General features: G+C 45.4%; 4 protein-coding genes across 5 annotated transcripts; 3 read left to right on the forward strand and 1 right to left on the reverse strand.

Moving 5' to 3' along the window:
• The first annotated feature begins 7,722 nt into the window (after positions 1 to 7,722).
• Positions 7,723 to 15,145, forward strand: LOC112238837 (potassium channel subfamily K member 13-like). The gene is made up of 4 exons (XM_024407375.2): positions 7,723 to 8,542; positions 11,287 to 11,825; positions 12,125 to 12,367; positions 14,253 to 15,145. Exons 1-4 carry the CDS (start codon positions 8,212 to 8,214, stop codon positions 14,412 to 14,414), a joined length of 1,275 nt encoding a protein of 424 aa, XP_024263143.1. The 5' UTR covers positions 7,723 to 8,211; the 3' UTR covers positions 14,415 to 15,145.
• A 1,534-nt stretch (positions 15,146 to 16,679) lies between these two features.
• Positions 16,680 to 114,186, reverse strand: itsn2b (intersectin 2b). 2 transcript variants are annotated; one of them, XM_042325192.1, is made up of 40 exons: positions 113,625 to 114,186; positions 102,844 to 102,945; positions 95,585 to 95,653; positions 87,031 to 87,123; positions 85,945 to 86,008; positions 82,718 to 82,902; positions 82,338 to 82,580; positions 80,628 to 80,847; positions 79,232 to 79,374; positions 77,806 to 77,869; positions 77,557 to 77,694; positions 77,248 to 77,336; positions 76,475 to 76,737; positions 76,043 to 76,192; positions 75,465 to 75,605; positions 75,294 to 75,381; positions 73,421 to 73,560; positions 68,126 to 68,328; positions 67,354 to 67,985; positions 67,102 to 67,226; positions 66,778 to 66,986; positions 66,524 to 66,611; positions 64,767 to 64,963; positions 62,789 to 62,844; positions 61,584 to 61,750; positions 61,467 to 61,512; positions 61,167 to 61,288; positions 60,467 to 60,563; positions 59,986 to 60,180; positions 44,753 to 44,874; positions 44,561 to 44,667; positions 28,779 to 28,962; positions 27,100 to 27,198; positions 26,245 to 26,412; positions 25,591 to 25,803; positions 22,013 to 22,131; positions 21,840 to 21,922; positions 20,952 to 21,035; positions 20,569 to 20,742; positions 16,680 to 20,141 (listed from the first exon to the last, which is right to left on the reverse strand). In XM_042325192.1, exons 3-40 carry the CDS (start codon positions 95,589 to 95,591, stop codon positions 19,984 to 19,986), a joined length of 5,676 nt encoding a protein of 1,891 aa, XP_042181126.1. In that variant the 5' UTR covers positions 95,592 to 95,653; positions 102,844 to 102,945; positions 113,625 to 114,186; the 3' UTR covers positions 16,680 to 19,983. The 2 variants fall into 2 exon arrangements, with proteins under 2 accessions (XP_042181126.1, XP_042181127.1); XM_042325193.1 differs by lacking the exon at positions 102,844 to 102,945.
• Positions 114,187 to 120,862: 6,676 nt separating this feature from the next.
• On the forward strand, positions 120,863 to 132,516 carry gcfc2 (GC-rich sequence DNA-binding factor 2). Its single transcript, XM_024436296.2, has 18 exons — positions 120,863 to 121,505; positions 122,032 to 122,127; positions 122,219 to 122,380; positions 122,736 to 122,978; positions 123,294 to 123,397; positions 123,479 to 123,606; positions 123,782 to 123,965; positions 124,118 to 124,241; positions 124,386 to 124,449; positions 124,641 to 124,735; positions 125,006 to 125,205; positions 125,304 to 125,448; positions 127,628 to 127,749; positions 129,584 to 129,660; positions 129,979 to 130,045; positions 131,752 to 131,898; positions 132,067 to 132,200; positions 132,301 to 132,516. The coding sequence occupies exons 1-18, from the start codon at positions 121,064 to 121,066 to the stop codon at positions 132,416 to 132,418; spliced, it is 2,652 nt and encodes an 883-aa protein (XP_024292064.1). The 5' UTR covers positions 120,863 to 121,063; the 3' UTR covers positions 132,419 to 132,516.
• A 211-nt stretch (positions 132,517 to 132,727) lies between these two features.
• Positions 132,728 to 134,949, forward strand: pfn4 (profilin family member 4). The gene is made up of 4 exons (XM_024436493.2): positions 132,728 to 133,063; positions 133,398 to 133,532; positions 133,688 to 133,793; positions 134,146 to 134,949. Exons 1-4 carry the CDS (start codon positions 132,827 to 132,829, stop codon positions 134,172 to 134,174), a joined length of 507 nt encoding a protein of 168 aa, XP_024292261.1. The 5' UTR covers positions 132,728 to 132,826; the 3' UTR covers positions 134,175 to 134,949.
• Positions 134,950 to 136,973: the final 2,024 nt, after the last annotated feature.

A 136,973-nucleotide genomic window follows, 5' to 3' on the forward strand; every position in this document is an offset into this window, starting at 1 on the left:
TCCCAGTGGGTCAGAAGTTTACATACTCTCAATTAGTATTTGGTAGCATTGCCTTTAAATTGTTTAACTTGGGTCAAACGTTTCGAGTAGCCTTCCGCAAGCTTCCCCCAATAAGTTGAGTGAATTTTGTCCCATTCCTCCTGACAGAGCTGGTGTAACTGGGTCAGGTTTGTAGGCCTCCTTGCTCGCACACGCTTTTTCAGTTCTGCCCACAAATTTTCTATGGGATTGAGGTCAGGGCTTTGTGATGGCCACTCCAATAATTTTACTTTGTTGTCCTTAAGCCATTTTGACATAACTTTGGAAGTATGCTTGGGGTCATTGTCCATTTGGAAGACCCATTTGTGACCAAGCTTTAACTTATGTCTTGAGATGTTGCCTCAAAATATCCACTGAATTTTCCCCCCTCATGATGCCATCTATTTTGTGACGAGCACCAGTCCCTCCTGCAGCAAAGCACCCCCACAACATGATGCTGCCACCCCCGTGCTTCACGGTTGGGATGGTGTTTTTCGTGTTTTTTGCAAGCCTCCCCCTTTTCCTCCAACCATAACGATGGTCATTATGGCCAAACAATTCTATTTTTGTTTCATCAGACGAGAACATTTCTCCAAAAAGTACGATCTTTGTCCCCGTGTGCAGTTGCAAACCGTAATCTGGCTTTTCATGCTTATTTTGGCTTCTTCCTTGCTGAGCGGCCTTTCAGGTTATGTCTATATAGGACTTGTTTTACTGTGGATATGGATACCTTTGTACCTGTTTCCTCCAGCATCTTCACAAGGTCCTTTGCTGTTGTTCTGGGATTGATTTGCACTTTTTGCACCAAAGTACGTTCATCTCTATGAGACAGAATGCCTCTCCTTCCTGAGCAGCATGATGGCTGCATGATCCCATGGTGTTTATACTTGCGTACAATTGTTTGTACAGATGAATGTGGTACCTTCAGGCATTTGGAAATTGCTCCCAAGGATGAACCAGACTTGGTCTTGTCTGATTTATTTTGATTTTCGCAGGATGTCAAGCAAAGAGGCACTGAGTTTGAAGATATGCCTTGAAATACATCCACAGGTACAGCTCCAATTGACTCAAATTATGTCAATTAGCCTATCAGAAGCTTCTAAAGCCATGACATCATGATCTGAAATTTTCCAAGCTATTTAAAGGCACAGTCAACTTAGTGTATGTAAACTTCTGACCCACTAGAATTGTGATACAGTGAATTATAAGTGAAATAATCTGTAAACAATTGTTGGAGAAATGACTTGTGTCATGCACAAAGTAGATGTCCTAACCGACTTGCCAAAACTATAGTTAGTTAACAAGAAATTTGTGTGGTTGAAAAACGAGTTTTAATGACTCCAACCTAAGTGTATGTAAACTTCTGACTTCACCTTTATTACTTGTTAGATATTACTGCACTGTTGAAGCTAGAAAAACAAGAATCTCGCCTCAACCGCAATAACGTCTGCTAAAAACATGTATGTGAACAATAACATTTGATTTGATTTGAGAGAGAGAGAGAGAGAGAGAGAGAGAGAGAGAGAGAGAGAGAGAGAGAGAGAGAGAGAGAGAGAGAGAGAGAGAGAGAGAGAGAGAGAGAGAGAGAGAGAGAGAGAGAGAGAGAGAGAGAGAGAGAGAGAGAGAGAGAGAGAGAGAGAGAGAGAGAGAGAGAGAGAGAGAGAGAGAGAGAAAGCTCCGTTGGGACTGTTATTCAATAACCCAATGTATGTATGGAAGACGGAGAGAGAGCTGTGTGAGTGAAGGAGTGAAAGGTGATTCATTTATTTTCAGAGTTCTAGAAAAACTGTTATAGTTCTGGTTTTATATGAGCCTGGCTGTCAGTCTGTTGCTGAGTCCAAATGGCACTATATAGGGAATATGGTGCCCATTGGGACTGTATCTGCTTTGGCCAGCTTCTTGGTGATCTTCATGCCTAATCTGAACATCCAGCTCCTTGGTGATCGTTATGCCTAGTCTGAACAGCCCAGGTCCTTGGTGATCGTTATGCCTAGTCTGAACAGCCCAGGTCCTTGGTGATCGTTATGCCTAGTCTGAACAGCCAGGTCCTTGGTGATCGTTATGCCTAGTCTGAACAGCCCAGGTCCTTGGTGATCGTTATGCCTAGTCTGAACAGCCCAGGTCCTTGGTGATCGTTATGCCTAGTCTGAACAGCCAGGTCCTTGGTGATCGTTATGCCTAGTCTGAACAGCCCAGGTCCTTGGTGATCGTTATGCCTAGTCTGAACATCCAGCTCCTTGGTGATCGTTATGCCTAGTCTGAACAACCAGCTCCTTGGTGATCGTTATGCCTAGTCTGAACAGCCCAGGTCCTTGGTGATCGTTATGCCTAGACCCCCATCTCCTAGATGTCATCATCCCCATCTCCTAGATGTCATCCCCCCATCTCCTAGATGTCATCATCTCCTAGGTGTCATCATCCTCCCCCAATCTCCTAGATGTCATCATCCCCCAATCTCCTAGATGTCATCATCCCCCCCAATCTCCTAATGTCATCATCCCCCCCATCTCCTAATGTCATCATCCCCCCATCTCCTAATGTCATCATCCCCCCATCTCCTAGATGTCATCATCCCCCATCTCCTAGGTGTCATCATCACCCATCTCCTAGATGTTATCATCCCCCATCTCCTAAGTGTCATCATCCCCCATCTCCTAGATGTCATCATCCCCCCATATCCTAGGTGTCATCATCCCCCATCTCCTAGATGTCATCACCCCCCCCATATCCTAGATGTCATCATCCCCCATCTCCTAGGTGTCATCATCCCCCATCTCCTAGGTGTCATCATCCCCCATCTCCTAGGTGTCATCATCCCCCCATCTCCTAGGTGTCATCATCCCCCATCTCCTAGGTGTCATCATCCCCCATCTCCAAGATGTCATCATCCCCCCATCTCCAAGATGTCATCATCCCCCCATCTCCAAGATGTCATCATCTCCAAGATGTCATCATCCCCCCATCTCCAAGATGTCATCATCCCCCCATCTCCAAGATGTCATCATCCCCCCATCTCCTATGTGTCATCATCCCCCCATCTCCAAGATGTCATCATCCCCCACCTCCTAGGTGTCATCACCCCCATCTCCTAGATGTCATCACCCCCATCTCCTAGGTGTCATCACCCCCATCTCCTAGGTGTCATCATCCCCCATCTCCTAGGTGTCATCACCCCCATCTCCTAGATGTCATCATCCCCCATCTCCTAGGTGTCATCACCCCCATCTCCTAGATGTCATCATCCCCCATCTCCTAGGTGTCATCATCCCCCATCTCCTAGGTGTCATCATCCCCCATCTCCTAGATGTCATCATCCCCCATCTCCTAGATGTCATCATCCCCCATCTCCTAGATGTCATCACCCCCATCTCCTAGATGTCATCATCCCCCCATCTCCTAGATGTCATCATCCCCCCATCTCCTAGATGTCATCACCCCCCATCTCCTAGGTGTCATCATCCCCCATCTCCTATGATGTCATCATCCCCCATCTCCAAGATGTCATCATCCCCCATCTCCAAGATGTCATCATCCCCCCATCTCCAAGATGTCATCATCCCCCCATCTCCAAGATGTCATCATCCCCCCCATCTCCACCCCAACTCATTGATGTCATCTGTATGTAAATAGTGTTCTTGTCATTATTTTAGTGTTATAGTGGTTTATTATCTTTATTTGTTAAATGTTTTTATTTATCTTGGCAAGTCAATCATGTAATGTAATTGTTCTGTTTATATGTGCAAAAAATATCACTGTAGACTCTAAATGTTTATTCAATTATATGTTTTCAGTATGATGACTTGATTATGTGCATAATCAAGAAAATGAAGAACAATTTATCCTGGGGGCTAAACATCTATACAGTCTATAAATACACTGAACAAAAAAAATATAAAAGGAGGTGAAGAAGCCGGATGTGGAGGCCCTGGGCAGGCAGGTTACACGTGGTCTGTGGTTGTGAGGCCGATTGGACGTAATTCTCGAAAATGACGTTGGAAACAATTTATGGTAGAGAAATTAACATTCAATTATCTGGCAACAACTCTGGCGGACATTCCTGCAGTCAGCATGCCAATTGAACACTCCCTCAAAACAAAACATCAGTGGCATTGTGTTGTGAAGATACTCCACATTTTAGAGTGGCCGTTTATTGTCCCCAGCACAAGGTGCACCTGTGTAACGATCATGCTGTTTAATCAGCTCCTTGATATGCCACACTTTTCAGGTGGAAGGATTATTTTGGCGAAGGAGGAATGCTAACTAACAGGGATGTTTCATCAGACCCGAGAATCTTGCTTCTCATGGTCTGAGAGTCCTTTAGGTTCCTTTAGCTAACTCCAAGCGTGCTGTTATGCCTTTTACTGAGGAATGTCTTCCGTTTGGCCACTTTACCATAAAGGCCTGATTGGTGGAGTTCTGCAGAAATGCTTGTCCTTCCGGAAGGTTCTCTTATCTCTACAGAGGAACTCTGGAGCTCCGTCAGAGTGACCATCAGGTTCTTGGTCACCTCCCTGACCAAGGCCCTTCTCCCCAATTGCTTAGTTTGACCAGGCGGCCAGCTCTATGAAGAGTCTTGGTGGTTCCAAACTTCTTACATTTAAGAATGATGGAGGCAACTGTGTTCTTGGTTTTTGCTCTGACATGCACTGTCAACTGTGGGACCTTATATATACAGGTGTGTGGCTTTCCAAATGTTTATTTTATTTGATGTATTTAACCTTTATTTAACTAGGCAAGTCATGTTCAATCAATTTAACTTACCACAGGTGGACTCCAATCAAGTTGTAAAAATATCTCAAGGATGACCAATGGAAACAGTATGCACCTGAAATCAATTTCGAGTCTCATACAGTAGCAAACGGTCTGAATACTTTATAAATAAAGTCTGTTTTTATTTGTAATAAATGTGCAAACATTTCTAAAACTGTGTTTTCGCTTTGTCATTATGGGGTATTATGTGTAGGTTGATGAGGAAAAAATGAAATTGATTCAATTTAAGAAGAAGCCTGTAACGTATAACAATGTGGGAAAAAAGTCAAGAGGTCTGAACACTTTCCAAATTGTCTTGTGAGTGAGAGACAGGTGCATAGTCAGTGTGAGATAGGATCAGTGCAGATATTCCAGGTAACCATTTAATTAACTATTTAGCAGTCTTATGGCTTGGAGTTAGAAGCCGTCTCTGAGCCTGTTGGTTCAAGAGCCGATGCTCCGGTACCGTTTGACGGATGCTAGCAGAGTAAACAGTCTATGGCTTGGTTGGCTGGAGAATGTTTTGGGCCTTCCTCTGACACCGCCTGATTTAGAGGTCCTGGATGGCAGGGAGCTCGGCCCCAGTGATGTACTGGGCTGTCCACGCCACCCTCTGTGGTGCTTTGCAGTCGAGGGCAGTGCATTTGCGGTGACACAGGCAATCAAGAGGCTTTCGGTGGTGCATCTGTAGAATTTTTTGAGGATCCGAGAGCCAATGACAAATATTTTTAGCCTCCTGTGGGGAAAGAGGTGCTGTCGTACCCTCTTCACAACTGTGCGGGTGTGTGTGGACCATGTTAAGTCGTTAGTGATGTAGAAGCCAAGGTTCTTGAAGCTCCCGACCCACCCACTATATCCTTGTCAATGTGGTTGGGGGTGTGCTTTCCCCTCTTTGTCCTGTAGTCCACGATCAGGTCCTTGGTCTTATTGACGTTGAGGCAGAGGTTGTTGTCCAGGCACCACACTGCTAACTCTCTGACCTCCCTGTAGGCTGTCTTATTGTGGTTGGTGATGAGCTCTACCACCGTCGTGGTAGGACTGATCACCGAACGGAGGGGTGTGCCAGTTGGAGGAATGGAGGGGAGTGCCAGTCGATTCCAGAATGCCAGCTCTTCTACCGTGTCTACGCCTGCAGTGTTTTGGAACACCGTGAAAAAAAGGAATGCGGTCCGAACAAGGGATACGGCTGAGTTAAAGAGTTAAAGTCAAAATGAACAAAATGGACTTCGTGCCAGGTGGGATCTCCCGGTGGGATCTCCAGGTGGGATCTCCAGGTGGGATCTCCAGGTGGGATCTCCAGGTGGGATCTCCAGGTGTGATCTCCAGGTGTGATCTCCAGGTGGGATCTCCAGGTGTGATATCCAGGTGGGATCTCCAGGTGTGATATCCAGGTGTGATATCCAGGTGTGATATCCCTCCTAAACAGCTTGAGGTGTTTAGCAGGCTGGTCTTATTTCTTCTCTATGAAACTGATAGGAATTTTGTATTGTCGAGTTGTTGTCCACTGTTTCTAAATGCCACTTTAAACGTGTACATGATACTGCATCAACATTTCTGCACGGGGACAATAAAGTCAGTAAAGTAAAGAGGTCACCCTTCTCTGTCAGCACCATCTTGATAATGACTGCAGCAGGTTTTCTGTGGTGTTTGTAGCCTCCGATTTTAATGAACTGCTGCTTAGCAACTGTGGTAATAGCTACCTTTTATTGCCATGGGATCCCCATTGCTCCAAAAATGTTTTATGTTTTCATTATGGCTGAATCAAAAACTTACGAACAATACTCAGCTGACAATACTCAATATTGGGGCATACTAAAAGTACCTGGCTCAGGAAGCTGCTAGGCCCATCATTATCAGTGTTACGGCAGCCAATCAGACCGCTCCTATGCCTGTTTAGGAAGTTAGCACCATCCTGGTAGCCTTCCTTCTCCCTGTTTCCTGGATGTGAGGTGAGTTCTGTGAGCTGCCATGTGTATCAGTCCTGCATGGTGTGAGGTGAGGTCTGTGAGCTGCCATGTGTACTAGTCCTGCATGGTGTGAGGTGAGGTCTGTGAGCTGCCATGTGTACTAGTCCTGCATGGTGTGAGGTCTGTGAGCTGCCATGTATACCAGTCCTGCATTGTGTGAGGTCTGTGAGCTGCCATGTGTACTAGTCCTGCATGGTGTGAGGTGAGGTCTGTGAGCTGCCATGTATACTAGTCCTGCATTGTGTGAGGTGAGGTCTGTGAGCTGCCATGTGTACTAGTCCTGCATGGTGTGAGGTGAGGTCTGTGAGCTGCCATGTGTACTAGTCCTGCATTGTGTGAGGTGAGGTCTGTGAGCTGCCATGTACTACTAGTCCTGCATGGTGTGAGGTGAGGTCTGTGAGCTGCCATGTATACTAGTCCTGCATGGTGTGAGGTGAGGTCTGTGAGCTGCCATGTGTGCCAGTCCTGCATGGTGTGAGGTGAGGTCTGTGAGCTGCCATGTATACTAGTCCTGCATGGTGTGAGGTGAGATCTGTGAGCTGCCATGTGTATCAGTCCTGCATGGTGTGAGGTGAGGTCTGTGAGCTGCCATGTATACTAGTCCTGCATGGTGTGAGGTGAGGTCTGTGAGCTGCCATGTATACTAGTCCTGCATGGTGTGAGGTGAGGTCTGTGAGCTGCCATGTATACTAGTCCTGCATGGTGTGAGGTGAGATCTGTGAGCTGCCATGTGTATCAGTCCTGCATGGTGTGAGGTGAGGTCTGTGAGCTGCCATGTATACTAGTCCTGCATGGTTTGTGTGTGCCTGTCTGTCTCTGTCTGTCTGTCTGCCTGCATTGAACTGTGCCATTAATATAATTTGATCAGTTATTCACCTTTTCATTTATTTCATGACTGGTATCTTATTGAGAAGTAAACTGGGGACAACGCCTCAACATAACCGCTACTTGTATTAGTCCCATCGCGCGCCGAATTGGTTGGGTTTTGTAACCGCTACCGTGAGCCTGTCCAGCTCTCACTGCGCCTGTTCGGGGAGGTAGTGGAGTGCACTGCGGAGCTGACCTCACCCTTCCCCGCAACTGCCTCGAGGATAACCAGGACATACATGATGAAGGCTGTTCCAGTCCGTTTGGGGATCTTTTTCGGGAATTGTTTTGCATTACGCATGCGAGAATCAATCAACTACAGTTCCCACTAGTTATCGGCACTTCTACGGAAATCTATGACGCACAAGCAACTTTAATATTGATATTATATTTATTTCTAAATGTTTTCATAAAACATGCGGATGGTAGGGTGTGAGCCGAGGTAACCTGGTATCTTTGTCAATTAAACATTCCCAGCAGTTATGGCACTTGTGTCTAAATATCGAACTATACATGCTGACTTATCTGGAAGGCTTTCATGTTAGCCTTTATCTGAGAGGATGCGGAGGATCCTTCTCCCCGGGTCCTCGGTGTCCTCTCTGCCGCCGTAATGGCTTGCCGGAGAGGCTGCTGCTTCGGCGCGATGAACGATGATAACGCGCGGTTCCTAATGCTAGCGGTACTGATCATGCTGTATCTGCTGTGCGGCGCGGCGGTGTTCTCCGCGTTGGAACAACCGAAGGAGCGGCAGGCCAAAGAGCGGTGGGCGCAGCGATTCGAGAACTTCACCCAGAAGCACAACCTCACCCGGACCGATTTGGAGACCTTTCTCCGGTTCTACGAGGAGGCGAACGTCGCCGGTATCCGCGTGGATACACTCAGACCACGCTGGGATTTTACCGGCGCTTTTTACTTCGTGGGGACCGTTGTGTCGACCATAGGTAAGCTCAGAAACAAAGCCAGAAGGTTCAGTAAAGATTGTGGTGTATTGCGAAATGTATCACTTTTTTAAATCTAATGGCACCATTTGAATAATTTAGAATTGGTGCCACAGACCTGTTTCACGTTTACGCGCAATGACGCAGGTATAAGATGACAATAACATTTTATATATATATTTTTGCATACCTTCTTTTTTTTAAAATGCGTCAGTTTTGTTATAATTCAGGAAATGAATTGCACTTCAAATTATATGAAGACATCTTGACAAACTGATTAACCAAATCACCCTTTGATGTTTAACAACGAGAGAGAGATCTTAATACTGAATGAATGCAAAAAGAAATGAGTAGACAGGTTTGCGATATGATAGGCTATAAAGTATAGTCTAATCAAGGTGAATTAATTTTAACATCAAATAACTAATGAAAAGTGACTTCGGTTTTGCCAAAACTGGCAATTAATTATTCAGGTTATTTATTTTCATTGTAGATATTTACATTTCTTGTTTTTACTGTTGTTGTTTCCAGTAGGCTGTCAACCATTACAAATCCACTACAGTTAATTAAGGACATTGCCTCCCTCCCGGGGTCCATATTGTCTGTGATGTATCCATCACAGAGATATAACCCAGGGACGGCAGATGATACAACCAGAGGTTTGAAATTGGGTACATGTTGATGCACTAAGGTGGTTGGCACAGTATGAACACTGAGGTTTAGTGAAAATGACAAGCTTCTCAATTTTATGGAACTCTATCCCGATGGTCAAGGCTGAAGAACAATTCATACTGTTTGGTGGTGTCTTGACATAATCGTATTAATTAGATAAGTCAATAACAAACATTTTCTAAAGTTGCATTTTTTAAAATTTTGTTTCAGATACCCGACAAAACAACTAAATTATATCAACTGTATATGAATGTTTTTATTATGTTACTGGTTTGAATCAGGGACCATGGGCTATTTGAAATGGTACTGGGTAAAGGCAATATGGTATAGGGCAAAGGCTATATGGTATAGGCTATAGGGTAAAGGCTATATGGTATAGGCTATAGGGTAAAGGCTATATGGTATAGGCTATAGGGTAAAGGCTATATGGTATAGGCCATAGGGTAAAGGCTATATGGTATAGGCCATATGGTATAGGCTATATGGTATAGGCTGTAGGGTAAAGGCTATAGGGTAAAGGCTTTAGGGTATAGGCTATAGGGTATTGGCTGTTGGCTAAAGGCTATATGGTATAGGCTATAGGGTATTGGCTGTTGGCTAAAGGCTATATGGTAAAGGCTTTAGGGTATTGGCTGTTGGCTAAAGGCTATATGGTATTGGCTGTTGGCTAAAGGCTATATGGTAAAGGCTATATGGTATAGGCTTTAGGGTATAGGCTATATGGTAAAGGCTATAGGGTATTGGCTTTAGGGTATAGGCTATATGGTATAGGCTATAGGGTATTGGCTGTTGGCTAAAGGCTATATGGTATAGGCTATATGGAATAGGCTATAGGGTAAAGGCTATATGGTAAAGGCTATATGGTAAAGGCTATATGGTAAAGGCTATATGGTATAGGCTATAGGGTAAAGGCTATATGGTATAGGCTATAGGGTAAAGGCTATATGGTATAGGCTATAGGGTAAAGGCTATATGGTATAGGCTATAGGGTAAAGGCTATATGGTCTAGGCTATAGGGTAAAGGCTATAGGGTAAAGGCTATAGGGTATAGGCTATAGGGTAAAGGCTATATGGTATAGGCTATAGGGTAAAGGCTATAGGGTAAAGGCTATATGGTATAGGCTATAGGGTAAAGGCTATAGGGTAAAGGCTATATGGTATAGGCTATAGGGTTTCCCGCCGTCAACATATAAGATAATTAAAGGTTAGACACACAAACAGACTCCAATAAAGCCATTCCTGTAGCAAGCATCTATTTTCCCTTCCCTCCAGTAGCCTAGTCTCAAGCATGTTCAGTTGAAGCCCTGGGTCTTTCTTTTTGAAGGAGAAGTTGTTTTTAGAGATTTCTCTTTCATCTCCCCAAGGAGCACATCTGTGAGAATGGTAATGAACCCCCCGTCACTAAATTATCATTTCACTCTAAGGAAAGGAGAAGAGGAGCGAGGAATGAGAGAGAGGAAGAGACAGATGCTTAGGAAAAAAAACTGGGAGTATTAACAGACGTCATCACCTATGGCAACCTGGTTTACTTCATTCTCCTTTACCTTGGAAGTGAACAAGGGATGCATGAGTGGGCTTTTTAGGAACAGACAGGGAGAGTTAGGTAATTGTACTCTCATCGTTTTTCTTTCAATTCAATTTCTATTTAAGGGGCTTTATTGGCATGGGAAACATATGTTTATATTTCCAAAGCAAGTGAACTAGATCATAAACAAAAGTGAAATTAACAATAAAAAATGAACAGTAAACATTACACTCACAAAAGTTCATATTGTCTATATACAGTGTTTTAATGATGTGCAAATAGTTAAAGTACAAAAGGGAAAATAAATAAACATAAATATAGGTTGTATTTACAATGGTGTTTGTTCTTCACTGGTTGCCCTTTTCTTGTAGCAACAGGTCACGAATCTTGCTGCTGTGATGGCACACTGTGGTATTTCACCCAGTAGATATGGGAGTTTATCAAAATTGGATTTGTTTTCAAATTCTTTGTGGGTCTGTGTAATCTGAGGGAAATATGTGTCTCTTTCTCAAACCTCCCTCTGTCCCCCTCCCCTTCTCTCTCCGGTCAGGATTTGGCATGACCACCCCGGCCACGGTCAGCGGCAAAGTCTTCCTCATCTTCTACGGCCTGATCGGCTGCGCCTCTACCATCCTCTTCTTCAACCTCTTCCTAGAGCGTATCATCACGGTGCTCGCCTTCGTCCTCAAGTCGTGCCACGGGCTGCAGCATCAGCGTCAGGGCGTGGTGCCCCACGATGGCCGCAGGGAGACGTCACTGCCAGGACCCAGAGATAGAGACAGGGACATTCTGTCTGGATGGAAGCCTTCAGTGTACTATGTGATGCTGATTCTCTGTGTGGCCGCTGTGGTGATCTCCTGCTGTGCATCGGCCATGTATTCAGCGGTGGAGGGGTGGGGCTATCTGGACTCGCTGTACTTCTGTTTTGTGGCGTTTAGCACCATCGGGTTCGGGGACATGGTGAGCAGCCAGAGGGTCGCGTACGATGGGAACCAGACAGCCTACAGACTGGGGAACTTCCTGTTTATATTGATGGGCGTCTGCTGTATCTACTCGCTGTTCAACGTCATATCTATCGTCATCAAGCAGGTGATGTTTTTTATGTAGCTATATTTGTTTTAAGCACACACACACACACACACTCAGTGCAAGATGGAGAGCTCTAATTGCCCATTCTCTGTCCTTTCCTCGGTCTACTGGCTCTCCCTCCTCTTACACACACACACACACACAAGGTTGGCGGCACCTTAATTGGGGAGGCCGGGATCAGCAGACTCCTGTAGTGTACACACACACACACTTCTTCCTCTAGGTATGTGGGTGTTTTAACACTGTTATTAATTAATGTCTCTGAATTTCAAAGTTTCATTTTCCCAAAACTCAAGCAGACTCTTAACTGGCTGCTGAGGAAGCTGGGCATTCTCTGCTGCCGTTGCTGCTCCGCCGGGATCGGGAAGAGACTCCGGCCTCGCCGGAACGCCGTGATGCCCAGCAGCACTGGACACGGACACCCCCGGGCGCGGCGGACTGTCTCCATAGAAACGGACGCGGTGAACGAGAGCGAGACGGATGGAGGCCGGCGGATGTCTGGGGAGATGATCTCCATGAGGGACTTACTGGCGACCAATAAGGTGAACGTTCCGGGTAAAAAGCGGTTAAGGTTCACTGTTAGTTTCATTTCTAGTCAAAAGCCCCTGTTCTTGTTTATACATGGAAGGGGTTTATTCACTCTCTATATAGTATCACCTGGTGTGGCCATGAATTGAAACGGACTCATTTAAATCAAAGTTTTTTTATTTATTATTAGTATTAGTTTACCTTTATTTAACCTTTATTTAACTAGGCAAGTCAGTTAAGAACAAATTCTTATTTTCAATGACGGCCTAGGAACAGTGGGTTAACTGCCTGTTCAGAGGCAGAACGACAGACTTGTACCTTGTCAGCTCGTGGGTTTGAACTTGCGACCTTCCGGTTACTAGTCCAACGCTCTAACCACTAGGCTACCCTGCACCCGATTCATGTTGGTTAGTGTTGTTGTCGTGCAACATATGGAATGTGCCATCTATTGTCTATGTCGTTGAAAATATATTTTTGTATAACATTTTGGTAAGCAAGCAGTTTGTAGATGCTAACACTAAGCTGAATTAACTGTCCAAAGAGACAGGAAGCTGATTTAACTGTCCAAAGAAACAGGAAGCTGAATTAACTGTCCAAAGAAACAGGAAGCTGATTTAACTGTCCAAAGAGACAGAAAAGTAACGCTTAAAGGTACACTCAGCGAGATGACGTTGCACGTACAATGTAAATACAATATTGGGTAAATATCCGCAACAACTAATCGTGTTGAGGCTAAACTTCTCAGGTGTTTTGGTCCTGTAGATATTGTGTTGCCTGAAGCGCACCCTTGTGATAGACCACTCTATGTGACTGGGAGAGCAGTCTGGTATCAAGTTCATATCAATATCTGCGGTGCTGAAACTTCATCTCGCTGAGTCTCCCTTTAAAGAGGGTATGTTGTACATCTTGTTTCTAACCATCTATGAGCCTTTATTATCTAGAGTGGAGAGACTACGTCAACAGAAATGGTACCGTAATTCAGAATCTGATCAAATAACATGAGATTTTAGCTCTGAGTTAACAGACTGTCTTATATTTTATCTACATTGAACACAAATATCAAAGCAACATGTAAAGTGTTGGTCCCATGTTTCATGAGCTGAAATAAAAGATCCTAGAAATGTTCCATACACACAAAAAGCTTATTTCTCTCAAATGTTGTGAACTAATTTGTTTACATCCCTGTTAGTGAGCATTTCTCCTTTGCCAAGATAATAAATCCACCTGACAGGTGTGGCATTTCAAGAAGCTGAATAATCAGCATGATCATTACACAGGTTCACTTTGTTCTGGTGACAATAAAAGGCCACTCTAAAATGTGCACTGTTTTCACACAACACAACGCCACAGATGTCTCAAGTTTTGAGGGAGCGTACAATTGGCATGCTGACTGCAGGAATGTCCACCAGAGCTGTTGCCAGATAATTTAATTTGTCATTTCTTTAAAATAAGCCGCCTGCAACACCATTGTAAAGAATTTGTCAGTATGTCCAACAATCCTCACAACCCAGACCACGTGTTTGGCGTTGTGTGGGCGAGCGGTTTGCTGATATCAACGTTGTGAACGGAGTGGCCCATGGTGGCGGTGGGGTTATGGTATTGGCAGGCATAAGCTACGGAAAACAAACACAATTGCATTTTATCGATGGCAATTTGAATGCAGAGATACTGTGATGAGATCCTGAGGCCCGTTGTCGTGCCATTCATCCACCGCTACACTTGCATTAGACATGGTTAGCAGATGTTATGTGAGCAATAACATTTGATATGATTAGGGACTAATTCACTTATTTCAATTGACTGATGTCCTTATAAGTACCGTCTTTTAAACTGTTTCATTTATATTTTTGTTCATTATAGTTATTAAAGTATCACGTGAACCTCTTTTCTCCTCTGCAGGTGAACCTGGCACTGATGCAGAAGCAGCTGTCGGAGGCAGCAACCAATGGGATCCCTCGGCCGTCCGTCTCCAACCAAAACAGACTAAATGGATTTTCTGGAGGAGTGGGAGCGCTGGGCATCATGAACAACAGGCTGGCTGAGACCAGTGTCAACAGATGACTATTACAATACTCATCATAATAACTTTGTTACTTGTACTGAAAATAAATAAAGTGCTTCACATCATAAAATAACCTAATAAAAGTACTAAGAAAGAAACAAAAAGCCAGGAGGAAGAGGAATAAAAACAAGACGATAATTAGTCATCTTCGTGGTTGTCCTCTTTAGCTCAGTTGGCATGGTGATTGCAATGTCAGGATATTGGGTTTGATTCCCGGGACCACCCATATCTAAAATATGTTTTGGATAAAAGCATCAGCTAAATGACATATATATATATATATATATATATATTCACACTGGAGGTCCACAAAGATACCTACACATCATACAGAGATGTATCATCATTAAAACAGAAGTCAATCACTGTGAAAATATATACGCTGCTACCGCCGCCACCGTCTCTCAAAACCATGTGTTGACGTCTCAAGAACACGTGATCCGAGAGACAAACTGGAAGTGCTCACTAAAGGATGCGGTGTGGGTCCAAAAGTTTAAGACAGGTCACAGTTGGAAAAGGTTTTGGAACGGAGCCAATGATGTCGCCCATTCTGGACATGATCCACAAAGAACTATACTGAAATAATATAAACATGCAACAATTTCAACGATTTTACTGAGTTACTGTTCATATGAAGGAAATCAGTCCATTGAAATAATTTACATAAATGTTCAGACCCATTACTATGAGACTCGAAATTGAGCTCAGGTGCATCCCATTTCCATTGATCATCCTTGAGATGATTGGAGTCTACCTGTGGTAAATTCAATTGATTGGACATGATTTGGAAAGGCATACACCTGTCTATATAAGGTCCCACAGTTGACAATGCATGTCAGAGCAAAAACCAAGCCATGAGGTCGAAGGAATTGTCCGTAGAGCTCCGAGACAGGATTGTGTCGAGGCAAATATCTGGGTAAGGGTACTAAAACATTTCTGCAGTATTGAAGGTCACCAAGATCACAGTAGACTCCATCATTCTTCAATGGAAGAAGTTTGGAATCACCAAGACTCTTCCTAGAGCTGGCTGCCCGGCCAATCGGGGGAGAAGGGCCTTGGTCAGGGAGGTGATCAAGAACCCGATGGTCCCTCTGACAGCGCTCCAGAGTTCCTCTGTGGAGATGGGAGAACCTTCCAGAAGGACAGCCATCTCTGCAGTACTCCACCAATCAGGCCATTATGATAGAGTGGCCAGATGGAAGCCACTCCTCAGTAAAAGGCACATGACAGCCCACTTGGAGTTTGCCAAGAGGCACATAAAGACTTGCAGACCATGAGAAACAACATTCTCTGGTCTGATAAAACCAAGATTGAACTCTTTGGCCTGAATGCCAAACGTCACGTCTGGAGGAAACGGAAGAGTCAGGGTCGAGGCAAAGATGAATGGAGCAAAGTACAGAGGTCCTTGATGAAAACCTGCTCCAGAGTGCTCAGGACATCAGACTGGGGTGAAGGTTCTCCAAAAAGACAACGACCCTAATCACACAGCCAGGACAACGAAGGAGTGGCTTCTGGACAAGTCTCTGAATATCCTTGAGTGGCCCAGCCAGAGCCCAGACTTGAACCCGATCCAACATCTCTGAAGAGACATGAAAATAGCTGTGCAGCAATGCTCCCCATCCAACCTGACAGAGCTTGAAAGGATCTGCAGAGAAGAATGGGAGAAACTCCCCAAATACAGGTGTGCCAAGCTTGTAGCGTCATACCCAAGAAGACTCGAGGCTGTAACCGTTGCCAAATATGCTTCAAAGTACTGAGTAAAGGGTCTGAATACTTATGTATTCTCCCCCTCATCAAATCTACACACAATACCCCATAGTGACAAAGCAACATTTTATCAATTTTACAATAACTTTTAACCTAACAAAAATGTGGAAAAAGTCTAGGGGTCCGAATTCTTTCCTGTACTTATTTGAAATGTACCCAGCACACATAGAAGAGTTCAAAGCGAGACACTTCCAAATGTTCCAGGAACAACAGATATTAAAGTAGCTCATATGCAGGCATATAAACACTTGTCCTTGGAGGGAATCATTACCCAAGAGCCCGCAGCATAATGTGAAGGTAGAACTTTATACACTTGTGGTGCTAATCAGACAGCTGTTGTTTTTGTAGCCAGAGAACTGATGCGTGCCTGTGTGTGTTTTTGTCTGCATGTGCGTGTGGTCTGGAGTGGGGACACAGAGGAGTCACCACACCTGAATAATGGATGATGCACGGCATCAAAAGACCCCCCCTCCTTTAGCCCCTCTCGTCCATTGAGGCTCTGTCGGGCAACACTTTGCACGTTAAATCAGGGGACTGTCGAGTGACATTACACGCAACGTCGGTGAAACTGTCCAGTGTAATGTTCGAAAACCCTGTCTTACATAAAAGGTCAACTCAGAAAGGGTTTAAGAATCGGGTCTTCCCATCGCTCTCCCAGTCGCAGTCCCTTTACGCCACTTAAAACAATGTAAGAAATCACTAACGGTGTTGAAATAATGTAAACACAGCAATGTGATGGGATTTTTTTAAAGAATGAAAGGGATTGTATAAACATGATTTAAAGACATTTGAATTGATGGGCTGCTTTCATTATAGAGTTCAACAGTTTATGATCGTATTGTCCATTATGGCAGCAGTGTATGGGTTAGGATTTCTTTCTTTTCGGTATTGCATCCTTTTTTCAATGTATTCTCATAATCTGTCAATGTTGATTGTTATTTTATATTGTGTAACAACCCATTGTTTCTTATGATTTGGCATTTGGCACGTCATAGGAGGCAGAGAAAAACGCCAAAACAGGTTTATGTTGCCGCTCTCAAACAGCTCATCCTACTAATACACAAGGATTAATGCTTTACCTTTCTCATACCCAAATCAACACAAGGGATTAACGGTTTCTCTCAACCCCTTAAAAGCTCATCAAACAAGTTTGTGTGGAAAAAAGTTTATTTTCCCAACAGTAGGCTAGACCCATTACAACAAGTGAACACCCCCACAGACTTCCTGTTCTGATGTAGGCCTACCTGTGCGTAAGAGGCACAGACTTCCTGTTCTGATGTATGCCTACCTGTGCATCAGAGGCACAGACTTCTTGTTCTGGTGTAGCCCAACCTGTGCGTAAGAGGCACAGACTTCCTGTTCTGATGTATGCCTACCTGTGCATCAGAGGCACAGACTTCCTGTTCTGATGTATGCCTACCTGTGCATCAGAGGCAAAGCTGATACTGATGATTAATGCATTGTGGTTCTTTGGAAATATTGCCCCAAATGTAGACTAAAAACATGTCACAGGCCTACACTCAAACCACTAAACTAACCTACTGTTATTACTACTGCTATGCAACAAGATAAAACGCAACGTGCTTAGCCGGTTTGTTTTAAACACCTTTTATCATCCTCAGAGAACCCAGAATCAGTGAGTGCTGTGCCCATTGTGAACACTGCATATCAGGCAGTAGGATGCACTCTGTTAGCACAGTAAATCAGTACACAGAGTTATGCACTCTGTTAGCACAGTAAATCAGTACACAGAGTTATGTACTCTGTTAGCACAGTAAATCAGTACACAGAGTTATGCACTCTGTTAGCACAGTAAATCAGTACACAGAGTTATGTACTCTGTTAGCACAGTAAATCAGTACACAGAGTTATGTACTCTTAGCACAGTAAATAAGTACACAGAGTTATGTACTCTGTTAGCACAGTAAATCAGTACACAGAGTTATGTACTCTGTTAGCACAGTAAATCAGTACACAGAGTTATGTACTCTGTTAGCACAGTAAATCAGTACACAGAGTTAATCGACACACCACAGGACTTACAGTTCAACCTCAAATGAATAACAGCCCAATAGAAGACTTGTGCAGCTTACATCAAAACAATGATTTAAGACAAACATCTCTGTAGATCAGTATCTCTGTAGATCTCTGTAGATCAGTATAATGTAGCTGTCCAGCTAAATCATGTCCATTCCTGTCTTACACATTTTTTTATGATTATTATTCAAAATAAATGTTTTACATATATTAGTTCAATAGACTATTCTCACGATCCTTTCTTTGTTCATGTGGTAAAATATGAAAGGCTACTAAGAGACTATTCAGACACTGATTACAATGCTGTGATGGAATGCTGATTAAAGCCTCTGCATAGTTATAGTCACATAAATGAAAACAAATAAGAGCCACTCCGGCTCACCAGTCATCAGTGACCACACCCCTGGGTGGAGCTAGTGGTTACAGAGCCACTGGAGGGTTCTGTGACCACACCCCTGGGTGGCGCTAGTGGTTATAGAGCCACTGGAAGCTTCTGTGACCACACCCCTGGGTGGAGCTAGTGGAGGCTTCTGTGACCACACCCCTGGGTGGAGCTAGTGGTTATAGAGCCACTGGAGGCTTCTGTGACCACACCCCTGGGTGGAGCAAGTGGTTATAGAGCCACTGGAGGGTTCTGGGTCCATATTCACTTTGTCTCAGAGTAGCAGTGCAGATCTAGCCTGGGTGCCAGTCTGGTACTGCTCTCTGGCCAACTCCTTATGGAATCGTCATGCAGAACATGAAGTCTGACTTGACAATGGCATTGGAGTAGGCAAAAACACAAACAGACCTGGGACCAGGCTAGTGCTGATCTAGGATCAGGTCCCCCCTCTGTCCATATTATCTTATTCACTATGATTTAAAAAGCCAAACGGAAACACACATGTTCCTGCAGTCTAAACCTCTTTATGAAAAGGAGGAGTGGAGTAAACTAAACACCCGTTTTCCTTTTAGAGTGTTTCTGAGGCAACTACACCACAACTAAAGAACAAGATCTCCTTAAGGTCGACAGAACATTTATACTGCAAAGAAAGAGAGTTGGTTTTAAAACTAGATCTGTGCCACCAGACTGAGATAAAAGAAAAGCAGCCGGTGATGATGCAGTAATATAAAACAGCCAGCAGGGAAAACAAGTCCTGAGATAGTTTAATCGCTGGATGTGAGACCCTTGATGACGGGAAACACTTTCCTGACCTCCCTCCTCTTTTGACCTGGTATTTACCTTCCCAAACAACATCTTAGCTTGAACAAATATAGAGTTAAGACGACGATCCTTCACTAAATAAATAGTTTCGTCCAACATTGGCCGGGGTTGAGTTCACAAAATAAAAACTTGGCAGAATGAGGAGCCAGTCCGTAGCAGAGGAGAGCATAGGCAGGCCATCAGTGTTAGTGCTGATACAAGTAGAACCACTACAGATCTAGGATCAGCTTTACACTAACCCAACCTTGCTCACCACCAGTCACACACCAGTGTGTGTGTAAACTGCCCTAAAAGACTAAACTGTCCTCAGATCATTGCTAAGAATGGTCTGACCTCAGGCGAGGAGGGAGAGGGTTCCGCAGCTCCAGGTAAAAGTTAGCCCCGGCCCAACCCCAGATCCCAACCTTAACCATTAGCAAGTATCTGACCCGAGACCAGCAGTTAGATACAATATATAACAAGTCCCTCCCCATGTGGCTGCAGGTCAAGAAGGCCTTATTTGGGCGTCCAGTGTTGGCCAAATGTCCTTATTTGGGCGTCCAGTGTTGGCCAGGATGTCCTTATTTGGATGCACTGTTTTGGAAGAGCTGCAGGTCGAGGCAGACCCACACCTCTCCAGTGGGGACCTCATGGAGCGGCAAGCGGCGTGTCACTAGCCCCTTGTTCTCCAACTCCTCCTTTATGGTTGCCACGGGAACCTCCGTATGACCCAGGAAGTCTGGGTAACGGCCGAGAGGAGAAACAAGTTAGCCGTCTGTGAGACTAGTTAGCCGTCTGACACATTACCCATAGAAAACAAACTAAAATTTGACCAACTGGGGACATTTTGTTAGTCCCCACGAGGTCAAGTGTTATTTCTAGGGGGTTTATGGTTAGAATCAGGGGGGTTTCTAGGGGGTTTATAAGTGTTGGGGTTAGAATCACGTTAAGGGTTAGGACCTAGGGTTAGGTTTAAGGTTATGTTTTTGGGTTAGGGTAAAAGTACGGGTTAAGGTTAGGGAAGATAGGATTTTGAAAGGGACTGAATTGTGTGTGTCCCACAAGGTTAGCTGTACAAGACTGTGTGAGTGTGAGTGTGTGAGTGAGTGAGTGAGTGAGTGAGTGAGTGAGTGAGTGAGTGAGTGAGTGAGTGAGTGAGTGCTAACCGTCAGGGGAGAACTGCTCCCTCTGGAAGATGGTGATGCAGAGCACTTCCTGGTACAGGTCTCTGATGTTGAACTGACAGTTAAAGTTCCACTTGGGGTTGACTGTGTCACTCAGAGTCTTGGAGGTGTAGTTCTGAGCTTCCATGGTCACCTCACAGTAAGGGTTACTCTTACCTAGGAGGAGGGAGGAGAGGAGGACACACAGGACAAGGAGGAGGAGGTGAAAGGAGAAGGGTTTTATTACATACCAGTGCTCAAAAGATGAACAGTCTGTACAAGAGTTACAGTGTTACCATGACAACATCCATGGTGTGGTTAGATGGAACTAGTTCATGTGTGCTGTGTGGGTAAACCATGTACTGCATGATGTGCATAAGCCTGACCGTTGGGTTTGCTGGACTTCAGTTCAGTGGCCCCCAGGACGGTGACTAACAGACGGCCGATTCCACTGGCCTTCAGAGAACGAGCTGGAGACACACAGAATACACAGGAGGAGGGGTGAGAATACAGAGGAGGAGGGGTCAGAATACACAGGAGGAGGAGTCCCGAATACACAGGAGGAGGAGGAGTCCGAATACACAGGAGGAGGAGGAGTCCGAATACACAGGAGGAGGAGGAGTCCGAATACACAGGAGGAGGAGGAGTGAGAATACCGAGGAGGAGTGAGAATACCGAGGAGGAGGGGTCAGAATACCGAGGAGGAGGGGTCAGAATACAGAGGAGGGGTCAGAATACACAGGAGGAGTCAGAATACACAGGAGGAGGAGTCAGAATACACAGGAGGAGGGGTGAGAATACAGAGGAGGAGGGGTGAGAATACAGAGGAGGAGGGGTGAGAATACCTAGGGGAGGAGTCCGAATGCCAAGGGGAGGAGTCAATGCCCAGGGGGAGGAGTCTGAATGCCCAGGGGAGGAGTCAGAATGCCCGGGGGAGGAGTCAGAATGCCCGGGGAGGAGTCCGAATGCCCCGGGGGAGGAGTCCGAATGCCCAGGGGGAGGAGTCCGAATGCCCGGGGAGGAGTCCGAATGCCCGGGGGTGGGGGGGTCCGAATACCAAGGGGAGGGGTCCGAATACCAAGGGGGGTCAGAATACACCGGGGAGGAGTCCGAATGCCCAGGGGGAGGAGTCCGAATACCAAGGGGGAGGGGTTCGAATACACAGGGGAGGGGTCAGAATACACCGGGGGAGGAGTCAGAAGACACAGGGGGAGGAGTCAGACTATTACTAGAACTACTGATTTTACTATTGGTGTGTGTGTGTGGAGGCCTACCTTGGTAGGCCTTTGCTCTCTTCTTCTTGTCCATCTGGAAGAAGTCCTCACACGCAGCCTTGATCTTCTGGACCCAGGCCGTCCTGCAGAACGGACAACACACCGTGAGCAAGGACCACGGAATGTGTGACTGCCTGCATAGAAGTGTGTGTGGCATGTGTGTGTGTGTACACCTCTCGTTGATGTTCTCTGTTTTGAGGCTGTAGACTCTGTCTATGTTGGAGATGTGGAAGAAGGGCTCTTCACTGGAGGAGTCAGGCAGCTTCACTAGAATCTCGTTGAGGAACACCGGCTACAGGAGGAAACAACGCACTTCATAAGCCTCTCATAACCATGACATTATACACAGGCTTCATAAGCCTCTCATAACCATGACATTATACACAGGCTTCATAAGCCTCTCATAACTATGACATTATACACAGGCTTCATAAGCCTCTCATAACCATGACATTATACACAGATATAATGTCCTTTTCCTACCCAAGGCTCTGATGAAGGCGAATACTTAGAAAGGTGAGCCTGTTGGTTTGTCCTGTCAATAAATAATCAGCTCTATGCTGCAGAAACAGTGGTCCCTTTTCTTTATTCTCCTGGATAGTCACCTGTTGAAGTATCCGGGGGTAAAGAATGATAGTCACCTGTTGAAGTATCCTGGAGTAAAGAATGATAGTCACCTGTTGAAGTATCCTGGAGTAAAGAATGATAGTCACCAGTTGACGTATCCGGGAGTAAAGAATGATAGTCACCTGTTGACGTATCCGGGGGTAAAGAATGATAGTCACCAGTTGAAGTATCCGGGGGTAAAGAATGATAGTCACCTGTTGAAGTATCCGGGGGTAAAGAATGATAGTCACCAGTTGAAGTATCCGGGGGTAAAGAATGATAGTCACCCATAGAAGTATCCGGGGGTAAAGAATGATAGTCACCTGTTGACGTATCCGGGAGTAAAGAATGATAGTCACCTGTTGAAGTATCCTGGAGTAAAGAATGATAGTCACCCATAGAAGTATCCGGGGGTAAAGAATGATAGTCACCTGTTGAAGTATCCGGGGGTAAAGAATGATAGTCACCAGTTGAAGTATCCGGGGGTAAAGAATGATAGTCACCCATAGAAGTATCCGGGGTAAAGAATGATAGTCACCAGTTGACGTATCCGGGAGTAAAGAATGATAGTCACCTGTTGACGTATCCGGGGTAAAGAATGATAGTCACCAGTTGAAGTATCCGGGGTAAAGAATGATAGTCACCAGTTGAAGTATCCGGGGTAAAGAATGATAGTCACCTGTTGAAGTATCCGGGGTAAAGAATGATAGTCACCAGTTGAAGTATCCGGGGGTAAAGAATGATAGTCACCTGTTGAAGTATCCGGGGGTAAAGAATGATAGTCACCTGTTGAAGTATCCGGGGGTAAAGAATGATAGTCACCAGTTGAAGTATCCGGGAGTAAAGAATGATAGTCACCTGTTGAAGTATCCAGGGGTAAAGAATGATAGTCACCCATAGAAGTATCCGGGGGTAAAGAATGATAGTCACCTGTTGAAGTATCCTGGGGTAAAGAATGATAGTCACCTGTTGAAGTATCCGGGGGTAAAGAATGATAGTCACCCATAGAAGTATCCGGGGTAAAGAATGATAGTCACCTGTTGAAGTATCCGGGGTAAAGAATGATAGTCACCTGTTGAAGTATCCGGGGTAAAGAATGATAGTCACCCATAGAAGTATCCGGGGTAAAGAATGATAGTCACCTGTTGAAGTATCCGGGGTAAAGAATGATAGTCACCAGTTGAAGTATCCGGGGTAAAGAATGATAGTCACCTGTTGAAGTATCCGGGGTAAAGAATGATAGTCACCTGTTGAAGTATCCGGGGTAAAGAATGATAGTCACCTGTTGAAGTATCCGGGGTAAAGAATGATAGTCACCTGTTGAAGTATCCGGGGTAAAGAATGATAGTCACCAGTTGAAGTATCCGGGGTAAAGAATGATAGTCACCCATAGAAGTATCCGGGGGTAAAGAATGATAGTCACCAGTTGACGTATCCGGGAGTAAAGAATGATAGTCACCTGTTGACGTATCCGGGGGTAAAGAATGATAGTCACCAGTTGAAGTATCCGGGGGTAAAGAATGATAGTCACCAGTTGAAGTATCCGGGGGTAAAGAATGATAGTCACCTGTTGAAGTATCCGGGGTAAAGAATGATAGTCACCAGTTGAAGTATCGGGGTAAAGAATGATAGTCACCTGTTGGTATCCGGGGTAAAGAATGATAGTCACCTGTTGAAGTATCCGGGGTAAAGAATGATAGTCACCAGTTGAAGTATCCGGGGTAAAGAATGATAGTCACCTGTTGAAGTATCCGGGGTAAAGAATGATAGTCACCTGTTGAAGTATCCAGGGGTAAAGAATGATAGTCACCTGTTGAAGTATCCTGGGGTAAAGAATGATAGTCACCTGTTGAAGTATCCGGGGTAAAGAATGATAGTCACCCATAGAAGTATCCGGGGTAAAGAATGATAGTCACCTGTTGAAGTATCCGGGGTAAAGAATGATAGTCACCTGTTGAAGTATCCGGGGTAAAGAATGATAGTCACCCATAGAAGTATCCGGGGTAAAGAATGATAGTCACCTGTTGAAGTATCCGGGGTAAAGAATGATAGTCACCAGTTGAAGTATCCGGGGTAAAGAATGATAGTCACCTGTTGAAGTATCCGGGGTAAAGAATGATAGTCACCTGTTGAAGTATCCAGGGGTAAAGAATGATAGTCACCTGTTGAAGTATCCGGGGTAAAGAATGATAGTCACCTGTTGAAGTATCCGGGGGTAAAGAATGATAGTCACCTGTTGAAGTATCCTGGAGTAAAGAATGATAGTCACCTGTTGAAGTATCCGGGGGTAAAGAATGATAGTCACCTGTTGAAGTATCCGGGGGTAAAGAATGATAGTCACCTGTTGAAGTATCCGGGGGTAAAGAATGATAGTCACCTGTTGAAGTATCCGGGGTAAAGAATGATAGTCACCCATAGAAGTATCCGGGGGTAAAGAATGATAGTCACCTGTTGAAGTATCCGGGGTAAAGAATGATAGTCACCTGTTGAAGTATCCGGGGTAAAGAATGATAGTCACCTGTTGAAGTATCCTGGAGTAAAGAATGATAGTCACCTGTTGAAGTATCCGGGGTAAAGAATGATAGTCACCCATAGAAGTATCCGGGGTAAAGAATGATAGTCACCTGTTGAAGTATCCGGGGTAAAGAATGATAGTCACCTGTTGAAGTATCCGGGGGTAAAGAATGATAGTCACCTGTTGAAGTATCCGGGGGTAAAGAATGATAGTCACCTGTTGAAGTATCCTGAGGTAAAGAATGATAGTCACCTGTTGAAGTATCCTGAGGTAAAGAATGATTTAGTTTTTTCTGACAGAATACCATTGTGATGGAGACAGGGATGCATGTCATTTAAATGGGCACCGATGAGAGACGCTTTTTCAACAGGAAGTGTCGTTTCTGTATCTTGCCAAAATCAACCACTTGGAACTAACGCGTGTCTGTGGTGTGTGTGTGTGTGTGTCAGCATGTGTGTGTGTGTGTGTGTGTCAGCATGTCTGTGGTGTGTGTGTGTGTGTGTCAGCAAGTCTGTGGTGTGTGTGTGTGTGTGTCAGCATGTCTGTGGTGTGTGTGTGTGTCAGCATGTCTGTGGTGTGTGTGTGTGTCAGCATGTCCATGGTGTGTGTGTGTCTCTCTCTCTCTCTCACCGGCTTGTACATCTTAAGCTGTGTGCTGTTCTTGCTGGTGAAGAGTCTGTCCGGTCCCGAGGAGCTGAACTGTCTGGCGGCGTGGGTGAGCAACAGGAAGTCGTTAAAAAGGAAAGCCCACAGCTCCTTATTGCCCTTCATCTTATACACCTTCCCACTGTGGAGCAGCTTACGAGGCCCCAGGCAGTTAGTCAGAGAGTTAAACACCAGGTTCTGCAGGGGAGACACAGGTTACAGAGGTATGTGTGTGTGTGTGTGTGTGTGTGTGTGTGTGTGTGTGTGTGATATTATCTGTGTGTGTGTGTGTGTGTGTGTGTGTGTGAGCGAGTGAGACTACATGCGAGTGTCTACCTCTGTGACTCCCTCACACTGTACGTGTGTGTGTGTATGTGTGTGTGTGTGTGTGTGTGTGTGTGTGTGTGTGTGTGTGTGTGTGTGTGTGTGTTGAGAGACTCCATGTGAGTGTGTACCTCTGACTCCCTCACACTGTGTTTGTGTGTGTGTGTGTGTGTGACTGAGTGTGTGAGTGTGTGTGTGTGTGTGTGTGTGTGTGTGTGTGTGTGTGTGTGTGTGTGTGTGTGTGTGTGTGTGTGTGTGTGTGACTGAGTGTGAGTGAGTGTGTGTGTGTGTGTGAGACTCCATGTGAGTGTCTACCTCTGTGACTCCCTCACACTGTACGTGTGACTGTATCCACTCCAGCCTGTCACAGTTCTCCTTCTCCCTGACCCCCTCGTTGACCTGAGTACACAGCTCCTCAGCCCGCTCCAGAGCCTCTCTCAGGGGCCTGCAGTCTGCATGCTCCTCCTGGGTACTCTCCAGGATCTGAAAATCAATCAAATGTGTTTTATAAAGCCCCCTTTTTAAAAATCAGCAGATGTCAAAGTGCATTACAAAAACCAAGCCTAAAACCCCACAGAGCAAAGCAATGCAGAAGCACGGTGGCTAGGAAAAACTCCCGACACGAGAATGCAGAAGCACGGGGGCTAGGGAAAACTCCCGACACAAGAATGCAGAAGCACGGGGCTAGGGAAAACTCCCGACACAAGAATGCAGAAGCACGGGGGCTAGGGAAAACTCCCGACACAAGAATGCAGAAGCACGGGGCTAGGAAAAACTCCCGACACGAGAATGCAGAAGCACGGGGGCTAGGAAAAACTCCCGACACAATACACACCCAGGTCCTATAGATAAATAGACCCACAATACCAATACACACCCAGGTCCTATAGATAAATAGACCCACAATACCAATACACACCCAGGTACTATAGATAAATAGACCCACAATACCAATACACACCCAGGTCCTATAGATAAATAGACCCACAATACCAATACACACCCAGGTACTATAGATAAATAGACCCACGTGGCTCAGTGGGTCGAGCATGGCAGGGCTGTGGGTTCGATTCACTCTCTACTGTACGTAGTAACCTTGGATAAGAGCTTCTGCTGAATGACATGTTCATGTAATCATGAGCACACAGTCACACGTTTACTCTCTCTTACATTCTTGATGTGTAGAGGGTAGCGTGTGATCCTCTGCATGGGCTTCAGCAGGAAGCTGGATAAGGGCATGCCTTTACAGCGGTAGTCTGTGGCGATTTTCTGAAGGAGGAAACACATTGGTTTCAATATGAACGTACAACTTTTCATGCGTAAATCAGCACAACTCGGCAGGTTGGTATGTATCAGGAAAATACATGAAGTTCATTCATCGCTTTGCTCCTCTTTCTCTCACTGCATGTTCTCCTGACCTATTCTTCCTCTTCATTCTATTTAGATGTGTTCCCTGTCCTCCTCCTCTCTCTACTCTCCCCTGTCCTCGCCTCTCTCTACTCTCCCCTGTCCTCGCCTCTCTCTACTCTCCCCTGTCCTCCCCTTCTCTCTACTCTCCCCTTCTCTCTACTCTCCCCTGTCCTCCCCCTCTCTCTACTCTCCCCTGTCCTCCCCTTCTCTCTACTCTCCCCTTCTCTCTACTATCCCCTGTCCTCCCCCTCTCTCTACTCTCCCCTGTCCTCCCCCTCTCTCCCCTCTCTCCCCTGTCCTCCCCCCTCTCTACTCTCCCCTGTCCTCCCCTTCTCTCCCCTGTCCTCCCCTCTCTACTCTCCCTGTCCTCCCCTTCTCTCTACTCTCCCTGTCCTCCCCTTCTCTCTACTCTCCCCTTCTCTCTACTATCCCCTGTCCTCCCCCTCTCTACTCTCCCCTGTCCTCCCCTCTCTCCCCTGTCCTCCCTCTCTCTACTCTCCCCTGTCCTCCCCTTCTCTCTACTCTCCCCTGTCCTCCCTTCTCTCTACTCTCCCCTTCTCTCTACTATCCCCTGTCCTCCTCCTCTCTCTACTCTCCCCTGTCCTCCCCTTCTCTCTACTCTCCCCTGTCCTCCCCTTCTCTCTACTCTCCCCTGTCCTCCCCTTTCTCTCTACTCTCCCCTTCTCTCTACTCCCCTGTCCTCCCCCCTCTCTACTCTCCCCTGTCCTCCCCTTCTCTCTACTCTCCCCTGTCCTCCCCTTCTCTCTACTCTCCCCTTCTCTCTACTATCCCCTGTCCTCCCCCTCTCTCTACTCTCCCCTGTCCTCCCCCTCTCTCCCCCCTCTCTCCCCTGTCCTCCCCCTCTCTCTACTCTCCCCTGTCCTCCCCCTACTCTCCCCTGTCCTCCCCTCTCTCCCCTGTCCTCCCCTCTCTCTCTCTCCCCTGTCCTCCCCCTCTCTACTCTCCCCTTCTCTCTACTATCCCCTGTCCTCCCCCTCTCTACTCTCCCCTGTCCTCCCCCTCTCCCTCTCTCCCCTGTCCTCCTCTCTACTCTCCCTGTCCTCCCCCCCCTCTCTACTCTCCCTGTCCTCCCCTCTCTCCCCTGTCCTCCCCTCTCTCTACTCTCCCCTGTCCTCCCTCTCTACTCTCCCCTGTCCTCCCTCCCCCTCTCTCCCTGTCCTCCCCTCTCTACTCTCCCCTTCTCTCTACTATCCCCTGTCCTCCCCTCTCCCCTGTCCCCTCTCTCTCCCTTCCTACTCTCCCCTGTCCTCCCCTCTCTCCCCTGTCCTCCCCTCTCTCTCTCCCTGTCCTCCCCCCTCCTCTGTCCTCCCCCTCTCCCCTGTCCTTCCCTCTCTCCCCTGTCCTCCCATTCTCTCTACTCTCCCTGTCCTCCCATTCTCTCTACTCTCCTCTATACCCCCCCCTGTCTTTTCACTCACCTTGAGGAAGTCTTTAAAGTCCTGTTGGTTGTCAGTCCTACTCTGTAGCAGGGTCGCTCCGTTGAGTTGACAGGAGCAGAACTGGATGTAAGGCTGGAGGTGAGGCAGCTCTGACGCCAAGATGTCCCCTATAACCTGGACAGGCATGTTGACGCCCCCCGTCTTCTTACGTACCTGCAGGGCCCTACACACACACACACACACACACACACACACACACACCAAATGTTCTGTACTACTGTATACATGATACCGCCTGGGCCAAAAATAAACATACTGTAAACATGATGACCCCCTAAACTCACACCCTGTACTACTGTATACATGATGACCCCCCCCCCTAAACTCACACCCTGTACTACTGTATACATGATCACCCCCTAAACTCACACCCTGTACTACTGTATACATGATGACCCCCTAAACTCACACCCTGTACTACTGTAAACATGATGACCCCCTAAACTCACACCCTGTACTACTGTAAACATGATGACCCCCTAAACTCACACCCTGTACTACTGTATACATGATGACCCCCTAAACTCACACCCTGTACTACTGTAAACATGATGACCCCCTAAACTCACACCCTGTACTACTGTAAACATGATGACCCCCTAAACTCACACCCTGTACTACTGTAAACATGATGACCCCCCTAAACTCACACCCTGTACTACTGTAAACATGATGACCCCCTAAACTCACACCCTGTACTACTGTATACATGATGACCCCCCTAAACTCACACCCTGTACTACTGTATACATGATGACCCCCTAAACTAAACTCACACCCTGTACTACTGTATACATGATGACCCCCCTAAACTCACACCCTGTACTACTGTATACATGATGACCCCCTAAACTCACACCCTGTACTACTGTATACATGATGACCCCCTAAACTCACACCCTGTACTACTGTAAACATGATGACCCCCTAAACTCACACCCTGTACTACTGTAAACATGATGACCCCCTAAACTCACACCCTGTACTACTGTAAACATGATGACCCCCTAAACTCACACCCTGTACTACTGTAAACATGATGACCCCCTAAACTCACACCCTGTACTACTGTAAACATGATGACCCCCTAAACTCACACCCTGTACTACTGTATACATGATGACCCCCTAAACTCACACCCTGTACTACTGTAAACATGATGACCCCCCTAAACTCACACCCTGTACTACTGTATACATGATGACCCCCCCCTAAACTCACACCCTGTACTACTGTAAACATGATGACCCCCCTAAACTCACACCCTGTACTACTGTAAACATGATGACCCCCTAAACTCACACCCTGTACTACTGTATACATGATGACCCCCTAAACTCACACCCTGTACTACTGTATACATGATGACCCCCTAAACTCACACCCTGTACTACTGTATACATGATGACCCCCTAAACTCACACCCTGTACTACTGTAAACATGATGACCCCCCTAAACTCACACCCTGTACTACTGTAAACATGATGACCCCCCTAAACTCACACCCTGTACTACTGTAAACATGATGACCCCTAAACTCACACCCTGTACTACTGTAAACATGATGACCCCCCTAAACTCACACCCTGTACTACTGTATACATGATGACCCCCTAAACTCACACCCTGTACTACTGTATACATGATGACCCCCTAAACTCACACCCTGTACTACTGTAAACATGATGACCCCCTAAACTCACACCCTGTACTACTGTATACATGATGACCCCCCCCCTGTAAACATGATAAACTCACACCCTGTACTACTGTATACATGATGACCCCCTAAACTCACACCCTGTACTACTGTATACATGATGACCCCCTAAACTCACACCCTGTACTACTGTATACATGATGACCCCTAAACTCCCCCCCTAAACTCACACCCTGTACTACTGTAAACATGATGACCCCTAAACTCACACCCTGTACTACTGTATACATGATGACCCCCTAAACTCACACCCTGTACTACTGTAAACATGATGACCCCCCTAAACTCACACCCTGTACTACTACTGTAAAACATGATGTAAACCCCCTAAACTCACACCCTGTACTACTGTATACATGATGACCCCCTAAACTCACACCCTGTACTACTGTAAACATGATGACCCCCTAAACTCACACCCTGTACTACTGTAAACATGATGACCCCCTAAACTCACACCCTGTACTACTGTAAACATGATGACCCCTAAACTCACACCCTGTACTACTGTAAACATGATGACCCCCTAAACTCACACCCTGTACTACTGTAAACATGATGACCCCCCTAAACTCACACCCTGTACTACTGTAAACATGATGACCCCTAAACTCACACCCTGTACTACTGTATACATGATGACCCCCTAAACTCACACCCTGTACTACTGTAAACATGATGACCCCCTAAACTCACACCCTGTACTACTGTAAACATGATGACCCCCTAAACTCACACCCTGTACTACTGTAAACATGATGACCCCCTAAACTCACACCCTGTACTACTGTAAACATGATGACCCCCTAAACTCACACCCTGTACTACTGTAAACATGATGACCCCCTAAACTCACACCCTGTACTACTGTAAACATGATGACCCCCTAAACTCACACCCTGTACTACTGTAAACATGATGACCCCCTAAACTCACACCCTGTACTACTGTAAACATGATGACCCCCTAAACTCACACCCTGTACTACTGTATAAATGACCCCCTAAACTCACACCCTGTACTACTGTATACATGATGACCCCCTAAACTCACACCCTGTACTACTGTAAACATGATGACCCCCTAAACTCACACCCTGTACTACTGTATACATGATGACCCCCTAAACTCACACCCTGTACTACTGTAAACATGATGACCCCTAAACTCACACCCTGTACTACTGTATACATGATGACCCCCTAAACTCACACCCTGTACTACTGTAAACATGATGACCCCCTAAACTCACACCCTGTACTACTGTAAACATGATGACCCCCTAAACTCACACCCTGTACTACTGTATACATGATGACCCCCTAAACTCACACCCTGTACTACTGTAAACATGATGACCCCCTAAACTCACACCCTGTACTACTGTAACATGATGACCCCCTAAACTCACACCCTGTACTACTGTAAACATGATGTAAACATGATGACCCCTAAACTCACACCCTGTACTACTGTATACATGATGACCCCCTAAACTCACACCCTGTACTACTGTAAACATGATGACCCCCCTAAACTCACACCCTGTACTACTGTAAACATGATGACCCCCTAAACTCACACCCTGTACTACTGTAAACATGATGACCCCCTAAACTCACACCCTGTACTACTGTATACATGATGACCCCCTAAACTCACACCCTGTACTACTGTATACATGATGACCCCTAAACTCACACCCTGTACTACTGTATACATGATGACCCCTAAACTCACACCCTGTACTACTGTAAACATGATGACCCCTAAACTCACACCCTGTACTACTGTAAACATGATGACCCCCTAAACTCACACCCTGTACTACTGTAAACATGATGACCCCCTAAACTCACACCCTGTACTACTGTAAACATGATGACCCCCCTAAACTCACACCCTGTACTACTGTATACATGATGACCCCCTAAACTCACACCCTGTACTACTGTAAACATGATGACCCCCTAAACTCACACCCTGTACTACTGTATACATGATGACCCCTAAACTCACACCCTGTACTACTGTAAACATGATGACCCCTAAACTCACACCCTGTACTACTGTAAACATGATGACCCCCTAAACTCACACCCTGTACTACTGTAAACATGATGACCCCCTAAACTCACACCCTGTACTACTGTATACATGATGACCCCCTAAACTCACACCCTGTACTACTGTATACATGATGACCCCTAAACTCACACCCTGTACTACTGTATACATGATGACCCCCTAAACTCACACCCTGTACTACTGTAAACATGATGACCCCCTAAACTCACACCCTGTACTACTGTAAACATGATGACCCCCTAAACTCACACCCTGTACTACTGTAAACATGATGACCCCCTAAACTCACACTGTACCTGTACTACTGTACTACTGTAACATGATGACCCCTAAACTCACACCCTGTACTACTGTAAACATGATGACCCCCTAAACTCACACCCTGTACTACTGTATACATGATGACCCCCTAAACTCACACCCTGTACTACTGTAAACATGATGACCCCCTAAACTCACACCCTGTACTACTGTATACATGATGACCCCCTAAACTCACACCCTGTACTACTGTAAACATGATGACCCCCCTAAACTCACACCCTGTACTACTGTAAACATGATGACCCCCCCTAAACTCACACCCTGTACTACTGTAAACATGATGACCCCCTAAACTCACACCCTGTACTACTGTAAACATGATGACCCCCTAAACTCACACCCTGTACTACTGTAAACATGATGACCCCCTAAACTCACACCCTGTACTACTGTAAACATGATGACCCCCTAAACTCACACCCTGTACTACTGTAAACATGATGACCCCCTAAACTCACACCCTGTACTACTGTATACATGATGACCCCCTAAACTCACACCCTGTACTACTGTAAACATGATGACCCCCCCCCTAAACTCACACCCTGTACTACTGTATACATGATGACCCCCTAAACTCACACCCTGTACTACTGTAAACATGATGACCCCCTAAACTCACACCCTGTACTACTGTAAACATGATGACCCCCTAAACTCACACCCTGTACTACTGTAAACATGATGACCCCCCTAAACTCACACCCTGTACTACTGTAAACATGATGACCCCCTAAACTCACACCCTGTACTACTGTAAACATGATGACCCCCTAAACTCACACCCTGTACTACTGTAAACATGATGACCCCCTAAACTCACACCCTGTACTACTGTAAACATGATGACCCCCTAAACTCACACCCTGTACTACTGTAAACATGATGACCCCTAAACTCACACCCTGTACTACTGTAAACATGATGACCCCTAAACTCACACCCTGTACTACTGTATACATGATGACCCCTAAACTCACACCCTGTACTACTGTATACATGATGACCCCCTAAACTCACACCCTGTACTACTGTAAACATGATGACCCCCCTAAACTCACACCCTGTACTACTGTAAACATGATGACCCCCTAAACTCACACCCTGTACTACTGATAAACATGATGACCCCCTAAACTCACACCCTGTACTACTGTATACATGATGACCCCCTAAACTCACACCCTGTACTACTGTAAACATGATGACCCCCTAAACTCACACCCTGTACTACTGTAAACATGATGACCCCCTAAACTCACACCCTGTACTACTGTATACATGATGACCCCCTAAACTCACACCCTGTACTACTGTAAACATGATGACCCCCTAAACTCACACCCTGTACTACTGTAAACATGATGACCCCCTAAACTCACACCCTGTACTACTGTAAACATGATGACCCCCTAAACTCACACCCTGTACTACTGTATACATGATGACCCCCTAAACTCACACCCTGTACTACTGTAAACATGATGACCCCCTAAACTCACACCCTGTACTACTGTATACATGATGACCCCCTAAACTCACACCCTGTACTACTGTAAACATGATGACCCCCTAAACTCACACCCTGTACTACTGTATACATGATGACCCCCTAAACTCACACCCTGTACTACTGTAAACATGATGACCCCCTAAACTCACACCCTGTACTACTGTAAACATGATGACCCCCTAAACTCACACCCTGTACTACTGTAAACATGATGACCCCCCTAAACTCACACCCTGTACTACTGTAAACATGATGACCTACTGTATGATGACCCCCTAAACTCACACCCTGTACTACTGTATACATGATGACCCCCCTAAACTCACACCCTGTACTACTGTAAACATGATGACCCCCTAAACTCACACCCTGTACTACTGTAAACATGATGACCCCTAAACTCACACCCTGTACTACTGTATACATGATGACCCCCTAAACTCACACCCTGTACTACTGTAAACATGATGACCCCCTAAACTCACACCCTGTACTACTGTAAACATGATGACCCCCTAAACTCACACCTGTACTACTGTATACATGATGACCCCCTAAACTCACACCCTGTACTACTGTATACATGATGACCCCCTAAACTCACACCCTGTACTACTGTAAACATGATGACCCCCTAAACTCACACCCTGTACTACTGTATACATGATGACCCCCTAAACTCACACCCTGTACTACTGTATACATGATGACCCCCTAAACTCACACCCTGTACTACTGTAAACATGATGAACCCCCCTAAACTCACACCCTGTACTACTGTATACATGATGACCCCCTAAACTCACACCCTGTACTACTGTATACATGATGACCCCCTAAACTCACACCCTGTACTACTGTATACATGATGACCCCTAAACTCACACCCTGTACTACTGTATACATGATGACCCCTAAACTCACACCCTGTACTACTGTAAACATGATGACCCCCTAAACTCACACCCTGTACTACTGTAAACATGATGACCCCCTAAACTCACACCCTGTACTACTGTAAACATGATGACCCCCTAAACTCACACCCTGTACTACTGTAAACATGATGACCCCCCTAAACTCACACCCTGTACTACTGTAAACATGATGACCCCTAAACTCACACCCTGTACTACTGTAAACATGATCCCCCTAAACTCACACCCTGTACTACTGTAAACATGATGACCCCCTAAACTCACACCCTGTACTACTGTATACATGATGACCCCCTAAACTCACACCCTGTACTACTGTATACATGATGATAAACTCACACCCTGTACTACTGTAAACATGATGACCCCCTAAACTCACACCCTGTACTACTGTATACATGATGACCCCCTAAACTCACACCCTGTACTACTGTATACATGATGACCCCCCTAAACTCACACCCTGTACTACTGTATACATGATGACCCCCTAAACTCACACCCTGTACTACTGTAAACATGATGACCCCCCTAAACTCACACCCTGTACTACTGTAAACATGATGACCCCCCTAAACTCACACCCTGTACTACTGTATACATGATGACCCCCTAAACTCACACCCTGTACTACTGTAAACATGATGACCCCCTAAACTCACACCCTGTACTACTGTAAACATGATGACCCCCCTAAACTCACACCCTGTACTACTGTAAACATGATGACCCCCCTAAACTCACACCCTGTACTACTGTATACATGATGACCCCCTAAACTCACACCCTGTACTACTGTATACATGATGACCCCCTAAACTCACACCCCTAAACTCACACCCTGTACTACTGTAAACATGATGACCCCCTAAACTCACACCCTGTACTACTGTAAACATGATGACCCCCTAAACTCACACCCTGTACTACTGTAAACATGATGACCCCCTAAACTCACACCCTGTACTACTGTATACATGATGACCCCCTAAACTCACACCCTGTACTACTGTAAACATGATGACCCCCTAAACTCACACCCTGTACTACTACATGATGTAAACTCACATGATGACTGTATACCCCCCTAAACTCACACCCTGTACTACTGTAAACATGATGACCCCCTAAACTCACACCCTGTACTACTGTAAACATGATGACCCCCTAAACTCACACCCTGTACTACTGTATACATGATGACCCCCTAAACTCACACCCTGTACTACTGTATACATGATGACCCCCCCTAAACTCACACCCTGTACTACTGTAAACATGATAAACTCACACCCTGTACTACTGTATACATGATGACCCCCTAAACTCACACCCTGTACTACTGTATACATGATGACCCCCTAAACTCACACCCTGTACTACTGTATACATGATGACCCCCTAAACTCACACCCTGTACTACTGTATACATGATGACCCCCTAAACTCACACCCTGTACTACTGTAAACATGATGACCCCCTAAACTCACACCCTGTACTACTACTGTAAACATGATGTAAACATGATGACCCCCTAAACTCACACCCTGTACTACTGTAAACATGATGACCCCCCTAAACTCACACCCTGTACTACTGTATACATGATGACCCCCTAAACTCACACCCTGTACTACTGTATACATGATGACCCCCTAAACTCACACCCTGTACTACTGTAAACATGATGACCCCCCTAAACTCACACCCTGTACTACTGTATACATGATGACCCCTAAACTCACACCCTGTACTACTGTAAACATGATGACCCCCTAAACTCACACCCTGTACTACTGTATACATGATGACCCCCTAAACTCACACCCTGTACTACTGTATACATGATGACCCCCCCTAAACTCACACCCTGTACTACTGTATACATGATGAACCCCCCCCTAAACTCACACCCTGTACTACTACATGATGACCCCCCTAAAACACCCTGTACTACTGTATACCCACCCCCCTAAACTCACACCCTGTACTACTGTATACATGATGACCCCCTAAACTCACACCCTGTACTACTGTAAACATGATGACCCCCAAACTCACACCCTGTACTAAACTCACACTCACACCCTGTACTACTGTATACATGATGACCCCCCCCTAAACTCACACCCTGTACTACTGTAAACATGATGACCCCTAAACTCACACCCTGTACTACTGTAAACATGATGACCCTAAACTCACACCCTGTACTACTACCCCCTAAACTCACACCCTGTACTACTGTATACATGATGACCCCCCTAAACTCACACCCTGTACTACTGTATACATGATGACCCCTAAACTCACACCCTGTACTACTGTATACATGATGACCCCCTAAACTCACACCCTGTACTACTGTATACATGATGACCCCCCCCTAAACTCACACCCTGTACTACTGTATACATGATGACCCCCTAAACTCACACCCTGTACTACTGTATACATGATGACCCCCTAAACTCACACCCTGTACTACTGTATACATGATGACCCCTAAACTCACACCCTGTACTACTGTATACATGATGACCCCCCTAAACTCACACCCTGTACTACTGTATACATGATGACCCACCCCCTAAACTCACACCCTGTACTACTGTATACATGATGACCCCCTAAACTCACACCCTGTACTACTGTATACATGATGACCCCTAAACTCACACCCTGTACTACTGTATACATGATGACCCCCTAAACTCACACCCTGTACTACTGTATACATGATGACCCCCTAAACTCACACCCTGTACTACTGTATACATGATGACCCCCCTAAACTCACACCCTGTACTACTGTATACATGATGACCCCCTAAACTCACACCCTGTACTACTGTATACATGATGACCCCCCTAAACTCACACCCTGTACTACTGTATACATGATGACCCCCTAAACTCACACCCTGTACTACTGTAAACATGATGACCCCCTAAACTCACACCCTGTACTACTGTATACATGATGACCCCCTAAACTCACACCCTGTACTACTGTATACATGATGACCCCTAAACTCACACCCTGTACTACTGTATACATGATGACCCCCTAAACTCACACCCTGTACTACTGTATATGATGACCCCTAAACTCACACCCTGTACTACTGTATACATGATGACCCCCTAAACTCACACCCTGTACTACTGTATACATGATCCACCCCCTAAACTCACACCCTGTACTACTGTATACATGATGACCCCCTAAACTCACACCCTGTACTACTGTATACATGATGACCCCCTAAACTCACACCCTGTACTACTGTATACATGATGACCCCCTAAACTCACACCCTGTACTACTGTATACCCCCCTAAACTCACACCCTGTACTACTGTAAACATGATGACCCCCTAAACTCACACCCTGTACTAAACATGATGAACCCACCCCCTAAACTCACACCCTGTACTACTGTATACATGATGACCCCCCTAAACTCACACCCTGTACTACTGTAAACATGATGACCCCCTAAACTCACACCCTGTACTACTGTAAACATGATGAACCCACCCCTAAACTCACACCCTGTACTACTGTATACATGATGACCCCCTAAACTCACACCCTGTGATGACCCCCCCTACTGTACTGTACATGATGACCCCCCCTAAACTCACACCCTGTACTACTGTAAACATGATGACCCCCTAAACTCACACCCTGTACTACTGTATACATGATGACCCCCCCTAAACTCACACCCTGTACTACTGTAAACATGATGACCCCCTAAACTCACACCCTGTACTACTGTATACATGATGACCCCTAAACTCACACCCTGTACTACTGTAAACATGATGACCCCCTAAACTCACACCCTGTACTACTGTATACATGATGACCCCCTAAACTCACACCCTGTACTACTGTATACATGATCACCCCCCTAAACTCACACCCTGTACTACTGTAAACATGATGACCCCCTAAACTCACACCCTGTACTACTGTATACATGATGACCCCCCTAAACTCACACCCTGTACTACTGTATACATGATGACCCCCTAAACTCACACCCTGTACTACTGTATACATGATCACCCCCCTAAACTCACACCCTGTACTACTGTATACATGATGACCCCCTAAACTCACACCCTGTACTACTGTATACATGATGACCCCTAAACTCACACCCTGTACTACTGTATACATGATCACCCCCTAAACTCACACCCTGTACTACTGTATACATGATGACCCCCCCTAAACTCACACCCTGTACTACTGTATACATGATGACCCCCCTAAACTCACACCCTGTACTACTGTATACATGATGACCCCCTAAACTCACACCCCCTAAACTCACACCCTGTACTACTGTATACATGATGACCCCCTAAACTCACACCCTGTACTACTGTATACATGATGACCCCCCTAAACTCACACCCTGTACTACTGTATACATGATGACCCCCTAAACTCACACCCTGTACTACTGTATACATGATGACCCCCCTAAACTCACACCCTGTACTACTGTATACATGATGACCCCCCTAAACTCACACCCTGTACTACTGTATACATGATGACCCCTAAACTCACACCCTGTACTACTGTATACATGATGACCCCCTAAACTCACACCCTGTACTACTGTATACATGATGACCCCCTAAACTCACACCCTGTACTACTGTATACATGATGACCCCCCTAAACTCACACCCTGTACTACTGTATACATGATGACCCCCTAAACTCACACCCTGTACTACTGTATACATGATGACCCCCCCTAAACTCACACCCTGTACTACTGTATACATGATGACCCCCTAAACTCACACCCTGTACTACTGTATACATGATGACCCCCTAAACTCACACCCTGTACTACTGTATACATGATGACCCCCTAAACTCACACCCTGTACTACTGTATACATGATGACCCCTAAACTCACACCCTGTACTACTGTATACATGATGACCCCCCCTAAACTCACACCCTGTACTACTGTATACATGATGACCCCTAAACTCACACCCTGTACTACTGTATACATGATGACCCCCTAAACTCACACCCTGTACTACTGTATACATGATGACCCCTAAACTCACACCCTGTACTACTGTAAATGATGACCCCCTAAACTCACACCCTGTACTACTGTATACATGATGACCCCCCTAAACTCACACCCTGTACTACTGTATACATGATGACTAAACCCCTAAACTCACACCCTGTACTACTGTAAACATGATGACCCCCCTAAACTCACACCCTGTACTACTGTAAACATGATGAACTAAACTCCACCCCTAAACTCACACCCTGTACTACTGTATACATGATGACCCCCTAAACTCACACCCTGTACTACTGTAAACATGATGACCCCCTAAACTCACACCCTGTACTACTGTAAACATGATGAACCCACCCCCCTAAACTCACACCCTGTACTACTGTATACATGATGACCCCCTAAACTCACACCCTGTACTACTGTATACATGATGACCCACCCCTAAACTCACACCCTGTACTACTGTAAACATGATGAACCCACCCCTAAACTCACACCCTGTACTACTGTATACATGATGACCCCCCTAAACTCACACCCTGTGCTACTGTATACATGATGAACCCACCCCCTAAACTCACACCCTGTACTACTGTAAACATGATGACCCCCTAAACTCACACCCTGTACTACTGTATACATGATGACCCCTAAACTCCCCTGTAAACTCACACCCTGTACTACTGTATACATGATGACCCCTAAACTCACACCCTGTACTACTGTATACATGATCCCCCCCTAAACTCACACCCTGTACTACTGTATACATGATGACCCCCCTAAACTCACACCCTGTACTACTGTATACATGATCCCCCCTAAACTCACACCCTGTACTACTGTATACATGATGACCCCCTAAACTCACACCCTGTACTACTGTATACATGATGACCCCCTAAACTCACACCCTGTACTACTGTATACATGATGACCCCCCTAAACTCACACCCTGTACTACTGTATACATGATCACCCCCTAAACTCACACCCTGTACTACTGTATACATGATGACCCCCTAAACTCACACCCTGTACTACTGTAAACATGATGAACCCACCCCCTAAACTCACACCCTGTACTACTGTATACATGATGACCCCCTAAACTCACACCCTGTACTACTGTATACATGATGACCCCCCCTAAACTCACACCCTGTACTACTGTATACATGATGACCCCCTAAACTCACACCCTGTACTACTGTAAACATGATGACCCCCTAAACTCACACCCTGTACTACTGTATACATGATGACCCCCTAAACTCACACCCTGTACTACTGTATACATGATGACCCCCTAAACTCACACCCTGTGCTACTGTATACATGACCCACCCCCTAAACTCACACCCTGTACTACTGTATACATGATGACCCCCTAAACTCACACCCTGTACTACTGTATACATGATGACCTCACCCCCTAAACTCACACCCTGTACTACTGTATACATGATGACCCCTAAACTCACACCCTGTACTACTGTATACATGATGACCCCCCTAAACTCACACCCTGTACTACTGTATACATGATGACCCCCTAAACTCACACCCTGTACTACTGTATACATGATCACCCCCCTAAACTCACACCCTGTACTACTGTATACATGATGACCCCCTAAACTCACACCCTGTACTACTGTATACATGATGACCCCCCTAAACTCACACCCTGTACTACTGTATACATGATGACCCCCTAAACTCACACCCTGTACTACTGTATACATGATGACCCCCCTAAACTCACACCCTGTACTACTGTATACATGATGACCCCCCTAAACTCACACCCTGTACTACTGTATACATGATGACCCCCTAAACTCACACCCTGTACTACTGTATACATGATGACCCCCCTAAACTCACACCCTGTACTACTGTATACATGATGACCCCCTAAACTCACACCCTGTACTACTGTATACATGATGACCCCCTAAACTCACACCCTGTACTACTGTATACATGATGACCCCCTAAACTCACACCCTGTACTACTGTATACATGATGACCCCCTAAACTCACACCCTGTACTACTGTATACATGATGACCCCCTAAACTCACCCTGTACTACTGTATACATGATGACCCCCCTAAACTCACACCCTGTACTACTGTATACATGATGACCCCCTAAACTCACACCCTGTACTACTGTATACATGATGACCCCTAAACTCACACCCTGTACTACTGTATACATGATGACCCCCTAAACTCACACCCTGTGCCTGTACTACTGATGACCCCCTAAACTCACACCCTGTACTACTGTATACATGATGACCCCCTAAACTCACACCCTGTACTACTGTATACATGATGACCCCCTAAACTCACACCCTGTACTACTGTGTACATGATGACCCCCTAAACTCACACCCTGTACTACTGTATACATGATGACCCCCTAAACTCACACCCTGTACTACTGTATACATGATGACCCCCCTAAACTCACACCCTGTACTACTGTATACATGATGACCCCCTAAACTCACACCCTGTACTACTGTATACATGATGACCCCCTAAACTCACACCCTGTACTACTGTATACATGATGACCCCCTAAACTCACACCCTGTACTACTGTATACATGATGACCCCCCTAAACTCACACCCTGTACTACTGTATACATGATGACCCCCCTAAACTCACACCCTGTGCTACTGTATACATGATGACCCCCTAAACTCACACCCTGTACTACTGTATACATGATGACCCCCTAAACTCACACCCTGTACTACTGTATACATGATGACCCCCTAAACTCACACCCTGTACTACTGTATACATGATGACCCCCTAAACTCACACCCTGTACTACTGTATACATGATGACCCCTAAACTCACCCCCTACTGTAACATGATGACCCCCTAAACTCACACCCTGTACTACTGTATACATGATGACCCCCCTAAACTCACACCCTGTGCTACTGTATACATGATGACCCCCTAAACTCACACCCTGTGCTACTGTATACATGATGACCCCCCTAAACTCACACCCTGTACTACTGTATACATGATGACCCCTAAACTCACACCCTGTACTACTGTATACATGATGACCCCCTAAACTCACACCCTGTACTACTGTATACATGATGACCCCCCTAAACTCACACCCTGTGCTACTGTATACATGATGACCCCTAAACTCACACCCTGTACTACTGTATACATGATGACCCCCTAAACTCACACCCTGTACTACTGTATACATGATGACCCCCTAAACTCACACCCTGTACTACTGTATACATGATGACCCCCTAAACTCACACCCTGTACTACTGTATACATGATGACCCCCCTAAACTCACACCCTGTACTACTGTATACATGATGACCCCCCTAAACTCACACCCTGTACTACTGTATACATGATCACCCCCCCTAAACTCACACCCTGTACTACTGTATACATGATCACCCCCTAAACTCACACCCTGTACTACTGTATACATGATGACCCCCTAAACTCACACCCTGTACTACTGTATACATGATGACCCCCTAAACTCACACCCTGTACTACTGTATACATGATCACTCCCCCCTAAACTCACACCCTGTACTACTGTATACATGATGACCCCCCTAAACTCACACCCTGTACTACTGTATACATGATCACCCCCCTAAACTCACACCCTGTACTACTGTATACATGATGAACCCACCCCTAAACTCACACCCTGTACTACTGTATACATGATCACCCCCTAAACTCACACCCTGTACTACTGTATACATCATGAACCCCCTAAACTCACATCCTGTACTACTGTATACATGATGACCCCCCCCCAAACTCACACCCTGTACTACTGTATACATGATGACCCCCCTAAACTCACACCCTGTACTACTGTATACATGATGAGCCCCCCTAAACTCACATCCTATACCACTGTATACATGATGACCCCCCAAACTCACACCCTGTACTACTGTATACATGATGACCCCCTAAACTCACACCCTGTACTACTGTATACATGATGACCCCCCCCCTCTGAACTCATCCTGTACTACTGTACGTACTTCAGCAGTTTGGTGTTGCAGGCGATGAGCTCCTTCCAGTTGACAAAGATCATGACCATCTCTGCTTCCGTCAGACGGCCAGACTCAGACATGGGCTTATGGAACACCTGAACACACAGAGTACAGTAGAGTACATCAACGTGTGTGTGTGTGTGTGTGTGTGTGTGTGTGTGTGTGTGTGTGTTTAGCTACCTCCATGACTATCTGTAAGTCCTCTACATATCTCTCCTCTGTCTGGAGGAGCTCGTGGATGTAACCCTGTCTCTTCCTCTCCTGGGGACTCATAGACTCCAGACTGTTTAGGTCAGCACACCCTGAGAGAACAGAGAGAGAGAACAGAGAGAGAGAGAGAGAGAGAGAGAACAGAGAGAGAGAGAGAACAGAGAGAGAGAGAACAGAGAGAGAGAGAGAGAGAACAGAGAGAGAGAGAGAACAGAGAGAGAGAGAACAGAGAGAGAGAACAGAGAGAGAGAACAGACAGAGAGAGAGAGAACAGAGAGAGAACAGAGAGAGAGAGAATCACATATATTATACACTCAAAACAAGCACACACACTGACAACACACACAACTCCAGTCAACAGTGGGCACTAGACACACACACACAAAGGCAAGAGCAGATTGCCCATATTGATATCTGTAGAGTCCCATACAGGGGCTTCTTTTCTATTAATTTATTTAAGGATAGGTCAGTCTACGAGATCGAGCTTCATTTATTTAAGGGTAGGTCAGTCTACGAGATCGAGCTTCATTTATTTAAGGATAGGTCAGTCTACGAGATCGAGCTTAATTTATTTAAGGATAGCTCAGGCTACGAGATCGAGCTTAATTTATTTAAGGGTAGGTCAGTCTACGAGATCGAGCTTCATTTATTTAAGGGTAGGTCAGTCTACGAGATCGAGCTTCATTTATTTAAGGATAGGTCAGTCTACGAGATCGAGCTTAATTTATTTAAGGGTAGGTCAGTCTACGAGATCGAGCTTAATTTATTTAAGGGTAGGTCAGTCTACGAGATCAAGCTTAATTTATTTAAGGATAGCTCAGGCTACGAGATCGAGCTTAATTTATTTAAGGATAGGTCAGTCTACGAGATCGAGCTTCATTTATTTAGGGGTAGGTCAGTCTACGAGATCGAGCTTAATTTATTTAAGGGTAGGTCAGTCTACGAGATCGAGCTTCATTTATTTAAGGATAGGTCAGTCTACGAGATTGAACATTTATTTAAGGGTAGGTCAGTCTACGAGATTGAACTCAAGTTTCTAGAGCTGTGGTCACCAACCAGTCGATCGCAGTCGATCTCCAAGGCATTCCTAGTCAATCGCCAAACATTTCTGTAAAAACAACTCATTCAGCTGCTCTACATGCTGGGTAGGGCAACTGTTGCCATTTTGAACCATTTCATGTGTCTGAAGGTACAAACTCTGCCTTCCAGGAAGATCCGGAGAGCAAATCAAGTGCACTATAGGCCTACTGCTGACCAATCGGATGGCTCAGATTACCGTGTCTGCAGTAATGTAGCAGGCATAAAAGAAAGCTACAGTAAAGTTGATACTGTGAGATTTCAAAACTTTTAAAACCACGACTAGAGAGAGACTGTCTGCGAATAGAGCAAAGGGCTGGTGTTTTTATTAGTGAGTTTAATGTTTACGTTCTTACTCAGCCCTGTCAACACTTTGTATTCAACACTTTAATGAGCTATTCAAATGCACATTCTCCCTACTTCCACTCAGCGCTACAACCAACACTGCAGCCGTAATGAATGAGAAGGAAAGTGTCTCTATAGGCTTGTGTTGTTATTATTAGCTGCTTGGGTCTTTTTTAATATCCAGGAATATTTCACTTCCTCTGTTCATCGGAGTAACAACATGAATTTGTGCATGAGTCAGAAATAATGCAGTGCGACTTGAGTTTTGCCATCGTCTGGAAGACGGTGTCCCTTTTTGGTCTCTGTCAGCGGAGGAAAGGGAGAGTGGAGGGATGTTGAGAGACGGACCCTCAGTCTGCTGCTCTCTCCCTCCACTGAGACTGACCATCAAATACAGGCAACATCAGACCCAAACTATGCAAGAGATTTTGTTGTAGGCAGAACACATCGGAGTAGGATTCTATTGCATTGACATGCCCGACTCAGCCCGTACTCTACACAGACTGGTGTGGCAGAACCAATCAGAGCTGCAGTAGGCCTATATGCAAATTGACCATTGCCCTATATGGATCTGTGTCATTTACTTTGAACTGGACTGTGTTTACAGCATGAGCGGTCGTGAGTAGATGTGCTGATGGTGTATGCTGGCTGAGCAGCATGTAGCCATGTGTGGACATTTTGTTCATATCCTTTGCTAGTTAGTGGGGTGGCAGAGTAGCCTAGTGGTTAGAGCGTTGAACAAGTAACCGGAAGGTTGCGAGTTCAAATCCCCGAGCTGACAAGGTACAAATCTGTCGTTCTGCCCCTGAACAGGCAGTTAACCCACTGTTCCTAGGCCGTCATTGAAAATAAGAATTTGTTCTTAACTGACTTGCCTAGTTAAATAAAGGTAAAATAAAAAACATTTAAAAAGTGAGTTATTAGCCCAGTTATAGATACTTTTTGTCAGCAATAGGTGAGTGACTGCTTCATACAAGAGCAGAAAACGTATCCATTTCTAGACATCTTTGAAAGGCGAGTCACATAAAGAGCTTTTTTGTCTTAAAGGGGAAGTGTTGTATTTTGAGACAGGCTTGAATAAGTTAAGTAGCCAACATTTTCTGTCACCTTGTCTGGAGGACAAGTGGATAAACAGGTTCATGTCAAGCCCTGCTTGTTTTTTTCAAGTCTCATGGAATGTAGGCCTACATAAAACACCAAACATTGACTGCTACTATAAGTGCGATGACCCTACTGTTTATCTAGTGTAGCAGTATTCAAATCTTACTCTAAGAGGTCTGGAACCTGTTGGTCCAGACTTGAATTTGAGGGATCTAGTGGATTTCTCTGTGGCTGTCCCCCTTCCTCTGTCCCCTCCCTCTGCTAGGGATGGTGGTTCTCTGTGGCTGTCCCCCTTCATCTGTCCCCTCCCTCTGCTAGGGATGGTGGGTCTCTGTGGCTGTCCCCTCCCTCTGCTAGGGATGGTAGGTCTCTGTGGCTGTCCCCTTCATCTGTCCCCTCCCTCTGCTAGGGATGGTAGGTCTCTGTGGCTGTCCCCTTAATCTGTCCCCTCCCTCTGATAAGGATGGTGGGTCTCTGTGGCTGTCCCCTCCCTCTGCTAGGGATGGTGGATTTCTCTGTGGCTGTCCCCCTTCATCTGTCCCCTCCCTTTGCTAGGGATGGTGGGTCTCTGTGGCTGTCCCCCTTCATTTGTCCCCTCCCTCTGCTAGGGATGGTGGGTCTCTGTGGCTGTCCCCTCCCTCTGCTAAGGATGGTGGGTCTCTGTGGCTGTCCCCCTTCATCTGTCCCCTCCCTCTGCTAGGGATGGTAGGTCTCTGTGGCTGTCCCCTCCCTCTGCTAGGGATGGTAGGTCTCTGTGGCTGTCCCCTCCCTCTGCTAGGGATGGTGGGTCTCTGTGGCTGTCCCCTCCCTCTGCTAAGGATGGTGGGTCTCTGTGGCTGTCCCCTTCATCTGTCCCCTCCCTCTGCTAGGGATGGTAGGTCTCTGTGGCTGTCCCCTCCCTCTGCTAGGGATGGTAGGTCTCTGTGGCTGTCCCCTCCCTCTGCTAGGGATGGTGGGTCTCTGTGGCTGTCCCCTTCATTTGTCCCCTCCCTCTGCTAGGGATGGTGGGTCTCTGTGGCTGTCCCCTCCCTCTGCTAAGGATGGTGGGTCTCTGTGGCTGTCCCCCTTCATCTGTCCCCTCCCTCTGCTAGGGATGGTGGGTCTCTGTGGCTGTCCCCTCCCTCTGCTAGGGATGGTGGGTCTCTGTGGCTGTCCCCTCCCTCTGCTAAGGATGGTGGGTCTCTGTGGCTGTCCCCCTTCATCTGTCCCCTCCCTCTGCTAGGGATGGTAGGTCTCTGTGGCTGTCCCCTCCCTCTGCTAGGGATGGTAGGTCTCTGTGGCTGTCCCCTCCCTCTGCTAGGGATGGTGGGTCTCTGTGGCTGTCCCCCTTCATTTGTCCCCTCCCTCTGCTAGGGATGGTGGGTCTCTGTGGCTGTCCCCTCCCTCTGCTAAGGATGGTGGGTCTCTGTGGCTGTCCCCTTCATCTGTCCCCTCCCTCTGCTAGGGATGGTGGGTCTCTGTGGCTGTCCCCTCCCTCTGCTAGGGATGGTGGGTCTATGTGGCTGTCCCCTCCCTCTGCTAGGGATGGTGGGTCTCTGTGGCTGTCCCCCTTCATCTGTCCCCTCTCTCTGCTAAGGATGGTGGGTCTCTCCCTGATTCTCTCCCTGAACCCACCATCTCTCCCTGATTCTTTACTGATTCACTAATGAGGAATAGAACCCACCATCTCTCCCTGATTCTTTACTGATTCACTAATGAGGAATAGAACCCACCATCTCTCCCTGATTCTTTACTGATTCAGTAATGAGGAATAGTTCGCTATGGCCACATTGTTCTGCATTCAACTGGAAAGATGAATCATTATTGATTAAATTCTAACAACTCATTTGCTCGGGCCTCTGTGTCTGTTTGGAAGCTGAATATCTGAATAGATTGTGAAGATTCATAATTCTCTAAGGTTTGCTGTGTCGAGTGCAGAACAAACCAATAGTTATAACTGCACCTTAATCCGCTGGCACTGACTATATTATAATGATTACTGACGGATGACATTTCTCTGCTGTGTTCCCATGCTGTTTCACTGCATGATCAAGCCAGATTGAAATAGCTAGCTGCTGTAACACTGAACGGGAAACTAACAAATCTATGCAAACTAGTGGAGGTTGTTGGACAACCAAGCACTGTCCAGGGGTTAGACTGCTCTCTCTCTGCGTCCTACTACAGCTCTCTCTATTCCCCTTGGGCTGGTCACAGGCTCAACTCTATTCTAATGGGCTGGTCACAGGCTCAACTCTATTCTAATGGGCTGGTCACAGGCTCAACTCTATTCTAATGGGCTGGTCACAGGCTCAACTCTATTCTAATGGGCTGGTCACAGGCTCAACTCTATTCTAATCTACTAGTCACAGGCTCAGCTCTATTCTAATGGGCTGGTCAGAGGCTCAACTCTATTCTAATGGGCTGGTCACAGGCTCAACTCTATTCTAATGGGCTGGTCACAGGCTCAACTCTATTCTAATGGGCTGGTCACAGGCTCAACTCTATTCTAATGGGCTGGTCACAGGCTCAACTCTATTCTAATGGGCTGGTCACAGGCTCAACGCTATTCTAATGGGCTGGTCACAGGCTCAACTCTATTCTAATGGGCTGGTCACAGGCTCAACTCTATTCTAATGGGCTGGTCACAGGCTCAACTCTATTCTAATGGGCTGGTCACAGGCTCAACTCTATTCTAATGGGCTGGTCACAGGCTCAACTCTATTCTAATGGGCTGGTCACAGGCTCAACTCTAATTCTAATGGGCTGTCACAGGCTCAACTCTAATTCTAATGGGCTGGTCACAGGCTCAACTCTAATTCTAATGGGCTGGTCACAGGCTCAACTCTATTCTAATGGGCTGGTCACAGGCTCAACTCTATTCTAATGGGCTGGTCACAGGCTCAACTCTATTCTAATGGGCTGGTCACAGGCTCAACTCTATTCTAATGGGCTGGTCACAGGCTCAACTCTATTCTAATGGGCTGGTCACAGGCTCAACTCTATTCTAATGGGCTGGTCACAGGCTCAACTCTATTCTAATGGGCTGGTCACAGGCTCAACTCTATTCTAATGGGCTGGTCACAGGCTCAACTCTATTCTAATGGGCTGGTCACAGGCTCAACTCTATTCTAATGGGCTGGTCACAGGCTCAACTCTATTCTAATGGGCTGGTCACAGGCTCAACTCTATTCTAATGGGCTGGTCACAGGCTCAACTCTATTCTAATGGGCTGGTCACAGGCTCAACTCTATTCTAATGGGCTGGTCACAGGCTCAACTCTATTCTAATGGGCTGGTCACAGGCTCAACGCTATTCTAATGGGCTGGTCACAGGCTCAACTCTATTCTAATGGGCTGGTCACAGGCTCAACTCTATTCTAATGGGCTGGTCACAGGCTCAACTCTATTCTAATGGGCTGGTCACAGGCTCAACTCTATTCTAATGGGCTGGTCACAGGCTCAACTCTATTCTAATGGGCTGGTCACAGGCTCAACTCTATTCTAATGGGCTGGTCACAGGCTCAACTCTATTCTAATGGGCTGGTCACAGGCTCAACTCTAATTCTAATGGGCTGGTCACAGGCTCAACTCTAATTCTAATGGGCTGGTCACAGGCTCAACTCTATTCTAATGGGCTGGTCACAGGCTCAACTCTATTCTAATGGGCTGGTCACAGGCTCAACTCTATTCTAATGGGCTGGTCACAGGCTCAACTCTATTCTAATCTGCTAGTCACAGGCTCAGCTCTATTCTAATGGGCTGGTCAGAGGCTCAACTCTATTCTAATGGGCTGGTCACAGGCTCAACTCTATTCTAATGGGCTGGTCACAGGCTCAACTCTATTCTAATGGGCTGGTCACAGGCTCAACTCTATTCTAATGGGCTGGTCACAGGCTCAACTCTATTCTAATGGGCTGGTCACAGGCTCAACGCTATTCTAATGGGCTGGTCACAGGCTCAACTCTATTCTAATGGGCTGGTCACAGGCTCAACGCTATTCTAATGGGCTGGTCACAGGCTCAACTCTATTCTAATGGGCTGGTCACAGGCTCAACTCTATTCTAATGGGCTGGTCACAGGCTCAACTCTATTCTAATGGGCTGGTCACAGGCTCAACTCTATTCTAATGGGCTGGTCACAGGCTCAACTCTATTCTAATCTACTAGTCACAGGCTCAGCTCTATTCTAATGGGCTGGTCAGAGGCTCAACTCTATTCTAATGGGCTGGTCACAGGCTCAACTCTATTCTAATGGGCTGGTCACAGGCTCAACTCTATTCTAATGGGCTGGTCACAGGCTCAACTCTATTCTAATGGGCTGGTCACAGACTCAACTCTATTCTAATGGGCTGGTCACAGGCTCAACTCTATTCTAATGGGCTGGTCACAGGCTCAACTCTATTCTAATGGGCTGGTCACAGGCTCAACGCTATTCTAATGGGCTGGTCACAGGCTCAACTCTATTCTAATGGGCTGGTCACAGGCTCAACTCTATTCTAATGGGCTGGTCACAGGCTCAACTCTATTCTAATGGGCTGGTCACAGGCTCAACTCTATTCTAATGGGCTGGTCACAGGCTCAACTCTAATTCTAATGGGCTGTCACAGGCTCAACTCTAATTCTAATGGGCTGGTCACAGGCTCAACTCTAATTCTAATGGGCTGGTCACAGGCTCAACTCTATTCTAATGGGCTGGTCACAGGCTCAACTCTATTCTAATGGGCTGGTCACAGGCTCAACTCTATTCTAATGGGCTGGTCACAGGCTCAACTCTATTCTAATGGGCTGGTCACAGGCTCAACTCTATTCTAATGGGCTGGTCACAGGCTCAACTCTATTCTAATGGGCTGGTCACAGGCTCAACTCTATTCTAATGGGCTGGTCACAGGCTCAACTCTATTCTAATGGGCTGGTCACAGGCTCAACTCTATTCTAATGGGCTGGTCACAGGCTCAACTCTATTCTAATGGGCTGGTCACAGGCTCAACTCTATTCTAATGGGCTGGTCACAGGCTCAACTCTATTCTAATGGGCTGGTCACAGGCTCAACGCTATTCTAATGGGCTGGTCACAGGCTCAACTCTATTCTAATGGGCTGGTCACAGGCTCAACTCTATTCTAATGGGCTGGTCACAGGCTCAACTCTATTCTAATGGGCTGGTCACAGGCTCAACTCTATTCTAATGGGCTGGTCACAGGCTCAACTCTATTCTAATGGGCTGGTCACAGGCTCAACTCTATTCTAATGGGCTGGTCACAGGCTCAACTCTATTCTAATGGGCTGGTCACAGGCTCAACTCTAATTCTAATGGGCTGGTCACAGGCTCAACTCTAATTCTAATGGGCTGGTCACAGGCTCAACTCTATTCTAATGGGCTGGTCACAGGCTCAACTCTATTCTAATGGGCTGGTCACAGGCTCAACTCTATTCTAATGGGCTGGTCACAGGCTCAACTCTATTCTAATCTGCTAGTCACAGGCTCAGCTCTATTCTAATGGGCTGGTCAGAGGCTCAACTCTATTCTAATGGGCTGGTCACAGGCTCAACTCTATTCTAATGGGCTGGTCACAGGCTCAACTCTATTCTAATGGGCTGGTCACAGGCTCAACTCTATTCTAATGGGCTGGTCACAGGCTCAACTCTATTCTAATGGGCTGGTCACAGGCTCAACGCTATTCTAATGGGCTGGTCACAGGCTCAACTCTATTCTAATGGGCTGGTCACAGGCTCAACGCTATTCTAATGGGCTGGTCACAGGCTCAACTCTATTCTAATGGGCTGGTCACAGGCTCAACTCTATTCTAATGGGCTGGTCACAGGCTCAACTCTATTCTAATGGGCTGGTCACAGGCTCAACTCTATTCTAATGGGCTGGTCACAGGCTCAACTCTATTCTAATGGGCTGGTCACAGGCTCAACTCTATTCTAATGGGCTGGTCACAGGCTCAACTCTATTCTAATGGGCTGGTCACAGGCTCAACTCTATTCTAATGGGCTGGTCACAGGCTCAACTCTATTCTAATGGGCTGGTCACAGGCTCAACTCTAATTCTAATGGGCTGGTCACAGGCTCAACTCTATTCTAATGGGCTGGTCACAGGCTCAACTCTATTCTAATGGGCTGGTCACAGGCTCAACTCTATTCTAATGGGCTGGTCACAGGCTCAGGCTCTATTCTAATGGGCTGGTCACAGGCTCAACTCTATTCTAATGGGCTGGTCACAGGCTCAACTCTATTCTAATGGGCTGGTCACAGGCTCAACTCTATTCTAATGGGCTGGTCACAGGCTCAACTCTATTCTAATGGGCTGGTCACAGGCTCAACTCTATTCTAATGGGCTGGTCACAGGCTCAACTCTATTCTAATGGGCTGGTCACAGGCTCAACTCTATTCTAATGGGCTGGTCACAGGCTCAACTCTATTCTAATGGGCTGGTCACAGGCTCAACTCTATTCTAATGGGCTGGTCACAGGCTCAACTCTAATTCTAATGGGCTGGTCACAGGCTCAACTCTAATTCTAATGGGCTGGTCACAGGCTCAACTCTATTCTAATGGGCTGGTCACAGGCTCAACTCTAATTCTAATGGGCTGGTCACAGGCTCAACTCTAATTCTAATGGGCTGGTCACAGGCTCAACTCTATTCTAATGGGCTGGTCACAGGCTCAACTCTATTCTAATGGGCTGGTCACAGGCTCAACTCTATTCTAATGGGCTGGTCACAGGCTCAACTCTATTCTAATGGGCTGGTCACAGGCTCAACTCTATTCTAATGGGCTGGTCACAGGCTCAACTCTATTCTAATGGGCTGGTCACAGGCTCAACTCTATTCTAATGGGCTGGTCACAGGCTCAACTCTATTCTAATGGGCTGGTCACAGGCTCAACTCTATTCTAATGGGCTGGTCACAGGCTCAACTCTATTCTAATGGGCTGGTCACAGGCTCAACTCTATTCTAATGGGCTGGTCACAGGCTTAACTCTATTCTAATGGGCTGGTCACAGGCTCAACTCTATTCTAATGGGCTGGTCACAGGCTCAACTCTATTCTAATGGGCTGGTCACAGGCTCAACTCTATTCTAATGGGCTGGTCACAGACTCAACTCTATTCTAATGGGCTGGTCACAGGCTCAACTCTATTCTAATGGGCTGGTCACAGGCTCAACTCTATTCTAATGGGCTGGTCACAGGCTCAACTCTATTCTAATGGGCTGGTCACAGGCTCAACTCTATTCTAATGGGCTGGTCACAGGCTCAACTCTATTCTAATGGGCTGGTCACAGGCTCAACTCTATTCTAATGGGCTGGTCACAGGCTCAACGCTATTCTAATGGGCTGGTCACAGGCTCAACGCTATTCTAATGGGCTGGTCACAGGCTCAACTCTATTCTAATGGGCTGGTCACAGGCTCAACTCTATTCTAATGGGCTGGTCACAGGCTCAACTCTATTCTAATGGGCTGGTCACAGGCTCAACTCTATTCTAATGGGCTGGTCACAGGCTCAACTCTATTCTAATGGGCTGGTCACAGGCTCAACTCTATTCTAATGGGCTGGTCACAGGCTCAACTCTATTCTAATGGGCTGGTCACAGGCTCAACTCTATTCTAATGGGCTGGTCACAGGCTCAACTCTATTCTAATGGGCTGGTCACAGGCTCAACTCTATTCTAATGGGCTGGTCACAGGCTCAATTCTAATTGGCTGGCTATTCTAATGGGCTGGTCACAGGCTCAACTCTATTCTAATGGGCTGGTCACAGGCTCAACTCTATTCTAATGGGCTGGTCACAGGCTCAACTCTATTCTAATGGGCTGGTCACAGGCTTAACTCTATTCTAATGGGCTGGTCACAGGCTCAACTCTATTCTAATGGGCTGGTCACAGGCTCAACTCTATTCTAATGGGCTGGTCACAGGCTCAACTCTAATTCTAATGGGCTGTCACAGGCTCAACTCTAATTCTAATGGGCTGGTCACAGGCTCAACTCTAATTCTAATGGGCTGGTCACAGGCTCAACTCTATTCTAATGGGCTGGTCACAGGCTCAACTCTATTCTAATGGGCTGGTCACAGGCTCAACTCTATTCTAATGGGCTGGTCACAGGCTCAACTCTATTCTAATGGGCTGGTCACAGGCTCAACGCTATTCTAATGGGCTGGTCACAGGCTCAACTCTATTCTAATGGGCTGGTCACAGGCTCAACTCTATTCTAATGGGCTGGTCACAGGCTCAACTCTATTCTAATGGGCTGGTCACAGGCTCAACTCTATTCTAATGGGCTGGTCACAGGCTCAACTCTATTCTAATGGGCTGGTCACAGGCTCAACTCTATTCTAATGGGCTGGTCACAGGCTCAACTCTAATTCTAATGGGCTGGTCACAGGCTCAACTCTAATTCTAATGGGCTGGTCACAGGCTCAACTCTATTCTAATGGGCTGGTCACAGGCTCAACTCTAATTCTAATGGGCTGGTCACAGGCTCAACTCTAATTCTAATGGGCTGGTCACAGGCTCAACTCTATTCTAATGGGCTGGTCACAGGCTCAACTCTATTCTAATGGGCTGGTCACAGGCTCAACTCTATTCTAATGGGCTGGTCACAGGCTCAACTCTATTCTAATGGGCTGGTCACAGGCTCAACTCTATTCTAATGGGCTGGTCACAGGCTCAACTCTATTCTAATGGGCTGGTCACAGGCTCAACTCTATTCTAATGGGCTGGTCACAGGCTCAACTCTATTCTAATGGGCTGGTCACAGGCTTAACTCTATTCTAATGGGCTGGTCACAGGCTCAACTCTATTCTAATGGGCTGGTCACAGGCTCAACTCTATTCTAATGGGCTGGTCACAGACTCAACTCTATTCTAATGGGCTGGTCACAGACTCAACTCTATTCTAATGGGCTGGTCACAGGCTCAACTCTATTCTAATGGGCTGGTCACAGACTCAACTCTATTCTAATGGGCTGGTCACAGACTCAACTCTATTCTAATGGGCTGGTCACAGACTCAACTCTATTCTAATGGGCTGGTCACAGGCTCAACTCTATTCTAATGGGCTGGTCACAGGCTCAACTCTATTCTAATGGGCTGGTCACAGGCTCAACTCTATTCTAATGGGCTGGTCACAGGCTCAACTCTAATTCTAATGGGCTGGTCACAGGCTCAACTCTAATTCTAATGGGCTCGTCACAGACTCAACTCTATTCTAATGGGCTGGTCACAGGCTCAACTCTATTCTAATGGGCTGGTCAGAGGCTCAACTCTATTCTAATGGGCTGGTCACAGGCTCAACTCTATTCTAATGGGCTCGTCACAGGCTCATCTCTGCATACCACACTGAGACCATTTTATTTATTTTAGAAAATATGTTTTTGTCTGGAACCTACAGTGAAATTTGAAATCAAAGGCTCGTTTTGTAAAATGAAAGCATTGTGTGCAAATTTCAGTGAACACTGAGGCTGTACCCACTTGGAGTTACAGTTTTAACAGCTGTCAAGTACGCTACTGTGGCTATTTGATCATAATGTAGGTCTACTAGAGTGGGCTACCATCAAAAGCAATGGAGAACATGCATCCCATAACATTGAAACATGGAAATACTGTAGCTGTTCTACCATTCAGCACTTCAGGGACAACATTGTCCTCATATAGAAAATCACTTGTGAGTGTGAAAGTTTGTTTCGTCTGTTTCAACCTGTTTGCGCCAGTCAGCAAACGTATTCCTGTAGATTACAACACCATGTGAAAAAGACCGATTGGAACACTTGTTGTTTTGAGTTTGTGCCCAATTAACAGACTGATCAACATCAGACAGGACAGATCTCAGCTCTTGGTTCAGTCAGTCCCACAGGACAGATCTCAGCTCTTGGTTCAGTCAGTCCCACAGGACAGATCTCCACTCTTGGATCAGTCAGTCCCACAGGACAGATCTCAGCTCTTGATTCAGTCAGTCAGACAGGACAGATCTCAGCTCTTGATTCAGTCAGTCAGACAGGACAGATCTCAGCTCTTGGTTCAGTCAGTCCCACAGGACAGATCTCAGCTCTTGGTTCAGTCAGTCAGACAGGACAGATCTCAGCTCTTGGTTCAGTCAGTCAGACAGGACAGATCTCAGCTCTTGGTTCAGTCAGTCCCACAGGACAGATCTCAGCTCTTGGATCAGTCAGTCCCACAGGACAGATCTCAGCTCTTGGTTCAGTCAGTCCCAGGCTAGACAGCCAGTTGGTGGGGATTGAGTTGAAAAAGCAGAAAGGACCAGACAGTCCAGGTAGCTTCCCCTAACCACAGACCTAGGATCAGATGACCTAATTGCTAACACTAACCACTAGAGCAGTGTGTAACTTATTGTCCTAGCACTACACAGCTGATTCAAATTATCTATTTATTAGGCCTTTGATTTCAAATCAGATGTCTTGAGTGCGTGGATTGTGGATTGAGAAATACTGCTCTACGGGATGACAACTAATCTGACTCTGTATCAGTGCTCGAGTAGGTAGAAACTGCACCTAACCACTGACACAGGGTCAGATAGTTATACTGAACAAAAATATATACAACGCAACATGTCAACAGTCAATTGAAATATATTAATTAGGCCCTAATCTATGGATTTCACATGACTGGGCCGGGGTGCATCCATGGGTGGGACTGTGAGGACATAGGCCCACCCACTGGGGAGACAGGCCCACCCACTGGGGAGACAGGCCCAGCCACTGGGGAGGCAGGCCCAGCCACTGGGGAGGCAGGCCCAGCCACTGGGGAGGCAGGCCCAGCCACTGGGGAGGCAGGCCCAGCCACTGGGGAGGCAGGCCCAGCCACTGGGGAGGCAGGCCCACCCACTGGGGAGGCAGGCCCAGCCATTCAGAATGAGTTTTTCCCCACAAAAAGGCCTTTATTAGACAGTTTAATCTGCTGTCCGGGTGGCTGGTCTCCAACGATCAGGTAAAGAAGCCGGATGTGGAGGTCCTGGGCTCGCGTGGTTACACGTGGTCTGCGGTTGTGAGGCCGGCTGGACGTACTGCCAAATTCTCTAAAACGATGTTGAGGGCAGCTTATGGTAGAGAAATTAACATGAAATTCTCTGGCAACAGCTCTGGTGGACATTCCTGCAGTCATCATGCCAATTGCACGCTCCCTCAAAACCTGAGACATCTGTGGCATTGTGTTGAGTGACAACACTGCACATTTTTGGCCCTTGTAAACAAATGTGTGCACATAACTTGAAATAAATAATTTGTGTGTGTATGGAACATTTCTGGGATATTTTATTTTAGCTCATGAAACATGGGACCAACACTTTACATGTTGCGTTTATATTTTTGTTCAGTATATTTCATCCCCCTAATGGTTAAAGTTAGCATTATGGGCTGGGTAATCTTACCCTAGATCTGTGGTTAAGGATAACATCTACCCACTCCAAAAAATACACAGGTATAAGGTCAGAGGTCAGAGAGGTGTGGCCAGACACAGGTCAGAAGTTAGTAAAAGGGTGAGGCCTCTATGACAGTCAGTGGGTCTCTCTGAGACAGAGGAGGAGGAGACGCTACCACTCTACAAAAAGAAAGATTAAGGGAGGAGAGGAGAGGAGGGAAAGGAGGGAGAGAAGTAAAAGGAAGAGTGAGAACAAGGGATGGATGGATGAAATGGACAGGAATAAAGAGTAGGGAAAACTCCCATAATACCATGCTAAACCCTAACCTTTATACTGCTAAACCCTAACCCCTAACCTTTATACTGATAAACCCTTACCCTAACCTCACCACTATCCTTTAGACTGCTAAACCCTTACCCTAACCCCTAACCTTTATACTGCTAACCCCTAACCCCTAACCTTTATACTGCTAAACCCTAACCCCTAACCTTTATACTGCTAAACCCTAACCCTAACCTTTATACTGCTAAACCCTTACCCTAACCCCTAACCTTTATACTGCTAAACCCTACCCTAACCCCTAACCTTACCCTAACCTCACCATAACCTTTATACTGCTAAACCCTTACCCTAACCCCTAACCTTTATACTGCTAAACCCTTACCCTAACCCCTAACCTTTATACTGCTAAACCCTTACCCTAACCCCTAACCTTTATACTGCTAAACCCTAACCCTAACCTTTATACTGCTAAACCCTAACCCCTAACCCCTATCCTTTATACTGCTAAACCCTTACCCTAACCACTAACCTTTATACTGCTAAACCCTTACCCTAACCCCTAACCTTACCCTAACCTCACCATAACCTTTATACTGCTAAACCCTTACCCTAACCACTAACCTTTATACTGCTAAACCCTTACCCTAACCTCACCATAACCTTTATACTGCTAAACCCTTACCCTAACCACTAACCGTTATACTGCTAAACCCTTACCCTAACCGTTATACTGCTAAACCCTTACCCCTAACCCCTATCCTTTATACTGCTAAACCCTAACCCCTAACCCCTATCCTTTATACTGCTAAACCCTAACCCCTAACCCCTATCCGTTATACTGCTAAACCCTTACCCTAACCCCACCACTGTCCTTTAGACTGGTTAGACTCATCTTGCCTTGCCCACTGGGCTTACTAATATCTTCCATATACCCGTCATGTGTACTGGGATGTACCTTGTGTGTGTCTGTCTGTCTACCCTGTCTTGTGAACATTCCACTTTGAGAAATGACGTCTTCGGAAAAACATCAAAATAGTAATGTACTCACATTGCTGGCTGGGATCGGAGTCGACGGTGGTCATCTTGACGTAATTGGTTGGGAACAGACCGGTGATCCCATTGACCTCTCCTTTCCACCAATTGGGGTCGTTCTTGTCGAACACATTGATCATCTGACCTTTGGAGAAGCTCATCTCATCCTCGTTGGCTGCTTTGTAGTCGTACGCGGCAATGACCTGACACACTGGAGGAGAGAGAGAGAGCAAGAGCAGGGGGAGAGAGAGGGAGGGGGCAGTGTCGGCTGATGGGAGAAGCTATATGGAGGACAGCCTCATTGTATTGGCTAGAATGGAATAAATGGAACGGACTCAAACATGGTTTCCATGTGTGATGTGTTTGATACCGTTCCATTGATTCCATTCCAGATATTACAATGAGCCTGTCCTCCTATAGCTCCTCTCACCAGCCTCCTTGTAAACTACACATTCTCTTTTCTTACCTACTAAAAGATGTGTGTATGTGTATGTTACCTGGTAGAGGTGCCTGTGTGGACCTGCCGCTGTTAGATCCCAGCATTTTGACATGTGAGGGAGGAAACCAACCCTTCTGACGCTTCTTTCCTCGCGCCTTAGAGACCGAGAGAGATCAGTCAACCAGTCATTCAGTCAATCAGTCAACCAGTCAATCAGTCAATCAGTCAATCAGTCAATCAGTCAACCAAACTATCAGTCAACCAAACAATCAGTCAACCAAATAATCAGTCAAACAAATAATCAGTCAACCAGTCAATCAGTCAATCAGTCAATCAGTCAACCAGTCAATCAGTCAATCAGTCAACCAGTCAACCAGTCAACCAGTCAACCAAACAATCAGTCAACCAAACAATCAGTCAACCAAACAATCATATGTATCAATCTAATGCTGCGTTTAGACAGGCAGCCAAATTCGGATGTTGTTTTCACTAATTGGTCTTTTGACCAATCAGATCAGCTCTGAAAAATATCTGATGTGAAAAAACCTGATCTGATTGGTCAACAGACAAATTAGTGAAAACAATATCAGAATTGGGTGCCTGCACAAGAAACCTAATTCTGATATTTTCCCACTTATTGGTATTTTTTACCAATCAGATCAGATCTTAATTCAATAACTGTAAATCAACACAGCCAAAATCATATTGCCTTATTTCATTAGAGTCTAAAACAACCATTAATCAATCAATCAGCCAACCTGCAGTTCTCCGAGCAACCAGCCGGAGGAATCCTTGCTGAGGATGAGGATGAGCTGTCCTGGTGCAAGGCTGAGCTGCTCTGTTCCTGTGGCCATGAAGGCAGTGCTCACCTGGGCTATCTCTACACACACACGCACACACACACACACACACACACACGCACGCACGCACGCACGCACGCACACAAACACACACACACGCACACAATCACACAATCACACACGTAGGGAGTAACATCAGATTTAGAGGAAGTGTTGAAAGGAACAAAGTGTGGATATGCATTTCTCCAGTTGACTCACCTGGCTTCTTCCCAGGCTGTCCTGGCTTCCCTGGGCTGCTGGATGTCTGAAATGAAAAGTTATAAAAACAAGGTCAGATACAAGTTAAAGTCAAGGATGTGTGTGTGTGTATCTTACGTCGGTCTCTTTGGGTTTGACGTAGTTAGAAGGGAACACTCCAGTGCGGTCTCCGATGCCTCCGCTCCACCACTCTCCCTCTCTCTGGGTCACCAGGATCACATCACCCTCTCTAAACGTCAGGTCGCCATGCTCTGGGCTCTCATAGGTGTACAGCGCCATGTACTCTGATTGGTGAGACAAAAGATCACCTCTCAGAGAGACATTCTTATTGGATGATACAAACCATGACCTCTCAGAGAGACATTCTTATTGGATGATACAAACCATGACATCTCAGAGAGACATTCTTATTGGATGACACAATTCACTACAGAGTCATGGACATTACCATCTGACAAGGCAGAACTGTATTTTATAATGTTCCCAACACAAGAACTGAATCGTGTAAGAGTGCTTTTGCAGAAGGACATGTTTTTGGGGAAGAGAGAGAGAGAAAGAGAGATAGCGAACGAGGGACAGAGAGAGGGACAGACAGAGGGCAAGAGACAGAGAGAGGGCGAGAGAGTGAGAAGGCGAGAGAGGGCGAGAGAGGGTCAGGGGGAGAGAGGGTGAGAGAGGGCGAGAGAGCGTCAGGGGGAGAGAGGGCGAGAAAGCATCAGGGGGAGAGAGGGCGAGAAAGCATCAGGGGGAGAGAGGGCGAGAGAGCGTCAGGGGAGAGAGGGCGAGAGAGCGTCAGGGGAGAGAGGGCGAGAGACAGCGAGAGGGCGAGAGAGCGAGACAGTGAGAAGGCGAGAGAGGGCGAGAGAGCGTCAGGGCGAGAGAGCGTCAGGGAGCGAGAGCGTCAGGGAGAGAGAGCGTCAGGGCGAGAGAGCGTCAGGGCGAGAGAGGGCGAGAGAGTGTCAGGGGGAGAGAGGGAGAGAGAGCATCAGGGGGAGAGAGGGCAAGAGAGCGTCAGGGCGAGAGAGGGCGAGAGAGCGTCAAGGCGAGAGAGGGCAAGAGAGTGAGAGAGGGCGAGAGAGAGAGAGAGAGGGCGAGAGCGAGAGGGCGAGAGAGGGAGAGCGAGAGAGGGAGAGAGAGGGCGAGTGAGAGAGAGAGAGGGCGAGCGAGAGAGAGAGAGAGAGGGCGAGAGAGAGAGAGAGGGGCGAGAGAGAGAGAGAGAGAGAGAGAGAGTGAGAGCGGGAGAGCGAGCGAGAGAGAGAGGGCGAGAGAGGGCGAGAGAGAGAGGGCAAGAGAGGGCGAGAGAAAGAGGGCGAGAGGAGTACCTTCCTGTTGAGCAGCATCTGAGGACTCCACTTCATCTGGCGGAGAATACGTCAGGCTGAGACGAGACAAACGACATTAATAAAACAAAAAAATACTTTTCTATCATAAGACCAGTACTACCGTGCCCTAACCTCACCCCTAACCTCACCCCAAACCAACAACAACGTAACAACAAGCAGCCATATGATTTAATTGCACCTTTATTTGCACCAGCTAGTTGAGAACAAGTTCTCATTTACAACTGCGACCTGGCCAAGATAAAGCAAAGCAGTTTGACACAAACAACAACACAGAGTTACACATGGAATAAACAAACATACAGTCAATCGCCCTCTCTCGCTCTGACGCACAGTAGGAAAAAAAGAGTCTATATGCAGTGAGTGCAAATTAGGTAAGATAAGGGAGTTTCGGCAATAAATAGGCCATAGTGGCGAAATAATTACAATATAGCAATTACACACTGGAGTGATAGATGTGCAGAAGATGAGTGTGCAAGTAGAGATACTGGGGTGCAAAGGAGCAAAATAAATAAATAAATACAGTATGGGGAGGAGGTAGTTGGATGGGCTATTTACAGATGGGCTATGTACAGGTGCAGTGATCTCTGAGCTGCTCTGACAGCTGGTGCTTAAAGTTAGTGAGGGAGATATGAGTCTCCAGCTTCAGTGATTTTTGCAGTTCCTTCCAGTCATTGACAGCAGAGAACTGGAAGGAAAGGCAGCCAAAAGAGGAATTGGCTTTGGGGGTGACCAGTGAGATATACCTGCTGGAGTGCGTGCTACGGGTGGGTGCTACTATGGTGACCAATGAGTTGAGATAAGGCCGGGCTTTACCGAGCAGAGACTTGTAGATGACCTGGAGCCAGTGGGTTTGGCGACGAGTATGAGGGCCAGCAAACGAGAGCATACAGGTCGCAGTGGTGGGTAGTATATGGGGTTTTGGTGACAAAATGGATGGCACTGTGATAGACTGCATCTAATTTGTTGAGTAGAGTGTTGGCGGCTATTTTGTAAATGACATCGCCGAAGTCGAGGATCGGTAGGATAGTCAGTTTTAAGAGAGTATGTTTGGCAGCATGAGTGAAGGATGCTTTGTTGCGAAATAGGAAGCCGATTCTAGATTTAATTTTGGATTGGAGATTCTTAATGTGAGTCTGGAAGGAGAGTTTACAGTCTAACCAGACACCTAGGTATTTATAGTTGTCCACATATTCTAGGTCAGAACCGTCCAGAGTAGTGATGCTAGACGGGGGGCAGGTGCGGGCAGGTGTTCGGTTGAAGAACATGCATTTAGTTTTACTTGCATTTAAGAGCAGTTGGAGGCCACGGAAGGAGAGTTGTATGGCATTGAAGCTCGCCAGGAGGGTTGTTAACACAGTGTCCAAAGAAGGGCCAGAAGTATCCAGAATGGTGTCGTCTGCGTAGAGGTGTATCAGAGACTCACCAGCAATAAGAGCGACATCATTAATATATACAGAGAAGAGAGTCGGTCCAAGAATTTAACCCTGTGGCACCCCCATAGAGACTGCCAGGGTCCCGGACAACAGACCCTCTGATTTGACACACTGAACTCCATCTGAGAAGTAGTTGGTGAACGAGGCGAGGCAGTCATTTGAGAAACCAAGGCTGTTTAGTCTGCCGATAAGAATGTGGTGATTGACAGAGCCGAAAGCCTTGGCCAGGTTGATGAATACAGCTGCACAGTATTGTCTCTTATCGATGGCGATTATGATATCGTTTAGGACCTTGGGCGTGGCTGAGATGCACTCATGACCAGCTCTGAAACCAGATTGCATAGCGGAGAAGGTATGGTGGGATTCGAAATGGTCGGTAATCTGTTTTGATTTGGCCTGTTCAAGTACATATGAATTCTACACACACACGACTGAATTCCTTCACTGTGTGTGTGGGAAGTGTGTGTGTGTGTGTGTGTGTGTGGGGGGTGTACGCGTGCGTGTGTATGTATGTATGTATTTACGCAGTGGTGTTGTCATTGTCTCCCAGGAGTGTGACATATGTTTTGGGGAACCAGCCCTGAACCCCATTGAGCTCCCCCAGCCACCAGCTGTCCTGCTGCTCCAGCACCCGGATCACATCATCCTTACTGAAGTTCAGATGGCTCTCTGTCTTAGCAGTCCACGAACACAGAGCCTGGGCCTGCAGGTGACCCACCACCTAGAGCAAGAGGAGGAAGGATGGAGGGAGATAAGATTGAGGGAGGGACAGAGAGAGAGAGAGGTAGATAGCAGAAGGTTGATAGCAAATTTAAATTGGGATATTGTAGGTAATAAAACAATACGCTTTTCCCTCATGGATCAAAAAGTACAAGATCGGTGTAATCATATTCCTAACACCAGTCGTTTCCTTTTTAAATCCAAGGTAGTCAGGGTAGTGGAATCCGTCTGATCTGGTAGCAACATGATCTGTGTGCGGTGTTATGATCACACTTGTAGGCGATGTTATGGCGACGTTGGCTAGCTAAGCTCATACGCAGAAACACGTCATCAGGTCTAACAGTTGTCTCGCGCAGGACTGCAGAAGGCCATCAAATCAAAAGACACTCCTTCCATATAAAAGTTGTTTTTGACGAAAAGGAAGTTGGGATATTAGCTTGTTCAACTGCGTCAGACAACAGCTCAGATCTACGTTGTGCCATTAGATTCAGAGAAAATGATGTTTCACTTTTCTCATTGATTAATATTTGTTTTAGACTATAATGGGGCAGCAGGTAGGCTAGTGGTTAGTGTTGGGCCAAACCGAAAGGTTGCTGGATCGAATCCCTGACCTGACTAGGGGTGTATTATCTGTTGTTCTGCACCTGAACAAGGCAGTTAACCCACTGTTCCACGGTAGGCCGTCATTGTAAGTAAGTATTTGCCTAGTTAAATAAAGATTAAATAAAATTGTAAAAAATAATTATATATATATCTCATTGACTTCTCTAACCTCAAATCCCGGCTGGTCTGCTTCGCAAGCATTCCCGAATATCTTGTGATATTACGCCTCTGGGTTTAGAAAATGTGGTGGAGCCATCAATCTCCATATTTTGACCACCTACCCACTGTTGGGTCAAATTGGTCAGTAGTGGGGAAGGGCTATAAGACCCCTTCCCCACTACATTTATAGGGTCCTAGACTACAGATTAACAATTCATTATAATGTTTAATACCATTCCACAGACTTTTCTAGTCTCTGCCTCTTACAAAGAAACAGTCTGAGAAATGTGTTAATTATTGCAGGGTGTCTGTGAGAAGGCACCTCTTGGCTAAAAGAGAATAGACACAGAACCCTGCAGGGGAATGAAAGAGATAAGAGACTAGTCAGACAGACCTCTATAAATCAACTTGGGGAGTGGACATTTACTGCTGAGCCCTTAGAAGACACTGGAACTATTTTATCTCTCTTGCAAGTTTGTATAGCTGTGTATGCATGGGCTTGGTCTGATGAGTAGAAGGTAATGACGTATGCAGTGACATCACAAGGGCTGGACTTCGGGCTTAAAAAAATAACTTGGGACTTTTCTTATTTTGCAAAACTAAGGAGAGACATCAGTTGTATGTGTGATGTTTGATCTTTGACTTCTGTCTACAGCTGTTTTTTGATTAAAATTGTTATGATTTATAAGTGCACATTGAGTGTTCCTTATACGTTAAGTAAATAAAACGGAGCACAGAAAAACAGAACCAACACTACCCTAGCTTCAATTGGCTCCTCCCACTCCTCCTCTACCTGTACCTGCTCCGAGGGGGTGGGGTGAGGGGCGTGTGTAGGCGTGAAGGCAGAGTTCTGTCCTGTTGACATAGAAGCATCTTCCCCGGGTTTCCTGGAAGACATGAAGGTTCAGAGGTCATGAACTTTTCAGTCAGCAGTACAGTATTTACATGAATCACCATATCAATGTCTCATCAGGGTTGAGGAAAGGTTACACGCTCCACACCTATGAGAAATACCTATGACTAGAAACGATGTGTGTGTATTATCCAACCTACCCTGTGTTGATGGGGGTGGAGAGCTGTGGTCTGAGGGCCTGTTTAGCAGCATAAACAGCAGTAGTAGCACCAGCAGTGGTAGTTGTAGTAACAGTAGCAGGTCTCTCTGATTTGAACTGTCTCTCTACATAACTCTCTGGGAACCAGCCCATCTTTCCCTGACGACTCCCGTACAGCCAACCCTGCTCTCGCTCCGTACTCTCATCTACCTAGACACACACAAACAGATGAATTGGCACACAACAGTCAGACAACGGTCAGACAACAGAGAAGCAGAGTGTAGAATTAAATCCAGAAATAAATTGTCATCCGTATGGTTCTAACCTCGATGACCTCATCGGTTTCAAAGCTGAGTTCTTCCAGGTTGCGAGCGGTGAAAGGGTAGAGCGCCCGGAAGGAAGTGAGCATCGCAGACTTCCTGTGCTCTGTGGCCTGGGGTTTCAGACCGCCTGGAACAGCCAATCACATAACATATAATAATCTCAAATTGACGAGAGCAACCACGTGGCTATCAGTTTTCCATATCCTAATAAAGGTCTAATAGAACAGTTTAATAGTCTAGTGGTTCCTCCTTACCTTTCCTCTCCTCTAGACCTCCAAGAAGGGCTAACAGTTTGTCGTGGATGTCTGTCTTCCCTGCACGCCCCTGCTGGCGCACCGCCGCCACCTCCTCCTCTCTGCTCCTCCTCTCCTCCTCCAGCTTCCTCTTCGCTTCTTCTTTCAGCCTCCTCGCTTCTTCCTCCTGCTGCCTCCTCCTCTCCTCATCCTTCCTCTTCAATCTCTTCTTGTCCTCCTCACACCTCTTGCTCTCCACCTCTTCCTGCCTTTTCTTCTCAACCTCCCTCTCCTCCTCTAACCTCTTCCGCTCCTCTTCCTCCCTCTCCTCCTCCCTCCTCTTCCTCCCCTCTTCCTCCCTCTCCTCCCTCCTCTTCCTCTCCCCTTCCTCCCTCCTCTTCCTCTCCTCTTCCTCCTGTCTTCTCTCCTCCTCTCTCCTCTTCCTCTCCTCTTCCTCCTGTCTCCTCCTCTCCTCCTCCTCTCTGCTTTCTCGTTCTACCTTTTCTTTAGCAGCTAAGAGGCGGGCTTGTGTCTCCTTCTCCTCCTCCTCTCTCAGTTTGGCCTCTCTCTCTTCCTGCAGCCTCCTCTGTCTCTCCTCCTCCTCTCTCTTCAGCTTCTCCTGCCACTGACGCTCCTTCTGCAGCTTAATACGCCTGGGGAGGGAGGGGAGAGAGAGAGAGAGAGAGAGAGAGAGAGAGAGAGAGGAGATAGGGAAAAGACAGACAGGCCTATGTCAAAGACCAGATAATGCTTGAGCATGTCTGTGTGTTAGGCAGAGGGGAGTGCTGTTCACCTTTTGGCCTCCTCCTCCTCTCTCCTCTCCTCCTCCTCCTCCCTCCTCTTCCTCTCCTCCTCCCTCCTCTTCCTCTCCTCCTCCCTCCTCTTCCTCTCCTCCTGCTGCTCTCTCTGTCTCTCCAGTTCTCTCCCTTTGTCCTCTTTGATGCTCCGTAGTTTATCCAGAGCCGAATGCTGCTTCCGCTGGTTCTCTCTCAGTTCCTGATGTTACCACATCAACAAGAGGGCACATTTCACCACATACTAACACGGTCACACATTCAGAATCACAACACGATCTATTACATTTACACTACACTTCTTTTATTAACTGGTAACAGCAAAGGATCTAACAGGATGGCACAGCGAGCACTGGGATGAGAGGGTTGGACAACTCGGAGTGGTTTAGACACCAAGAGAGGAGAGAGAGAAATATATATATAGTACAGTACTGTACCAGTCAGAACTGTTTGGACACACCGACTCATTCAAGGGTTTTTCTTTATTTTTTACTACATTGTAGAATAATAGTGAAGACATCAAAACTATAAAATGACACGTATAGAAACATGTAGAGACCCCCCAAAAAAGTGTTAAACAAATCAAAATATATTTTATATTTGAGATTCTTCAAAGTAGCAACCCTTTGCCTTGATGACAGCTTTGCACACTCTTGCCATTCTCTCAACCAGCTTCATGAGGTAATCACCTGGAATCTATTTCAATTTAAAGCTGTGCCTTGTTAAAAGTTAATTCGTAGAATTTGTTTCCTTCTTAATGCGTTAGAGCCAATCAGTTGTGTTGTGACAAGATAGGGGTGGTATAGAGAAGATAGCCCTATTTAGTAAAATACCTATTTAGTAAAAGACCAAGTCCATATTATGGCAAGAACAGCTCAAATAAGCAAAGAGAAACGACAGTCCATCATTAAGACATGAAGGTCAGTCAATCCAGGACATTTCTTAAAGTGCAGTCGCAAAAACCATCAAGCGCTATGAAGAAACTGGCTCTCGTGAGGACCGCCACAGGAATGGAAGACCCAGAGTTACCTCTGCTGCAGAGGATAAGTTCATTAGAGTTACCAGCCTCAGATTGCAGCCCAAATAAATTCTTCACAGAGTTCAAGTAACAGACACATCTCAACATGAACTGTTCAGATGAGACTGCATGAATCAGGCCTTCGTGGTTGAATTGCTGCAAAGAAACCACTTGCTTGGGCCAAGAAACACGAGCAATGTGCATTAGACCGGTGGAAATCTGTCCTTTGGTCTGATGAGTCCAAATGTAAGATTTTTGGTTCCAACCGCAGGAGGATATCTCTCCAGGAACAGGGTTGGAGTAAAAACCTACAGGAGGGTAACTCTCCAGGAACAGGGTTAGAGTAAAAACCTACAGGAGGGTAGCTCTCCAGGAACAAGGTAACTCTCCAGGAACAGGGTTGGAGTTAAAACCTTCAGGAGGGTAACTCGCCAGGAACAAGGTTGGAGTGAAAACCTACAGGAGGGTTGCTCTCCAGGAACAGAGTTGGAGTGAAAACCTTCAGGAGGGTAGCTCTCCAGGAACAGGGTTGGAGTGAAAACCTACAGGAGGGTAGCTCTCCAGGAACAGGGCTGGAGTTAAAACCTTCAGGAGGGTAGGTCTCCAGGAACAGGGTTGGAGTTAAAACCTTCAGGAGGGTAGCTCTCCAGGAACAAGGTTGGAGTACAAACCTACAGGAGGGTAGCTCTCCAGGAACAGGGTTGGATTGAAAACCTACAGGAGGGTAGCTCTCCAGGAACAGGGTTGGAGTTAAAACCTTCAGGAGGGTAGCTCTCCAGGAACAGGGTTGGAGTAAAAACCTACAGGAGGGTAGCTCTCCAGGAACAGGGTTGGATTGAAAACCTACAGGAGGGTAGCTCTCCAGCAACAGGGTTGGAGTTAAAACCTTCAGGAGGGTAGCTCTCCAGGAACAGGGTTGGAGTAAAAACCTACAGGAGGGTAGCTCTCCAGGAACAGGGTTGGAGTGAAAACCTACAGGAGGGTAGCTCTCCAGGAACAGGGTTGGAGTTAAAACCTTCAGGAGGGTAGCTCTCCAGGAACAGGGTTGGAGTTAAAACCTACAGGAGGGTAGCTCTCCAGGAACAGGGTTGGAGTAAAAACCTACAGGAGGGTAGCTCTCCAGGAACAGGGTTGGAGTTAAAACCTTCAGGACGGTAGCTCTCCAGGAACAGGGTTGGAGTGAAAACCTACAGGAGGGTAGCTCTCCAGGAACAGGGTTGGAGTTAAAACCTTCAGGAGGGTAGCTCTCCAGGAACAGGGTTGGAGTTAAAACCTACAGAAGGGTAGCTCTCCAGGAACAGGGTTAGAGTAAAAACCTACAGGAGGGTAGCTCTCCAGGAACAAGGTAACTCTCCAGGAACAGGGTTGGAGTTAAAACCTTCAGGAGGGTAGCTCTCCAGGAACAAAGTGAAAACCTAGGAGGGTAGCTCTCCAGGAACAGAGTTGGAGTTAAAACCTTCAGGAGGGTAGCTCTCCAGGAACAGGGTTGGAGTGAAAACCTACAGGAGGGTAGCTCTCCAGGAACAGAGTTGGATTGAAAACCTTCAGGAGGGTAGCTCTCCAGGAACAGGGTTGGAGTTAAAACCTTCAGGAGGGTAGCTCTCCAGGAACAGGTTGGAGTTAAAACCTTCAGGAGGGTAGCTCTCCAGGAACAGGGTTGGAGTTAAAACCTTCAGGAGGGTAGCTCTCCAGGAACAGGGTTGGAGTTAAAACCTTCAGGAGGGTAGCTCTCCAGGAACAGGGTTGGAGTTAAAACCTACAGGAGGGTAGCTCTCCAGGAACAGGGTTGGATTGAAAACCTACAGGAGGGTAGCTCTCCAGGAACAGGGTTGGAGTTAAAACCTTCAGGAGGGTAGCTCTCCAGGAACAGGGTTGGAGTAAAAACCTACAGGAGGGTAGCTCTCCAGGAACAGGGTTGGAGTTAAAACCTACAGGAGGGTAGCTCTCCAGGAACAGGGTTGGAGTTAAAACCTTCAGGAGGGTAGCTCTCCAGGAACAGGGTTGGAGTTAAAACCTACAGAAGGGTAGCTCTCCAGGAACAGGGTTAGAGTAAAAACCTACAGGAGGGTAGCTCTCCAGGAACAAGGTAACTCTCCAGGAACAGGGTTGGAGTTAAAACCTTCAGGAGGGTAACTCGCCAGGAACAAGGTTGGAGTGAAAACCTACAGGAGGGTAGCTCTCCAGGAACAGAGTTGGAGTGAAAACCTTCAGGAGGGTAGCTCTCCAGGAACAGGGTTGGAGTGAAAACCTACAGGAGGGTAGCTCTCCAGGAACAAGGTTGGAGTTAAAACCTTCAGGAGGGTAGCTCTCCAGGAACAGGGTTGGAGTTAAAACCTTCAGGAGGGTAGCTCTCCAGGAACAAGGTTGGAGTAAAAACCTACAGGAGGGTAGCTCTCCAGGAACAGGGTTGGATTGAAAACCTACAGGAGGGTAGCTCTCCAGGAACAGGGTTGGAGTAAAAACCTACAGGAGGGTAGCTCTCCAGGAACAGAGTTGGATTGAAAACCTTCAGGAGGGTAGCTCTCCAGGAACAGGGTTGGAGTTAAAACCTACAGGAGGGTAGCTCTCCAGGAACAAGGTTGGAGTTAAAACCTTCAGGAGGGTAGCTCTCCAGGAACAGGGTTGGAGTTAAAACCTTCAGGAGGGTAGCTCTCCAGGAACAGGGTTGGAGTAAAAACCTACAGGAGGGTAGCTCTCCAGGAACAGGGTTGGAGTTAAAAACAGGAGGTAGCTCTCCAGGAACAGGGTTGGAGTAAAAACCTACAGGAGGGTAGCTCTCCAGGAACAGGGTTGGAGTAAAAACCTACAGAGGGTAGCTCTCCAGGAACAGGGTTGGAGTTAAAACCTTCAGGAGGGTAGCTCTCCAGGAACAGGGTTGGAGTTAAAACCTTCAGAAGGGTAGCTCTCCAGGAACAGGGTTGGAGTTAAAACCTTCAGGAGGGTAGCTCTCCAGGAACAGGGTTGGAGTTAAAACCTTCAGGAGGGTAGCTCTCCAGGAACAGGGTTGGAGTTAAAACCTTCAGGACGGTAGCTCTCCAGGAACAGGGTTGGAGTTAAAACCTTCAGGACGGTAGCTCTCCAGGAACAGGGTTGGAGTTAAAACCTTCAGGAGGGTAGCTCTCCAGGAACAGGGTTGGAGTTAAAACCTTCAGGAGGGTAGCTCTCCAGGAACAAGGTTGGAGTAAAAACCTACAGGAGGGTAGCTCTCCAGGAACAGGGTTGGATTGAAAACCTACAGGAGGGTAGCTCTCCAGGAACAGGGTTGGAGTTAAAACCTACAGGAGGGTAGCTCTCCAGGAACAGGGTTGGAGTTAAAACCTACAGGAGGGTAGCTCTCCAGGAACAGGGTTGGAGTTAAAACCTACAGGAGGGTAGCTCTCCAGGAACAGGGTTGGAGTTAAAACCTACAGGAGGGTAGCTCTCCAGGAACAGGGTTGGAGTTAAAACCTTCAGGACGGTAGCTCTCCAGGAACAGGGTTGGAGTTAAAACCTACAGGAGGGTAGCTCTCCAGGAACAGGGTTGGAGTTAAAACCTTCAGGACGGTAGCTCTCCAGGAACAGGGTTGGAGTTAAAACCTACAGGACGGTAGCTCTCCAGGAACAGGGTTGGAGTTAAAACCTTCAGGAGGGTAGCTCTCCAGGAACAGGGTTGGAGTAAAAACCTACAGGAGGGTAGCTCTCCAGGAACAGGGTTGGAGTTAAAACCTTCAGGAGGGTAGCTCTCCAGGAACAGGGTTGGAGTTAAAACCTACAGGAGGGTAGCTCTCCAGGAACAGGGTTGGAGTTAAAACCTTCAGGAGGGTAGCTCTCCAGGAACAGGGTTGGAGTTAAAACCTTCAGGACAGTAGCTCTCCAGGAACAGGGTTGGAGTTAAAACCTACAGGAGGGTAGCTCTCCAGGGACAGGGTTGGAGTTAAAACCTACAGGAGAGTAGCTCTCCAGGAACAGGGTTGGAGTTAAAACCTACAGGAGGGTAGCTCTCCAGGAACAGGGTTGGAGTTAAAACCTACAGGAGGGTAGCTCTCCAGGAACAGGGTTGGAGTTAAAACCTACAGGAGGGTAGCTCTCCAGGAACAGGGTTGGAGTTAAAACCTACAGGACGGTAGCTCTCCAGGAACAGGGTTGGAAAGCCCTGTCATATATTCACTTTAATACAGGTAGACTGTTATACTTCAACATTTTACCACAACATTTGAGCGAGTGACTAGAGTGAGTGTTAAAAGGAACTGAGGCTTTGGCGTAGACAACCAGCTGAGCTGCACTGGTCTGTACGTACCTGTATGTCCTTCAGGTAATGATCCATGTCAGCCAGTTTAGCAGCCGTCTCTTTCTCCAGAGCATCCAGCTGTTGCTTCAGGTCACGACAGGCTCCGTCCTTCTCGCTGGTGCTACGTTTGAGAGTGGATATGGTGGAGACTGGGTACAGCAGGAAGACGAGTTTACAACCCAGCGAGTGACAGGAGGGGAATGTTTAGTAACACTCTCTACAGTGCCATCAGAAAGTATTCACACTTCTTGACTTGTTCCACATTTTTGTTGTGTTTTTTACCCATCAACACACAATACCCTAGAACGACAAAGTGAAAACATTCTGTGTAAATATCAAATTTACCAATATTCCAAGGAACTGTCCGGAGAACTCCTGAGATATAATTGTGATGAGGCATATATCTGGGGAACGGTGAAAAATTAGGCATATATCTGAAAGGGGATCTGGGGGGTGAAAGAAAAAATATCTGGGGATGGGTGAAAAATTATTTCTAGGTGTTGAAAAATTCATATATCAAAAATTAGGCATATATCTGGAGAAGGGTGAAAAATTAGGCATATATCTAGGGAAGGGTGAAAAAAAAAACTATTTCTAGTGTTGAAAGATTCCAAGAGCACAGCGGTCTCCGTCGTTGGGAAATTGGAATTATCCAGACTGTGCCTGGAGCTGGCCGTCCAACCAAACTGAGCAACCGGGCAAGAAGGACCTTTGTAAGGGAGGTGACCCAGAACCCAATGACCACTCTGACAGAACTACAGAGTTTTTTGGCTGCGATGGGAGAATCTGCCAGAAGGACAACAGTCTCTATAGCACTTCACCAATCTGGGCTTTCTGGGAGAGTGGCCAGACGGAAGCCCATCGTGAGAAGGCGGCACATGACAGCATGCCTAGGAGTTTACAAAAAGGCAAAAAGACTCAGAGCATTAGGCAAAAGATTCAGTGATCTGATGAGACAAAAAATGTTGGCCTGAATGCAAAGAGCCATGTCTGGAGAAAACCAGGCAGAGATCATCCCTGCCGTGAAGCATGGTGGTGGCAGCATCATGTTATGGGGATGCTTTTCAGCGACAAGGAGACTGGTAAGGATAGAGGGCACAATGAATGGAGCCAAATACAGGCAAATTCTTGACTAGAACTTGCAAACGACCATAGACTGGGGGGGCGAAGATTTACATTCCAACAGGACAATTACCCCAAGCATACAGCCAAAGAAACACTGGAATGCCTTCGGAACAAGAATGTTAAAGTCCTTGACTGGCCCAGCCAAAGCACAGACTTGAATCACATTGAAAATCTGTGGAAAGACTTGAAGATTGCTGTTCACCGCCGCTCCCCATTTAACTTAACAGAGCTTGAGAAAATCTGCCAAATCCAGACGTGTGAAGCTGATAGACGACTCAAAGCTGTAATCGACGCCTAAGTATTGACTGAAGAATGTAAATACTTATGTCAATTAGATATAATACGGTATTTAATTTCAATAAATTTGCAAACATTTCTATAAACATGTTTTCACTTTGTCATTACGGGGTGTTGTGTTTAGATGAGTGAGAGAAAAAACATTCAGGCTGGTTCAACAAAATGTGGAATAAGTCAAGGGGTATGAATACTTTCTGAAGGCACTGTATGTGTTCAGACATGAGAGCCCAATTCAATCATGTTTGATTGAATCTAGAACATGGCCTAATATAGCCCTATAATATACCCCAGTCCAACTGTACACCCCACCCATATACCCTAGTATAGCCTACACCCCACCTATACACCCTAGCATAGCCCTCTACCCCACCTATACACCCTAGCATAGCCCTACACCCCATCCATACACCCTAGTATAGCCTACACCCCAGCCAAACTTAGCCCCAGTCTCAGTCAGTACCTGGCAGGTTGTTGAGGGCCATGTCCTTCAGTTTGTCACTGAGTCTCTGCTGTTCTGGAGTCAGCTGGGACAGCTTCCTCTGGTTCTCCTGAGGCACAGGAGCAGTAGATGCATCATTAGGAGGGGCCAGACAGAGACAGAGCTGACAGAGACAGAGAGACAGAGACACACCTCTAGTTGTCTCTGCAGGGAGTTGATATCCTGTCTGGCTGTGTCTCGTCTCTGATTGGCCAGCTCCAGCTCACTGCGTTGCACCTTCCTTCTACTCTGAGCATCCCGCAGCCGCTCAGAGATCTGTCTGTGTTTGTTACCCTGGGAGAGAGAGACATACAGCCGCTCAGAGATCTGTCTGTGTTCGTTACCCTGGGAGAGAGAGACATACAGCCGCTCAGAGATCTGTCTGCGTTTGTTATGCTGAGAGAGAGAGAGAGACATACGGTTTTCTAATGATCTTTTGAAGGGTAGTGTGTATATATAGTGTGTGTAGTGTGTGTCTAGTGTGTGTATAGTGTGTGTGTAGTGTGTGTGTAGTGTGTGTAGTCTCTGTCCATGCGTGTGTGTAGGGAGGCAGGTAGCCTAGCGGTTAAGAGTGTTGGGCCAGCAACCGAAAGGTCACTGGTCTGATTCTCCGAGCCGACTTGATGGAAAAATGTGTCGAAGTGACCTCGAGCAAGACACTTAACCCTAACTGCTTCTCTAAGTGGCTCTGGATAAGAGAGTCAAATGTCAAATATATGTGTGAGTCTCACCACAGCCTCCAACTCCATCTCCAGACTCCTCTTCCTGGCCTTTAGTTGGCTGACGTCTTCCTGTTCCTGACTCTTCTGGCGCTGCAGCTCTCCTCTCCTCCTCCTCTCCAGCTCCTCCTTCCTCTGGAGCTCCAGCTCACGCTGCGCCGCCTGGGGGACACACACACGGACGGACTCACTCATACTTAAACAATAAGGACCGCGAGGGTTTGGTATATGGCCAAATAGCCACGGCTAACGACTGTTCTTAGGCACGACGCAAACACCCGAGGTGCCTTACTGCTATTATAAACTGGTTACCAACGTAGTTAGAGCAGTCAAAATAAATGTTTTGTCATACCCGTGGTATACGGTCTGATATACCACAGCTGACAGCCAATCAGCATTCAGGGCTCGACCCACCCGAATGCCTGAAAGAACGCGCCTCTTCACCTCTTTTCTCTCCATCTCCTTCAGCCTCTCCTCCTCTTCCTGTCTCTCCATCTCCCTCTGCCGCTCCATCTTCCTCTCTTCCTCCTTCCTCCTCCTCTCCTCTTGCTCCCTGACCTCTCTCTCTCTCCTCTCTCGTTCCTCCGTCTCCTTCTGCTGGCGTTTCTCATCCTCTCTCCTCTGTGCATCCTGCAGAGCCTGTCTTCTTTTCTCCAGCTCTGCGTTCCCTCGCTCCAGGTTGGCCTTGAACTTATCCTCAAACGACACTGTGAAAGAGAGAGGGATGGAGAGAGCGAGAGAGAAAGAACGAGAGAGGGAATGAGAGAGAAAGAGACAGAGAGAGAGACAGACAGAGAGAGACAGACAGACAGACAAACAAACAGAGACAGACAGACAGACAGACAGACAGACAGACAGACAGACAGACAGACAGACAGACAGACAGACAGACAGACAGACAGACAGACAGACAGACAGACAGAAAAACAGAGACAGACAGACAGACAGAAAAACAGAGACAGACAGACAGACAGAAAAACAGAGACAGACAGAAAAACAGAGACAGACAGACAGACAGACAAACAGAGAGACAAACAGAGAGACAAACAGAGAGACAGACAAACAGAGAGACAAACAGAGAGACAGACAAACAGAGAGACAGACAAACAGAGACAGACAAACAGACAGACAGACAAACAGACAGAGACAGAGAGAGAGTGTAAGTGAGAGTATGAGAGTGTGTGAGTGAGAGTGTGTGTGAGAGTGTGTGTACGTACGGTTGTTTTTGGTTTTCTGTGGTGGCTCAGCCTCCAGTTCTTCTGTGATGCCAGCATAGAGAGACAAACTGGTCCCATTTACAGAACCCCTACAAGAAGCAGCGAGGGTGAGTGTGTGTATCTCTGATGGTGGTAGTAGATCTGTTGGTAGTGTGTGTGTGTGTGTGTGTGTGTGTGTGTGTGTGTGTGTGTGTGTGTGTGTGTGTGTGTGTGTACCTCTCTGATGGTGGTAGTAGATATGTTGGTAGTGTGTGTGTGTGTGTGTGTGTGTGTGTGTGTGTGTGTGTGTGTGTGTGTGTGTGTGTGTACCTCTCAGATGGTGGAATTAGATCTGTCGGTAGTGTGTGTGGTAAGGGTCGTCCGGTCTTGGCCACGTCCACTAGATGCATGGCCAGAATAAACTCCTCTCCTCTTAGCGTCCCATCCTTATCTACATCAGCCAGGGACCTGACACACACACACACACACACACACACACACACACACATTACTGTGGTCAAACGTTCTTATACAGGTACAAGTTGATGATGATGATGATGATGATGAAGGCGTACTCACCAGATGGTGGCCAGCTGTGTATGAGTGAGCAGAGTGGTTGCCATGGCATTCCTCACTTGCGGACCTGAAACACACAGAACAAAGCAACCTCAGTCCATTTCTCATAACTGAAATAAATGACTTCACTTGTAGCCTTTTGGCATAACCTTGATTGATTGAATTTGCCAGTAAAAATTTTTTTTTTTTTTTTTTTTTAAAGACCCAGAATGCAATTCTATCAACCTATCACAAGGTGCATCTTAAAAAGGTCAGCCATTTTTATCTCAATACCTAAATAATTTCTGTGTAACAATTAGGTACCTTACTGTGCCTAATAAACTGGCCAATGGATGTAGACCAAAACACATGACATTTCAGACTGCAGAGTACCTTCAATAGTCTGCTGTAGTTTCTTCCTTCTTCCGTTTCTTCCACCAAGCTAACGGCTTCATTTACATCAACCATCTCTCATATAGCTGTAATATCCAGTGACCCACCTGTCTGTGAGGTAAACTACATTACCCATACATGTCTGAGGTAAACTACATTACCCATACATTTCTGTGGTAAACTACATTACCTATACATTTCTGTGGTAAACTACATTACCTATACGTGTATGTGGTAAACTACATTACCCATACATGTATGTGAGGTAAACTGCATTACCTATACATGTCTGTGGTAAACTACATTACCTATACGTGTCTGTGGTAAACTGCATTACCTATACCTGACTGCGGTAAACTACATTATCCATACATGTATGTGAGGTAAACTGCATTATCTATACATGTCTGTGAGGTAAACTGCATTACCTATACCTGACTGCGGTAAACTACATTACCTATACCTGACTGTGAGGTAAACTACATTACCTATACATTTCTGATGAAAACTACATTACCTATACCTGACTGTGAGGTAAACTACATTACCTATACCTGACTGAGGTAAACTACATTACCTATACCTGACTGAGGTAAACTGCATTGCCCATACATGCATGTGAGGTAAACTGCATTACCTATACTTGACTGTGAGGTAAACTAAATTACATATACCTGTCAGTGGGGTTAGCTGCATTACCTATACCTGACTGTGAGGTAAACTACATTACCTGTACATGTCTGAGGTAAACTACGCTACCTATACATGTCTGAGGTAAACTACATTAACCAATACCTGACTGAGGTAAACTACATTACCTATACCTGACTGTGAGGTAAACTACATTACCTATACCTGACTGTGAGGTAAACTACATTACCTATACCTGACTGTGAGGTAAACTACATTACCTATACCTGACTGAGGTAAACTACATTACCTATACCTGACTGTGAGGTAAACTACATTACCTATACATGTCTGAGGTAAACTACATTACCTAGCGACCCTTGGACTGCCGCTCATCTGTTTGCCTACATTTCCCAGCAGCACCCACCCGTGAGGTATCCCGGCATGTGCTTGTCCAGGCTGTTAAACTGCTGTCTGTATTTGAGACGCGAGGCGTGAGGCACGGCCCAGTCAGAGGGAGCGGTCTTCAGAGAACTACCTGCCAGGGAGGTGGTGGAGGACGAGTTGGAGCTAGGGACCAGAGATGGCGAGAGAGAGATGGAGAGAGAGAGGGATGGAGAGAGAGGGAGAGAGAGGGATGGAGGTAGAGAGGGATGGAGGTAGAGAAGGAGGGATAGAGATAGAGGGTTGGATGGAGAGAGAGGGATGGAGAGAGAGAGGGATGGAGGGAGAGAGGGATGGAGGTAGAGAGGGATGAGAGAGAGGGATGGAGAGAGAGAGGGATGGAGAGAGGGATGGAGAGAGAGGGAGGGAGAGAGAGGGGGTGGAGGGAGGGGAGAGGGGGACGGAGGGAGGAGAGAGGGGGACGGAGGGAGGGAGGGAGAGGGGGATGGAGGGAGGGAGAGGGGGATGGGGGGAGGGGATGGAGGGAGAGGGGATGGAGGGAGAGGGGATAGAGGTAGAGGGGGATGGAGGTAGAGGGGGATAGAGGTAGAGGGGGATGAGGGAGAGGGGGTGGAGGTAGAGGGGGACGGAGGGAGAGAGAGAGATGGAGGTAGAGGGGGACAGAGGGAGAGAGAGAGATGGAGGGAGAGAGAGATGGAGGGAGAGGGGGACAGAGGGAGAGGGGGACAGAGGGAGAGGGGGAGATGGAGGGAGAGAGAGAGATGGAGGGAGATGGAGGGAGAGAGGGATGGAGGGAGAGAGGGATGGAGGGAGAGAGGGATGGAGGGAGAGAGGGATGGAGGGAGAGAGGGATGGAGAGAGAGAGAGGAGGGGAGAGAGAGATGGAGGGAGAGAGAGACGGAGGGAGAGGGGGACGGAGGGAGAGGGGGACAGAGGGAGGGAGAGAGATGGAGGGAGAGGGGGACAGAGGGAGGGAGAGAGAGATGGAGGAAGAGAGAGATGGAGGGAGAGAGAGATGGAGGGAGAGAGGGATGAGGGAGAGAGGGATGGAGGGAGAGGGGGATAGAGGGAGAGGGGGATGGAGGGAGAGGGGGATGGAGGGAGAGGGGATAGAGGGAGAGAGGGATAGAGGGAGAGAGGGATGAGGGAGAGGGGGATAGAGGGAGAGGGGATGGAGGGAGAGGGGATGAGAGAGAAAGGGATGGAGGTAGAGAGAGAAAGGGATGGAGGTAGAGAGAGAAAGGGATGGAGGAAGAGAGAGAAAGGGATGGAGGTAGAGGGAGAAAGGGATCATATAATGGAGTTATAGAAATAGTCCATTGGCATCTAAATGAGTAGAGATCAGAGTCTGATTCTATTTTGAGTGTATGTGTGTGTGTGTGTGTGTGTGTGTGTGGCTGTGTGTGTGGCTGTGTTACCTGCTTGAGTCCAACAGTGATGTAGCTTTGTTGATCCCAGGAGAGAGACCCAGGGGAGAGGATACGTACGGTGCAGAGAGACCCAGGGGAGAGGATACGTACGGTGCAGAGAGACCCAGGGGAGAGGATACGTACGGTGCAGAGAGACCCAGGGGAGAGGATACGTACGGTGCAGAGAGACCCAGGGGAGAGGATACGTACGGTGCAGAGAGAGACATGCCTGGACACACACGTTGATTGAGTTCCTTATGAAGTCCATTTATATTAACATTGTATGGTTACATTACAAATACAGCATGATGTCCACTCAGTAGAGCCTGGTGACACAGCACTTCCTCTCATTTCCTTTCTAGACAGACTGCTCCCCGGGCCTTGTTAAGGTATTGCCATTGGAGCTAACAGTACTTCATGTATGAAATATAGAGCACTGGTTCCCAACCTTCATTGAACCATGACACACCTTGATGAAATAAAGACCAGTGCTGCACACCTACATTTTCCTGAGGACCCTGATCCATAATAAAATAATAAACCATTTTTAATAAACTCATTATTTTCATAGTTCCTTACTCATCATGATGAATGTGTGTACCCCTTTAAAAGTGTCCTGTGAATACGAGATGGATAGAAATGCAGCTCTGTTAAATATGGGTCATTACTTTTCAACAGTTTGAGACAAGCGAGTTTCTACATTTTAAAACCATGCTCCTTTTGTCTCTGTGACAGAGGTACAGCTCAGCCTGATCAGTGCTTACGATTCTCACAGGTGAAATAAATGATCAAAATGACTTAAAAAATAAATTATACAACTGTAACAACTGCCTGAAACTTCGATAAAAGATGAGTTCAATGTATGATGCTGTTTTTAGGAGACACTGGTGCTCCCCAAATCTAATCAACCGGGTGTATAAGATGAGGGAACGTTTTTGCAGCACACCTGCTGAAAACCACTGATGAGAGAGAGAGACACATACAGAGACACAGAGACACATACAGAGACACAGAGAGAGACACAGAGAGAGACACAGAGACACATGGAGACACAGAGAGACATGAAGAGAGACACAGAGAGAGACACAGAGACACATACAGAGACACAGAGAGAGACACAGAGAGAGACACAGAGACACATGAAGAGAGACACAGAGAGAGACACAGAGACACATGAAGAGAGACACAGAGACACATACAGAGACAAAGAGAGAGACATACAGAGACAGAGAGACACATACAGAGACACAGAGAGAGACACAGAGACACATACAGAGACACAGAGAGAGACACAGAGACACATACAGAGACACAGAGAGAGACACAGAGACACATGAAGAGAGACACAGAGACACATACAGAGACAAAGAGAGAGACATACAGAGACAGAGACACAGAGACACATACAGAGACACAGAGACACATAAAGAGAGACACAGAGACACATACAGAGACAGAGAGAGAGACATACAGAGACAGAGAGAGACATACAGAGACACAGAGACACATACAGAAACACATACAGAGACACAGAGACACATAAAGAGAGACACAGAGACACATACAGAGACAGAGAGAGAGACATACAGAGACAGAGAGAGACATACAGAGAGAGAGAGAGAGACATACAGAGACAGAGAGAGACAGACAGAGAGAGACATACAGAGACATACAGAGACACAGAGAGACATACAGAGACAGAGACGGTCCTCCTCTTACCTGTCCCCATGTACCCTGGTGGGAATTGCTGTAGAATACCCATAGTGCCGTTGGGCAAAGCGGGGCTGCCAATGGACGGCAGCAAGGGAATGGGCATCGTTGACGTGGAAACCAGGGGGGCCATGCCTGTAGCTGTTGGGATCATGGGGGTGAGGCCGCTCATAGGTGTCATGGGTGAGAGGTTAGGGGTGAGCATGGCGATGCCTCCGGGCATCATAGATAGGTTTGGCACGGAACCCGTTCCTGGAGAGACACACAACATTAAAGAGACAGAATAAATATTAAGATGAAGCATCGACAGACATACTGAGAACAGAAGAGAAGTCTACGCATGTCAAATCAAATCAAATCAATGTGTCCGTGTGTCTGTTTAAAAGTACCGTAGCGCGAGGTGGACATGGCGTCCGTAGAGGAGGGGTTAGGGGCGGGCACTGGCGGTTGCTTCATGATGATTGGTAAAGTTGAGAGAAGGGGCGTGCCCTGCAGTTTGAGCTTAATGAGCTTCATAGAGATGGAGAACTCCAACCTGTCCATCTTCCCATCCTTACCCATGTCAGCCAGCGCCCTGGGGGTCAGAGAGGGTCATTACTATGGAATATCCTCACACGGGGAACAAACATGTAGACATATTGATTACGTGTTACTTCCTTACTCTGTGTGTGGCTGAAGAGCAGCTGGTCACAAGATCGAATGCCAGCACACGTGTGTGTGTGTGTGTGTGTGTGTGTGTGTGTGTGTGTGTGTGTGTGTGTACTGTGAATAAAGTTCATGTTTAGCATTTGTTATATTTTCCCTTTCTGTAATACACAATCTGCCAGTGTTAGTGCAAGGTGCGGGTAGAATGTTATGGATTGTTCTCAAATATGTTGATAGTGTTTGACTGGAGGCGCCGAGGCTGAGGACACACTGATTATTACTGTATTCTGTGATGGTGTGTGATTCAGTAGCGGACTTCCTAAGTGCCTCTCAGCTGGCGTTTACACGACTCTTCTTCACTGTCTTCTTGGTAAGAAAATCCAGTGTATACTTGGCCTTGTGTTTTAGGTCATTGTCCTGCTGAAAGGTGAATTCTTCTCCCAGTGTCTGGTGGAAAGCCGACTGATTTTGCCTGTGCTTAGCTCCATTCTGTTTCTTTTTTATCCTGAAAAACTCCCCCGTCCTTAATGATAACAAGCATACCCATAACATGATGCAGCCATATCTATGCTTGAAAATATGGAGAGTGGTACTCAGTAATGTGTTGTATTGGATTTTCCCCAAACCTAACACTTTATATTCAGGACAAAAAGGTAATTTCTTTGCCACATTTTTTGCATTATTACTTTAGTGCCTTGTTGCAAACAGGATGCATGTTTTGGAATATTTTATTATGAACAGGTTTCCTTCTTTTCACTGTCATTTAGGTTAGTAATTGTGGTGTGACTACAATGTTGTTGATCCATCCTCAGTTTTCTCCTATCACAGCCATTAAACTCTGTAACTGTTTCAAAGTCACCATTGGCCTCATGGTGAAATCCCTAAGTGGTTTCCTTCCTCTCCGGAAACTAAGTTAGGAAGGACGCCTGTATCTTTGTAGTGACTCGGTGTATTGATACACCATCCAAAGTGTAATTAATAATGTCACTATGCTCAAAGGGATATTCAATGTCTGCTTTAAAAAAAAAATCTGTATCTACCAATAGGTGCCCTTCTTTGTGAGGCAATGGAAAACCTCCCTGGTCTTTCTGGTTGAATCTGTGTTTGAAATTCACTGCTCGACTGAGGGACCCTACAGATGTGTGGAGTACCGAGATGAGGTAGTCATTCAAAAATCATGCTCAACACTATTACTGCACACAGGGTGATTTATTAAGCACATTTTACCCATTCACTTATTTAGGCAATAACAATTGAATTGAATAACTGTTGACTCAAGACATTTTAGCTTTTCATTTTGTATTAATTTGTAAAAGTTTTGAAAAACATAATTCCACTTTGACATTATTGGGTATTGTGTGTGACAATGTAATCCATTACTGGTCAGTGACAATGTAATCCATTACTGGTCAGTGACAATGTAATCTATTACTGGTCAGTGACAATGTAATCTATTACTGGTCAGTGACAATGTAATCCATTACTGGCCAGTGACAATGTAATCCATTACTGGTCAGTGACAATGTAATCCATTACTGGTCAGTGACAATGTAATCCATTGCTGGTCAGTGACAATGTAATCCATTACTGGTCAGTGACAATGTAATCTATTACTGGCCAGTGACAATGTAATCTATTACTGGCCAGTGACAATGTAATCTATTACTGGCCAGTGACAATGTAATCTATTACTGGCCGACGACAATGTAATCTATTACTGGCCGGCGACAATGTAATCTATTACTGGCTGGCGACAATGTAATCTATTACTGGCTGGCGACAATGTAATCCATTACTGGTCAGTGACAATGTAATCTATTACTGGTCAGTGACAATGTAATCTATTACTGGTCAGTGACAATGTAATCTATTACTGGTCAGTGACAATGTAATCTATTACTGGTCGGTGACAATGTAATCTATTACTGGTCAGTGACAGTGTAATCTATTACTGGCCGGCGACAATGTAATCCATTACTGGTCAGTGACAATGTAATCCATTACTGGTCAGTGACAATGTAATCCATTACTGGTCAGTGACAATGTAATCCATTACTGGCCAGTGACAATGTAATCTATTACTGGCCAGTGACAATGTAATCTATTACTGGCCGGTGACAATGTAATCTATTACTGGCCGACGACAATGTAATCTATTACTGGCTGGCGACAATGTAATCTATTACTGGCTGGCGACAATGTAATCTATTACTGGCTGGCGACAATGTAATCCTACTGGTCAGTGACAATGGCTGGTCAGTGACAATGTAATCTATTACTGGTCAGTGACAATGTAATCTATTACTGGTCAGTGACAATGTAATCTATTACTGGTCGGTGACAATGTAATCTATTACTGGTCAGTGACAGTGTAATCTATTACTGGCCGGCGACAATGTAATCCATTACTGGTCAGCGACAATGTAATCCATTCTATATTCAGGAAGTAACTAAATGTAAAGTCAAGGGGTGTGAATACATTCTGAAGAGACTGTATATGGAAGTAGTTTATCGCCAAAATAAATTAAATAAACAAATAATAATAATAATAACAACCCTGGTCTTTCTTATATCTCTCAGATACAGGACAGACACTTTAAATCAAACTTTATTCTCTGATATATTTTTGACCATCTGTTTTTCCATGTATGAATCTGGTATCCAATGCATTTCTATGTGCTAATAGCAGTAAGGCCAAATTCAATGGTTTTGTCTGTAATGTCGGACCACAGTAAAACTAGCTGTCGCCATTGGCTAATGGAGATCCTAATAATGTTTAATCAAAATCAAATAGCTAAATTACACCCCCCCCAGCTTAGACTGTTAAGGATTAAGGTTAATAATATTATAATTCTCTGCTGAGCAACTTGTAAAATATTTTTAAATTACCTTAGTAACGACTGCTCTCCTTAGTCACCTGGAAATTCCTATTACTGTCTGTGTGTCTGTCTGTGTGTCTGTCTGTGTGTACCATATCTCTGCAAGAACCGAGGAGGGAAGACCCGACTGCAAGAAGAACTTCCTGGCCCGCTCCCCTGGAGAGAGAGAACAAGAGAGGACGAGAGAGCGAGAGAGAGTGAGAGAGAGAGAGAGAGAGAGAGAGAGAGAGAGAGAGAGAGAGAGAGAGAGAGAGAGAGAGAGAACGAGAGAGCGAGAGAGAGAGAGAGAGAGCGAGAGAGCAAGAGAGAGAGAGAGAGAACGAGAGAGAGCGAGAGAGAGAGAGAACGAGAGAGAGAGAGAGAACGAGAGAGAGCGAGAGAGAGAGAGAGAGAGCAAGAGAGAGAGAGCGAGAGAACAAGAGAGAGAATGAGAGAACAAGAGAGAGAACGAGAGAGAGAGAGAGAGAGCAAGAGAGAGAGAGCGAGAGAACAAGAGAGAGAATGAGAGAACAAGAGAGAGAACGAGAGAGAGAGAGAGAGATAGAAGAGAGAGAGAGAACGAGAGAGAGCGAGAGAGAGAACGAGAGAGAGAGAGAGAGAGAGAACGAGAGAGAACGAGAGAGAGAGAGAAGCAAGAGAGAGAACGAGAGAGAGAGAAGAGAGAGAGAACGAGAGAGAGAAGAGAACAAGAGAGAACGAGAGAATGAGAGAGAGCGAGAGAGAGAAGAAGAGAGAACAAGAGAGAGAGAACAAGAGAGAGAGAACAAGAGAGAGAACGAGAGAGAGCGAGAGAACGAGAGAGAGCGAGAGAACGAGAGAGAGCGAGAGAGAGAACGAGAGAGAGAGTAGAGAGAGAGAGAAGAGAGAACGAGAGAGAGAGTAGAGAGAGAGAGAACGAGAGAGAGAGAAGAGAGAACGAGAGAGAACGAGAGGAGAGAGAGAACGAGAGAACGAGAGAGAATGAGAGAGAGAACGAGAGAACGAGAGAGAGAGAGAGAGAGAACGAGAGAGAGAGAACCAGAGGGAGAGAGAGAACGAGAGAGAGAGAGAACGAGAGAGAGAGAACGAGAGGGAGAGAGAGAACGAGAGAGAGACAACAGAAAAGACATCACAGTATGGAGAGATGGGGGAGAAAACGTAGTAAAATGTTGGTGTGGATGCATGCGGTGTCTTGGTACCTGAGATGTAGCCCATGGTGGGAGAGAGGGTGTCAAACTGTTTATCATGTTTGTTCCTCTCTTCTGGAGAGATAGCCCACACACTGAGGTCACCTGGAGAGAGAGAGGGTGTCAAACCATCTGTCAGGCCACGTCTGTCAGGCCTACACGTCTGTCAGGCCTACACGTCTGTCAGGCCTACACGTCTGTCAGGCCGACACGTCTGTCAGGACAAGGCAAACAGGTCTGTGGTAGTAAGACACATTTTTACGCTTTAGTCATTTAATCCAGAGAGATTTACAGTAGTGAGTCAGAGAGATTTACAGTAGTGAGTCAGAGAGATTTACAGTAGTGAGTCAGAGAGATTTACAGTAGTGAGTCAGAGAGATTTACAGTAGTGAGTCAGAGAGATTTACAGTAGTGAGTCAGAGAGATTTACAGTAGTGAGTGCATCCATTTTCATACTGGTCCCTCGTGGGAATTAACCCACAACTCTGGCGCCACACAGTACCAACTGAGCCATCCTCCCAGGGGCTTACTGAAAGTGGACACGGGGCTTACTGAAAGTGGACACGGGGCTTACTGAAAGTGGACACGGGGCTTACTGAAAGTGGACACGGGGCTTACTGAAAGTGGACACGGGGCTTACTGAAAGTGGACACGGGGCTTACTGAAAGTGGACACGGGGCTTACTGAAAGTGGACACGGGGCTTACTGAAAGTGGACACGGGGCTTACGGGTACAGTACAGGACAATATTACTTGAATCCATTGATCCAGTAGGTAGAGTATGTTTGTGCTGGGACTGATCTGTCTTCTCAGTAGGGTTTCGCCCTGTTAATCCAGGCTAATTCACATCCAGTAGGTAGAGTATGTTTGTGCTGGGACTGATCTGTCTTCTCAGTAGGGTTTCGCCCTGTTAATCCAGGCTAATTCACATCCAGTAGGTAGAGTATGTTTGTGCTGGGACTGATCTGTCTTCTCAGTAGGGTTTCGCCCTGTTAATCCAGGCTAATTCACATCCAGTAGGTAGAGTATGTTTGTGCTGGGACTGATCTGTCTTCTCAGTAGGGTTTCGCCCTGTTAATCCAGGCTAATTCACATCCAGTAGGTAGAGTATGTTTGTGCTGGGACTGATCTGTCTTCTCAGTAGGGTTTCGCCCTGTTAATCCAGGCTAATTCACATCGTTCAAACTGAACAGGGAGAACCACATAACAGAGGGACGTAGAGTTAGATACAACAGAACAGTATCAGGGAGGGACGTAGAGTTAGATACAACAGAACAGTATCAGGTAGGGACGTAGAGTTAGATACAACAGAACAGTATCAGGGAGGGACGTAGAGTTAGATACAACAGAACAGTATCAGGGAGGGACGTAGAGTTAGATACAACAGAACAGTATCAGGTAGGGACGTAGAGTTAGATACAACAGAACAGTATCAGGTAGGGACAGAGTTAGATACAACAGAACAGTATCAGGTAGGGACGTAGAGTTAGATACAACAGAACAGTATCAGGGAGGGACGTAGAGTTAGATACAACAGAACAGTATCAGGGAGGGACGTAGAGTTAGATACAACAGAACAGTATCAGGGAGGGACGTAGAGTTAGATACAACAGAATCAGGGAGGGACGTAGAGTTAGATACAACAGAACAGTATCAGGGAGGGACGTAGAGTTAGATACAACAGAACAGTATCAGGAGGGACGTAGAGTTAGATACAACAGAACAGTATCAGGGAGGGACGTAGAGTTAGATACAACAGAACAGTATCAGGGAGGGAGGTTAGATACAACAGTCAGGTAGGGACGTAGAGTTAGATACAACAGAACAGTATCAGGAGGGAAGAGTTAGATACAACAGAACAGTATCAGGGAGGGACGTAGAGTTAGATACAACAGAACAGTATCAGGAGGGACGTAGAGTTAGATACAACAGAACAGTATCAGGGAGGGACGTAGAGTTAGATACAACAGAACAGTATCAGGTAGGGACGTAGAGTTAGATACAACAGAACAGTATCAGGGAGGTACGTAGAGTTAGATACAACAGAACAGTATCAGGGAGGGACGTAGAGTTAGATACAACAGAACAGTATCAGGGAGGGAAGTAGAGTTAGATACAACAGAACAGTATCAGGTAGGGACGTAGAGTTAGATACAACAGAACAGTATCAGGGAGGGACGTAGAGTTAGATACAACAGAACAGTATCAGGGAGGGACGTAGAGTTAGATACAACAGAACAGTATCAGGGAGGGACGTAGAGTTAGATACAACAGAACAGTATCAGGGGGACGTAGAGTTAGATACAACAGAACAGTATCAGGGAGGGACGTAGAGTTAGATACAACAGAACAGTATCAGGGAGGGACGTAGAGTTAGATACAACAGAACAGTATCAGGGAGGACGTAGAGTTAGATACAACAGAACAGTATCAGGGAGGGACGTAGAGTTAGATACAACAGAACAGTATCAGGGAGGGACGTAGAGTTAGATACAACAGAACAGTATCAGGTAGGGACGTAGAGTTAGATACAACAGAACAGTATCAGGTAGGGACGTAGAGTTAGATACAACAGAACAGTATCAGGTAGGGACGTAGAGTTAGATACAACAGAACAGTATCAGGGAGGGACGTAGAGTTAGATACAACAGAACAGTATCAGGGAGGGACGTCAGGGAGGGAGTTAGATACAACAGAACAGTATCAGGAGGGACGTAGAGTTAGATACAACAGAACAGTATCAGGTAGGGACGTAGAGTTAGATACAACAGAACAGTATCAGGGAGGGACGTAGAGTTAGATACAACAGAACAGTATCAGGGAGGGACGTAGAGTTAGATACAACAGAACAGTATCAGGGAGGGACTGGTTAGATACAACAGAACAGTATCAGGTAGGGGAGTTAGATACAACAGAACAGTATCAGGGGGAGGGATACAACAGAACAGTTAGAGAGTTAGATACAACAGAACAGTATCAATTCAGGTAGAGTTAGATACAACAGAACAGTATCAGGTAGGGACGTAGAGTTAGATACAACAGAACAGTATCTGAGTTAGATACAACAGAACAGTATCAGGGAGGGACCTGTAGATACAACAGAACAATCAGGGAGGGACGTAGAGTTAGATACAACAGAACAGTATCAGGGAGGGACGTAGAGTTAGATACAACAGAACAGTATCAGGTAGGGACGTAGAGTTAGATACAACAGAACAGTATCCTGAGTTAGATACAACAGAACAGTATCAGGGAGGGACGTAGAGTTAGATACAACAGAACAGTATCAGGGAGGACGTAGAGTTAGTTACAACAGAACAGTATGGGACGTAGAGTTAGATACAACAGAACAGTATCAGGAGGGTTTACAACAGAACAGTATCAGGGAGGGACTAGAGTTAGATACAACAGAACAGTATCAGGGAGGACGTAGAGTTAGATACAACAGAACAGTATCAGGGAGGTAGAGAGTTAGTTACAACAGAACAGTATCAGGGGGACGTAGAGTTAGATACAACAGAACAGTATCAGGGAGGGACGTAGAGTTAGATACAACAGAACAGTATCAGGTAGGGACGTAGAGTTAGATACAACAGAACAGTATCAGGGAGGACGTAGAGTTAGATACAACAGAACCATCAGGTAGAGTTAGATACAACAGGTCAGGTAGGGACGTAGAGTTAGATACAACAGAACAGTATCAGGGAGGGACGTAGAGAGTACAACAGAACAGTATGATACAACAGAACAGTATCAGGTAGGGACGGAGTTAGATACAACAGAACAGTATCAGGAGGACTAGAGTTAGATACAACAGAACAGTATCAGGACTAGAGTTAGATACAACAGAACAGTATCAGGTAGGGACGTAGAGTTAGATACAACAGAACAGTATCAGGGAGGGACTAGAGTCTAGATACAACAGAACAGTATCAGGGAGGGACGTAGAGTTAGATACAACAGAACAGGACTAAGTTAGATACAACAGAACAGTATCAGGGAGGGACGTAGAGTTAGATACAACAGAACAGTATCAGGGAGGGACGTAGAGTTAGATACAACAGAACAGTATCAGGGAGGGACGTAGAGTTAGATACAACAGAACAGTATCAGGTAGGGACGTAGAGTTAGATACAACAGAACAGTATCAGGGATCAGGGAGTTGACGTAGTTAGATACAACAGAACAGTATCAGGTAGGGACGTAGAGTTAGATACAACAGAACAGTATCAGGGAGGGACGTAGAGTTAGATACAACAGAACAGTATCACAGAGGGACGTAGAGTTAGATACAACAGAACAGTATCAGGTAGGGACGTAGAGTTAGATACAACAGAACAGTATCAGGGAGGGACGTAGAGTTAGATACAACAGAACAGTATCAGGTAGGGACGTAGAGTTAGATACAACAGAACAGTATCAGGGAGGGACGTAGAGTTAGATACAACAGAACAGTATCAGGGAGGGACGTAGAGTTAGATACAACAGAACAGTATCAGGGAGGGACGTAGAGTTAGATACAACAGAACAGTATCAGGGAGGGACGTAGAGTTAGATACAACAGAACAGTATCAGGGAGGTACGTAGAGTTAGATACAACAGAACAGTATCAGGGAGGGACGTAGAGTTAGATACAACAGAACAGTATCAGGGAGGGACGTAGAGTTAGATACAACAGAACAGTATCAGGGAGGGACGTAGAGTTAGATACAACAGAACAGTATCAGGGAGGGACGTAGAGTTAGATACAACAGAACAGTATCAGGGAGGGACGTAGAGTTAGATACAACAGAACAGTATCAGGTAGGACGTAGAGTTAGATACAACAGAACAGTATCAGGGAGGTACGTAGAGTTAGATACAACAGAACAGTATCAGGTAGGGACGTAGAGTTAGATACAACAGAACAGTATCAGGGAGGGACGTAGAGTTAGATACAACAGAACAGTATCAGGTAGGGACGTAGAGTTAGATACAACAGAACAGTATCAGGGAGGGACGTAGAGTTAGATACAACAGAACAGTATCAGGGAGGGACGTAGAGTTAGATACAACAGAACAGTATCAGGTAGGGACGTAGAGTTAGATACAACAGAACAGTATCAGGGAGGGACGTAGAGTTAGATACAACAGAACAGTATCAGGGAGGGACGTAGAGTTAGATACAACAGAACAGTATCAGGGAGGGAAGTAGATTTAGATACAACAGAACAGTATCAGGGAGGGACGTAGAGTTAGATACAACAGAACAGTATCAGGTAGGGAGGGATACAACAGAACAGTTAGATACAACAGAACAGTATCAGGGAGGGACGTAGAGTTAGATACAACAGAACAGTATCAGGGAGGGACGTAGAGTTAGATACAACAGAACAGTATCAGGAACAGTATCAGGGACGTAGAGTTAGATACAACAGAACAGTATCAGGGAGGGACGTAGAGTTAGATACAACAGAACAGTATCAGGGAGGGACGTAGAGTTAGATACAACAGAACAGTATCAGGGAGGGACGTAGAGTTAGATACAACAGAACAGTATCAGGTTAGATACAACAGAACAGTATCAGGAGGGACGTAGAGTTAGATACAACAGAACAGTATCAGGGAGGGACGTAGAGTTAGATACAACAGAACAGTATCAGGGAGGGACGTAGAGTTAGATACAACAGAACAGTATCAGGTAGGGACGTAGAGTTAGATACAACAGAACAGTATCAGGAGGGACGTAGAGTTAGATACAACAGAACAGTATCAGGGAGGGACGTAGAGTTAGATACAACAGAACAGTATCAGGGAGGGACGTAGAGTTAGATACAACAGAACAGTATCAGGTAGGGACGTAGAGTTAGATACAACAGAACAGTATCAGGGAGGGACGTAGAGTTAGATACAACAGAACAGTATCAGGGTAGAGTTAGGGACAGGGAGGGAGAGTTAGATACAACAGAACAGTATCAGGGACGTAGAGTTAGATACAACAGAACAGTATCAGGGAGGTTAGAGTTAGATACAACAGAACAGTATCAGGGAGGGACGTAGAGTTAGATACAACAGAACAGTATCAGGGAGGGACGTAGAGTTAGATACAACAGAACAGTATCAGGGAGGGACGTAGAGTTAGATACAACAGAACAGTATCAGGGAGGGACGTAGAGTTAGATACAACAGAACAGTATCAGGGAGGGACGTAGAGTTAGATACAACAGAACAGTATCAGGGAGGGACGTAGAGTTAGATACAACAGTATCAGGGAGGGACGTAGAGTTAGATACAACAGAACAGTATCAGGGAGGGACGTAGAGTTAGATACAACAGAACAGTATCAGGGAGGGACGTAGAGTTAGATACAACAGAACAGTATCAGGTAGGGACGTAGAGTTAGATACAACAGAACAGTATCAGGGAGGGACGTAGAGTTAGATACAACAGAACAGTATCAGGGAGGGACGTAGAGTTAGATACAACAGAACAGTATCAGGGAGGGACGTAGAGTTAGATACAACAGAACAGTATCAGGGAGGGACGTAGAGTTAGATACAACAGAACAGTATCAGGTAGGGACGTAGAGTTAGATACAACAGAACAGTATCAGGGAGGGACGTAGAGTTAGATACAACAGAACAGTATCAGGGAGGGACGTAGAGTTAGATACAACAGAACAGTATCAGGGAGGGACGTAGAGTTAGATACAACAGAACAGTATCAGGGAGGGACGTAGAGTTAGATACAACAGAACAGTATCAGGAGGGACGTAGAGTTAGATACAACAGAACAGTATCAGGGAGGGACGTAGAGTTAGATACAACAGAACAGTATCAGGTAGGGACGTAGAGTTAGATACAACAGAACAGTATCAGGGAGGGACGTAGAGTTAGATACAACAGAACAGTATCAGGGAGGGACGTAGAGTTAGATACAACAGAACAGTATCAGGGAGGGACGTAGAGTTAGATACAACAGAACAGTATCAGGAGGGACGTAGAGTTAGATACAACAGAACAGTATCAGGAGGGACGTAGAGTTAGATACAACAGAACAGTAACGTAGAGTTAGATACAACAGAACAGTATCAGGGAGGGACGTAGAGTTAGATACAACAGAACAGTATCAGGGAGGGACGTAGAGTTAGATACAACAGAACAGTATCAGGGAGGGACGTAGAGTTAGATACAACAGAACAGTATCAGGGAGGGACGTAGAGTTAGATACAACAGAACAGTATCAGGGAGGGACGTAGAGTTAGATACAACAGAACAGTATCAGGGAGGGACGTAGAGTTAGATACAACAGAACAGTATCAGGGAGGGACGTAGAGTTAGATACAACAGAACAGTATCAGGGAGGGACGTAGAGTTAGATACAACAGAACAGTATCAGGGAGGGACGTAGAGTTAGATACAACAGAACAGTATCAGGAGGTACGTAGAGTTAGATACAACAGAACAGTATCAGGGAGGGACGTAGAGTTAGATACAACAGAACAGTATCAGGTAGGGACGTAGAGTTAGATAACACTAGAGTAGCATCAGGGAGGGACGTAGAGTTAGATACAACAGAACAGTATCAGGTAGGGACGTAGAGTTAGATACAACAGAACAGTATCAGGGAGGGACGTAGAGTTAGATACAACAGAACAGTATCAGGGAGGGACGTAGAGTTAGATACAACAGAACAGTATCAGGGAGGGACGTAGAGTTAGATACAACAGAACAGTATCAGGGAGGGACGTAGAGTTAGATACAACAGAACAGTATCAGGGAGGGACGTAGAGTTAGATACAACAGAACAGTATCAGGGAGGGACGTAGAGTTAGATACAACAGAACAGTATCAGGTAGGTACGTAGAGTTAGATACAACAGAACAGTATCAGGTAGGTACGTAGAGTTAGATACAACAGAACAGTATCAGGTAGGGACGTAGAGTTAGATACAACAGAACAGTATCAGGTAGGGACGTAGAGTTAGATACAACAGAACAGTATCAGGTAGGGACGTAGAGTTAGATAACACTAGAGTAGCATCAGGGAGGTATGTAGAGTTAGATACAACAGAACAGATACAGCAGTAGAACAGACTCAGGTACAGTAGATACAGCAGTAGAACAGACTCAGGTACAGTAGATACAGCAGTAGAACAGACTCAGGTACAGTAGATACAGCAGTAGAACAGACTCAGGTACAGTAGATACAGCAGTAGAACAGACTCAGGTACAGTAGATACAGGAGCTGGATAGTGAGAGACAGAGTGGTGCTGCAGTGAACAGCACAGTGAACTAGAACCTGCTCCTGCAGCGAGGACAGTCTGGAGGGGAGAGACTCATAATGATAATACAGCTGTATGTGCCATTGAGGGAGAGCGGGAAAATGACCGAACACACACACACACCCACACACACACACACACACACACACACACACACACACACACACACACACACACACACACACACACACACACACACACACACACACACACACACACACACACACACACACACACACACACACACACACACACACACACACACAGACACACACACACACAGAGTAATGAAGCCGTGCTCTTACCATTCATGGCTGCAAGTGGCAGAGGGGGCGGCTCCCGTTCCTCTACTCAGCCGGCCGGCTCGCAGTCATCTGCAAAACACACACACCCACACTAGTGTCCAAGCACTCAAACACACTGAGCAAAACGTCCTCTCATTAATAATGAATGGAGGGCAGAGCGCTGCTCACCCCAGAGAGAGAGATAAAGAGAGAGAGTTAAAGAGAGAGAGAGGTAAAGAGAGAGAGATAAAGAGAGAGAGATAAAGAGAGAGAGAAAGAGAGAGAGAAAGAGAGAGAGAAAGAGAGAGAGAAAGAGAGAGATAAAGAGAGAGAAAGAGAGAGATAAAGAGAGAGAGAGGTAAAGAGAGAGAGATAAAGAGAGAGAGAGATAAAGAGAGAGAGAAAGAGAGAGAGAGAAAGAGAGAGAGAGAAAGAGAGAAAGAGAAAGAGAGAGAGAGAAAGAGAGAAAGAGAGAGATAAGAGAGAGAAAGAGAGATAAAGAGAGAGATAAAGAGAGAGAGATAAGAGAGAGAAAGAGAGAGATAAAGAGAGAGAGAAAGAGAGAGAGAGGTAAAGAGAGAGATAAAGAGAGAGAGAGGTAAAGAGAGAGATAAAGAGAGAGAGAGATAAAGAGAGAGTGGTAAAAAGAGAGAGAGAGATAAAGAGTACACAGTGTCAGAATACCTGACCACTGTGACTGACCCAAACTTAAGGAAAGCTTTGACTATATACAGACTCAGTGAGCATAGCCTTGCTATTGAGAAAGGCCGCCGTAGGCAGACATGGCTCTCAAGAGAAAGACAGGCTATGTGCTCACTGCCCACAAAATGAGGTGGAAACTGAGCTGCACTTCCCAACCTCCTGCCCAATGTATGACCATATTAGAGATACATATTTCCCTCAGATTACACAGATCCACAAAGAATTTGAAAACAAACCCAATTTTGATAAACTCCCATATCTACTGGGTGAAATTCCAGTGTGCCATCACAGCAGCAAGATGTGTGACCTGTTGCCACGAGAAAAGGGCAACCAGTGAAGAACAAACACCATTGTAAATACAACCCATATTTATGCTTATTTATTTTCCCTTGTGTTCTTTAACCATTTGTACATTGTAAAAACACTGTATATATATGACATTTGTAATGTCTTTATTGTTTTGAAACTTCTGTATGTGTAATGTTTACTGTTAATTTGTATTGTTTATTTCACTTTTGTATGTTATCTACTTGCTTTGGCAATGTTAACACATGTTTCCCATGCCAATAAAGCCCCTTGAATTGAATTGAATTTGAATTGATAAAGAGAGGAGCAGCTGCTCAGTTTCTCATTGGTCAGCAGGTTAACAGGGTTTCTCCTGTTAACGAAAAGCATGTTAAATACTGTCATTGCACACAGAGTGAGTCCATGAAACTTATTATGTGACTTCTTGTTAAGGATTTAGGCTTACCATAACAAACCATAACAAACCATAACAAAGGGGTTGAATACTTAGGCACTGTATGTGGCAGGGACTCCAGAAAATCACAGACTATAAAGGCGAAAACCACACCAACGCCTCGCTCTCGGATAAGCGAAACACCTTCGCCCGCTTCTAGGAAAACACAGTGCCACCGACGTGGCCCACCACCGCTCACGGGGACTGTCTGCCCACGGGGACTGTCTGCCCACGGGGACTGTCTGCCCACGGGGACTGTCTGCCCACGGGGACTGTCTGCTCACGAGGACTGTCTGCCCACGGGGACTGTCTGCTCACGGGGACTGTCTGCTCACTGCCCACGGGGACTGTCTGCCCACGGGACTGTCTGCCACGGGGACTGTCTGCCCACGGGGACTGTCTGCCCACGGGGACTGTCTGCTCACTGTCTGCCCACGGGACTGTCTGCCCACGGGGACTGTCTGCCCACGGGGACTGTCTGCCCACGAGGACTGTCTGCTCACGAGGACTGTCTGCCCACGGGGACTGTCTGCTCACGGGGACTGTCTGCCCACGGGGACTGTCTGCTCATGGAGACTGTCTGCCCACGGGGACTGTCTGCCCACGGGGACTGTCTTGCCCACTGTCTGGGGACTGTCTGCCCACGGGGACTGTCTGCCCACGAGGACTGTCTGCTCACGAGGACTGTCTGCTCACGAGGACTGTCTGCCCACGAGGACTGTCTGCTCATGGGGACTGTCTGCTCATGGGGACTGTCTGCCCACGGGGACTGTCTGCTCATGGAGACTGTCTGCCCACGAGGACTGTCTGCTCACGGGACTGTCTGCCCACGGGGACTGTCTTGCCCATGGGGACTGTCTTGCCCACGGGGACTGTCTGCCCACGGGGACTGTCTTGCCCACGGGGACTGTCTGCCCACGGGGACTGTCTTGCCCACGGGGACTGTCTGCTCACGTTCGCCGTGGCCGACACGAGTAAGACATTTGAGCATGTTAACCCTGGCAAGGCTGCCGGCCCAGACGGCATAACAAGCCGCATCCTCAGAGCTTGTGCAGACCAGCAGGCTGGAGTGTTTACAGACATATTCAATCTCTCCCTATCCCAGTCTGTCGTCCCCTCTTGCTTCAAAATGTCCACCATTGTTCCTGTACCCAAGAAAGTGAAAGTACCTGCCCTAAATGTCTATCGCCACGTAGCACTCAGTCCTGTCATCATGAAGTGCTTTGAGAGACTAGTCAAGGATCATATCACCTCCATCTTACCCGACACCTAAGACCACGTGTCAAACTCATTCCATGGAGGACCGAATGTCTGCAGATTTTTGCTCCACCCTTGTACTTGATAGAATTAAAGTCACTAATTAGTAAGGAACTCCCCTCACCTGTTTTTTTAGGTCATTTAAAAAAAAAACATTAAAAAAAAATAAAACACACAGACACTTGGCCCAACATGGAATGAGTTCGACACCCCTGCCCTAGACCCACAACAATTTACATACCGCCCCAACAGATCCATGGATGTAGCAATCACACTGGCTTTCCCATCTGGACAAGAAGAATACCTATGTAAGAATGCTGTTCATCGACTACAGCTCAGCCTTCAACACCATAGTGCCTTCCAATTTCATCACTAAGCTCGGGGCCCTTGGGTCTGAACCCCGCCCTGTGCAACAGAGTCATGGACTTCCTGAAGGGCCGACTCCAGGTGGTACAGGTAGGCAACAAAACCTCCACCACACTGATCATCAACAAGGGGACCCCACAAGGGTGCGTGCTCAGCCCCCTTCTGCACTCCCTGTTCACCCATGACTACGTGGCCATGCGCATGTCCAACTCAATCATCAAGTTTGCAGGTAACAGAGGTAGGCCTGATTACCAACAATGACGAGACAGCCTACAGGGAGGGAGGTGGTGAGGGCCCTGGTGGAGTGGTGCCAGGAAAATAACCACTCCCTTAATGTCAACAAAATGAAGGAGCTGATCAAGGACTTCAGGAGAAAGCACGTCCCCGACCACATGAGTGGAGAGGGTGAAAAGCTTCAAGTTCCTCAGCGTGCATGCAAAATAGCGGACCCAGAGAAGCCAAGGGAGGTGATAGGTCGGAATGAAGTGGACCCACAATTGTACAAAAATAATACCTGAATTTATTACAGATATAGGGTTTCAGGATACAAGGCTTGTCTCAAACAGTCCATAGCAGCAACATTCAGGACATGAAAACTCACAAAAAATGACAAATGTCGAGTCTAAAACTCAGCGTCTCAAAAGGGTTCCTACTGCATCTAAGTCTGGGCCTAAAGGGTAAACAGCATAACTAGGGGATTACCCCTTTTCCAGCTCTAAACAGAGCCCAACTCCCCTTACTGGGACTAAATATTGTCTACCAGAACAGCCTAAATCAACTGTCTGTGGACCACATTGTAAAATGGTGTTCAAATCTCAGCTGAAAGAAAAGGAAAACATTTATCACCTTTGATCCTCAACCCCACCCACACTTATTAACCAATGAGAAGCAGCATTTGATTAGAATAACTTTACTTTGTTAATTAGACCAGGTAACACTATGGAAAACATGATTCGTTAATTGCATTCATTAGTTTGAAATCACCATATTTCGTCATGTACAATTTAGTTAAAAAGACAGAGCTACATCAAATAGAACATGATTCATGTACAATTTAGTTTAAAAGACAGAGATACATCAAATAGATGATGATTCATGTACAATTTAGTTTAAAAGACAGAGCTACATCAAATAGAACATTTCAGAGCTACATCAAATAGAAGATGATTCAACAAATAGAAATTTAGTTTAAAAGACAGAGCTACATCAAATAGATGATTCATGTACAATTTAGTTTAAAAGACAGAGCTACATCAAATAGAACATGATTCATGTACAATTTAGTTAAAAAGACAGAGCTACATCAAATAGAACATGATTCATGTACAATTTAGTTTAAAAGACAGAGATACATCAAATAGATGATGATTCATGTACAATTTAGTTTAAAAGACAGAGCTACATCAAATAGAACATGATTCATGTACAATTTAGTTTAAAAGACAGAGCTACATCAAATAGAACATGATTCATGTACAATTTAGTTTAAAAGACAGAGCTACATCAAATAGAAGATGATTCATGTACAATTTAGTTTAAAAGACAGAGCTACATCAAATAGAACATGATTCATGTACAATTTAGTTTAAAAGACAGAGCTACATCAAATAGAAGATGATTCATGTACAATTTAGTTTAAAAGACAGAGCTACATCAAATAGAAGATGATTCATGTACAATTTAGTTTAAAAGACAGAGCTACATCAAATAGAAGATGATTCATGTACAATTTAGTTTAAAAGACAGAGCTACATCAAATAGAAGATGATTCATGTACAATTTAGTTTAAAAGACAGAGCTACATCAAATAGAAGATGATTAGAACTACTACTGAGGGAGACTAAACGCATGGCTGAACTACATGCTAATTATCTAACACACCACACCTGGTTTAAACCTGAACAACCAACTTGGTAGCAAACAACAAAGGTCAGGAACACCTAAACTGGTAGATAGCCATGCATGGACCTTTGCACTTTATCCAAACCACACATGTATATACATTGAATCATTTTAAAGATAATATTAACTTCCATTTTGAAATGGTAATGAGGCCAGACGAAGGCTGCCTCTTCACAGTGCACATCACTGACAACCTGAAAATGGTCCACACACACAGAGAGTGTGGTGAAGAAGGTGCAACATTGAGCCTCTTCAACACAAGGAGGCTGAAGAAGTTTGGCTTGGCCCCTAAGACCCTCAGGAACTACTACAGATGCACCATTGAGAGCATCCTGTCGACCTGTATCACCATCCGGGCTCTACAGAGGGTGGTGAGTCACCGGGGGAACACTGCCTGCCCACCTGGTGTCACAGGAAGGGTAAGGAGATCATCAAGGACACGAGGTCACCCGAGCCACAACCTGTTCACCCCACTACCATCTAGAAGGTGGAGACAGTACAGGTGCATCAAAGCCTGGGACCGAGAGACTGAAGCACAGCTTCTATCTCCAGGCCATCAGACTGTTAAATAGTTATCATCAGCCGGCATCCGCCCAGTACCCTGCCCTGAACATTAGTCACTGTTACTAGCCGGCCACCACCTGGCACTCTACCCTGCACCTTACAGACTGCTGCCCTATGTACATAGAGTCATGGAACACTGGTCACTTTAATAATGTTTACATACTGTTTTACCCACTTCATATGTAAATACTGTATTCTAGTCAAGGCTATATAACTACTGCTGTACACACCTTTTCTATTCATACACTGTCCATACACACCATCATATACATTTACAGTGTATTTACACTGAACAAAAATATAAAACAACGTGTAAAGTGTTGGTCCCGTGTTGGTTCATGTTTCATGAACTGAAAGAAAAGATCCCAGAAATGTTCCATATTCAAAAAAAAAAGGTTTCTTTCTCTCAAATTTTGTGCACACATTTTTTACATCCCTGTTAGTGAGCATTTCTCATTTGCCAAAATAATCCATCCAGCCAAAATAATCCATCCACCTGACAGGTGTGTGGCATATGAAGAAGCTGATAAAAACAGCATGATCATTACACAGGTGCACCTTGTTCTGGGGACAATAAAAGGCCACTAAAATGTGCAGATGTCACACAACACAGTGCCACAGATGTCTCAAGTTTTGAGGGAGTGAGAAATTGGCATGTTGAATGCAGGAATGTCCACCAGAGCGGTTGCCAGCAAATGTAATGTTAATTTCTCTACCATAAGCCGCCTCAAATGTTGTTTTAGAGAATTTGTATTATGTCCTACCGGTCTCACAACTGAAGACCACGTGTTTGGCGTTGTGTGGGCGAGCGGTTTGCTGATGTCAACGTTGTGAACAGACTGCCCCATGGTGGCAGTGGGGTCATGGTATGGGCAGGCATAAGCTACGGACAACCAACACAATTGCATTTTATCGATGGCAATTTGAATGCACAAAAATACCTGATCCACGCCCCTACATTTTAAGGTATCTGTGACCAACAGATGCATATCTGTATTTCCAGTCATGTGAAATCCATAGATTAGGGCCTAATGAATATATTTAATTTGACTGAATTCCTTATATGAACAGTAACTCAGTAAAACTGATTACATTTTGCATGTTGCGTTTATATTTTTGTTCAGTATTTATTCTGGACTCTGACACTGCATGTCCTAATATTTCTATTAATTCCTTTCTTAAAATTTTGGAGAAAAAATTTTTTGTTCAGAATTGACCAAAGGGACATTTCTAAATTGATCAAACGGGACAGATATGGCCCGTGGGCCACCAGTTGAATAGCCCTGCCCTACAGGATGCTGGAGGTTGAGGCTTTAGAATTGATCTGTCCTGTCCCAAATAAACCCTTAGCGCCTGACCATAGAACCTTCCAGATGGGAAGGCTTGGACAGGTGTACGAGAGGTAAACTAATGTGGTAATGGCGGAGGGGGAAGAGACAGAGGGAGGGGTGGAGGGAAGGAGGGGTGGGTCACTAGCTAAAGCCATCTAGCGCTCAAAAAATAAGTATATGGATTCTGCACTGACCACATCTTGTGTTGAAAAGGAGAGAATACCGCTACAGAGAGAACAGAGTGACAACTCTGGGCCTGTAGAGATGACATCATCAGAACACCAGTTAACCCTGTCATCATTCTCTGTGGGAGTTCTACTCTACCAAACAGGGAATAACACAACACACATATCAGGGCTGAGATACAGAGACCGAACAGAAAGGAGAGAGGGTAGGAACAACACAGTCACTGTCCATACCTCTCACTGATCTATTGAGGCAATTCCATTCGGGGCGATGAGCGCTGACTCAACACACACCTGAGTCATCCTGTCACAGCTCAGGAATGTAGACTGGCAGCTCTGAGAGAGAAATATAGAAAAAAAGGAGAGAAAAAAAGAGCTGAGAGAATGAGAGCATGTAGGGTGGATCGAGGGATACGCCTAGCCGTGACGTGACCTAAAGCCCATCTCACCATGGTGACATCAGAACTTTAAATGGTAAACTATAGAGCTATTTGAATCACTGCAACATGAACACAGATTAATGATGTTTACCTCTCTTTCTTTCGGGGCACGCCTCTCCCTCCCATTGTTTCACCCTGAAGCCTTTGGGTGAGTTCCATCTAGAAACTCCCTCTACACAGGCCTGGACAGATGATCATTGGGCCTACAGACAGATTAGCTGACAACGTCAGGAAAACGATGCAGGAGTTTCAATGGGGCTGAAGTCTGTTTGTTGTGATTCTGGACGGCCAGATAGCTAGCAATATTGACAAGAAACTGTGGGGAATCGTAAGTGGCTCGTTTGAGCTAGTTTCATCTGGTTCTTGATACCTTGTCTTAGGGTGTTCTGACTGATACCATGTCTATGCTAATATGGCTCAAATTCACTAGCTAGCTAACCAACAACTGTATCAATGTATTTGAGAATCAACATGTGCTCATTGTGCAAATGTATTTATGTTTCAATAAACATTGGAAAGGAAATATAGTTTTCATGACGTCCACAGTCTCTGCGTGTCTCTCTGTCTCTGGTAGTGATGCACCGATATGCTGTAATAGAAATAAGGCCATGCTATTTAAACAAAAATAAATCATCCTCCCTGATCTTAAAAACAGCACCGACCATCACTGCAACCCATCTATAGCCTATTGATGTGGTCCTTGACATACTGAAGACCTCTCCAGACATTGAAAATATCTGTATATCTGCCTGGACCTACCAAGGATGAAGTTCTCCACAGCCAATCACAGACAAGATGGAGATCAGTGCAGTTTCCCAAAAACATCTTAAGGCTAAATTAATCATTTTAGCGCAATGGTTCTAACGATGAATTTAACCTTGATCTAGAGAATATTAGGTCACCTGATCTCATCTAGGCTGGATTGGCTATCTGGATGAAGGTTTAATCTGGATTAACGGGTGTGGAACTACTTAAAATCTCTCCCTGATCACAGTCAAGACCAGAGCTGGAGAACAGCTAGCTACTGTTGGTATAGTTTGGGTTATGGGCATTTCCATGGTAATGGAATTGCGTTGAGACTCAAGATTTATCACTTAAAATGTATTCCAAACATAAACCATTGATTTCAAAGTTTAACGAACCGTACAACTCTATGCACAAAGACTATTTTTAACAAATTTACACAGAACATTTTACAAAACCATGTTAACTGGAAGAACTGTGCAAATGCAAAGTTTGGTACAAGAATTTCGGTAAAATCTCTTCGTTTTTTTTTTTGTCTCCCCATGTTTTCCAAAAAGTCTAAAATATCTGCTCCAAATTAAGATTCATCGATGTCTTCAGAAAGAATGGAGTGTGAGCTACGACATGACACAATGGACACAACGGTTATTGAACTAGGTTTACATTAAGTGTTGTGGATTTCCACCCGGTAACAGAATTTCATCATGGGATCTGTACTACATAACGATGGATATGAATGTCATTCTCTTCATGGTGATGTATCCTAAATAGGTCAACAAAAAGGTATAAATATGCAATATCCTCCGTTGCATATTTGGGTATTAAACAACACACAGGCTATTATTTTAATGAGTTCTGCCCCCAAAACAAGACCAAATTTGGTTGGTCCACATAGGACCAAATCTGAACCAATCATAGACGTCTGTTTCACAAGTTTCAATATCAAAGTACAGCACAGTACAGTAGAGAGGAGTAGAGTTCAGTACAGTAGAGAGGAGTAGAGTTCAGTACAGTACAGTAGAGAGGAGTAGAGTTCAGTACAGTACAGTACAGTAGAGAGGAGTAGAGTACAGTACAGTAGAGAGGAGTAGAGTACAGTACAGTAGAGAGGAGTAGAGTACAGTACAGTAGAGAGGAGTAGAGTTCAGTACAGCACAGAACAGAACAGTAGAGAGGAGTAGAGTACAGTACAGTAGAGAGGAGTAGAGTTCAGTACAGTAGAGAGGAGTAGAGTTCAGTACAGCACAGAACAGAACAGTAGAGAGGAGTAGAGTACAGTACAGTAGAGAGGAGTAGAGTTCAGTACACAGTAGAGAGGAGTAGAGTTCAGTACGGTACAGTACAGTAGAGAGGAGTAGAGTTCAGTACAGTACAGAACAGTAGAGAGGAGTAGAGTTCAGTACGGTACAGTACAGTAGAGAGGAGTAGAGTACAGTACAGTAGAGAGGAGTAGAGTTCAGTACAGTAGAGAGGAGTAGAGTTCAGTACGGTACAGTACAGTAGAGAGGAGTAGAGTTCAGTACAGTACAGAACAGTAGAGAGGAGTAGAGTTCAGTACGGTACAGTACAGTAGAGAGGAGTAGAGTTCAGTACAGTACAGAACAGAACAGTAGAGAGGAGTAGAGTTCAGTACAGTACAGAACAGTAGAGAGGAGTAGAGTACAGTACAGTAGAGAGGAGTAGAGTTCAGTACAGTAGAGAGGAGTAGAGTTCAGTACAGTAGAGAGGAGTAGAGTACAGTACAGTAGAGAGGAGTAGAGTTCAGTACAGTACAGTAGAGTTCAGTACAGTACAGAACAGTAGAGAGGAGTAGAGTACAGTACAGTAGAGAGGAGTAGAGTTCAGTACGGTACAGTACAGTAGAGAGGAGTAGAGTTCAGTACAGTACAGAACAGAACAGTAGAGAGGAGTAGAGTACAGTACAGTAGAGAGGAGTAGAGTTCAGTACAGTACAGAACAGTACAGTAGAGAGGAGTAGAGTTCAGTAAAGTACAGTACAGTAGAGAGGAGTAGAGTTCAGTACAGTACAGAACAGTAGAGAGGAGTAGAGTTCAGTAAAGTACAGAACAGTAGAGAGGAGTAGAGTTCAGTAAAGTACAGAACAGTAGAGAGGTGTAGAGTTCAGTAAAGTACAGAACAGTAGAGTTCAGTACAGTAAAGTACAGAGCAGTAGAGGGGAGTAGAGTTCAGTAAAGTACAGAACAGTAGAGAGGAGTAGAGTTCAGTAAAGTACAGTACAGTAGAGAGGAGTAGAGTTCAGTAAAGTACAGAACAGTAGAGAGGAGTAGCGTTCAGTAAAGTACAGTACAGTAGAGTACAGAACAGTAGAGAGGAGTAGAGTTCAGTAAAGTACAGTACAGTAGAGTACAGAACAGTAGAGAGGAGTAGAGTTCAGTAAAGTACAGTACAGTAGAGTACAGAACAGTAGAGAGGAGTAGAGTTCAGTAAAGTACAGTACAGTAGAGTACAGTAGAGTAGAGAGGAGTAGAGTTCAGTAAAGTACAGAACAGTAGAGAGGAGTAGAGTTCAGTAAAGTACAGTACAGTAGAGTACAGAACAGTAGAGAGGAGTAGAGTTCAGTAAAGTACAGTACAGTAGAGTACAGAACAGTAGAGAGGAGTAGAGTTCAGTAAAGTACAGTACAGTAGAGTACAGAACAGTAGAGAGGAGTAGAGTTCAGTAAAGTACAGTACAGTAGAGTACAGAACAGTAGAGAGGAGTAGAGTTCAGTAAAGTACAGAACAGTAGAGAGGAGTAGAGTTCAGTACAGTACAGTACAGTAGAGAGGAGTAGAGTTCAGTACAGTACAGAACAGTAGAGAGGAGTAGAGTTCAGTACGGTACAGTACAGTAGAGAGGAGTAGAGTTCAGTACAGTACAGAACAGAACAGTAGAGAGGAGTAGAGTTCAGTACAGTACAGAACAGTAGAGAGGAGTAGAGTACAGTACAGTAGAGAGGAGTAGAGTTCAGTACAGTAGAGAGGAGTAGAGTACAGTACAGTAGAGAGGAGTAGAGTTCAGTACAGTACAGTACAGTACAGTACAGAACAGTAGAGAGGAGTAGAGTACAGTACAGTAGAGAGGAGTAGAGTTCAGTACAGTACAGTACAGTAGAGAGGAGTAGAGTTCAGTACAGTACAGAACAGAACAGTACAGTAGAGTACAGTACAGTAGAGAGGAGTAGAGTTCAGTACAGTACAGAACAGTACAGAGTACAGTAGAGAGGAGTAGAGTTCAGTACAATACAGTACAGTAGAGAGGAGTAGAGTTCAGTACAGTACAGAACAGTAGAGAGGAGTAGAGTTCAGTAAAGTACAGTACAGTAGAGAGGAGTAGAGTTCAGTAAAGTACAGAACAGTAGAGAGGTGTAGAGTTCAGTAAAGTACAGAACAGTAGAGTCAGTACAGTAAAGTACAGAGCAGTAGAGGGAGTAGAGTTCAGTAAAGTACAGAACAGTAGAGAGGAGTAGAGTTCAGTAAAGTACAGTACAGTAGAGAGGAGTAGAGTTCAGTAAAGTACAGAACAGTAGAGAGGAGTAGAGTTCAGTAAAGTACAGTACAGTAGAGTACAGAACAGTAGAGAGGAGTAGAGTTCAGTAAAGTACAGTACAGTAGAGTACAGAACAGTAGAGAGGAGTAGAGTTCAGTAAAGTACAGTACAGTAGAGTACAGAACAGTAGAGAGGAGTAGAGTTCAGTAAAGTACAGTACAGTAGAGTACAGAACAGTAGAGAGGAGTAGAGTTCAGTAAAGTACAGAACAGTAGAGAGGAGTAGAGTTCAGTAAAGTACAGTACAGTAGAGTACAGAACAGTAGAGAGGAGTAGAGTTCAGTACAGTACAGTACAGTAGAGTACAGAACAGTAGAGAGGAGTAGAGTTCAGTAAAGTACAGTACAGTAGAGTACAGAACAGTAGAGAGGAGTAGAGTTCAGTAAAGTACAGTACAGTAGAGTACAGAACAGTAGAGAGGAGTAGAGTTCAGTACAGTACAGTACAGTAGAGTACAGAACAGTAGAGAGGAGTAGAGTTCAGTAAAGTACAGTACAGTAGAGTACAGAACAGTAGAGAGGAGTAGAGTTCAGTAAAGTACAGTACAGTAGAGTACAGAACAGTAGAGAGGAGTAGAGTTCAGTACAGTACAGTACAGTAGAGTACAGAACAGTAGAGAGGAGTAGAGTTCAGTAAAGTACAGTACAGTAGAGTACAGAACAGTAGAGAGGAGTAGAGTTCAGTAAAGTACAGAACAGTAGAGAGGAGTAGAGTTCAGTAAAGTACAGTACAGTAAAGTACAGAACAGTAGAGAGGAGTAGAGTTCAGTAAAGTACAGTACAGTAGAGAGGAGTAGAGTTCAGTAAAGTACAGAACAGTAGAGAGGAGTAGAGTTCAGTAAAGTACAGTACAGTAGAGAGGAGTAGAGTTCAGTAAAGTACAGAACAGTAGAGAGGAGTAGCGTTCAGTAAAGTACAGTAAAGTACAGAACAGTAGAGAGGAGTAGAGTTCAGTAAAGTACAGAACAGTAGAGTACAGAACAGTAGAGAGGAGTAGAGTTCAGTACAGTACAGTAGAGTTCAGTACAGTACAGTAGAGAGGAGTAGAGTTCAGTACAGTACAGAACAGAACAGTAGAGAGGAGTAGAGTACAGTAGAGAGGAGTAGAGTTCAGTACAGTACAGTACAGTAGAGAGGAGTAGAGTTCAGTACGGTACAGTACAGTAGAGAGGAGTAGAGTTCAGTAAAGTACAGAACAGTAGAGAGGAGTAGAGTTCAGTACAGTACAGAACAGTAGAGAGGAGTAGAGTTCAGTACAGTACAGTACAGTAGAGAGGAGTAGAGTTCAGTACAGTACAGTACAGAACAGAGCGGTAGAGAGGAGTAGAGTTCAGTAAAGTACAGAACAGTAGAGAGGTGTAGAGTTCAGTAAAGTACAGAACAGTAGAGTTCAGTACAGTAAAGTACAGAGCAGTAGAGGGGAGTAGAGTTCAGTAAAGTACAGAACAGTAGAGAGGAGTAGAGTTCAGTACAGTACAGTACAGAGCAGTAGAGGGAGTAGAGTTCAGTAAAGTACAGAACAGTAGAGAGGAGTAGAGTTCAGTAAAGTACAGTACAGTAGAGAGGAGTAGAGTTCAGTAAAGTACAGAACAGTAGAGAGGAGTAGCGTTCAGTAAAGTACAGTACAGTAGAGTACAGAACAGTAGAGAGGAGTAGAGTTCAGTAAAGTACAGTACAGTAGAGTACAGAACAGTAGAGAGGAGTAGAGTTCAGTAAAGTACAGTACAGTAGAGTACAGAACAGTAGAGAGGAGTAGAGTTCAGTAAAGTACAGAACAGTAGAGAGGAGTAGAGTTCAGTAAAGTACAGTACAGTAGAGTACAGAACAGTAGAGAGGAGTAGAGTTCAGTAAAGTACAGTACAGTAGAGTACAGAACAGTAGAGAGGAGTAGAGTTCAGTAAAGTACAGTACAGTACAGTACAGAACAGTAGAGAGGAGTAGAGTTCAGTAAAGTACAGTACAGTAAAGTACAGAACAGTAGAGAGGAGTAGAGTTCAGTAAAGTACAGTACAGTAAAGTACAGAACAGTAGAGAGGAGTAGAGTTCAGTAAAGTACAGTACAGTAGAGAGGAGTAGAGTTCAGTAAAGTACAGAACAGTAGAGAGGAGTAGAGTTCAGTAAAGTACAGAACAGTAGAGAGGAGTAGTGTTCAGTAAAGTACAGTACAGTACAGAACAGTAGAGAGGAGTAGAGTTCAGTAAAGTACAGTACAGTAAAGTACAGAACAGTAGAGAGGAGTAGAGTTCAGTAAAGTACAGAACAGTAGAGTACAGAACAGTAGAGAGGAGTAGAGTTCAGTACAGTATTTAATTTCAGTAAATACCAATTACCTCACTGAAGACGTTCCTTTCAACAAAAGCAGACTCGGTCATAAGTCTTTATATGGGCCAACCTCAGAATAAAAAGGAAGGTTTTACGTCTCCCGTAGTCTGAGGGTGGTTTCAACCTTCCAGACTTGGAAGTGTATCAACTCACTATTCCAGGGCTTCTACTTGTGACATGTAGTTAAATGCACTAAAGACAAAACAATGGGAACATATTGAAGATGAGCTCTTCCCCAGAATATTCTTACCTGTCTATTTTCAAAAGGATAAAGCTAAGAACATTAACAAATTCATAGTTAACAACACTATTAAAAAACATGGAAGAATACGAAACGTATTCTACAACAACCAGTATTACTCCCTAAAAACACAACCTTCTGGAACAATCCATGGATAGCTTTTAGGAATTCACAGACACATTGATCCGTATGGAAAACTAAAAGGAATAGAAACTGTAAACGACTTGGTAACAGGTCATTAAAAAGTCATTTTGGACTGACCAATTAAGATATTTTCAATATCACAGCTCTATTTGTCCATGTCCCCTAACACAGCTCTGTTTATCCCCGTCACAGCTCTGTTTATCCCTGTCCCCCATCACAGCTCTGTTTATCCATGTCCCCTAACACAGCTCTGTTTATCCCTGTCCCCCATCACAGCTCTGTTTATCCATGTCCCCTAACACAGCTCTGTTTATCCATGTCCCCTAACACAGCTCTGTTTATCCCCGTCACAGCTCTGTTTATCCCTGTCCCCCATCACAGCTCTGTTTATCCATGTCCCCTAACACAGCTCTGTTTATCCCTGTCCCCTAACACAGCTCTGTTTATCCCTGTCCCCCATCACAGCTCTGTTTATCCATGTCCCCTAACACAGCTCTGTTTATCCCTGTCCCCCATCACAGCTCTGTTTATCCATGTCCCCTAACACAGCTCTGTTTATCCATGTCCCCTAACACAGCTCTGTTTATCCCCGTCACAGCTCTGTTTATCCATGTCCCCCATCACAGCTCTGTTTATCCATGTCCCCCATCACAGCTCTGTTTATCCATGTCCCCTAACACAGCTCTGTTTATCCCTGTCCCCCATCACAGCTCTGTTTATCCATGTCCCCTAACACAGCTCTGTTTATCCATGTCCCCTAACACAGCTCTGTTTATCCCTGTCCCCCATCACAGCTCTGTTTATCCATGTCCCCTAACACAGCTCTGTTTATCCCCATCACAGCTCTGTTTATCCATGTCCCCTAACACAGCTCTGTTTATCCATGTCCCCCATCACAGCTCTGTTTATCCATGTCCCCTAACACAGCTCTGTTTATCCATGTCCCCTAACACAGCTCTGTTTATCCATGTCCCCCATCACAGCTCTGTTTATCCATGTCCCCTAACACAGCTCTGTTTATCCCCATCACAGCTCTGTTTATCCATGTCCCCTAACACAGCTCTGTTTATCCCCATCACAGCTCTGTTTATCCCCATCACAGCTCTGTTTATCCATGTCCCCTAACACAGCTCTGTTTATCCATGTCCCCTAACACAGCTCTGTTTATCCATGTCCCCCATCACAGCTCTGTTTATCCCCATCACAGCTCTGTTTATCCCCATCACAGCTCTGTTTATCCCTGTCCCCATCACAGCTCTGTTTATCCATGTCCCCTAACACAGCTCTGTTTATCCATGTCCCCTAACACAGCTCTGTTTATCCATGTCCCCTAACACAGCTCTGTTTATCCCCATCACAGCTCTGTTTATCCATGTCCCCTAACACAGCTCTGTTTATCCATGTCCCCTAACACAGCTCTGTTTATCCCCATCACAGCTCTGTTTATCCCCATCACAGCTCTGTTTATCCATGTCCCCTAACACAGCTCTGTTTATCCCCATCACAGCTCTGTTTATCCCCATCACAGCTCTGTTTATCCCTGTCCCCATCACAGCTCTGTTTATCCCTGTCCCCTGTCACAGCTCTGTTTATCCCTGTCCCCATCACAGCTCTGTTTATCCCTGTCCCCTGTCACAGCTCTGTTTAGCCCTGTCCCCCGTCACAGCTCTGTTTATCCCTGTCCCCCGTCACAGCTCTGTTTAGCCCCATCATAGCTCTGTTTATCCATGTCCCCTAACACAGCTCTGTTTATCCATGTCCCCTAACACAGCTCTGTTTATCCATGTCCCCTAACACAGCTCTGTTTATCCATGTCCCCTAACACAGCTCTGTTTATCCTTGTCCCCATCACAGCTGTTTATCCCTGTCCCCTGTCACAGCTAGGTTAATCACCAATCCTCACTAGCTCTGTTCTTGATCCTTATTCGATGGCCCTCAAGTTATGTAAAACAAAGCAAGTTGTGTGCATTGCAGTCTGAGTGTTCAATAATCCACCATGAGTTCAACCTTCACCACCTGCTATGTACAGGTGAGTCTGGATCATTCAGCGCTACCCAAATGAATGCAGGCCTAATAGAAGATAACATCTAATACCATGTCCACTCCACTATCAACAACAGCAGCCTATCTGGGGGATGGGATGTTACATCTGTGTAGAATCACATCGCCAAGGTTTGCTGACATAAAACAAAAAGTAAACAGGCACGATGCTTTATACGGTATGATCTTTATACTGTTTGGAATGACCAGATGATAATGATTGAAATTGCTGTTAAGTCCCTGGGTATGTAGATCCATGGACAACACCAGACAGACACAAAACAACCGTTCAAGTGGAGGATAAGACGGTTTAGTTTATTTACAATGTAGGCTAACAGTATCAATAGTATCAGAACCACTTTGCATTGTGGTGTGTTGTACTGCTGCAATCAAATCTAAAACTGACACCTAGCTGGCTACTGTGGAAGTCTCTGATCACTTGTCTCAAGCAAAGAGACACACATTTGCAACCTGCTCAACGTGTTTGGTTTGAGTTTTGTGCATGAAATACGGTTTTAAACACAACAGGCTAGTTATTGGCTATCTAGATAGCTATGTCTGCTTTGTCATTTTAGCTATCTTTTAGCTCGAACAACTTCAAACAAGTTCGTGTGAGGAAGACACACTTATCAGTGTTGGTTTAACAAAAAATCCATGTTTCAAGTGCATCAAAAGAAATCCCTAGTTTGGGATAATACAACTATTACGTAGCTAGGTACATTCAATCAATATTTTATTTAAGGAAGGGCAGTAAAGCTCAATGTAAGGAAGGGCAACAGCTCAATGTAAGGAAGGGCAACAGCTCAATGTAAGGAAGGGCAACAGCTCAATGTAAGGAAGGGCAGTAAAGCTCAATGTAGGAAGGGCAGAAGGGCAAAGCTCAATGTAAGTAAGGGCAACAGCTCAATGTAAGGAAGGGCAACAGCTCAATGTAAGGAAGGGCAACAGCTCAATGTAAGGAAGGGCAACAGCTCAATGTAAGGAAGGGCAGTAAAGCTCAATGTAAGTAAGGGCAACTGCTCAATGTAAGGAAGGGCAACAGCTCAATGTAAGGAAGGGCAGTAAAGCTCAATGTAAGGAAGGGCAACAGCTCAATGTAAGGAAGGGCAACAGCTCAATGTAAGGAAGGGCAACAGCTCAATGTAAGGAAGGGCAACAGCTCAATGTAAGTAAGGGCAAGAGCTCAATGTAAGTAAGGGCAACAGCTCAATGTAAGGAAGGGCAACAGCTCAATGTAAGGAAGGGCAACAGCTCAATGTAAGGAAGGGCAACAGCTCAATGTAAGGAAGGGCAACAGCTCAATGTAAGGAAGGGCAACAGCTCAATGTAAGGAAGGGCAACAGCTCAATGTAAGGAAGGGCAACAGCTCAATATAAGGAAGGGCAACAGCTCAATGTAAGGAAGGGCAACAGCTCAATGTAAGGAAGGGCAACAGCTCAATGTAAGGAAGGGCAGTAAAGCTCAATGTTTTCGCAAGCAATATCTTCCCAACAAAAATAACATGGGCTCGCTGGGAAAGGCGGTTTGGGGTCGCTTACCTCTCACCACGGGGCAAAAAACCTCAACTTTAACTTATTTTATGTCCGCTGTAAAAAAAAATCTAAATAGCCCCGACAAGGTCTCCCTGGCGTTATGCAGCCTTCTCGTAATGGCAGAATGGTGTAATTCCGAGAGTAATGTGTAGTTTAATAAACCGGACCGGTTGCTGACAGCTTGATCACATAGACAACATGGATGACGGGCGGGTCGCCGGTGCGCGGGCACGGCGAAGTTTGACTGGGAGGAGGGGAGCGCGCATGGAGTTATCCAGCTGATTAGACAATCATCTTCTTTGGTATTGTAGCGTTCGCACATTTGTTTGTGCATGCAACCACCTACTGTGCGGGAGTGAGTGGTCGATCACGTTACATTTGTTGATACAAACATTTAAAGGAATCATCATTTAAAATTGTAGCAACAATTACACCTTGTTACTTTTCTGTAGTAAAACCTTGTACACCCAAGTACTTTTTAATGTTTTTTAATTTAACCTTTATTTAACTAGGCAAGTCAGTTAAGATCAAATACTTATTTACAATGACTGCCTACCCCAGCCCAACCCGGACGAAGCTAGGCCAATTGTGTGCTGCCCTATGGGACTCCCAATCACAGCCAGATGTGATGTTGCCTGGATTTGAACCAGCTACTTCTCTGCAGCTGTCAACACAACATCTATTCTTTGCATTCCATTTATGTGGTACAGGTGATAACCATGGAAATTAATGCTAAGAAACCAAACTTACTGGAGCACGAATTTGTATCTCTATGTATTGGCCTAGGACTACTACTCACTACTACTCACCCCCTATCATCCTCTGCTCAGCATATGGCATATTCTGTTAAACTCTGACAACCTCAAACTGTCTCTATTGCACAGGGAACTTCTGATCCCCAGCAACATATCCCCCGATACGACACATTTGTTTGTCCCATGCCCTCCTGCACAATTCTCACATCTCGGAATCTCCATCCTATATCAAATCAAATCTAATTTATTTATATAGCCCTTCGTACATCAGCTGATGTCACAAAGTGCTGTACAGAAACCCAGCCTGAAACCCCAAACAGCAAGCAATGCAGATGTAGAAGCACCATGGCTAGAAAAACTTCCCTAGAAAAGCAGGAACCTAGGAAGAAACCTAGAGAGGAAGCAGGCTCTGAGGTGTGGCCACTCCTCTTCTGACTGTGCCGGGTGGAGATTAACGGAACATGGCCATTTAAGGCCAGATTGTTCTTTAAGGTGTTCAAACGTTCATAGATTTTTATTTTACCTTTATTCAACCAAGTAGGCTAGTTGAAAACAAGTTCTCATTTACAACTGTGACCTGGCCAAGATAAAGCAAAGCAGTGCGACACAAACAGAGTTACACATGGAATAAACAAACATACAGTCAATAACACAATAGAAAAGTCTAAATACAGTCAGTGCAAATGAGGTAGGATAAGGGAGGTAAGGCAATAAATAGGCCATAGTGGCAAAATAATTACAATTGAGCAATTAAACACAGGAGTGATAGATGTGCAGAAGATGAATTAGTATATGGGGCTTTGGTGAAAAAACAGATGGCACTGTGATAGACTGCATCCAATTTGCTGAGTAGAGTGTTGGAGGCTATTTTGTAAATGACATCGCCAAAGTCAAGGATCGGTAGGATAGTCAGTTTTACGAGGGTATGTTTGGCAGCACGAGTGAAGGAGGCTTTGTTGTGAAATAGGAAGACAAGTCTAGATTTAATTTTGGATTGGAGATGCTTAATATGAGTCTGGAAGGAGAGTTTACAGTCTAACCAGACACCAGGTATTTGTAGTTGTCCACGTATTCTAAGTCAGAACCGTCCAGAGTAGTGATGCTTTACGGGCGGGCAGGTGCGGGCAGCGATCGGTTAAAGAGCATACATTTAGTTTTACTTGCATTTAAGAGCAGTTGGAGGCCATGGAAGGAGAGTTGTACGGCATTGAAGCTCATCTGGAGGTTAGTTAAAACAGTGTCCAAAGAAGGGCCAGAAGTATACAGAATGGTGTCGTCTGCGTACAGGTGGATCAGAGAATCACCAGCAGCAAGAGCAACATCATTGATGTATACAGAGAAAAGAGTCGGCACGAGAATTGAACCGTGGCACTCCCATAGAGACTGCCAAAGGTCCGGACAACAAGCCCTCCTCCGATTTGACACACTGAACTCCATCTGAGAAGTAGTTGGTGAACCAGGCGAGGCAGTCATTTGAGAAACTAAGGCTGTTTAGTCTGCTGATAAGAATGTGGTGATTGACAGAGTCGAAAGCCTTGGCCAGGTCGATGAATACAGCTGCACAGTACTGTCTCTTATCGATGGCGGTGTTGTGTCTTTGGCATCATTAAAGTGAAGACTTATTTTATCAAATCAATTCTCTGTATTTATTATTACGTGATTAAACTAATCATGTAAATGTAATTAACTATTAAGTTGGGGCACCAAGGAAAATCTTCAGATTACAAAGTTATAATTTTCCTAATATAACTCTTCAGATATTTTAATATCTGATCAATTAGTCTTCTAATTAATGAATTATTCTTTACCTCACGTTAGTCTCATTCCAAACGTCATAAATGGTTGGTAATTCTGCACAAACCCAGCCTTTACAATGAATCATCCATACATCAATTATCTTAATAATTTATTTACTAACTAATGAAATAATCACAGAAATCCATAAACAAACAGCAGATATGGTTACAAGGAAATGATAGGGGAGGTTCCCTAGTGGTCTAAGCCTATATGACGGCTTGGTGGACAAAGGGAAGTGGGTGTGGACTGAGAAGGGCGGGAAAGACAAGAGTCACTACACAGTTTATAATTATATAAATTGAAATGCTAATCATTTGCACATGAACGCTCACTCATTCGGGAATAAGTGCAATCCATATATATTTACGCTCAGTGTATCGTCGTGATCTCTGTTGGAATCGTCCGTCTTTCTGTTGGAAAGTTTATCCAAGCGTCTCTCTGCTTCCCTGGAGTCTTTAGTGGTTAGAATGGACACTTCAGAGTACCATTCAGAAATGTTCTTATAGAATAGATGTTGACGGTTGTCGGTCTTCGCATTTCAGTTTGAAATCATGTCTAGCTACAGACTAGTAATTAGTATCTAAGATTTGCACTTATTCTGTCGGGATTGATAGTCTCAGAGTTTAACCATTTCCCGTCATGTAGCCAATGCTCCACGTAGTATGGTTAGGAAGTCAAAACCCATTACAACCTTAGTTTATACTGAGGTTTTTGTGGCTTCCACTTAAACCGTGACCGAGGTACGCAAGGTCTGAAGAGGATTTCTTCAGGTGGGGGTTTTATTCCTGGAAGAAAAAGAAACGCACACCTATTTAGGCGAGGTGCTGGCTAGCGGGCCAGCGGGTGCTGGCTAGCGGGTGCTGGCTAGCGGGTGCTGGCAAGCGGGTGCTGGCTAGAGGTGCTGGCTAGCGGAGTAGAACACTTGAAAATAAAGGAGAGCCGCACACTCTAGGAGCTCAGATGCAAAAATGTAATGTCCACCGTTTCGACAGCCAAGAAGTCTTCATCAGGGTTTAATCACAAACACTGCGGGATGTCTCGTTTATATAGTGTCAAAAGACACACAGGTGTCTGTAATCATGGCCAAGAGTGACCTAATATCATTGGTTAACTCTCAAATATTAAAATGGCATACAAAGAACAGGTTTTATTCCTAACAGCAGAAAAGGGCTGTCCCATGAGCCAGATCATGCCTGTGCTCATGGAGGCGAGCCAATGACTTAATTAAACTTTAAAAGGAATACAATTCTCTCACATTAAATGAACAACATTACATAATTTCACAAATAGATTAATCTTTACTCATTCATTTGATACAATAATTAGAAGAAAACCTCATAACAGAGGCTCCTGTATAAACAGAGTTATGGTAATGTGGCTGGCTGCATTGTCTTTCATGAGGTCACAAACATGAACCAAAATGGACCGGGTCGTAGCTGGCTTCTCCACCGACCGTTTACACATTCTACAAAACGTGGATATTGTTTAGTTCTCAACTTCTGTGATGTAGAAGAAGTTCCTTTGTTCTACTGTGAAACTATCTATACTGCATGGCCCTGAAGAGAGTCTCCTCCAGGAATTTATAACCTGAGATAACAGAACCCGGGTGTAGGAGGGAGAGAGAGGGGGATGCCACACTCTATAACCGGAAAGGGCCACGTCATGACACCAGTTATGATATAATTTAGGACCTTGAGCGTGGCTGAGGTGCACCCATGACCAGCTCTGAAACGAGGTACGGTTGGATTCGAAATAGTCGGTGATCTGTTTGTTAACTTGGCTTTCGAAGACCTTAGAAAGGCAGGGTAGGATAGATATAGGTCTGTAACAGTTTGGGTCTAGAGTGTCTCCCCCTTTGAAGAGGGGGATGACCGCGGCAGCTTTCCAATCTTTAGGGATCTCAGACGATACGAAAGAGTTTGAACAGGCTAGTAATAGGGGTTGTACCAATTGCGGCGGATCATTTTAGAAAGAGAGGGTCCAGATTGTCTAGCCCGGCTGATTTGTAGGGGTCCAGATTTTGCAGCTCTTTCAGAACATCAGCTGTCTGGATTTGGGTGAAGGAGAAATGGGGAGGCTTGGGCAAGTTGCTGTGGGGGGTGCAGGGCTGTTGACCGGGGTAGGGGTAGCCAGGTGGAAAGCATGGCCAGCCGTATAAAAATGCTTATTGAAATTCTCAATTATCGTGGGTTTATGAGTGGTGACAGTGTTTCCTAGCCCAGAACTTTTTGGAGTTTGTGCTACAGGATGCAAATTTCTGTTTGAAAAAGATAGCCTTTGCTTTCCTAACTGCCTGTGTATATTGGTTCCTAATTTCCCTGAAGTTGCATATCGCGGGAGCTACTCGACGCTAATGCAGTATGCCACAGGATGTTTTTGTGCTGGTCAAGGGCAGTCAGGTCTGGAGTGAACCAAGGGCTATATCTTTTCCTGGTTCTACATTTTTTGAACGGGGCATGCTTATTTAAGATGGTGAGGAAAGCACTTTTAAAGAACAACCAGGCATCCTCTACTAATAGAATGAGGTCAATATCCTTCCAGGATACCCGGGCCAGGTCGATTAGAAAGGCCTGCTCGCTGAATTGTTTCAGGGAGCGTTTGACAGTGATGAGGGGTGGTCGTTTTGACCGCAGAAACCATTACGGACGCAGGCAATGAGGCAGTGATCGCTGAGATCCTGATTTAAGACAACAGAGGTGTATTTGGAGGGCAGGTTGGTTAGGATGATATCTATGAGGGTGCCCGTGTTTACGGATTTAGTGTTGTACCTGGTAGGTTCATTGATCATTTGTGTGAGATTGAGGGCATATAGCTTAGATTGTAGGACGGCCGAGGTGGGGTGTTAAGCATGTCCCAGTTTAGGTCACCTAACAGTACGAGCTCTAAAAATAGATGGGGGGCAATCAATTCACATATGATGTCGAGGGCACAGCTGGGGGCAGAAGGTGGTCTATAGCAAGCGGCAACATTGAGAGACTTGTTTCTGGAAAGGTGGACCAGCAGGGTTAAATAATAATCACTGTGGTTATAGAGGGTGCAACAGATCAGTACCTCAGGAGAAAATGTCAGTTGGCTTTTCGTAGCTGAGCATTCAGAGTTCACGACAGCAGGTGCGGTTGAGAGAGAGTCGAAAACAGCAAGTCCGGGACAAGGTAGCACGTCCGGTGATCAGGTCAGGGTTCCCTAGCTGTAGGCAGAACAGTTGAAACTGGAGCAGCAGCACGACCAGGTGGACTGGGGACAGCCAGGAGTCACCAGGCCAGGTAGTCCTGAGGCATGAATGTAGGGCACAGGTCCTCCGGGAGGGGAGGGAGAGAGTATTAGAGGGAGCATACTTCAAATTCTGTTAAAATAGAACTTTGTTCTACTTGTTATGCTTGACGCGGTGCAAGTCCCACCTCTCCCATGTCCTCATTGGTTTTTAGGAGCATATTACCCACAAAGGGTGATTGAAAGATAAACTGAGGTCCACACTCCAGTCGGTGGTGGTGGTAATGCACCTTAAAGTTGGTTGCTAACCACCATATCATGTCCAAAGAAGAAGCCTAAATAGAAGAGATTGTTTCTAGTAAACTCGGTTTACCCTTTGATCTGTGGATTAATTCTCAGAGTAGAGGACCTTGTGCTTTTCAGGTAAAATAACAACCCAATATTTGGCTTCCTCTGTGATTTTACCTCCGCACCGCTACTGATTAGCATAGACATGACATCAGTCAAAACAACTCCAAACAAGACATGGTATTAACATACACAATTCACCACGACAGTTTCTTGTCATTACTGCTAGCTATCTGGCCATTAACAACCATAACAACACACGGCCTTTTGCCCCTTTGAAGCTCCTGCATCGTTTTCGTGACTTTGCTCACCCTTGCAGAGGACAGAATATTTCCAAATAATTCCCATAGAGATAGATAGAGGACTGTAGTGCGCGGAAGCCTGTTTAAGCATGGGCTGTGCCATTGAGGACTTTCACCATTTTGAAGTAGTCAACTGGGTGGGACTTCCTATGGGTTAAGGAAGGATCACATGATTCCATCTGGATCATCAGAAGGGATCAGTCAAAGACAGTACAGTATGAAGATAGGCAGAAACTTATTCTCTAATAGAAATCCCTGATCACGCTTTAAGGTGATGTCATGGCGACGTTGGCTAGCTAAGCTCGTGCAGAAACACATCATCTGGAGTTGATTTGATTTGAAAGGTTGTCTGGCGCGGAACTGTGCAGGCCTTCATATCCAAGGCACGCCTTCGATATAAAGTTGTTTTTGTCAAAAATGTAAATGTGTGAGTTTGTGAGTTTCATGAGGTTGGAGTAATAACATGATCAACTACTTAAGACATTGGCTCAAGTTGAGGTTGTGCCTTTAGATTTTTTTTTTAAATGAACTACTAAGGAATAATGTTTAGCATCTTGTGAGCAAACATTCCATATTTGTAGCTGGCAGTAAATCGCCAACCTTGGCTTTATACATGTTGAAACAACACACTTTAGATGGAAGTATGCACCCTTTCAGTTTGTTTGCCAATACATAGAAGTAGTAGAATAAGAAAATTGACTAGGCCTACTTCAAAATGGAGATGGCCTCAATGGTGCTGCCCATGCTCTCACAAATACCATGATGGATCAGATACAATGATGCGATGTCTATCTAAGTCTATGGGTATTCCTCTTGTCGGATCAGCTAAAAAGGAGGACTTGGAAACAATAATAAGAAAATACTGTTACTGTTTTTCAGACTTCCATAGTGTTTACTATGGAAGTCTGTAACTATACTGTAACTATCACATAATACTATAATTTCAGAAATTGCTAATATATTGATATAATTAAAACGTCGTTATTGTGACCGTGAACGCACCCCACCCGAGTCCCCGACACTGACTAACTACATGATCCAAAATGCATTTCGAGAGGATTGCCGACAGATTTACTTCTTCTCAAATGTATTTCCGACTTACCGTATAGCGATTTATTTACACGGCGATCACCTTGTCCTGAAAATGTTCAACAAGAAACCGCGAAGAAACTTCAGGCAAAGGAAAGGAAAATCGAGCGATGATGATGAACAGAAGAGCGGAGAGGATGATGGAAGTAAAACACAAGCTACCGCTTCTAGCATAAAGCCCGTCAAGTTGCCGCAGAATCGGGGGATCTCATGCAGTTCCAAGCGGGAGGCGAAGTCACCCAAGTCGGACTCGAGTGGTGCTGAAGACGCGGTAGAATATGGTACTAGTGGGCCGTTCGTTGGCACTAGACCGCCTAACAGTAAAGAGGACAAGGATGGACGGAAGAAGAAAGGAAACGTGCTCAGCTTCTCTAATGAGAAAGAAGGTACGCGTTTGACCTGTTTTTGTTACGTAAACTCACAGTCCACAGACGTATTTCAAACGTCACTGACAGTAAGGTGGGTGTTGTGTAAGAGTATCTGTAAAGAGGCTTCCCCTCATTGTGTCCTTAATTTGTACTGTCTGAAAAGTGAAAACACAGGACTGGTGGCGGCGGCAGCAATATGGGACATTAATTGAATATCCCATATATGAATGTCCTATCCTTCACCTGGCTAGTTCTCTAGTTCAGGTGGAGGAGAGGGGTGAATCTCAATTGTATTTCCTTGATTCCATGCATTGTCGCTTCTTGCCCCCTTCTCAAAACACATTGGAAGAGAAGATCAGAGGGGAGGGCATGAGGAATCAAGGAAATACAATTTAGATTCACCCAAGGTTTCAATAACATGTTTGACAAGGATATGAAGCCATTTGAGATATACGGTGAACCCAATGTCTTGATTTAGAGAGACAGTCAGTTGTGTTATTAATAACAGTTTTTTTTTCTCTCTCTCTCTCTTCCCATTTTGAAGGATCTGAGTTCAAACTAAAGAAATCGTCAGATAAAGCTGTGGTCTTCCAAGCCAGGAGAAAGGAGGCTTCCCCTGCAAAGACCTCCCGGCCTACTGGTGAGCACAACGTTGCCATTTTAATGCTGTAAACACACCACTGTTAAGGCTAGATGATTGATCAGTCTAACCATGTCTGTTTTGACCCCAGCCAGGAAAGATGTGACTGTGGTTGTGTCCCAGAACGAGAGGTCTGGAGAAGAACTGTCATCAGAGAGTGACGGAGAGGGAGGCGCCAAGTCATCCACATCCAGCTCTGCCTCCTCCATGTCCTCCACATCCTCCAAGTCCTCCACTCAGAAACACAAACCAGGTCAGCCTCACAGATAGCTCGGGCTTCAAAGAAAAGGCTGTAATTTATCCAATGCCAAAAATGTGTACCAGCAATCAGCCAAATGCTGGTGAAAATTCTGAGTGGCTAGTAATTATTATTATTATTATTTTTTTTTTTTAAATCAGTCAGCCACACTGGCTGGTAGATGCAAAAGTTAGTTTCAGGACATGGACAAAATCAAATAGCTCCAAACAATGAGTTTGTCTTAACCAGCCTGTAGCTACAACGGCCCCTTGCAGGGTAAGATGGTCCACCACTGGTCTACACAGAGACCGGCAGATAGGCAGCATTCTGAAGAGACACCCCGTGTGTGTGTGTGTGTGTGTGTGTATAGTGGTGATCCCAGATGCAAGAAGGATCCAGGCGGCCAGAAGGCAGCGTCAGGCGGCCAGAGCCCAGAAAGACTATATATCCCTTGGGAGAGACGGGGAGAGCTCCCCCCGGACCCCAGACCAGGACCTGGAGGAACGCACTGACGAAGATTATGATGACGATGATGAGCCAGACGACCATGAACGCAGGATTGAGTTTGCCCCGCGGTCCAAAACCATCAGGGAGAGGATAGCAGAGAAGATGGGTGAGAGGAGGGAGTTGAGAGAATGGAAGATCTATTGTTTTGTGGTCCTGGGCAACAGTTTATTTTTTTAAAAGTTTTAGTAATAAATAATAAACAGGCAGTTAATAATCAAACCCCATAATGATGTATCTATGGCTTGGAGATGGTGTAGTGAGTTGTAGATGAGCTTATCACACCTCCTTTGACTGAATGCTGAAATGTGTTCTCTTTGTTTTTAGTCCTTGTTGTGTTGATACTTGAGGACGTGACAGTCTGTCTTTCTCTCTGTATTTCCCTGTATGGTTCTGTCGCTCCATCCCTGCCTGTTCGGTACAGGAGGTAGTGGTGCTAGTGAGTCTGACGACCAGGAGAGCGAGGACAACAACCTCTGGGAGGAGCAACAGATTGGAAAGGGAGTCAAGAGACACCCTGGGGAACAGGTAATGTATGCACACACACACACACACACACACACACACTTTCAGTTTCATTCCACCTCCTAACTCTGTCTGTCCCCCTAGAGTCCATCAGGCAGTGAGGGCAGTGGCTCTGTGAGGAGCAGTAGTAGTAGACGAAAACAGAGAGTCAACATCCCAGAGTGTCTGCCTCTCATCAGCCTCAGCGTGGTGAAGAAGAGGATCACTGGGAAGTCAGTTCATTCATCCTTCCATTGCCTCCTCAATACAACATATCTCATGTACTCTAGCTGCAAAATAATGTTTGTCTAGTAAATCAAAGCTACACCTTTTCTCCATTTCTCTTCTCCTCTCTCCCCTTCATTCTCCCACCATACATCTCCTTCTTTCTCTCCTTCCCCTCTCCAGACTGTGTGATCTGAGGGAGGTCCACAGGGCTCATGAGGCAGACCTGAGGAGGATGGAAGTGGACATGGACAGCTCTAGAACCTCTCTGGAGAACCTGGAGAGTGGTTCCTCCGACCGCCAGCTTCAGTTCTACCGGGACACCAACACCTACATTCAGAACCTGGTGGAATGTCTCAGAGAGAAGGTCAGCGGAATTCTGGAAGTGTCTGTTGGCATGTTCTGGTCTTTTAAAATGACAAACAGAAGCACTGTGAGAGATGTGAAAGTTCGTGATTGAGACAATGTTAATGAGGGGTGATAATAACAGTGATTGACTGATTAATTGATCATCTCTAGGTGGTAGAGATCAACAGTGTGGAGGTGGACATGCACACTCTTCTGTCTGACCAGGCGGAGGTACTGTTGTCAAGGAGACGAGAGGCTATACTGCAGGAGTCATCTTGCCTCCAGCAGCTCAGCTGTGAGTGTCTCTGTTTGTGTACTGTGAGTGTGTGGTCCTAGTCAGTGAAAAGGCAGAATGTTAACTAGTACTCCTCCCACTCTCTTCATCTGTTTATTTGTTCTAGTTGGGTGTATTTCTAGACTTATCACTCTCTCGCTCTAGATGCCACTGATCCACAGAGGGAAGGAGACACCGGGGAAAGTGGGAATGAAGAAACAAATAAAAGGTGAGAATACTCTGTTTAGTACTTACACATCGCTTTAGGTTTAACCACTGTGTCACGATGTTACACGGTCACTTCCACCACTGTGTTACGCGGTCACTTCCACCACTGTGTCAATGTTACGCGCTCACTTCCACCACTGTGTCTCAATGTTACGCGCTCACTTCCACCTACTGTTTGATCTGATCATCCAGTGAGTCAGGAGAGCCAGGTGAGGGAGGCTATGGTAGCCTGACGGCCGACAGCGAACCTTCTCCTGAGGAAGAGGCAGAACTGCAGAGGGCGAGAGGTGAGCGGTGTAGCTGTCTTGGGCGAGGACATGTGTCCTCCACTTACCAAACGTGTGTTGGTGACACCTTAATTTCAGCCTAGTATTTAATTCCCAAATGGGTGTCTGCAATAAAGGATTTCTGCAATATTCAAAATACATCTAATTATCTATCTATCCAGCTATAGATTTGCCATCCCATTCCTTAGAGTTTAGTGCTGCTCTCTATACCGTAGAATAACAGACAGTGTTTACACTCTCACATCTCTTCATCCCTCCTGTCTAATTCAGAGGAGATCCTGAGCAGGTCCCAGGATGTGTTCTGTGACGTGCAGGAGGACTTCTGGGAGGTGAAGAAGGTTCTGTCTCGCTTCAACGAGTGGAGAGTAGCCTTCTCCGAGTCCTACCACTCAGCCTACATCAGCCTCTGTCTGCCCAAACTACTCAACCCGCTCATCAGACACCAACTTTTAGGCTGGAACCCCCTACAGGTACAAAATACGTACTGGGCGCCACACAGTTCATTCTTTGTGTTTTATTTTGACGTACCTCTGTATTTGATGTCATAATAATTCTCTGTGTGTATCAGGCTGCAGGAGAGGACTTTGAGGCCCTGCCGTGGTTCTCTGCTGTAGAGACGTTCTGTCACGGCCTGGGTTACCAGGAGGCAGACCACACTGACAGGAAAACACTGCCTGCGATCATAGAGAAGACTCTCCTGCCCAAGATACAAGGTCACCATACACACATACACACATACACAGTACCAGTCAAAAATGTGGACACTAATATTAAGGGTTTTTCTTTATTTTTATTATGTTCTACATTGTAGAATAACAGTGAAGACATCAAACTATGAAATAATACATGGAATCCTGTAGCAACCAAAAGTGTTAAGAAAAAAAAAATATATATATATATATATATACACTGCTCAAAAAAATAAAGGGAACTCTAAAATAACACATCCTAGATCTGAATGAATGAAATATTCTTATTAAATACTTTTTTCTTTACATAGTTGAATGTGCTGACAACAAAATCACACAAAAATGATCAATGGAAATCAAATTTATCAACCCATGGAGGTCTGGATTTGGAGTCACACTCAAAATGAAAGTGGAAAACCACACTACAGGCTGATCCAACTTTGATGTCCTTAAAACAAGTCAAAATGAGGCTCAGTAGTGTGTGTGGCCTCCACGTGCCTGTATGACCTCCCTACAATGCCTGGGCATGCTCCTGGTGAGGTGGCGGATGGTCTCCTGAGGGATCTCCTCCCAGACCTGGACTAAAGCATCCGCCAACTCCTGGACAGTCTGTGGTGCAACGTGGCGTTGGTAGATGGAGCGAGACATGATGTCCCAGATGTGCTCTATTGGATTCAGGTCTGGGGAACGGGCGGGCCAGTCCATAGCATCAATGCCTTCCTCTTGCAGGAACTGCTAACACACTCCAGCCACATCAGGTCTAGCATTGTCTTGCATTAGGAGGAACCCAGGGCCAACCGCACCAGCATATGGTCTCACAAGGGGTCTGAGGATCTCATCTCGGTACCTAATGGCAGTCAGGCTACCTCTGGCGAGCACATGGAGGGCTGTGCGCCCCCAAAGAAATGCCACCCCACACCATGACTAACCCACCGCCAAACCAGTCATGCTGGAGGATGTTGCAGGCAGCAGAACGTTCTCCACAGCGTCTCCAGACTCTGTCACGCCTGTCACATGCTCAGTGTGAACCTGCTTTCATCTGTGAAGAGCACAGGGCGCCAGTGGCGAATTTTCCAATCTTGGTGTTTTCTGGCAAATGCCAAACGTCCTGCACGGTGTTGGGCTGTAAGCACAACCCCCACCTGTGGACATTGGGCCCTCATACCACCCTCATGGAGTCTGTTTCTGGCCGTTTGAACAGACACATGCACATTTGTGGCCTGCTGGAGGTGATTTAGCAGGGCTCTGGCAGTGCTCCTCCTTGCACAAAGGCGGAGGTAGCGGTACTGCTGCTGGGTTGTTGCTGGGTTGTTGCCCTCCTACGGCCTCCTCCACGTCTCCTGATGTACTGGCCTGTCTCCTGGTAGCGCCTCCATGCTCTGGACACTACGCTGACAGAAACAGCAAACCTTCTTGCCACAGCTCGCATTGATGTACCATCCTGGATGAGCTGCACTACCTGAGCCACTTGTGTGTGTTGTAGACTCCGTCTCATGCTACCACTAGAGTGAAAGCACCACCAGCATTCAAAAGTAACCAAAACATCAGCCAGGAAGCATAGGAACTGAGAAGTGGTCTGTGGTCCCCACCTGCAGAACCACTCCTTTATTGGGGGTGTCTTGCTAATTGCCTATAATTTCCACCTGTTGTCTATTCCATTTGCACAACAGCATGTGAAATGTATTGTCAATCAGTGTTGCTTCCTAAGTGGACAGTTTGATTTCACAGAAGTGTGATTGACTTGGAGTTACATTGTGTTTAAGTGTTCCCTTTATTTTTTTGAGCAGTGTATTTTTAAATACATTATTTAAAGGAGCCACCCTTTGCCTTTGACAGCTTTGCACACTCTTTCAACCAGCTTCACCTGGAATGCTTTTCTAACAGTCTTGAAGGAGTTCCCACATATGCTGAGCACTTGTCTGCTTTTCCTTCGCTCTCCACTCGTTGAAGTGGGGCTTCTTTGAAGAATGTAAAATATATTTTGATTTGTTTACTACATGATTCCATATGTGTTATTTCATACTTTTGATGTCTTCACTATTATTCTACAATGTAGAATATAGTCCAAGTAAAAACCCTGTATGTGTGTTTACTTAACTCCATACTGAAGTGTAACTCACTCCCTTTATCAATGTTGTCATGAGTGGGCCTGTGACTTTACCAAGGACTGTGCCACTTTAATGTGCGTCCCTCCTCCTCACAGGTTTTGTGGAGTTGGTGTGGGACCCTCTGTCCAGCCGTCAGTCTCTGTGTCTGTCTGAGCTTTGTCACAGACTGGAGGATGACTACTCTCTGTTTGAGGGAGAGCAGAGCAAACCGGTCAAGGTAACAGTTAATATTGCATCTCCAGTGCAGCAACAACACTCCCAGCCAGTCACATATGCAACTCCCCACTGGAGACAACCTGTCTCCCCCTCTGTTTCCAATGCAGGTTGACGTTTTATTGTCATGAATTTTGTCCTGGAGGCAGAACTGAGCGACTTTGTTTTATATAGGCCGGCTGCAGAATTGGCTATATTGTACAATTTTGGTCATAATTCAATGTTAGGCTTTAGGGTTAGCAGTGTGGTTAAGGTAAGGTTTATAATCAGATATTATGACATTGTGTCTGTGCCAGCTAGTGACCACTCTGCAGAGCTGCCTCCAGAACAAGATTCATGGCAAAAAAACGCTAACCTCCATTTCAAACAGTATATAAAGTGTACTTTTTAAAAAACAAAAATACTAATACAGTGAATTCGGGAAGTATTGAGACCCCTTGACTTTTTCTACATTTTGTTACGTTACAGCCTTATTCTAAAACTGATGAAATTATGATTTTCCCCTCATCAATCTACACACAATACAACATAATGACAAAGCAAGCTCTGTCTTGTTGGAGAGAAGTTTCGATCCAGTTCACGTCCGGGCTTTGGCTGGGCCACTCCAAGGACATTCAGAGACTTGTCCTGAAGCCACTCCTGCGTTGTCTTGGCTGTGTGCTTAGGGTCATTGTCCTGTTGGAAGGTGAACCTTCACCCCAGTCTGAGGTCCTGAGAGCTCTGGAGCAGGTTTCCATCAAGGATCTCTCTGTACTTTGCTTCGTTCATCAGTCCCTGCCGCTGTAAAACATCCCCAAAGCATGATGCTGCCACCACCATGCTTCACCGCAGGTATGGTGCCAGGTTTCATCCAGATGTGACGTTTGGCATTCAAGGCTTTTCTCCCCCGATTGCTCAGTTTGGCTGGGTGGCCCTAGGAAGAGAATTGGAGGTTCCAAACTTCTTCCAGAATGTGTTCTTGGTGACCTTCAATAATGAAGAAATGTTTTGATACCCTTCCCCAGATCTGTTCCTCGACACAATCCTGTCTCGGAGTTCTACGGACAATTCTTTTGACAGCATGGCTTGGTTTTTGCTCTGACATGCACTGTCAACTGTGGGACCTTATATAGACAGGTGTGTGCCTTTCCAAATCATGTCCAATCAATTGAATTTACCACAGGTGGACCCCAATCAAGTTGTAGAAACATCTCAAGGATGATCAATGGAAACAGGATGCACCTGAGCTCAATTGAGTCTCATTGCAAAGGGTCTGAATACTTATGTAAATAAGGTATTTCTGGTTTTAATTTGTAATACATTTGCAAACATTTCTTAACCTGTTTTCACTGTCATTATGGGGTATTGTGTGTAGATTGAGGATTTATTACATTTTTTAATCCATTTTAGAGAAGCCTATGATGTAACAAAATGTGGAAAGTCAAGGGGTCTGAATACTTTCTGTCTATATACTTTACCAGTCAAGTTCGGACACACCTACTCAATCAAGGGTTTTTCTTTATATTTACTTTTGTAGAATTATAGTGAAGACATCAAAATTAATGAAATAACACATATGGAATCATATAGTAATGAAAAAAAGTGTTAAACAAATCAAAATATATTTGAAGCTATTCAAAGTAGCCAACCCTTTGTCTTGATGACAGCTTTGGGAACCACTTCCCTAGTCAAGGTTCTAGTCACAAAGAATGCCAACCAGAATGTTGACTGGCTGTAGTCATAGAATTGGAGAGAAACATTTTGAAACCTAACCTACTTCCTGTGAGTGTGTCAGAATGTAAATAGTGCCCTCTGTCCGTCCCTGTCCTGCGTTTTCATTCGATCCTGTCCCCTGCCAGGCGTTTGTTGAAGCAGTGAGTGGTAGATTGAGGAGTTCCGTGGATGATGACATCTTCATCCCTCTATACCCTAAGAAGTGAGTGAATCCACCCAGGGTTGTCTCAATGTGATTCTTTAAGTGGTTCATCTAGCTAGACCAAGGCTCTCCAACCATGTTCCTGGAGGACCACCCTCCTGTATGTTTTTTCACTCTAACCTCAGTTGTGATCAATTGATCATCCAGAATTAAAATCATGTGTTCTAAATTAGAGTTGGAGCGAACAGTTACAGGATGGTAACTCTCCAGGAATAGGGTTGGAGAGCCCTGAGCTGGAAATGTCACATTGGAACATGTTTATACCAAGCTTGTCATAACGTAGCTTACTTGACCATAACTGCCTGGTTGTTTTGACAGGTTTTTAGATGACAAGTCCTCTCCGCAGAGGAGGTTCAGAGACCAGCAGTTCTGGACAGCTGTGAAGGTACGTAAAAACACTGTTTTAAAATAGTATTTTTTTCGATGGTGTGCTTCCCATGAGTGGATGGTACTGTAGTGACCATGTGGCTCAGTTAGCCCATTATAACTTCCCACTACAAATGCTAACTCCCGTTCGTATAAACTGGTAGCATAGCTAACATACAGAACTCGGTGGTGGTAGCCAGTCATTTTTAACTGCAATGCATTTGATTGCATTATCCATACAAGCATTATACTAAGATGTTTACCTCAACATAGCGTGAAATACAAATATCAACAATAGCCTAATGCAGGCACATTTTGCTGCAGGAAAATTAGGAGATTACAATTTCTACCAATAGTTAAGAGGGAGACAGAGCTTTGTGTGCTGGTTACTGCAGCTGCAGTGCATTCAGAATGTATTCAGACCCTTCCACATTTTGTTACGTTACCGCCTTGTTCTAAAATGTATTACATTTTTCCCCTCATTAATCTGCACACAACACCCCATAATGACAAAGCGAAAACAGGTTTCCAGAAAGATTTGCAAAAGAAAAAAAATTAAAAGCAAATGGCCTCCCGACTGGTGCAGCAGTCTAAGGCACTGCATCGCAACCTGGGTTCGATCCCGGGCTTTATCACAACCTGAATGCCAAACATCACGTCTGGAGGACACCTGGCACCATCCCTACGGTGAAGCATGGTGCTGGCAGCATCATGCTGGGGGGGATGTTTTTCAGCTGCTGGTACAGGGAGACTTGTCAGCCTATAGGGAGGAGGTCAGGGACCTGGCAGTGTGGTGCCAGGACAACAACCTCTCCCTTTGTCGTGCTCAACGTGAGCAAGACAAAGGACCTGATTGTGAACTACAGGAAAAGGAGGGGATGAACATGCCGCCATTCACATCGACGAGGCTGTAGTGGAGCGGGTTGAGAGCTTCAAGGTCCTTGGTGTCCACATCACCAACCAACTATCATGGTCCAAACACACCAAGACCGTCATAAAGAGGGCACGACAATGCCTTTTCCCCCTCAGGAGACTGAAAAGATTTGGCATGGGTCCCCAGATCCTCATAGTTATACAGCTGCAACATTGAGAGCATCGTGACCGGTTGCATCACTGCATCACTGCCTGGTACGACAACTGCTCAGCATCCGACCGTAAAGCACGACAGGGGATATTGTGCACAGCCCAGTACATCCCTGGAACCAGGCTTCCTAACATCCAGGACCTATATACTAGGCTGTGTCACCTAAAAATTGTCAAAGACTCCAGTCACCCTTGTCAAACTGTTCTCTCTACTACCGCACGGCAAGCGGTACCGGAGCGCCAAGTCTAGTTCCACAAGACTCCTGAACAGCTAATCAAATATTTGACTATTTGCATTGATGACCCCCTGTTTCTACACTGCTGCTATTCGCTGTTTATTATCTATGCATAGTCACTTTACCCCTACCTACATGTACAAATGACCTCGACTAACCTGTATACAGTCTCATTATTGTTATTTTGTTTATTTTTTATTTTATTTTTTACTTTAATTTATTTAGTAGATCTTTTCTTAATTCTTTCTTGAACTAGATTTTTGGTTGAAGGCTTGTAAGTAAGCATTTCACGGTAAAGGTTGTATTTGGCATGTGCCCAAATAAAATGTGATTTGATTGTCTCTCTTGCTATTTCTGTAACATCCAATGCATTGCTTTTAGTGTTGTTTTGTCTCTTGTGCATCAGCTCCTAGGTAATGTTGGCCAGTGGGATGGGTTGATATCTGAACATGTTCTGATGGAGCTAATGTTGGACAAACTCCTGAACCGCTACCTGATGATGACGCTACTCAACGAGACCCACTCACATGACTCTGTCCACACATGTAAAAAGGTGTGTAGGTGAATCGCATGTGTGTCTAATGTTAATGTATTGTCTATGGAGGTTTCAAGTTGTTTTCTTGGGGAATAATTGCTCTGCTGTCTTTTGAGATGACTCAGTTTAGTGGTGTCATTTTCAAGTTTTTCTCAAATGAACTAAGATTTCCCTCTCGCTGAGCAGGTCGCGGTGTGTTTTCCTAAGTCCTGGTTTAAAGACCTGAGCTCCTGTCCCTCTCAGCTGAAGTCCTTCAGTGACCACCTCCTCCAGACTGCCCATTCAGTCTGCAAACAGCAGCCTGACCACCCCAACACACGGTAACACTGCCTGCCTACCTCAAATGTACTTTTAGGCAGATGAATGTACCATGGTGAAGGTAGGGTTTTGATGTTAATGTATGTAATGTGGTTTTTGTAGGGCTGTGGTGAGCGAAGTGCTGACTGTTTTGGGAAGCATTCAGGCCTGGGACAAGGTAGAGACGATATCGAACAAATACCATTACAAAGACCTGGTGGACACACTCAAACTGTCCTAGTGTGTCCTACTGTGTCAACTATACATCATGTAATATGTGTTGCAACTTTATTTGTATTTTTTTAATCTATAAATAAATATTTGAGATGTTTGAACAAATGTTTGGTCCAGTTGCCTTCCTAACTGTTTTATTTTTGCTTCTGGTCTTATCTCACAAGAAAAAGGTAGAGCGCTTGTAGCTTCATCCGCAGGGCTAAAAATGCATCCATCCTTTCTTGTAAAAATGTGTTGAATGGGTGTTTTTTGTGTGTAGAGGAGCAAAAAAATAATTGTACAGTATGTAATGGCAGTGTTTGGTTTCTTTTTTAAATGTGATGTACGCAAAATGTATCAAGGATCAATTACAATGGGAACCATTTAGCAGACGCATGTTTTCACTACGATCTCTTTAGGCTGGTAACACCCACCGATGGTCTCCATGGAAACGTCGTCCACCACGCTGAAGGGGAAAAGTATCAGCAGTAACGCTAACGTTAGTTCTCTGACCTTGACAAGACATACTATACAGTCTTTGACAAAATTGATTATTATGAACCAATTTCAGAATTTGATAAATGACTGTCTTATCGATACAAAACACGTGGAAAGCGCTGTCATTCTGGTTGCCAAGACTGCAGCAGTAACTGCGGCGTCTGCAAGGTTTCAGGCAAGTTCGTCATGTCGCTTTTGTTGTAAAATTTTTTAAATGAACATTCAGACATCGCAATCAACACAATCCAATTCCCGTGTTGACATCCAAGTCCAAGCCCACTTCACAGGGCACCCCATTGTGTAGCAACTACTTATCTTCCAAAACCTCAAATTGGAAGAGGTATTGTGGCGCAATATATTATAGTTTTCAGAATTCATGATTTTCCACATATGGGGTTGAGGCAATTGGATGGATCAAAGCAATGAGGAAGTGGATTCATCTGGGAGCCTAAAAACCATCTGTCTCCGATCAGATTCATTATGTTACCTTTCACATTGTAACTTTACAGGTTCTTCCTACACAAGCCCAGATTTTCATAGACTCTTTCAAGCACATGACATCGACCAGAGAGCGGGGCTTCTACTTTCAAGACAAAGCATACACCTGTGTCCGAGCTGACAGGAACTCCATCTACTGCAAATGTGTCAGTAGTCTCATCACAATTTCTGAATATACATGTATTATTTGTCTCCAGTTTTCCAGCAGTGGTTTTGCAGTACACTGCAGCTATACTGCACTGTACTTGTTTTGTTGTTGAAAGGGTATGTCTGGTCTGATGGATATTTTTTCTCTTAACAGGGAACACATGGCTTGATTCTTGTGAAGACTGCTCTGTACGTTATAGTGGCCACATACAACGACAGCATGTACCCTAGCGTGTGTGTGGAAGCTGTCGAGAAACTAGGTAGGGGGATGTTGATGCTTCTTACAGTTAATTAAACAGCTTTCAACTGCAGGTTTTAAAGGCGATGGATTATTGACTGTGTATTATTTGCAAGTCAGATATGAGGGATATTTGTTTTATGTGTAATATAATGTATAGTCATGAGCTATATATATTTTTTTATTTTTTATTTAACCAGGCAAGTCAGTTAAGAACAAATTCTTATTTTCAATGACGGCCTGGGAACAGTGGGTTAACTGCCTGTTCAGGGGAAAAACGACAGATTTGTACCTTGTCAGCTCAGGGGTTTGAACTCACAACCTTCCGGTTACAAGTCCAACACTCTAACCACTAGGCTACCCTGCCATTTCAGCTGTGTACCTCAAGGAAAAGGGAAAATGAAGCAAGACCTGAAGAGGAGCAGCGTTCTGATGGATGAAGTGGACTGGTCAAGTTAAACAGTTGCCTACAGGTCCATGTTAGGCCACCTGCTAAGGAGGACAAACATGTTTAGGAGAAAGTTGGTGTGCGTTTGTTTTCTTTCTATGAACTTGCCCCTGTCCCCTCTCGCAGTATACAGGTTTAACCACTAGGTGGTAGTAAATAGTAAATAACCCAGCTGTGTGGTCCAAGAACAGTTTTTAGTGCTGAGATCCTCTTAGAACAGGGATTATGACCAACCATGGTCAATGAGATGCTGTAGTTCCAGCCCTGCTCTATCACATCTGATTCTACTCCTCAGCAAACAGACATGGTTTTGGGGCTTCGTGGCTAAAAGCCTTTTTAAACTGTCTGTTCATCGCAGACTTTCTGTTCAAACGCTTCAATTACTCTCCACCTCCTTCTGGTGATAACATGATTAACCTAACTACACACTGGCACTTTACACATATGCGCATGAACACACACACACACACCCTGATGTAGCCTTGTTGAGTGTTTCAGAGCTGAAGCTGTGAATGAATTTCCTCATGTGAACAAATAAAGGAAATCTGTACCTGAGTCAAAACATCAAAGATCCCCCACCATATTTTACAGTAGGGGTGAGGTGTTTTCTGCATATGTGTTGTTTCGGGAAGGCCAAACCCACCATATTTTACAGTAGGGGTGAGGTGTTTTCTGCATATGTGTTGTTTCGGGAAGGCCAAACCCACCATATTTTACAGTAGGGGTGAGGTGTTTTCTGCCAAACCCACCATATTTTACAGTAGGGGTAGGTGTTTTCTGCTTGTTTCGGGAAGGCCAAACCCACCATATTTTACAGTAGGGGTGAGGTGTTTTCTGCATATGTGTTGTTTCGGGAGGCCAAACCCACCATATTTTACAGTAGGGGTGAGGTGTTTTCTGCATATGTGTTGTTTCGGGAAGGCCAAACCCACCATATTTTACAGTAGGGGTGAGGTGTTTTCTGCATATGTGTTGTTTCGGGAAGGCCAAACCCACCATATTTTACAGTAGGGGTGAGGTGTTTTCTGCATATGTGTTGTTTCGGGAAGGCCAAACCCACCATATTTTACAGTAGGGGTGAGGTGTTTTCTGCATATGTGTTGTTTCGGGAAGGCCAAACCCACCATATTTTACAGTAGGGGTGAGGTGTTTTCTGCATATGTGTTGTTTTGGAAGGCCAAACCCACCATATTTTACAGTAGGGGTGAGGTGTTTTCTGCATATGTGTTGTTTCGGGAAGGCCAAACCCACCATATTTTACAGTAGGGGTGAGGTGTTTTCTGCATATGTGTTGTTTCGGGAAGGCCAAACCCACCATCTGACCATACTACTGCCTGGAGTTTGCTAATTGGCTTTGACACTTGTATTGTTGCTATGGTTATATGACATGAAAATAGAGCTCTGGCCACACTGCAGCAGTGGCTTTGGCCTTCGAAAGAACAACACATTTTCAGAAAATACCTCATCCCTACTGTAAAATATGGTGGGTTTGGCCTCCCGAAACAACACACCTCATCCCTACTGTAAAATATGGTGGGTTTGGCCTCCCGAAACAACACACCTCATCCCTACTGTAAAATATGGTGGGTTTGGCCTCCCGAAACAACACACCTCATCCCTACTGTAAAATATGGTGGTGGATCTTTGATGTTATGAGGCTGTTTTACTTCCGCTGGTCCAGGGGCCCTTGTTAAGGTCAACGACATCATGAACTTTACCAAGTTCCAGGACATTTTTGCCAAAAACCTGGTTGCCTCTGCCAGGAGGCAGAAACTTGGCCGCAAGTGGATCTTCCAGCAAGACAACCACCCCAAGCATAAAATAATACATGTTTTAGCGATGTGGCTGGCTTTCTGTATTATTGATTTCATACAGTCTTTTTTCCCTCATCTTTGTCAAGGGATCCAATAATTCCAGACTCCACAGTACATGCTGCAGAGAGACACACAAGAATGCATGGTAGCACACAGACTTCCTGCACTCTCTGTCACATGCGGTTAGGGCACCTGTGCTTTTAAAGGAATGTGACCTTTGTTGTCAAGTTCTGGTTGAAACCTCTAAAAATGGAAGCAGGGCGGTCACAAAGAATCAGCCGCCTGTCCATGTGGTTGCACACACACTCTGACACGTCTCCTGAATTCCTCAGAGAGAATTTGTGCTTGTGTCAGCCTGCATGATTGGTTAGAAGAAGAGAGACCTTTCTAACATGGAGAACAACATCTATCAAGCACAGAGTACCACAGTATGAGTCATAAAACCCATAAAACTCTGTGGTCAAAAAAAGGAAATGGTTCCAATCATTTTTCCCTCATTCATTTTAGAAACTTAAAATAATTGCTGTGTTTTGATAACCGTGTAAATCTCTCTAGGACAAGGTTATTTATATTGATATAGTCGCCTGAATTTACCCACCACCCACACACTAATTACTGTAGCATTTTACAATCCGAGTAAATAGAACCGATATGTCACCCTGTCCAGAGAGAGTTACATCATCAAAACGTCACGCCAGGGTCAGTCTACACGAAACGCTGCCCTTATTTCAAGTGTTTCTAAAATTACCAATTGGAAAAATGAATTATGCCAAAAAATCGATTGAACCATTTCCCTGTTTGACTGCTAGGTTGCATGGATATTATGACACCTCCCCTGTGAGGCTCTACTATCAACAGAACTCACAGGAAAACATAGATATTTTGTAACTTGAAGGCATATTATTTCTTTGTGTTAGCGAAGAATACTTTTTCACAAGGG

Source organism: Oncorhynchus tshawytscha, linkage group LG08 (genome assembly GCF_018296145.1).
Source record: "Oncorhynchus tshawytscha isolate Ot180627B linkage group LG08, Otsh_v2.0, whole genome shotgun sequence".
NCBI lineage: Eukaryota > Metazoa > Chordata > Actinopteri > Salmoniformes > Salmonidae > Oncorhynchus > Oncorhynchus tshawytscha.

Coding starts and splice junctions, on each gene's coding strand:
- itsn2b (XM_042325193.1), bottom strand. Junction 86,009..87,030: donor CACCATGGGCTACATCTCAG/GTACCAAGACAC, acceptor CTCTCTCTCCAG/GGGAGCGGGCCAGGAAGTTC. Junction 44,875..59,985: donor CTCCGATCCCAGCCAGCAAT/GTGAGTACATTA, acceptor CTGTTCTCTCAG/GGTGTGCTGACCTAAACAGT.
- gcfc2 (XM_024436296.2), top strand. CDS start 121,064: ATGATCCAAAATGCATTTCGAGAGGATTGCCGACAGATTTACTTCTTC. Junction 124,736..125,005: donor AGAACTGCAGAGGGCGAGAG/GTGAGCGGTGTA, acceptor TGTCTAATTCAG/AGGAGATCCTGAGCAGGTCC. Junction 129,661..129,978: donor ATCCCTCTATACCCTAAGAA/GTGAGTGAATCC, acceptor TTGTTTTGACAG/GTTTTTAGATGACAAGTCCT.
- LOC112238837 (XM_024407375.2), top strand. CDS start 8,212: ATGGCTTGCCGGAGAGGCTGCTGCTTCGGCGCGATGAACGATGATAAC. Junction 11,826..12,124: donor TATCTATCGTCATCAAGCAG/GTGATGTTTTTT, acceptor AAACTCAAGCAG/ACTCTTAACTGGCTGCTGAG. Junction 12,368..14,252: donor ACTTACTGGCGACCAATAAG/GTGAACGTTCCG, acceptor TCTCCTCTGCAG/GTGAACCTGGCACTGATGCA.
- pfn4 (XM_024436493.2), top strand. CDS start 132,827: ATGGTCTCCATGGAAACGTCGTCCACCACGCTGAAGGGGAAAAGTATC. Junction 133,533..133,687: donor ACTCCATCTACTGCAAATGT/GTCAGTAGTCTC, acceptor TTCTCTTAACAG/GGAACACATGGCTTGATTCT. Junction 133,794..134,145: donor GGAAGCTGTCGAGAAACTAG/GTAGGGGGATGT, acceptor CTGCCATTTCAG/CTGTGTACCTCAAGGAAAAG.